This window comes from Agelaius phoeniceus, chromosome 1 (assembly GCF_051311805.1).
Source record: "Agelaius phoeniceus isolate bAgePho1 chromosome 1, bAgePho1.hap1, whole genome shotgun sequence".
Classification (NCBI taxonomy): domain Eukaryota; kingdom Metazoa; phylum Chordata; class Aves; order Passeriformes; family Icteridae; genus Agelaius; species Agelaius phoeniceus.
Window position 1 is genome coordinate 75643592 of NC_135265.1, and position 144179 is coordinate 75787770.

Below are 144179 nucleotides of genomic sequence, written 5' to 3' on the forward strand. Positions count from 1 at the left end.
TCAGGAAGCACCATTTTGGGACTAGTGAATCTGAATTAAATTGTACCATAAGCATTTAAAACCTGGTACAGCACTCACCAAATCTGGGATCATAATGAGGTAATTCTTCCATTTAAAATATGTAGACTCATCATTCAGATATGGAATAAAGAATAAGGTTCTTTGGAAGAAATTATGTTTCCAAACTCCAGTATCCAAAAGAAAAGAAACACCTTTCTCATGCACAGACTGATTCAGTAGGATACTCACCTGAGGCTCAGTAAACTCCATTCCACAGCTATGCAGATCAGACAATGGGAAACCACTGTCAAAAAATATAGCATGCAATATTTGAATTATCACATTTCAAAGCATATGTCATCCTAGTCTTTAGATTATGTGCTGTTTTGCAAGCGAGGAATTCAGCAGAGTGCTATTCTACCCTTACACCTAACTTTCCAGTTTCTTTTTTACCTGTAGGCTTCTGTCTATGGGCTAAAATCTTATCTAGCATCCATCTATTGATGGCCTTTGGATGTCAAGAAAAAGAGAATATAGCAAACTGGTGTGAGGAATTATACCAAGGAAGGTATTACTATAGACTTGACTGCTCTTGTACTTTCTGCTGAAATCACTTTTGTAGTTCAGTCTGAAGAGAAGGCTGAGGTATGACCTCACCACAGACTATAATTTCTTCAAGGGTGTCAGCAGATGGGAGGCTGCTGATCTCCCCTCTCTGGTGATCAGTGATAGGACACGAGTAAGTGGAATGAAGCTGCTTTAGGGAAAGCTCAGATTGAACATTTGGAAAAGGTTCTTCACAGAGAGTCACTGGTCATTCAAGCATTTCTTCATGCTTTGAGGTCTTTCTGGATGATTACACATCTGTTTGGTGTATCACCAGCTCCTGCTAGTTTTGTGTGATTTGCTGAGGATCATTTGCAGTGTACCCCACTGTCTAGTTCTATAATGACAGTGTTGAACAGTATTAGACCCAGTATAGACTCTTGGAGAACTCCTCTAGTGACTGGGCTCCACTGTGCTGAGTTCCAACAGGCCTGCAGGTGTGCACTGATCAACAATATTTGAATCTGGTAGTTTAGCTGGTTTTCAGTCCACCTCTATGTCCATATACCTAGTTCATATTGCCTAAGTTTGTCTGTGAAGACTTCACAAAAAACAAAATTAAAAGACTTTCAAAATTCAAAATAAACATCCATTGCCCTCCCTTTGTCCACCAATCTAGTAATTTCACTGTACGAGGCTACCAATCTGTTTAAGCACTATTTTCATTTCATAAATACATAGTCACTACTCAATTTCCTTGGTTTTCACATGTTTGGAAATGGCTTTGAAGAGTATTTGTTACATGACCTTCCCAGGGATCAAGAACAGGCTGACTGACCTGTAGTGTCTCAAATCTAAATATTTGCACAAAACACAATAACTTTAATTGAAACGAAAACATTTAGACACTGCCTGCTCTGCCAGAGTAGACAGTCATATGAAGATGATAGATGAAGAGAGCATTTGAGAAACAAGAGACAAAATTGAGAAACATGAATTAGATATGGTGAATTATCCTTGTGATTCTAAAAATGGTGAGAAAGATGTCTCATTGTTTGAGTTGTTAAATGTTAATGTTTTCTTGGGAGAGAATGACTTTTATTTAGTCTCATTAGCATTTAGACAGAAAGAAGGGTATTGGGTTCTGTGGCTATACAAGTGGAGTTTGGTTTTCAAAAGCAAACCAGAACACCTCTCCAGATGCAAACAGAAGCTGGAGTGAGGCTCTATTTTGAACTAAAATGTATCTAAATAAGTAGAAGCATGTACTTAAAGCTAACTGTTGCTTCACTGAATTGCTGCTTGAATAAATATTAGAGATTGACTTAGCATTATTGGTATTTTCCTACATTCTTCTATCTTATCTGTGAGGAATAAAATTAAAGAGATTAGAGGTTCATCTACAACACCAAAGTTTTTCACTGTCATACTTTACTGTATAGCATAAAATTAGCCTTCTGATACAATTAGGACATTTTTTTTTCCTTCTGTAACAAGGAAGTAATTGTTTAATGACTTTTGTTCTAGAAGGAATGGAGTTGATTAATATCTGGCTTTTTAAGTATCAAGTTTCTATATTTGAGGTGGGCATTTACATATAATCAATGTTTATTGTCTGGGTGGAGTTTCTGTTGTTTAATGGCAAAGTTCAACAACAGAATCTTCTTTAAATCCAGTTGATCACTGGTGTTAGCACTCTCTTATCATACCACCTTTCACATTCTCTCTCCAACTTCATTAATAGCATGCATTTGAATTCAAATTGATCATATTTGCCTCTGAGAGATGTTTTAAAAATAAATTATATACTTTATCTAAATAATTTTGTGAATTTTTTCACTCTGCAAACTGAAACAATACTAGGCCTGGTTAAAAGGACAGAATGGAAAAGTGTGGCTGAGGAAGAAATAGAATATTACTAGTGTTCAATCCCAAATAATATCAGTTGAGGCCAAATCCTGGGATGTGTTGATTTACGATGCAATTTTTTCTCATAGTCTGTATACTCATAAAAATTTCTCAAATTCCTGAGTGTTTTCATTAAACACATCACTACTTATCAATCTTTATTAATAAGGATTGTTTGAAAATTGATGTCTAAACTAACTTAAATCTGTATGAATTAAGCTAAACATATAGTGATGTTTCAAAATGTATAACGATACTTAAGTCTTTGCTCAAGTCTTTGCTATAGGAACACAAGCACTCAATTTCTTTAAAAAATTTTATCATCAAACTAGCCTAAGATCAAATATGAGACGAGGATTGTCATTTTCCTACTTCTTCTGCAAGCAAATGTATTATGAATAAAATTTACTTGGATATCCTTTCAAATAAAATATAGCAAAATGTATTTCAAAGCAGAAGACAAATGATGGAAGAATTATACTAACTAATCCATACTAATAAATCCTTGTCTATTGTTTCCTTTTAAGGCTCTTGAATGCATTGTGCAAACAAGGTATAGGTTTTAAAAATTATGCCATGATCTCTTAAATAAATAAAATATGAAGATACTAAATTAGCTTTTTCAATCACTGACTGTCCAAATAATGTTAATTAGAGAAATGGCATTGTCTCCTATCAGGTACACAAAATAGAAGAGTTATGCCAAGAAATTATTTAATTTAGCACTTAGAAAAAGCATGTCATTTCAACAAATTTTGAAGACTGGGTGGAGGAAGGGATGCTAAGTGTTTTGTTTAATGCATAGTTAAGTCAGAATTTGCCAGTTTCAGCAAATTCTGGATACTCTTGTGTTTGCATCTCTTCAGCATGGTAATTCTTATGAGTGTATAATCAGCAAGTTGTTATTTGGTATGAGCATCATGTGGTTATACTGAAAGAGCTTTTTTGTGGAAAAGAAAGCACATTTCACTAAACTGCAATTTCCCTCTATCAACAAAACCCACAATGCAGCTTTGTGCAGCAATAACAAGTACCAAACAGTGGGATCTTACAGTCTGTCAAATCGTTGTTAATTACAGAATGTTGTTAAAGGAAAACATACTATGCAGAGCAGAGTAAGCATAACAAAGGGACATTTATAGGCCAATACAGCTGTCATTGAAATAAGCAGGAATTTTGCTGTTAACTTCAATCCCAGTAGAATCAGCTTTTTTAATTTAACTGTGAACATAAAGTGGCAAGTCTTTTGCAAGCCATCTCTCTCTCTGTCAACTGCAATAATATGATTCTGTATTAAGGCATAGAAAATTTCTAGGCATGTGATGAATGCACGCCTTTTAGTGAAAGCACAAGCATGTTCTACACATTCTTTCTGACTGCCTAAAGATATTCTTCTCCAAAGCGGTGGCTGCTTGTCCCCAAACTGGTCCTGTCATGAGGATGAGATTTCAGTCCATGTTACCAGAACACCAAACAGTTTGTGCTGAGTGTACCATTTGATGTGAAAATACTGTTCTCAGAAAAGCAGTGTTCAGCACCCACTCACTTATACAGAGATATCACATATAGAGAAGATTTAGGAAGAATAGTAAAAAAAATACATAAATGTCTCATTGCAGCATTTGTATAATATCACAACAAAACAAAAGGTCTTAATTTATATGTGAAGACTTCACTCCATTCTCAGCAGTCACCCAGAAATTTCTCTCTCAAGTTGTTCATCCTCCAGCTGAAACTGTTCTGCATGTTGCAGAGAACTACTTGTTTTGGTTATGATGCTTATTTAGGCTCATGTTTTATTGAATGTATTATATAATGCAAATGAAATATCAATAGTTACCTTTCAAGACATCATAACTGTCCTTGAAGTTTCAAAATAGAAATTGAGACATATATTCTCTCTTGTTTACCTGCTAACTTATTAAACAACTTTATATGCTGGCCTTCACCATAGTGGAGGCTGCTGACAGAGTATTCTTTAACTTCTTTTGGAATAGATAGCTCGGAAGATTAAAGAGGAACCCTGAAATGCCAGTTATTTTCCCTTTGTATCTTCAATCACCAAAGTAAGTAGGTAAAAATTACCAAACTGTAGTCATAAATTTATGCCATGACATTTTACAAACCACACATACTTTGGAAGCGTTTAAGTATTCTGAAATTTTTTTTTTTTTGTTCCTTTCTGCTTCAGTTACATAAATTACAATATAAACCATTTCATTGTTCTGTGATTGAAATTTAAAACATTATATAAAACACCATTTCTGATAGTCTGCATTTCAGGGTATTTTGATTTCTGTAAGGACCCCACACTGCATAGTAAGGGAGCAAGTAACTTGTTAAGTATATATGGTAAAATTTTTCTCTTCTTTGAGATATTTCATGAATAGAAGTGCTTGTTAATGAGGAAGATTGATTACAGGCAATAAATAATTTTTTAAATTAACAGAAGATAAATTTAAAAGGAAAGATTTTGTTAATAGACTTTTGTTGAAATTGTACTTTGAATAGATAGCCTAATCCTGACACCAAGATAATGATTACATAAATAAGTATTAATGTTAGCAAAAAAATCTTTCTGGGTAAAATGCTGCTGTGCATCATAATGAAATGAAAAAAAAGAAATATTTTCCTTAATTTTACTACCTCTCTAATACCTGCATCAGATTAGAAATAATAATTTTCATGAGAAAGAATATGTTCAAAGGAATTCTTCTTGCTTTGATACACATTTTTACATCAAGGAGGGAGGGATACACTAGATTAAGCGTATTGAACAAGACTGAAATAATTTCTCATAATTAGATACCAAATTTCTGAGTTAATCTATTAAAAAGCCTTCTTTAAAATATCAAGTAGAGCTATCTATATGGGTATTGAACAAACTGATTTCTTTTTGCAACCTAGGGTGACATATGCTTAAATTATGAAATTATATATTTCTTGGTGTTTTGTATTCTCTATGTCTTATCTAGAAGATGTTACTAGGATTAAAAGTATATACTTTTTCATTTTTGAAATTTTATTCAACTTTTCAGAGTGCTGACATCCTTCATCACCTTGGAAGATACCCTAATTTCTAACTTCTTAAGTTTAATTTTGCAATTGTTTCCACTGGAAAAGGCACCTTTCTCCAGAGACCTGTGGGTCTCCATGAATCCAACATGTGCGTTTCCAGAAAACTCTGACATAAGTCTGGCTGAAGTTACTACATGAACTATTGCTGCCTATTTGGCAGCAATACCCCTGAAAATATCAAATGAGTTTCTGTAAGCACAAAGACGGAAATAATAGAAAAATGGCTAAATGTCAAGAGAACAACCAGCAGATTGTGAGCACTGGGAACATTAAATGCACCCTGGACAGTTAACAAATAAGCAAATGATAGATACAGAATTGTGCCTGGAAGTACTCTATTGAAGCACCTTGAGAAATGTTTTTGGGAAAGGTTTGGGAAAAAACAAGGAGCATTATTTTTTGTCACAGTGAAAGTATGTGTGTGTGTGCATGTGAAATAATACTTCAGATTTTACACATAGAGCTAGAGTTTTGATGTAAATATTTCTTTCATTATGCAATGTTATCACCAATCAGACATGTAGGTATAATCCTTTCCGTTTTGAGAAAGATCAAAATACCGTTATTCCAAGGTTTATAGGGGTTTAACAGAACATGATTGACATCTGTGTAGCTAATACTGTAATCAACCAGATGAGTTCTCTATTGACCAGCAGTTTCTTAGATGAAATGCTCAGTCTACCTTTAAAGGATCTGGGTTCATGGGACTCCTTTATTACTCATCCTTCTTTGCTAAATTTCAGGTGAATTCAAAGATCATAACTGTTTGCACAGATGGATAATTATGCTGCTTTGACTGTCTAAGTGCTTATATCAGAAGTCCAATAGAGGCTTTTAAGTATGAGTATGGGGATGATCACATGGTTCAACCTTTCTAAAAGGCCTCTTAAGAGGAATAGGACTGTAATCTGGTTTGAACAGTAACGAGGCAACCAGGAAAAAAACTTCTGAACCAAAGGAGTCAGCCCCCAAAACGGAAGCATAAAAGAAACAAAGAAATGAAAGCAGTGAGACCACAGAGTGAGAAGAGCAGCCCTGAAAACAGTCAGCCCTGGCTTTGTCACTGCTGGCAGTCACCCTACAAGCATTGCAGCCTGTCTGAGTGCTGATGGTGCAACCCCTCTGAGAAGCACTGGGAGCAGCCTGCATGCAGCTAGAGCAGAGAGTGTGGGGGTCAGCAAACTCATCTCAGTGTCCCCATGGGGATTTGTGTCCTTTTCTGAGGGGTGAATGGTAGTAAGAAGCAGGGAAACACACACAGCAGGATCTCCCCCATCTGTCAAGGAGGAGTGTGTACTCAAGGAATCTGCCCTATACCCCAGTAAACAGGGTATGCTGGTAGCCCAAATTTAGCTTCATCAATATCACAGAATCATAGAATACCTGGGATTGCAATGTACTTTAAAGTTCATCTAGCTTCAACCCCACTGCCATATGCAGGGATACCTTCCACTACACCAGGTACCTCCAACATAGCCTTGAGTACTTGGGGCATCCAAAACTTCTTTGGTCAACCTGTTCCAGTGCCTCACCACCCTCACAGTAAATGACTTTGCAAGGGATTAGAACTGTGTGGGGTTAGATATCCAAATATGTTTAAAATTTGTGGCTGTATTAACATTTTGTAAGTTTCTAAATAAGACTGTCTATTGAATTATTTATACTCCTGCATGTATAGTTCAATGATTGCCAGTTAATTACTTGTTGTTAATAAATCAAAAAATCATTTCTGTTCTGAACTGAATAGGTTTTTCTCTGATATACTGACAAGCTGTTACATTCTAACCACCAAATGTGATCATTACAGACAATAGCTAATACCCTAGTGCACATTCTGACAGGTAAAGCAACACCTATTTTCATGAAGTTATTTTTTGTGGGCAATTTTTCATAAGTTTTCCTCAATAGAGATTCAATAAGCAAAAGAGAGACTTACAGTACTAGACCTGAAATTTAGGCCTAAATTCCCAAGGGCTATGTTCTGACACCTAGCAAACCTCAGTACAACTCCAATATTGAGAGAAGGAAACACTATCACTCCAGTGAAACATTATCAAGAGATACCGATGTGAAAGTTAAGTAACTATCATCATTAAGAATTTTCAAGCCCTATAAGAAAAAATAAACAAACCCAGAAGACCTAAGTATTTTTTTCAGCTCTGAAACCCCCAGCTACCAAAACAATAAATTTTCTTTTATTCACATTTCCTTTTGAAATTTTCAAATTTTTATAGTACAAGATTTTGAGGAACAAATGGAACTGGAGACTCACCTCCCTTCTTCATTATGCTATCCAGCAGCACCTTCTTGTTTTAATGCTTTAAACAGGGTGTAACAAAGAGAACAGGGTGTAACAAAGAGAAAAAATTGCCACACCAGAATCTTCAGTTCATTTTTCATGGCTTCATTTCAGTTAATAAAAAGGTTAATTAATAACAATTTAATAATAATAATTTAATCTTCTTTCACTAAATCTCATAACTCTTTTTGGAAATACATTATTAGTGATTTAATTAGAGTTTACAGGTTTCTTCAGAAAAAAGCATAATTACAGAACATCTGACAATCCAGTACAAATTCATTCTATTAATAGTTTTGCTGTGTATGTATCTTGCTATGAGAAACAAGAAATTGCTATGGAAAATATACAAAAGCCTGTAGAGAGCCTGAGAGAGATACATTCAAATGATGACAGCAGGTGACTTTTAGATGGATCCTTCTGCTTCTGCCCTCGGCTCTTTGACTCTTCTCAGGTAATGACTCATTTCAGGGTTTTTTTCAAATGTGCACAATATGGCTATTCATTTAAGAGTTGGACTTGACCCTTGTGTGTCCCTTCCAACTCAGAATATTCTGTGAAATAAAAAAAAAAAAAGAAACTCCTTAAATTTCAGATATGACACAATGAATTTTCCTTACCTTATGAGCAAGTTGACAAACAGCAAAGTTTTAAAAGTGCTTATAAGAAAAAAAGTTGCTGTATACATTAAGTACAGGCTTCATACTCACTTTCTATAAAACTTTTGGAAAAATCTGATTCCGTGTTTGAAGGCCTTTTTTCTACTTGTTAACAAAGATATAGTTTACTATCCTTAGTTCTTTCTGGACCTAAATGAAATTAGATACCTAAATTTAAAACACATGTCCACCAGTACAGTACATTTTCTTAGCACCTTCCAATTCCAGTTCTGATCATCATGCTTGGTTACATTTTTCTTTAACAAAATATTTTTACAAATATAGATAGTGATATAATTCAAAGTCCATGTATATATATATATATATATATATATATATATATATTATGTCTTGCTGGAAGGACATCTAAACTTTAAAGCATTGATTGAAATCATCAGTTTCATTCTCTGATCAAAACAGCTGTCATGAAAGCAAAGAAACTGATTCAGTCAGCAGCAGACAAGTAAATAAGTCATATATTGTTTCAGAGTAAAAGACTTTTCAGGAATTAGTTGGGACTTACATTGCACTTGAAATTAATAGAATTTTAGAATATTAAATATTATAGAAATAACAGATTTGTTTACAGGATTTCTTCTCAGAAGTGTGTTTTAAATGCAAAATCATGAAACTACATTCCAGAGAAGATCCTGTTATTGTGTACCAGCTCATCCTGGTTCATTATGACAATTTTAGTATCAAGCTGTGGGTCTGAGAGAGCTCTATCTATTCTAGTAGGAATAGATAGAAAAGTCTCAAGAAGCTGTACCAATGGAAATTCAAATGGGATATGCTGACAGAACTGGTTTGATTTTAAAAATGAAATTTACCACAAATTCTGATCTCCTTTAGAGATCATGTGCAAGGTTCTGCACCTGGAGACAAAAAAAGCCCATATATCCAGACAGGCTGGGGACGCCCTGTTGGAAAGTAGCTCTGCAGAAAAGGACCTGGGGGTCCTGGAGGACAACAAGCTGTCCATGAGCCAGAAGTGTGTCCTTGTGGCCAAGATGGCCAATGGGATCCTGAGGTGCCTTAGGAAGAGCACTGCCAGCAGGTCAAGAGAGGTGATCCTGCCCCTCTGTTGAGCCCTGTTGAGGCCACATCTGGAGTCATCTGTCCAGTTCTGGACTCCCCAGTACAAAAAGAGACGAGGAGCTCCTGGAGCAGGTCCAGCAGAGGATAACAAAGATGATTAAGAGACTGGAGTGTGTCTCTTAAGAGGAAACTCTGAGGGAGCTGGGGCTGCTTAGCCTAGAGAAAAAATTATTGAGATGACACCCAGTCATCCTTTTCACCCTTAAACTCTCAATCCTCTGATTCTGTGAAAAGAGCAAACTCACTTATTCATTTAAAAGCAGATTGCATCTTATTTGTTTAGTAAAAACAGGTTGAAAAACCCATTTCTCTCAGCCTTTCCTCACATGCTAGGCTGCCCAGTCCTTTGATAAATTTTTTGGTTCTTCTCTGGACTTTCAGCAGCCTGTCAACATTTTCTTTGGATAGTGGGGACCAAAACTGAACAGTATTCCAAGTGTGGCCAGACAAGCACAAGTCAGGTAGAATAATGGTTTTTTTATCTCTGCTGGTGATGTCCTTGATGAGGCAACCCAGAATCCCACTGGATATCTTTTCTTCAGCAGCACACTGTTCACTTATAATAAGTTTTTGTCCACCAGGACTCCCAGGTCCCTTTCCACAGAGATGGTCCCCAGCTGGGTAGATCCCAGCCTTTGCTTCTCTCCTCTCCTAGATGATATTTTCATATGTGCAAGACCTTACACTTGTCCTTGTTGAACTTCATAAGGTTCTTGTTATCCCACTCTTCCAGCCTATCCAGGTATTGCTGTAGCTGGGTCTCTCTTCTTCTACCACTCCATTTGGTATCATCGAAAAACTCCATCAGCATCCGCTTGATCCCATCTTCCAAGCCAGTTATGAAGATATTAAACAATGTTGGGCCCAATATTGACCTTTGGAATTCCATTTGTGACAGGTTGCCCATTTGAAAAGAAGCTGCTTACCATTCCCCTCCAGGTTTGTCTGGTCAGTCTGTTCCCCACCCACTGGTCTAAACTGCAATGCATCATTCTCCCCACAAGCAGAGAAGGTTACTTTGCCATAGAGGATGATCAGGTGTTTCAATCACAATTTGCCCTTGGTGAATCCATGCTGGCTTTTCCTGATCACCTGCTTCATCTGACTTGTGATAGCGCTCCAGGGGATTAATTCTGTAATTTTCTCAGAGACAGAAGTAAGACTGATGGGCCCAAAATTTCCTGCATCCTCATTTAAGCCCTTTTTGTAGTCTTCTTTCAGTTTCTTGGGACATCCTCTGATCCCCACAGATTCTAAATTATTATGGAGAATAGCCTCAAATAATGTCAGCTAGTTCTCTTAGCACTCTTGGATGGACATTTTTAGGTCCCATTAATTTATAGTGTTCAAGCTCCTGTGACAGCTCACACATCAACACTTCCTTCACTGGCAGTGTTCTGTGTTTGCATCAACCTGGATTTTTGTTCCCAAGGCTGGGAACCCAGCAGTGCTGGTAAAGGTAGGGGTGAAGAAAGTACTGGGAACCTCTGCCTTTACAGTTGTGATGTGACTGATTCACACACTCTGTTTAACATATAGATTCCTTCCAATATTTGATACAATATTTTTCTTATTGTTCATTGTGTTCTCTGTTTATTTTGTCACTGTAGTGGAAGAATCATCACGTAAGTCAGTGATGATTACTACTGAAAGAAATAACTCATTTGTTAGAGTATCAACAGTTTGACAGTTGGAGTGAGGACAGAAATATCTATGAGAATTGCAGGCATTAAAACAATAGAAATCACAGCTCTGTAGTGAACCAATTACACTAAAGACTCTTGAGGTATTACCTGAGCTCAGAAAGTACACAGTGAAGAAGTATTTAAAATACTCAGTATGAATATCAATTTCCTTAGGTACACAAAACCAGTTTTCTAAATTTATTCTGATAGTTTACATTATGTATAGCAATAGTCATTTCTTGGAACATAGATGGACATAAAGTCAGCCTCTGCTCTCCAGTGTAAAAGGAGGACACTTTTCAAAAAGCCAAAATCCTGCTGTCAGAGATTGTGGTAGCAAGATACAAGACAGGTGAGAGAAAAATATTAGAAATGCTTATTTAAATTTTTCCAGCTTCTGACAAATTATGCCAAACCAGCATAACTGGTTTTTGAATTATGCAGCTGCATTTTACCACTATCACAGAGGTTTGTGGGGCTTTTGCCCCACTTTATATACAACAAACAAATCACACTTCATCAGACTTCGGCATATACTCCTTCAGAAAGAGCCATTTACAGAAATATTGAGAGTGACCTCTTCTTTGTGTGGAGGTCCTGAATCACATAAACCAGATATTGCTGAAGTCTGAGAGCAGTGTAATTTCATTCTGCTCCCTACACCATGAAATATAGAACCACTGATGTCATGAAATCGAAGAAGTATAAAAATGAAAGTTCTTACTGATAGAAGCATGTGCAGCCTATATTAAATTAAGAAGGATGGAAACAGATCTGTGACTTTTGAAGTACATGAAAAACTACAGCATCACCAAAGCCACCAGCAGGTCAAGGGTGTAAATGGAAATAACTACTTTAGGGACAGACTGTTCAGGACCCATATTGAAAACCTGTGTGTCGCATATTTTCACAAAATCAATTTATTTCCAGCAACTTGGGAGCTTTAGGGTTTATGAAATATAGTTATAGCCCAACTGTCAGCAAAGAACAAGTTTTCTGAAAGTAGAAAAGCTTTTGAAGGCTGTGCCCCTTTCAAGATAAACAAAGAAGAAACAAATAAAAAAAATTCAAAATTATTTCCTTCCATATGAGTCTAATGTCTCTTTTATGATATTTACTTCTTGCAAATAAATGGTTATATTTTTATATATGTGCATGTGTATTTAAAACGTGTGTGCGTGAATGTGTGCACATGTACTGTACACAGCACATTCCTGTGGTCAAACAGAGTAAAATATTGGTATGGTTTAATGAAAAATATTTTACTTATTGTTCACAATTGTTTCTTAGAGAAGAGTCTAACATGATTGATAATATTTTTCAGAAGCCTAGTTGTACCTAATGCGTTTTGATATTTTACATTTATTTCAAATTAATGATTAATAAATTTAAATTTATTTGAAAATAATTTAAAATTAAAAATTGTTTAAATGAAATTATTTTTAAGAAGGATACTTTTTAGTAAGTGCTGTACAGATAAAATTATATACTAGTTAGGCAAACTGTATTGTGCAATAGATATTGTTATGGAGGCACAGTCAGCAATTAAACACTACTGAGTCACTGACTCACTTCATTGAAAGGATGCAAAGATATATTAATGATTAAAATAAAGAGGTCTCCTACTATTTCTTAACACCTTCTTTGATTCAAAAGTCTGAATCAGGTAGGAAATATTGGGCTATGATTTGCACAGATTTTGCTTTACTGGACTGGCTAATCTCCCTATTTGGCATTTTTAAAGTCCCATGCTGTAACATAATCTAAACTGTGTACCTTGACACAAAACTCACTGCCCAAATCAGTGCAATTTGTGCACTCAGTGAAAAAAAAAAAAAAAAAACATGAAAAAATTTGGGAGTATGCTCACTCTTATTCTTCAAAACCTAGTTAGAATGCTGTCTATTACTTCACCATATACATCTACTCTCTTGCAGTGTGTTTTTTTCTTTTTTTCCTAATAGGAAGAGATCAAGGGATAGCCTTGCTGCAGCCTGGTAACGCAAAGGTCTGGATAATTAGAACCTTCAGAAGGAAGAAGTTGCCAAACAACTCTTTGCCTTTGATGGTCTCTTAGGGCCGTCTGCATAAAATGGAAATAGCTTTTAGCTGCAAGATTTGGGGCACAGTGCAGCAGCTGAATTGAAGGTCTCAAAAATAGCTTATAAAGCCCTCTTTATGCCTGCCCCTTGTCTGCCTTGCTTGCTTCCTCTTAACCATTCAAAACATTTAGCAGTTAAAGAAGGCAGTCAATAAGTGCAGACATAAAGACTCAGAGGCAGTAGAAGTGTTCTCATGTACTGGCAGAGACTGGGATGGATTTATTTACTATTGAATGGCGCCTCACATCAGGCAAATCAGAGAATCTAATAATAGTTTCATTCCAGACTATCATATATTCTGTTTGGGCATTATATTTTCAAGGAAAAGTGTCAGAAAAACCCTATTTATTGCCATTTATAGCATAATGTAGGCTCAGTTTCCACTGTTCTCCAGAATGGGACAGGAAATTGAAAACAGGGTCAAGAAATGTTTTGCAGCAAGGCTGTACATCTGCAAGTGCCAGTAAAGCAGAGAACTTACTTATTTCTGCAGTGTATATTCTTACTACTTTTAGAAATAGCCTCTCTAAACTTCAATCTTACCTGAATCACATAAAATATGTATTTCTAGAGGGTGTTGTTAAGAAATCCTATTAACTTGTAATGAATACTTATATTTATTTAACTACATGCGTGCACACATGTTTGCACGTGTGCTAGCACATTTTAAAACCTTTCCTCCATGTAATTTTGACCTGAATATTAATTCGTAAATGGGATTTATTTAATCTTATCTACTATCAAAATAATGCAAATAATAGCCTCACCTGCACTTAATTCCAAGCAAACTGACAGTTAAAATTTACAAGGTAAATCAGACCACTATGCTTATGTCAGAAGTATTTTGTCCCTGAAAGCTTGTGTTCAGAGAGTTAAGAGTGTTTTCTACTTCCTGCATCTATTTGGTAAAGTTCTACTCGTTATGTAATCAATATCCTTGTCAAGATTTATTGTTTCTAATATTCCACTGAAGAAACAGTTATACAATGAAAATATTTATGTATCATATTGATCTGCAGAAATCTTCAATAAAAATAATTGAACATATTTTCTTATAAACTAGAAGAAAAATAAGTAACATCTGACATTCAGACAGGACAGCCAAAGGTGTATTCTCATGAGCATTAAAAATGTTATGTAATTTTGTCTTTCCATCATAATCACAAAATTGATGTTTCTTCCCATTTAAATGTTTTGAAAGCATAATCTCGATGAAAATGTTTCTTTCTTTTTAATTTTTATATTCTCATTAAAATAGTTGCAAGAGAATTTTCTAAACTACATGCATTTCTTTAAATAAGAAATAATATCCTCCTGCAAGCCAAAAATTTCATTAGATATAAGAAAATTAAACATTGTCAGTTTTTAAAGAAATGAAGAGCAGTAAAGGCCAAGACTCACTGGTAAGCATCTATAGGAAATAAAGTTTGTTAAACCAGGTGTCATCTGATTTTAGAAGTGTTAGAGAGCAGAAAAAAGTAAAAGCTATTTATTTTAAAAGATAAGAGAAAAGAAGAGGAAAATATGGAAATGAGACATACAATAAGAGGAGGTATCAATTGTACAAAAAGCCTATAAAAATACGGATTTATTCAAATGCCAGTTAAAAGAATTAGATCTATAAGAACACAAAAGTTTCAAATAATTCCCCATTTGATAGAAGATGCATGCACCTTTCCATTTTAAGGCTAAGAAAATAGAAAACCCAAGCCCCAAATCTCTATGCAATATTTGCTTTCTCTGTGAAATTCATATTGATTTTCTCTTGCTTTTGTTTGTCTTTGTATTTTGCAATTGCATCTTGGATTTCTACTTATTATTATGGAAAGAAATAAATCACACAGTTACGGTCCTATTGTTTACAGCAACAACTAATTATCCTTTTCTGGAAAATAGCACTACTGAGGTTTCTTGCTGTGAAATTTCTATTCAGTTCCTGGCCAACAGATTTGAATGTTTCTTTATGACAAAGGAACTACACCTACCACAAGGCAGTGGGAAATAAAATAGAAAATAGAGTTTAGTATTGTGATTAAATAATAGAAATAGAAATGTCTTGGTTCCATTCAAAGACAGAGTATGCTTGGATAGGTCAGATCAATGCACAATAAAATAGTTCTTTTTTATTATATCCAAATAATCTTACCATAATTAAAAACGTTTTTAACATAAAAATTTTGAATTACATTTGGGTTTGAAATATGTTTAAGAGAGCATTCAGAACTTAGCATGACCAGGCAGGTTTTGAGGCATAATGAGAATCTGAAATACCCTATTAGATGTCCCTTAACCCTAGCAACATTAAAGAATAAACTAAGAATGAAAATGATGACAGTACCCACCTAAAGTTTTTTACATTTGTGACTAGCTGATGAAATAGGTATCTGAGGAATATATTGGATTTCCATTGTCACATAAACACAAAATCATTTACTTTTGATAAATTGCCTAGAGCTTTTTAAAGAGTTCATTACCACCTAGGCACATATTTAGGGGTTACTGGTTTATTTGAAATCAAGGTTAACCACATCAATTACATGATCCTTTTCTCTTTCTGATTCTGGTATATTTTCTTCATTGATTGCTGTTTACTTATTTCCACAGTTCCACAAGTTCTGCATAGATAGAGATGGTGGAAGTGGTGCTTTTCTTTAGTGATAAAGTAGTTAGTGTCATGATCTGACAGCACAATACCTGCCTAATGTGAGCAAGCTGTCATTTCCTTTGATCCTAAGTTTGTCTTACTAGCTTCAAACATCTTTCTTGGTGTTCAAAATTACTTCTGATAAATTTTGGTAGCCAACATCATTTTTATTCATCACATATTTCTTGTCTTCCAGTCAAAGAAGGCAGACAGAACCTACTTTAGACACACACTTGAGAATTCCATTGACATTCAAGTAATATGTAAAAATGATGGCCTTAATTCAGGCTTAAAAAAAAATCAATTTTCCACTGACACAGGACAGAGCCTGAGTATATATTTGGCTCATGCAATGACAGAGTTGACCTGAAGTCTAAGTGTATTTACTGGCTTTTGCTGCAATAAATTTTTTCACAGTAGTTGGTATGAGGCTGCGTTTTGGATTTGAATAGAAAGAGTCTTGATAACACAGGGATGTTTTAATTTCTTCTGAGCAAGACCCTTTCTGCCCCTCACAACACCCCACCAATGAGGAGCCTTGGAGTGCACAGGGAGCTCCGGGAGGGGACATAGAAGGGACCACTGGCACCAACTAACCAAGGTGATATTCCAGCCCTCATGTCATTGTGCTCAGCATATAAAAATGGGGTTTTATATTTTTAAAGCCACAAGGTTTTTTTTCTGAAATTTGCCCTTCCAATTCTCCCCATGATCCCACCAAAGGGGAAGTGAGCAAGTGGTTGCATGGTGTGTATTTGCCAGCCTGGGTTAAAACACAACAGAAGGCAGAAGTGTATTGAATCTAGCCAGGATGAGGTTAACTTTCTTCAAAGCATCCTGTATGATGCTGTGTTTTGAATTTGTGACTAAACCAGTGTTGACAGCATACAAGTGTTTTATTGATGAACAGGACTCACACAGAATCCAGGCCTTCTCTGTCTCCCACTCTGCTCTCACAGTGAGCAGGGTAAAGGTGAAGAAGAGATAGAGACACAGATGGGAAAGCTGACCAGAATTGAAAAAAGGAATATTTCATGCCATATGACACCATACACTGCGATAAAATCTGGGTGGTATTCTTTTCAAAGTAACTTTCTTGCTGGGTGGCGGTGCATCAGTCTGCTTTTTGGACAGAGCAAATAATTGTCTTTGTGTCTTTTGCTACAGGAAATTCCCCCCTTCCCCTGTCCCCCCATTTTCCTTCACTTTGTGAACTGCTTTTGTCGTGACCCACAAATTTTTCTCACTTTTGCTCTTCTGGTTCTTCTCAGGGTGAGGAGGAGTAAGCAGCTGGGTGAGTGCCCACCACAGGAACAGAACCTTTCTAGTCAATCCCCATTTTACATAAATTTATAGTAAAGGTTGTTTGTGTTTTAATAACAAGGCAATAGAATGTTCAAATTACAGGTTAACATTATCACATTCCAGACATTAACCAAAGCTTCAAATGGACAATATCTGACACTAAAATTCTGGTCTAAGCTGTAAATAAGAGCCATAATAGCATACTATAGTAACAAGAAAGAACTCTATCACAGTTTGAAACAGAGTAGACCTACAACTATCTGTTTCTTCCTCTTTCAAAACTGAGGTTTTTTTCTTTCTTTAAAAAATTACATTTCCTTCATTTTCCCCATCCTTTCTGACTCAGTACTATTTTCACTGATGTACTTCTGTACACAAACATGGAAATTGTATAATTGAAAGAGAAGGCGGGAATGAAATGCCAGTACTCTCTTTGTAACCGATGGTTTATTCCTACCATGTGTTTCAATAGGAAGACTAAATGTCAAATATTGGCAATTACACGATGAATTCATGACATTTTATATATTTGGTGGCTAAAGAAGGGGGAAAATTCTCATTAAAATTATATTTTCATTGAAACTCTTGTACGAGTAAGACCATTATTAGTCTCAGTTCAAGTAAAATTTCACATATTCAATACTCTGAGTATCTTAGTGCAAACTTAAATACATTGTGTGACATCTCAGAAAGAATGAGTACCATGACTGAAGGGAACAGAAATGTGGAATTTTAATTTTTCTGCATGGATTTTTAGTGCTCAAGGAACTCGACTGACAACACTGGCAACTGAAGTCCCTAGTAACATTATGCAATACATATCTTTAATTCAGCTGACCTATAGAGTTTACAGCTCTGGACCTCACATTCGTATTTAATTTAGATAATTTTGTTTACATTCATATACTTAGTACCAGGAATTCTCTGTTTCTATTTAATGTTCTAGTGCAGGTAATCAAGTAATTTTCATTTGGAGATAAGCAATGTGATAAATTGCCTTTTTGCACTTGTCAACCACATACAATCACCTTTGATACTTAGTCACCAAGTAAACTGCCACTTCCCAGAAACATTAAGCAGCTGCTCCGATTAAGAGTCTTAAAAATAAAAACTGGTTAGATTTGTCTTTTAACTTTTCCCAAATTGCTATACACTCCTTCATATGTGCAGTAAAAAAGTTCTATGACTAGGGTAAGAAGTTTTCACATTTGTACCAACAACAGGTTTAAGTTACAGTATTTTTTCTTGAAAAAAGCTGTAAACAAGTGTTTGTACATTAGACAAGGGTGCATTCCATCAACCGAGCACAATGCACTCAGCATTGTTACAGTGCCCTGGAGAGCCTGTAGTTACTGTGCTTCAAATCCATTGTGCTTGTTATGTAAGACCATATCTTGTTTTTTTTTCTTTTTATTACCTTGCTGATAATAAAGGTTGAATTAATGGTGCTAATGTCTTGGTTCTTCAAAGAGCCAATAAAACCTCTTGTGGTATAATCACGTATTATGCTTTTATAAGTGGAAACTTGGAGAAATTTTTATCAGCATTGTTTCTAGGTGAAAATTTCTCATATTAAACTATCTGATGTAACATGGGTGTACATAAATAATATTGGGAGTCTTGGGAAGACTTGCATAATTTACATGAGATTGCTGTCTTTGAGTAGGAAGATCAAGTTAAACTTATGACAATAAATTTTCATTATATATATGTCACTGTAATGTACTTTCCAATTATCCAGCAGAAAAGCCTAATTCAAATTCACCTTTTCACATATCCACAGCTTTGGAACTTGGACTCTAACTCTTCATATAATTCATTGTTAAAAAATAAGTATCCTTTTCACATTATTTATTTTTCCATGATAAATAAAAAGCATTTACAGAATCCTTCAAAAATATTACTGGATTTAATTTTGTTTCTTCTGAGGCTTTCTTTGATGACAGCATTTTGACCATTTTATTTAAATTTAATTTCTTGGAGAATTAAACATCATGCAGACTGCAATCTTTAAAACTCATTTGATGTATTTTATTTATAGAGGATATATGAAATAAATATTTGAAATATGATTGAAAATGTAATTCCACATTTTAATTTTGATCTACTAAAAATTAATATTTACTACCAATTAATTGGATGGCTGAGGTAAAAAGATGATTGATGACTTCATATGTCTTTAGTTTCATTCTAGAACACTTCTCCAACATATAATAAATTTTGGACAGGAATACAGTGTGAAACATCATTCCCTGCATTTTAACATAGTGACTCATCAAAGCACTACTGAAAACCTGTATTAGCATTCTAATTATGATTTTGTAAAAGTGATGGACACAAAACTGCTGGGTAATGCTGAGCACTGAATTTCATCATAACAATTCATATTATAATGATGGAGGGTACTACTATATAAGTAGTTAAATTAAATACTGCCAGTGATGGGGCACGCACAGCTTCTCTGGGCAACCTGTTCCAGTCCATCACCACCCACTCAGTAAAGAATTTCTTCCTAACATCTATTCTAAGCTTACTTTCTTTTACTTAGAAGCTATTCCCTTGTCATGCCACTGTAAAATGACCCCCTCCATCTTGTTTGCAGGATTCCTTCAGGTACTGACAGCCACAATAAGTCCAGAGGTCACCAGGCAGACTTTTCCACACTGAGCAATCCCAATTCTCTCAGCTTTTCCTGGTAGGAGAGTTGCTCTATCCCACTACTCAGCTTGGTGACCTCTGGACTCATTCCAACAGATCCACATTCTTCTGTGATGGGGACCCCAGAGTTGGATGCAAGACAACAGGTGGGGTCTCACTAAGACAGAGCAGAGGAGCGGAATCCTCTCCCTCACCCTGCTGGCCACACTTCTCTGGCTGCAGCCTAGGGCACATTTGGCTTTCTGGGCTGCAAATGCACATTGCCAGATCACATTCAGCCTCTTATCCACCGGCACACCCTGGTCCTCCTTGGGTGGGCTGCTCTCCAGTCCATTAACATATATAATAAGTGTGCCATTGACACAAGATAGGCTAGTCAGTGGCCGTGACTGTCAAGAGTTTCAGATTAAGAGTATCCAATATAAGACATTTGAATTAAAACATGAAACTGCGTTATCTACTTCATTTCATCTCAAATAATACTACAGTTTAGGCTCCATGTTAGTCTAAAGTTAGTTGAAATAGTCCATAGAAGATTAGATAAATATTAGATGTGCCTTGAATTCCTGCTATAAAATAGTTGTGGGTTGCACATACTCACACATTCACCTTTGTTTCACTGTGAGCTCAGTCTTCCCGTTCAAAGATATCATCAGTAAAAACTAACACATTCTGTTTAGTTTGCAGTCCAGTCTATGCAATCTCAGTGGACTTCTGACTGTTACTGTCACAATATGGATGAAAATACAATTCACTTCACTGAGAATGGTTCCTGTTTTTTGTTCCTAACCTTTCCCATAGCCCAGTTGCATTCCTGCTCATACATGCATAAATATATCTCATATAGCAAGTCCTGCTTCTCAATATGATGAGAAGCATGTTTTACAAATAATTTAAATCTTCTCAGACTAGCACATCATGCCACAGGAGTGTAAATGCTACATTTTTTATGGAATGCAGAAATTATTTGTGGAACATTTATATGTGTATGTTCAAGTTAATCCAGCGTGATTCTCTACTTCACTGTATACTTGGGAAGAGAAGGAAGAGGCCATAAACAATAGATGGGTAGTTAGGGATTGCAGAGACTGGAATAGTGGGGAAATGTGGTTTGATAAAAAAAGCATTATACTACAGAGATTGGAAAGTCAGGTCTATTAAAATGCTGATTCCTAGCAACAAAATTATTAATTGCATATTTACGATTTTCAAAAACAAGGTAAATCTTCTTTTTTTCCCCCCTAGGAAAACTATACACATTCTATCAAGAATTTTTTAAAACCTATTCATGTTTTACTTTTGCCAAAAATATTTTCTTTTATGAAGAAAATCTTGCTTAATGGAGTCATAACATTGTGAATATTTGCACTAATTGTGGGATATTTTCTGTTTATTGCCAATCAACAAATTTGTGACAGATAGATATGTAGGCTGTTGGGGTCTTTTTTATAATGCATATAGACACATCTTTTTTCATTATTTAATCTTTGAACAGATCATATAACTGAGATCATATAATATACTGGCTAGAAATTCATGGTCTGCTCATGCCAGAAAAAAATATACATACTGTTGGAAATATTATATGCCTCAAAATAGCTAAAGTCATTGATGGATAAGTAACTTTTCATAAATATTGTACAAAGCAACTGACATTATATGCTTGTCTATTCTCACAGCCCTTTGTTCATTACTGAAATAAAATGACCTGCTTTTTTTTTTATTTGTATTTGATCCTGATCACTTTAAAAATTATTTCATCACCTTACAGATGTTTGATACACTCATCATTCAATTCTTCTCTGTTCAAAAGAATAATAGCCTATTATGAAAACCAATATTTTTTTCTACTTTTCAGTTTCTTCCTAGAAAATATTATAACATGCTCTATATCAGATTAATTCCTAACTGCTTTTGGTTGTAGCAAAGATGAAATTATAGCATTCATACCTTTTGGGTTACTCTGTTTTTCTCTCCCTTCTTTCTCTTATGTGCTTGTCAGAGACTGAAATGTTAATGATTCAAAGCTTAACCATTGTTATGAAGAAATTTTGGCCACTATGGCAAAACTGTATAAAGAAGCTACAGCCACCAAAGCCCTCATCTCCCTGAAGATGCCTCCTAAGGAGAACTTAGGACTGTGAGTTACGCTACCTAAGGGAATACAAGATAAGACACTATTGTTCAATCATCTCAGGTCGAGGAAAAAACAAACCAGGCTGAGGAGAAGAATGCCAAACAAGAAAGCCAAACCCAGCAGCTGTGCTGAGAATCATCTCTGACTGGGTTTGGGGTAGGGGAGGCCACAGCCCACAGACCCATTTGCTGGGGTCTGTTTACACAGACTGCCCCAAGTAGAGTGGGGAGGAGGAGGTTTTGGGTGTGTGGTATCATCTCTGATCAGGGGCTGTGAACATCCATCCTCCATTACACAAACTGGCTCAGCTGTAAATGCCCTTGCTGCAGGAAGGCCACATCCATGGGACATTCATGGGAGAGGCAGCTGAGTGGGTGTCACAACCCATCAAAGACCCCCCAAAGCTCTCCCCAGAGGCCTTGCACTTCAAGATGCACAGTGATGCAACTCTGATACAAGACAGTGTCAAACTTGTCTCCCCCAGGGGAGGAACCTGGGTATTCCCACGTGGACTGAACATATAATAATCTGTTGGATTCTATGTTTTTTGAGGGATCTTCACCATCAAGAAGACCAGCTAGAGAGGATCATCATTGGGATTCATGGAATGGTGATATTTTCTTTAATCTGTCTCTGTCACTATCTTTCTTTTACCCACTTCCTTTATATTTCTTTCTCTTCCTTTTCCCTTCTCTCTCATTTTTACTGTTTTATAAAATCCATAGTATTGACTCTGGCATATGGTTTCATTTGCACCTTAATTTGGGCAGAGACATTTCTATTACTTTTAATAACCAAACTGTAACAATGCTTCACTAGTATTTGTTGCTCACTGTTAAAAATCATGAATAGTCATTCAAAAATTTGACATATTAGCCTAATGAAGTAATAGAATAATTTTTATTAAGAGTGTCATTCTTTCCTGCCACATCCTGCAACTTCCAAAATCTCCCCCGAGTAAGCTTCATGCTTCTTCAGAGTAAAAGTAACCTTCAGTTTCCAGAAAGATAATCAAAGAAATACATAACAAAGGTAAATAATGTAAATAAATGCAATGCCTCTCTGCAGTCTGACTGCAAATAACTGCAAGTTGTTATTATTCTTATTTCAAAAATGCTATTGCTTTCATATACCTTTTTTCCTATATGATTAGATGGTTTGCTCTTGGCATTCATTCCACATCTCCTGTACTCTAAAAATATGTATCACAGTTTTCAGGAGTTGAATGACTTGGAGCTTTTATTTGTCATTTACGGTACAGTATCTTCACACAGTTTATTAGCTTGTGGGGGTTTCTGAGCTCTGTAGTATATTCTGGGCCCAAGATTACTTCCAGTAGAAGACTATCCCTTTCATTTGTGACAGTATCAGCCTGTTAGCAAGACATACAGTAGTATAAAATACCCTAGGATGCCTATTAGCCCTCAGAGTGAAGACATAAAGTTGACATGTGTTAATTTTGCCTGCCAGTTTGCATCAGTTGGTAATAAACGGATGTGATATATTGTGGTGACATGAAGACAAGCATTGGAGTTTTCTATCAATAGACAATCTCCTTTTTAACGGTTTAACTGAACAGATCCTCCTTCGCTTTTCTCATCTAGAACCTGATAACATGAGTGTTAACATCACTCAATAAAGAAAATGCCATCTAAAACTCAGAAAATATGGCATACAGGAGAACATTTCTTTTTTCAGTTCATGTAGGCCATTCTGCCCAGGGACTTCCTAGAAAAAACAACAGTGCAAAACATGACCTCTTTATCATCTCTCCCATATTTTAGATCACTTGCTTCTAAAGATATACACTGTCTTGAAATGTGCTTTTTAAAATGTAGCCACAGAAGGTTACAAGTACAGTTCTTGTTTTCTACATGGCATCTAATTTCTTTGACACCTTTCCAACAATATTATAGATGTATATAAATATCATTATATTTGTAAGTACCTTTTTAGATTTTGTTTACTGTAATATTTTGACAAAGAGTAGATTGAGCATCTTGTGAGATCTGTTTATTTTCCACTGGATGGCTTTTCTAGCCCAGAGTCTACTAAAACCTAACATAATTTTGCCTTGAGCACAAAACTTTCATGAATTCCAGCTAAACCCAGGCCCCTTTAATTCAGGACATTGTCTCTAGCCTTTTTGTCTTGTTGATGCAATTGTAAAAAACCCATCATATTACCACTAAGGCCTTTGACTGTGAATAATTTTATGTGTTTTATGACCTTTATTTGCTTTCCACTTGCAAGATTTAATGGACTGTACACTCCTATTTTCTTGTCTTTTCTTATTTTTCATATCCACCCTCATTCATCTTCTGACATCTACTTGCTTCAGTGTCTCCTTTTTCCAAGCTATCCCTTTCATTCTTCTGCAGACTATTCCTTCCCTTTTGTTACTTCCCTACAGTTTTGTACTATAACTATGTGAAATCAGTAAATTTTGGGCATGTAATCCAGAAAACAGAAGTTAATTATTTTCAGCTACATAATTTTCATGCCTCAGTTTCCTTATAGTAAAGAAATGGGGAATTTGTGACCAAATGTTCACATCCACTTCCTGCTCACGTACAGCTCTTCTTGTAGGCATGACAGACTTAAACAGTATGTGAACCTCCCAAAAATTAATTCTGTGAGCAATAATAATCTAAGAAATATTTCTTCCCTGCCCAAAAAATTATTCCATTAATTCTGATGATCTACAGATCTATATCTTTAACAATGGACACTGAAGCTATGTGGCATATGCTGAAATATTCAATGAAATAAAAATTGAGTTGTGTATTTGCTCAAACAGACTGAATGTGTTTATATTCCTGTATTACCATCTGAATAGTATTAATATTATCAACCATATTAAACATTACATGATTTTGAAACTTAGACTACATTTAATACCTAAAATTATGCAGACGATTTTAAAGGAAGTCTTATACTGCAGACTCAGCTTTAAGTGCCTTAAAAAGCTAATACAAGTTTCCCAAATGGGTTAGGTTTCCTGAGTTAGGTAGAAAACAATGGACAAGAAATCATTAGGTTCTGAATCCATCTTCAATATTAGATACATATGCAAGATTCACCATTGTAATTGAAATATTTCTCACCAAGTTATAAAGGTGAGCTCTGAGGTGTTATCAGCTGAGAATATGTACTCATGAAGGAATATTTCTGTTTACCTCTTTTAGTTGCCAGACACTTTTGTGGCTAAGCAGATTCTTATGGGAAAGATCAGTCCTAAGACTTGGTCTTTAGTATTCTGTTTCTCATTACTGTCTGATTTAGCCTCTTTGACAGAGAGACTTTTTTATGGGGGTGATCAAATTGTAAAACAGTGTAACTGATGTGAACATAAATGAATAAAGCAACATGACTGCAAAAATCATAAATGGAAAAATTGAGGGAGTGATATTCACTTTTTTTTTTTTTTTTTTTGTAATTTCAGTCAGGGAATTCAAACTGATTTCTCCTCATTGATTTCTCCTCATATTTACAACATATTCAAATTTTGCATGAATTGCAATTTGATTCAAGCAACAAATATCTAGAGATCCCTGATCTACCTCAGTATTCAACATTAGTATTTCAGTTATGTTCTGGGAGCATTCTACTAAATTACTGCCACTCCTTTCTTTTCCTCTGTTGTCATGATTTTCCCACAGAACCTTGATGGTCCTTTCCATGTAAAGAAGGGCAGGAAGGACTACAGACTATTTCCTAGTGAAAATGTGATATTGTCAGCAAAGAAATGGATCCTAGAGTACTGGAAGGAATGTCAGGAGATTGTCTTGCTTATCCAACTGTCTCAAGGCATGAACAACAGCAAACTAGTGAATTCTGAAAGATGTTTGTGTAGCTTGTTCTTACTGCTGAAAACATTTTCCTAATGTCTTACCTAAATACCCTCTCTGCACATCAGCCATGCATACAGAGAAAATATTTTTGGAGATCTAAAAACTGTTCACATTCCCTTGATCCCTTAAATATTCAGTCTTGGATATCTTCTTCAGACTTCTGGATAAATTAAACACATTTTCTATACTTCTCATTATTTAAACTTGCTGTCCACTGGACTTTGCCAAAGCAGCCATTGTCTTTTCTAAAATCTAAAAACATCTAGAAGATTAATAGTTCTAGTTTATGCTTTCCAGTGTGCTCAACTTCTGAACAATGTCATGACCCTTGTTTAGCTTGAGGTTCAGTATAGCTCATGGCTGCTATCTATCTAGACAATATTTCTTCTATATTTAGGCAGCTGATTAATCCTACTAACACATATAATTTTTACTTTTCCCTCTTGAATTCCATCTTGGGTTTTTCAGTTTATCAGTTTAATTTGTCAAAATAATTTTCAGTTTTTATCTTGTCCTTCAATATACTTGCTGTCTCTTCTAGCTTGGTATTGTTTGCAAATTTAATTGGCACATTCTCATTTGTCAATTTCTCCTCCTAGCCACAGTCTTGTGGATCCTATTCCTTATGTCTGAAATCACAAACTAAACACTAAAAATATTTCTAAAATATCTCCTGTGGCAAATTAGACTCTTACCACAATATTAATGCATATTAAGTCAAATATGAGTAATATAAAGGAATCACTTATGCACTTAAATCATGTTACAACTTTACACAGAGGGCATTTATAAATACTGGATAGTGCTAGAAGTTTATTTTATAAACTTATACCAGTATTGCAAGGAAAAATATTAAATTATCTTGTCTATTTATAATATTTATGAATTACATTAGAGCATTCTAAACAAACAGTCATAAAATATTATGTCTTTATCATTTCTGCAAAGTGAGTGGTGTGAGTTTCAGATATAATTGTCTATTAACTGGTTCTAGGAGAACATTTAGTATTTACTTTTGTGTCATATTCCCCTTAACAGTGGGAGTGCAAAGCGAATACAAAAATGTAAACTTCTTAATTGATGGGAACGGCAAAGACATTCTAGAAATGAACAAATTATATTCATCAAGCATCTTGAAAGTATCTAATTTTTCAACTATTTGTTTATATCACACAGCATTATACAGATGCCCCAATGTTATGGTTTAATTTAGTCTTGTTTTTCCCTCTTTTTTCTCTAATAGGCTGTTTATTTCAGTTCTAACATGACATTTGTACACTTCTAAAATTGCCAGTATGTTCACATGTATCAAAAATATCTCTAATGTGATATCTCCTGTCTGAGATTTGCCAAGGTCGCACCCTCACAGAATTTACAATAATGTTAAATAATGGAGTCATCTGATTTTAAGAAGGGCTTTTTTTCTTCCCCATCAATTACAGTGTGGCGTTTCTTTAAAGCATAAGGTATCAAAGTACTTTCTAATATGATCTAAAGGATCTGTGGACATTCTCATCCATTTTTTCAAATCCATATAAAATTTTGGCTTCAATGATATCAGCGTTGCTCTGTTCCATGGTTATGTTATGCATTTCCTATTTGTCATATCTCATGGCAGAACACCTCTGACTGAAGCAGATGATACTTTGGAGACAAGGAAAATAGTCTTCTCTATTTTATCCTTTCTCTCTTAAAACCTGTTTATTGAGCTATATCAGTTTTTATCCAAAGGTACTCTGCTGCGTAAGTGAAGTCTCATGCAAACCAGATACTGAACTCACTGCTCCAAAAAACAGGCTCCCTTTTTTTCTGACACCTTCCTAGTACAATTCAGGTCCTGGTCTGTGCCTAGTTTGCTGTTCCATTAGTAGAACCTTTAATATAAAATACAATAATGCAGTAATAATGATATTCCTATTCATAGTATACAACAGTAAGGGATGTTATCCAATTTTACAAAAAACTCTCACACTGGAAGAAATAACTGTATGTTTATTTTTATAGACATCAGGAAAATTATGAACATTAGAGATACACGTAATAGACAAACACATAAATGTTTTTAAACATGTAGTTAACTGTTCCTAATAAAAATAAACTGTTTTTATTTGAAGTCATGGAAACAAGGTTGTATAGAGTCATAATGAATGTGCGTGAACTTTAATACAAATCTGTGAACTACCTCCTTAAAGAAATGAAAGAAAATGAGTATATTAAATTCAGCATGATGTCTGAACTAGTGATAAGTAAAATGAACAGCCAGAGTCCACAGAAGGATTATTATCAATGACCTAAGCAAATTAACAGCAGACATCCCCCAGGGGAGAAGACAAAGTAATCACTTGATTGCCACAGAATTTGGGTGAGTACTCTTTCCATCTTCAGTGAAGGAGGACAAAATGAAGCACCCAGTCAATAAGTCTGACATTTCTGACAGGAAAATGACATTCTGAGTAGCCAAAGACCCCAATCAGGTCTGTCAAGGTAACTACCCAACACCTCTTTCAGAAATCACCCACAATAAAAAAATCCACAAAATGGCAGCATTTGTTATGAGCATTCAGAAAGATACTTGGAAAAATAATTTTCCCTGCTGTGTGCTGTTTCCTCTAGCCTTCAAATTACTTTAAGCAGTCCAATCTACCTTTTAGCCCAACATCAACAACAGATCTTGCCATCATTCTGTTTATTTCTTACGTGTAGAATCCTATATGAAGTTATTTCAGTGCTCCTGAAGTAGGAATCATTTTCCTTGTATTTTTCCCATTCAATGGAAACTTGTTATGGCTACTTTTATTTCCAAATAGTCATACTTAGTAACAGAATTTACTGTAACTGAAGTTTTGTACACTTACTTTCTGAAGTTGCATTCCAAAGACACATTCATCTTATTTCTTTCCACCACTATCTCTAAAATTCAGTAGTATACCATAACATACTAATTGAATTGACACTCATTTCAAGATTAACTGCTGTGTTTAAAACACTAGCAAAAGTAATGAAAAATTTAATGTAGCTTAAAATTTTGAATATATTTCTGTACATGTACATGGTTATAAGCTGCACTGCACTAAAGAGATGTACAGGAATGGCTTCCATCTATATTAGTATATCCTTAATACAATTTTTTGTGTTTCTAAGCCTTGCATGATTGAATTTTTTTCAATTTTCTTTCAAGGAAATGAGATGGACTTCATGGACTCTGCTGAGTTCTTTTCTTTGCAGGTTTTACTAAACATATTTAGGGTCAAAGTTTTACTGTTGCTCTATAGCATATAGTTTCATTAAGTATGTGCATGTAAGCATACAATCATAGATGTCTCTGAACACAAGGGAATTAATTTCTGAGTTGTTTACTTTTATGTAATCTTCAGAGGTGGAATAAAACACCTGAATTATTAGCAGTATGTACATCCTTTTTAAAAAGTTAGATTTTTAAAGAAAAAAAGTGAAACTTCTAAATGGCATGGTTAGTATAGATGCATTTGCAAGTCATTCTATTCCCTGATAATCCCACATGCAAATATCTTATCTAAACATGTTGAAAGGCAATGGATGGCATCAGCAAATGCAATAACATTGCTACCCCAAATGTTCCTTAAATCTAGAATGGAGAAATATAAATTTTCTCACAGACTAGGAGACCGAGGAGATATCTATTTTTTTCACCATTTTGTGTACTAAGGTGTTCTCCTGCTAGACTCTACATGATGCTCTAACTGCAACCCTCATAGTCACATATTAAAAAAAAAACAATTAAAAAGTGGACTACATATCATAGGTGTATGATTTTGGTTTTGCAAATTTCTTATCAGTTTTAAAAGTAGCAGTTCAATAATAAACTCAGCTGGAAACCAGGCTCTGAAACTCAAACACAGAAAAACAGGATAAAGGAGAATATTACAGCTCTCTTTCAAACTTATAAACTATTGCAACATAGCTCTTATCTTAAATTGTTGTGGTTTATCTGCCTGCCATTGTGATATGAATCCTCCAGAAATAGCAGGACAGCTTTCCAGCACACTGAGGGCTTCTAAAGACTTCTCAGACAGGGAAAACAGTGTGAAGGAGCACTTGCCCATGCTCTCCCATGGCATCTTCAGAAAAAGGTAAAATGTTGCCACAGTTTTCCAAAATGAGGATCTATGATGAAAATCTTCTACCTTCTATTACAGTCCTATAAAAAATTTTAGATAAGAGCTCCTAGAACTGCTTTTTAAAAAGTATTTTACTCTTTCTCCAAGTTATGTCATATCAGACAACAACAAAAGAAATGGGTAAGTCTTGAAATTACTTGCAATTTTAATAACTTCCTGTGTTCTGTAGTTGGCATTATACTGCACTCTGTATTCTCAGGTATGCTCTGCAAAGAGCTGCAAAGGAATACCAGAATCTTTATTGGCCTCACATCATAGAAAATCTGTTTTCCTTACTGTAAACTAACTAATGAACAAAACCCAAAGTCTCAAAAGTTCCCTCTACATCCCAAAGATGAACAATTATAGAGAGTAACCTGTAGTAAGTACTCATTGTAACTTATGAAGTGGCATAAAAACTAAGTTGTAAGGGAAAGGAAGAGGGCTAAATTATTCTGGTAATTAAAGGTGGGAGGAGGGAAACTATCAACAAATAGACAGTAAAGTATGATGTTATTTCAGGTTTTAAGTTCCGACATTGATCTATGGCCTTGAATAACTTGCCTGAATAACTTACAGTAACAGAAATCATAAACCAATTTAATTGCAAGAACATAATAGTGGCTTGGAATAACAATTTCAGAAAAAAAAATAAAGAATTTCACAACAGCTATAGGAAAAAATAGGAAGAAATCATATGCATGCCTAATAAAGCTTCTTATCTGGCCTTATTCTCAAGCGGTGCAAGATAGCTCAGGAGCCCAGCCCTCATGGGGACAGGGTGCCTGGAACCAGACTAGCTCAAGGCCGATTGCCACGGGCCAACCTCCTTAGCAAGCTCGGTAGTGATCAGCTCTATAGTGGTATCAGCTCTCTTAGGATCTCAGCTCTTGCTTGCTAGGTGGATTTCCCTTGGCTGAAGCTGCAGCAGACAGCGAGAGAGAGAGAAGGAGAGGCACTGGGGATTCCACAGAGATGGATTTATTGGGGGAGTCTGCCAAGGGTGCCAGCGACAGCTCTTCTTCTGTCGAATGGGCTAAAGTAGGCCCCTGTTATAGGGCTCGGGGGGATCCAGATTTGACCAATAGTAAGGGTTTAGGTATAGTGGCCTATAGGGTTACAGAGAGAGACAGGAACTCCTGTTGCTGTCTCAGCATTCCTATTGTTCAATTCTCCATGGAGCTTTACCTAAGTCCATGGGGTTTACTACACATGCCCATAGATCTTGAGCTTATTTACAGGATGATGACCTGTATCAAGCAAAACACAGATCCATCTCTTCCAATCAGCTTCTTCAAGGAGGTTTCTTCTTAATGAGACGGAAACTTCAAAAGAAGCTGGTGTATTGGTGATGTAAATTCTTTCTGCTCCCTTGCTGAAGCATTTTCTCAAAACTACAAGTGAGATACCATCCCCCTTGCTACTGACCTTACTTATTCAGAACATTTCTGCATAGGATGATCCATTTTAACAGACAACTTCTGACTACAAGTTTTATGAGTAATGTTTCTAATGATGAAATGTGTGACAGGGAAGTTACAGGACTTTCTCTTTTTCCTCCACAGTTAGATGGTAACTACAGAGCATAAATGATTATGACCTCACAGCTGTGGTTTCTCTCTCTTCTACAGTTAAGCATGTACAGTTGTCTCTCACTGCATTATAATGATACAAAAATTAACCAAAAAATGGAGCAGAATATTTTTTTTCAGTTTGAGTCATCATCTTGGTGATATTTTTCTTAAACACAGACTGAAATTAGATTCTCAAAGATCTTAGTGTAACCATGCATCTGTTCTTTAAATTTTCACATCTCTTGCTACTTTCATGAACAAGATTTCAATCTTATTTTCCCCATTAATCAACTGAAGTTATTAGGTTAATTTTCTTCCATATATTTCAGAATACGTCATAACATAAAATACGAGTTATATATAGCAAATGGATTTTAAAATGTTTTTGAAGTACACAAGCTGTTTTTAAATGGAAATATTGATTTGCGTCTATTTTATGTAGCATACATAAACCAAGGCGCACATTTCTTATTGTTTCTTTGGCCTTTTTTTGCTACTGAGAATAAAAGGTAGAGGCTTTACATTAACCCTGATTCACTAAATGCAGAAGCCAGCCTTAATATGACTGCTTCTACAACTCAAGTAAAATGCTATTGACAGTGGCAGCCTTATTATTTACCTAGGATGGCTTGGGGAAGAAGTAACCTTTTATCTGCCAAAGTAAAGGATGTATATTGTGTTGAGTTCCTCAGCCTTAGTATTTCCACAGCTACATTCTCCAGTGGTTAGGCATCATTTATTTTTGTGTGTATGAAATGAGAAATCAAAAGTTCACTAGAGCACAGTGGAGAGTGGGAGTAATCAGGTCTGCAGCCTGGTGATTAAGGTGCTCACATGGGAGGTAAGGAGGGGAGGCTGGTTCTAGACCCAGCTCTACTGTCTCTGACTATGCCCAGTACACACCTGGAACTCCTTGGCACTGAGAGAAATTGGCAAGATATGTGCTATATTAATACTACTAAAGGCTCTCAATCTTATTCAAATCACCTTGGCCTCTTCTATCTCTCCAGATGGTGCCTTGGGTTGTCTTGGGTCATGCCTATGTCAAGATTTTATCAGAACAGATGATAGACAACAGCAACCAGAAATATTTTCTGACACTCTTCGATTTATTGATATTAATTAAGATGTAATATTTGAATATTTAATCTAATGATTGTTTCAGATAAAAGTAATAAAATATTCATTTAATTAAATCACATTCATATAACTGTTACAAATTCTATTATAAAGGGTAAACAGACAAGTACATGCTTAAATAAAAATACCACTAAGACAAGAAAGAAAATTATGATTACATTAAGGTTTCAATTAAGATTATATTAGATTAAAAGTATTTCACCATCTAAAGTACTGGTAATCAAAACAAGTTATGACACTAAAAGAGATTATTACAACATACCCTCAACTTGGGAAATTTAAAGAGGAGCTTTCAGTTTATGAATCTCATGAGGTTTAACAAGATTAAGTGCAAGGTACAGCAGCTGGGTTGTAGAAACCCCTGGTATCAATACAGGCTAAGGGATGAAAAGATTGAGAGCAGCTGTACTTAGAAGCACTTTGGGGTGCTGGTGGATGAGAGGCTGGACACAAGCCAACAATGTGCACTTCCAGCCTGGAAAGCCAAAAGTGTTCTGGGCTGCAGGGCCAGCAGGGCAAGGGAGGGGATTCTGCCCCTCTGCTCTCTTCTGGTGAGACACCACCTGGAACACTGTATCCAACTCTGGGGTCCTCAGCATAGGAAGGACAGGGACCTGTTGGAGTGAGCCCAGAGGAGGGACTTCAAGCTGAATGGAGGGATAGAGCATTTCTCCTACAAGGAAAGGCTGAGACAATGGAGATTGTTCAGTCTGGGAAAGGAAAGTCTGTGGGGTAACCTTATTGTAGCCTTCCAGTACCTGAAGGGAACCTACAAGACCAGCTGCAGAAGGACTTTTAAAAAGGCATGTAGTCACAGGACAAGGGGGAATGGCTTCAGTTTAAAAGGTAAATTTATATTAGATGTTAGGCAGAAATTCTTAACACAGTGAAGTTGTGGGTGCCTCATCCCTGAAGTGTTCAGTGCCAGGTGGGATGGAGGTTAGTGCAGCTTGGTCTAGTGGAAGGTGCCCCTGACCATGGCAGATGAGTTGAATCAAAACAATAGTTACAGTCCCTTCCAACCCAAATCATTATGTGCTTCTATGATTTTATGTCCCAGACACTGTTATAGCTAATGCAGCTGACTGACTTAGGCAAACACAAGCAAAATTATCTACAGATTGCCAGCATCACTTTTTTTTCTGAGTCTCACTATTCCAGTTTGTTCAAGGCAGTAATTGAATCTCCTTTCTTTTGGAAGAAGCCAACCTGCCCTATGCCACATTAGAGAACTTTTGTTTGCCTATTTTCTTTCCATTCACACAGGTATACAGATTAGTCTCACCCTGAACTCAAGGGTGACTGTTAATTTTATGTGATAGAAATCTTTTAAAAAGCACTATGCTTAATGCATAAAAACCTACTGACATTTTAGTGATTGACACTTAGTGTTCATCTTGCATTACTGGATGGCCCACATCTATACCCTAACATATCCTCCACAGAAAGAGAAAAATCAGTGTAACTGTAAATTCAATCGGAAAATAAGTTAGCTTTCAGGACCTCTAACTCCCAAAGTTATTAGTTACTAGATTTTGAAGGTTTAAAATACAGATGATTTCTTCCATCAGTGTTTGGATGGCCAAAACACCTGATATATGTATTTCCTGATTCCCCAACTTGATTTGTGTTGGGACTTGCTGTCTCAACACAACTTTAGAGAATAAAGAGTAGATAGGTGCAGTTGGCTTTATGACAGGGAAAAAATGGAGAAAAGAAAGTCCAAAAAATTTCACTGCTTGTGTTTTACAGGGATTATTCTTGGTTATTTCTGCTTCAGTAATAATAATCTTCCATGAATTTGTGACAAATTAGACTAGTTGAAATATTGAATTAGAAGCAAGTCATCCTCTTAACATATCACCTAAATTTGTAATAATAACAATCATCACCTTGTGATAGCACTGCAAAATATCTCTGCTCAGAGTTCCCTGTTGAGTCTTTCTTTCTTGTATATGTCAGTTGGCTACTTCCTATATCATATAGTGAATATATATCCTATACCTATAGTAAATTCTATAGATGTGTCCTTTTTTTTGGGGGGGTTGGGCTTTTTGTGTGTTTGGTTGTGGGTTTTTTGGTCTCTTTGTTTGTTTTTTTTCCCAGTTTTTGGCACTTTTTTATTAGCATGCTATATAGTACAAAGTCATAAATCTCAAAAAAACCTAATTTATTAAGTGTGATCTGTTTCTTTTATAATCTAGTTCACAGTCAAATAAGAAAATTCATCTGGAAACAATTTTTTAACATAACATTAAAAGTCCAAAAGTAATTACATTTTTGTAATTTTTTTTTTTGAGACGTTCTAGAATCAGATTTTTCTTTTACTGTTCTGTATGGAATATATATCAGACACCCAGGATAACTGACCTTTCCTTTTCTTTCCCTTTTAAAGTGCTCTCAAATTTCTCACAAATTTTGTTTTATGATCACTCCATCTAACACTTCAGTAGTCCCTGTGGGGATGTTTACCTTATAATTTTGTAATCCTTACCAATCTCAGATGCATCTATATTTTATATTCTGTTCCCAGAAGACAGGATACCATTCTTTTTTATCTTTCAAATACTCCAATCTGCTTTGAAAATATGGAATTACTGATGATGATTGCTAAATAAGTTTCTTAATCATTAAGGAACATTTCATGGCAGCAGCTTTCTTTCATGCTTCAAGATTATCAGATGCGTCCTTTCTAGTTTTTCCTCCTGTAAAAGGCAGGTTTTGTGTGACTGATTTGCTGTTTCTCTTTTTTCTGAATTCCATATTTAGAGAATAAAAAGCAAAACCATTAAGGGATTATGTAGATAGTGCTGCAAAGACCATTTTACTTGTTTAACTACATTTACTATTCTACAAATCATCCATGTATCCATGTAGCTTTCTTTTTTTTTTTCCTCCTAGAATCAAAGGTTTGTAAGGCAGCTTTGTTTTTTCAGTTTTATTTTAACTTAGAATACTGTTACAGGTTTCAAGAGCATTACCTTCTGAGTTCAGGGCCTTTAGTTGCAGCAGTTTTTACTATAAAAAACTGAATTGGTAATTTCAAAACTCACACTTATTTTTAATGTGAAAAACATGAAGCGTAAATTACCTTACTTGCACTGAAAATTGATAGTTATATGATATACAGATAACCTTCTCTTTGCTCAGATCAGCCTGAGAAATATGTCAACCTTTTTTTGTTAAACATTGTAATTTCCAATGGATTTATGCCCAAAACCTATCCACATACTCCCTGATAAAAGATCAATAAAAAAAAAAAAGGTATCCCTTTTTGCTAGAGATATATCAATGTAGTTATCTTTGTCCACTTGAAATTTCTCCTTCATTTTCAGTAGGACAAAAAAATGCTTACACACAAGTATACACATGCTTCTTAAAGGCTTTATATAGTTCTACATTTCAGTGCTGTCAAAAGGGATACTCTGATGTGTAAAGATAAGGTTTTAATCTCTGTTATTAATAAATATATTTAATGTTTAAAATGGTGATGTAACCTACATATATGTGCAAAAAACCAAAATTTCACCCACTACCTAAAATATACATAAAGAAGCAATCAAATCAAGGGTTTTTGTAACTACGCTTTCATATCCTTCAGAATAGAATATATGAAAACTTTTAAGCTACATGAAACAAATGTTTAAACCTCTTTCTTTTCTAAAGATAATATATTGTTTTTTGTGTTCAGCTTGCCCCACAGGTATAAAATGTTTCTGCATTTAAAATTAAAGCAAAAGTAATAGCCAAAAAATAATCACTCAAATCTTAGAGACTTCTATAATTTCCATTTAATGAGCTTAATCTTGTAAAACATCTTTATCTGGACCTGGTTGTCACTCTCTGATTTGACAACAGATGTATCACCTTCATCATATTAGTATGTGTGTGATCAAACTAGTAGTTCTATGAAGAGGTAGTTCTCATTAAATAAGTCAAAGGACTTGAAAAAAATTTTTATACAAACATGACATTATGAAATATAAATAAGTAAAAAAATAAGGCAGTGAGGACAACAGTGAAAGTAAGCTTTAATGCTATTTGGAAATCTTTATTAAAAATTAAAAAGAAGTGGCACAAAGTATATTAAAGCTAAACTTTGTTAGGGTCTTTTTTCATTATTCAATTCTGTGTTCTCCTTTTGTTTGATCATTTAATTGAGTACAAAGAACTACAGCTCTCAGCTTGGTTTGGTCCATTTAACTATGGCAACATGTGCTAGACCAAGATTTAAAGAACCTCTTACAGATTAGTACAAATGAGACTGTTTCTTATCAAGTGGGTCAGAATTCCAAAATAGGAGAGGTTCAGTATATACTCTTCAAATTAAAGGAACACACTCTTCATTAGTTTTGCTATTTTCTTGACCTGAATATATTTATAACCATACATTTTTAATAGAACCCATTAGTTAGGCCTGGGCTGTATCATTGTTCAGAAATCATATACAATTTTTAATCAAGCAATGACTTATATTCTTCATTTTTTTCTAAAGATTTATTTAAAAATATATTTCAAGATATAACGTTCACCTTCCCCCCACCCTTTTAAACTATAAAAAGTTTTAGAGGGAGATAAAAAGACAAAAAAACGACAAGAGAATATCTATTCCTATGACAGAGTAATGAAAGCACTTCATTTTCTATAGTAGAAAGAGGAAATATATGTGCAATTTACAAGAACTTAAGCCTCACTTGTACGTGAGGCTTAACATGTTATTTACCTCACTTTAAATGCAAAGCAATATAGACTACATTTGGTAAGCCAGAGGTTTGACAGAAAACTGACAAATAATAAAAAGCAATGCATGTGCTTGGGCTCCATGGCTCCATAAAGCCAAACCTTGGAAGGCAGCAGGCATCCTTTTAGAGCAATGAACACTGATATGTCACATAAACATGCACAAATTCACAGACTTCTGTATTCCTGTGCCCACTGGGTTTGAGCATTTGCAGAAGCTCCTCAGCACTCCACTGAAGTGCAGCCTTGGTGCAGCTGCAGCTGTCAAATGCAGCAGTTAGATGATGCCTGTGCTAAATTACTGAGAGCATGTTCTAATATTTACAGTTGTGGACTCGTTTCATAAAATTATTGGGGGGAAAAACAGTTGAAAAAAAAAGGCAGAAAATTAATTCAGAATTACTGTAAAAGTTGTAGCTTTCCCCTTAAAAATCAGTTGCAGCAGTTCTTATAGTAAAAACTGAATTGGTAATTTCACAACTCACACTTATTTTTAATGTGAAAAACATGAAGAGTAAATTACCTTACCTCATATTACATCAGTTACTTTTCCCTTCCCTAAAAAATAATGTAACAGGCCAGTATTCATTAAATGCACAAATGAATTCTAAAACTAGAATTTGTTCTCAAAGACAAGCACAAGATGTTTTTTATCAAACAGCATGAGGCAAATGGAGCTCTGGTAGATTGATGGAGTCTCGGCAAAGGAGTAGATGTGTGCAGTTCTCTCATTTGTCTCACTTGATTCTGTGCTCTGGAGCTATAATCAAGCTTTTTATCGAGTTTGAGCCAACCAGGATCATAGAATCACAGAATGCTCTGGGTTGGAAAGGGCCTCACAGATAGTTTAGTTCCAAACCCCCTGCCATGGGCAGGAACACCTTCCACTAGACCAAGTTGCTCACATTTCCATCCAACTGTATATGGGGGGAAAAGAGATCACCAAGGGCGTAATCTCTGAGCTGAATGGGAAACATTGAAAAGGTGATAACTTAGGATAGAAAAATGGATACATCATGATCCCTAGTCCTGATGGGGTCCAAAAGCTCATGACAATGTACAAGAAAAATTAAGTTTAGGGCATCTGAGGAATGAGACCAGAAGAGGAAGAACAATGGTATCCTGAATATTTAGGAAAATGGGGATAAAACCAATTCCCAGTGATTATTCAAAAAGTTAGGAGGAGAATTGAGATGTCAGATGTGAAAATACTCTTATGAAATGATGAAAGTCTAGAAGAAGGAGGTTTTCAGTGGTGATGAATTAAATCAATAGAAAGGTTTCAGGTCATCTGCAGAAATACGGACTAGAACATCAAGTCAAAAAAAAAAGTGCTAGTATGTGTCATAAAGGCAGATTGAGATGGAGTGGATAAAATGGGAAATTAAGCAGTATGATCTGAGTACAAACAGAAATACAAAAGAAAGCTTTTTATTTAATCCATCATTTGGAAATGGAAGGAGTGTGCTTTGTTGGTTGTGGAGCAAAGAGGGTCAGTAGTCACATGTGAGACAGGAGAAATATCTTGAAATTATTGACTGCAGATGCCTCTTTGTTTATAAAATTAGTTGCCTGTTCTTATATACACAGTCATACAGTCTGAAGTTCTAACCACTTTCCTACATTTTTAACACTTTATTGCCAATATTAAAGATTAACATAATGCAACCACAGTGCACTCCAGAATTTTAAAAATGAAGGAGTAGCGGTCATATTCTATTGTATTTTATTTTAATCAATTTCACAGTTTTTTCTTTTTATCTTGAGTATTCCTTGAAGCTTATTTTAAACTGGAATGACAATGTGGTATACAATTTCTTGATCATCCTACAATGGTGATGATGCTTGCTTTAGTTGAATTTACCAGCTGCATATATTTTCTCAGCTTTCCCTCAAAGAAACAAAAATGTCTCTGATCTACAGATAATTGACTCAATGAGCTGAGTCAATCTTACTCTAGGTTTACTTACACATTAGCTTTCAAGTGTGATATTTTTAATAAAGCTTCAAAATACATATGATGCTAGCCAATATTTTAATATTTAATATTTTAAAGGCAAAAATTATAGGAATAGCCATCATCATGAATGACATAATGCTCCCAATGAAGGACTCCAGATCCTGACCACTCAGTGCAGCAAACTCCACCACTAACATTAGCATGAAACCACTAACTCCACAACCTAGAGGAGAAAGGGTGATTATAACACCAGGAAACGTGCTAGAAACTAGGAAGTGAGTTACAATTTTAATTGCATTATTGCTATTATGATGACTTTTTCTGAACATAAGTACTCTACCTACATTATTATTATTCTTTTTTTTTCCCTGCAATAATTGTATCTCTAGACTATTAAGATTTTGCTAACAGTAAACTGTTGGCTTAAGTTGTATATCTATAAACTGTTAATATGGTTTTGCCTCTAATAAGTACTTTGAATGCAGCCACAATAGCTTTGCAATGAAGTTTATACATTTCATATGGGAAAAGAATTCTCTTAAATTCTTTATGTTTACTGGAGGTTGACATGTGAATTTGTGGCTACTTGCATTTTCCCTGTACTATTTTTTCCTCACAAAATGCTGCAGTTCTAGATTGGTATGTGATATTGATGTAGTCATGTGTGTGACTATTCCAATGGAGTTTCTGGATATATTTTATTTTGTGTTTGGTTGTCAAATCACATTTTTTATACACTTCTAATACAAAAGCAAAAACTAGCAAAATTATAAACAAAGGAGGATTAATTAATATTTCAGTCAGCTCTAGTTACACATTTTTTAGTCCTAAATTTGAGGTTATTCATCAAGCTCACATGCTCAATAAATATCTCTTATCATGTATTGTCAGTGCCATGCTTCTTCTTATGGTCAAGAGCCTCTGTAGACAACTTCAAATATTTTTATAAAACACTTGGTATTCTTAGTATTTTTCAGTTTTGATCTTTTAGATTATAAGGATGTTTGTCAATCGGATTAACACCTTTTCCTGAAATATTTTCTAGTTTATAAAGCTAAATAAAACAATATAAAGGAATTTTCTAAAGAAACAGAGGGAAATGATGTGAGGTAGTATTAGCATTCCAAAGTTTCTTGATCTTGCCAGATGAATAGCATCCCACACAGACAAAAAAGAAAATGGGCACAATAATTCTACAACTTGCCATGAAAGTTATTACTTCCTGTGAAAAACAAGGCCAAAAAGGAATGCAGCATATGTTAATATGTGTACACAGAGACATAGAAGAGGGAGAGGATAAATTGAAGCCAATCACATGGTAAATGTAGCATTTCTGAATGTATGACCATTGCTTTCAGAAGAGGAATACTGGATGCTTTTCAAATCCACCAGAATTTAAAACCAGGAAAATACAATAAGCAATCCATCTTTACCTTGCTTTTATTATATCAATAGGATATGAATTAGCATAAATCTTTAATAAGGAAGCTACCAGAGTAAAACTTATAGCTTGTAGTACAGGGACCTCCTAGCCCAGGGAGAGAATGAGCAATGTGTTATGTCTGGGAAGCAGTATGGGATTAGTCTAAAGTGGCACACTTTCATTTTTCTTCAACATTTAGGAGACAGAGTAGCACATCTTATATTCTGAACCTGTAGGTAATAGAATGCACTTCTACATATGCATATATATGGCTTATTCCAGGATGAAAGTACCACTTTCTTTAAGACTTTTCCAAGTGGAGTTTTCTTACTGGGCTTGAATCTTCATGGGTGTTTAATATAGCAGGTTAACAGATCCTCTTCAGCTGGGCAAATAAAAGATAAAAAGCCCTCAGAGAACTGCAAACAATATTTGACAATACTTCCTGTGGAAAATATGCATTCTCTGGTGTTCTTTTCCTGCCTGCTATATTTCAGGTGTCCACAGCAGTCTATAAATATTACGTGTCTTAGTGAAAAAGAAAAAAAGAAAGGTCATTTACAGTGATTAATGTTAGCCCCACAAGACAAGAGCAATCAGCTTGCCATTTTACATAACACCCATATCACACAGCTCTATCTCACAAACAATCTGCAGCTGTTCTGTAGGTTAGTTAAGGCTGATTTAGATATGCAGTTAAGCAGTAATCTCTAATTCCTCTAAAATATTTTGATTTAATCCCTGATCACATATGGATATTATATTTTTTTCAAAATAAATTTTGCAGTCTTAAACAGAGACCATACTTTGTGTTTATTTTATTTTGCATTGAAATGATATATTTGGGTGCCACAATCACAGCTGCTAGAAGTCACATAAATATCTGTGTCTCTAATCACCACTTTTTTTTTTTTTTTTTTGCCTTGGCTTAATTGTTTTCTTGATATTAAATTTTCTTTTGGTTTTTTTTCTGATGTGTTGTAAATTTCCTACCCAGGCTCAGACAGCTCAGGAAAGAAATCTGAGTTAGAGAGAAGTATGAAGGATTGTCAAGAAACGTGAATGTCACCACAAGTAAATGGTGAAACTGTTGGAATGACATTCTTTTGATAAATAATCATTAAAAAAACTCTGTTTTCATCTTGCCTCCCTAACAAGATCATGCAGAACATCACATAATTTAAGGTTCTCATGTTTGCAGGTGATATTCTGTAAGTGGGCTATGATAGAAGCTACAACTTTGTGTCTGAGTTATTTTTATCATGTTTTGGATGCATGCAGCATTTTTCTTCTGTATTGTATATAAAGTTATTATGAAAATGGAAAAAATTAACTATTTCAGCACATCATAACCAAACACAAGTTAATTTATTTTAGACTAATGATTTGTTTACTTTTACAGTTTACATTCATGAAACCTGATTCTTTTGGAGTGTTTTTATACAGCTGTTTATTTTATATATCTACATATGTCACGTAAATAAGCAGCTACATCTCTTGATCTATACTGCTACTAAAATATCATCATGAATGCAGTAGTACTGTAAGATATTGAAGTAGAGATTACTAATTTGAATATTTAATGAAATCTGAACTATCAATATTGTCCCCTAAGTAGCAAATATAAAGTAGTGATGTTGATACACTCTTTATATATTGTGTTAAATGTTCTTGACTGAGTATTTATATTTAAGGAATATTCAAGGTAATGTAAAGGCAGATTTTTTTTTTGTTTAATTTTGTCAGGCAGTGGTATCTCCTGGAGTTTGTATCACATTAATCCCATGGGTGTTTCTTTTACCCAAGCGTGCTGTAAAAAGGAAAAATACTACCAGGAAACATGAGTAATGTTAGGTTAGAAAGGACATGGGCCTGCTGCAGTGAGTCCAGAGGAAAACCACAAAGAAAATCAGAGGGCTGGAGCACCTTTCCTAGCAAGAGAGAACTAGGGTCATTCAGCCAGGAGATGAGTCACAGTCGTTATTGATTTATTCATTCTGCATATTATACACAAACTAGTCCAAACATGCATCATGAAAAATATTTTAAAATATATTTTTACTTTTAAAAATTTATCCAGAAATGCATAAATTGCTTCATTTTCTTCTTTATTCAATTTATCAAAACAGTAATTCACATTGTTTCATTCCTCTGTCAAGAAATGGTCACTTCTACATATCTATGATGAGCTTGTCTGGAATAAGTGCTAAAGTCTCCTGAAACATTTGCTAGAGTAAACAGGCACTGAATCTACATATTTTGTGGAAACAGGCACTGAATCTACATATTTTGCTGTATTTAAAATTTAAATATTACTTGAAAACTTAATCCAAAAATTACACTGAAGAAACTTGTTCTCTTGACCACATTTCATCTTGCTTCACATATTTTATAATAATTATTTCTTCCAGATTATTATCATTGTCGTTATTGTTATTATTTCCTCTGACTGAATGTAAAAAGTCCGAAGTCTTATGTTCCCAGATTTAATCTATGCCTATAGTAATTGAATCTGTGTGATCAAAGGTTATTTGTACATTTCTAACTAGATTGTGGTGTGCCTTATCAAGCTAAGGTTTTCCTGTGAGATCTAAGATAAGAAACTGTGCCACTGACTTCAGTATGTTTTAAAAAAGACAATAAAATCCTTGGAAGAGAAAGAACCCTGACTGGAATGTTTTCATTATAATTTCTATCTAGATTTCTATCTAGATTAGTGTTTCAGATATATGTGACACTTTTCTTTACAGTTCAGGTACAGTTCTGCAAGCCGAACATAACAGCTTCATATTTCAGTTCATTACTTAAGTCAAACCCCACGGTAACTCTACAAAGTAGGTTTCAATTTATTTTATTCAGTTGGTTTCACCTGTCTGGGGAATTCTCTTTGGAATTTAAAACAAGCCCAGAGGGCTGTCTTACTGAAAGATAATAACAAAAAGAGAAAAAGCAGAAAGTTCATGTGCTGAGCAACAGTCATCATTTACCCTTTCAGCATATAACAATATAGTAAAGGAATACGATAAACTGTTTCCAACTAGCAGCAGAGATTTGATCAAATTTTAGAGAAATATGATATTGCTATTTCAGTTAAGTTGCTAACATTTTTATGGCCTAATTCATTTTGACAAATGCAAAGCAGAAACTCTCAATTAAATGGGAGAGTAGGCAGAGGCGCTATCTTAACAGTTAAAAGAGTTTTCTGATCTCACAGGATGTTAGAACCATGTCCTAAGAGAAATTTCCTTGACTTATCTATCTTTTCTGGTCATTTTACCATCTCATAGAGACCTCTGGCAATTGCAGCAACTGATGCATGAAAAGCTCATACTCAAAATGTCTTTAGTACATTTTGTTTTCTTGGCTTATAATTTACCTCAAAGCAAAGAGAAGCAGCAAGACTAGGACACTCTAGCTCTGTAAATCTGTGTGTTGTAGAAGAGCCAGGTTTCCTAGACCCCCATTTAAAAGCATCTAACACAATGGTCCTAGAGCTTTGTTTACTAATTCTGCTTTAAAAAGTAACAGAAAGTTCTGAAAGCATTACCATCCTCTCAAAGCAACATGAAAAACATAACACATCATCTTCACATCAATATCTGTAGCGCTGAAGTTTCTTCATACACATATTCCAAGAAAGAATATTCATTTTCTGATATTCTTTTAGAAAATCTGGATGTAGTACAATTTTTCATTTTAATTCAGTATAAATATAATAAAAAGATTTCTGCTCTTATATTTTTTAAACATTTTTATTAACATTAGTGTCAGAGGCCGTCCATACAGGTATTATTTGTATTAAACAAATACAAATAATATAATATAATACCTGTATTATATACAGGTATTTATTTGTATTAAACAAGCAAGCAAAGCTGTTTTTAAAAATTTCTTCATAGGTTTGCTTAATATTCTGGACAGCATATCAATGACACCTCATTCTTTCTGGAACTTATAATTAAAGGTATGATGGGAGTTTAGATAGCAACAGCTTAAATAGAAAAGTTACTTTAGTTGCAACTGTTTTCTCTCAAAACCAAGAAAACAACCAGAGCGTTTGAATTACTAAGTCTCTAAAAGAAAAGATTAACAGAAGTTCATAATGTTTTCACTTTGAAGATAACTAAATTTGCTACTTGATTTAAAAAAAAAAAATGCTCAGATTGAGATTCTCAGCATTTCTAATTCTTAGTAGAACTGCTGCCCAAAACATGTTTTTGAACCAAATTTATGGTAATTTATTTCTGTAGTGTTTTGTGAGCAGGAAAGTATATTTTAGAGGTTGCTAGGAGCTAATTAATTTACATATTAGTGGCAATAGCAAGGAACTAAATTATAAATAATTATATACTTTTCTATCTATTCATTCTAATATACCTGATTTTTTATTTAAAATAAAGGAACAAAAACCCAGTACATTTAATGTACACTGAATCATGAGTGTTTTCACGTGCAGTCTTTGAAGCTCTTTAACAGAACTGTGACAGCAGAATTATAGCAATGATTTATTGAAACTAAAAGCTGGGGTTTTACCAGTAACCAGTGGTCTCTTCAATAAAATTATCAAGGTTTTACAGAGCCAAAAGATGGGAAAAATTTCAGGGAGATACCAAAATGTGTCAAAAAGTGATACAATAAAAATACTTTTACCTGTCAAGTCTCATTAAGAAGGACTACATTTGCTCTAGTGTTTTGCATACGGTATGTCATTGGTATCGGGTATTCTCAGCACTCTTAAAATGATAGTATGAGGTAAAATCTTTCTATACAAAAAACCCTAACCTGGTTCTTGTAGACAGAAGCTTTTTCATTTTGAGTGAGAGATTTTCAAGGCTTTTTAACCTTTGAGTGAAATGCCTTGGATATTGTGTTTAGCTTGTAATGAGTCAAAGATACCAGAAATGTGACCAGGGAAAAAAGACAGGAAAGCAAGCAAAAAAGGAAAAGAAAACATAGAGAAAAGAAAGATAGAAATAAGCCCAAAGTCCAGTATGAAACAGACAGGGATTAACAGTGTATTACTCTGAAATTATTTTGAATGTATATGACAATAGGAAATAAGATTGCTTCCTGTTACCATAGCCCCTCAGAGACTGCGGTCTGAGAGTCACCCTGTCCAAGAAATGATGACCTCAGTTGTAGGAGTTATAAAGACATCATTGGATAAATCAGAACTTACAGTGGTAAATTTCTTATTGCCTTAAGACTCTTGTACAAAGAAGGAAATTCAGAATTGTATCATTTATAAAGGGATATTTTTTTAAGGACCACACTCTAAATATGTCATTATGTTATTATTGCCAGCATTTGACTCAACAACATGTACACATTTCACAGACTAAACTTTTTTCTGGTTTCTTTGGCATCTGAGTATGTTTATAAAGAAATTATAAGAGATTATGAACTTTTTAATGGAACAGAAAAATACTTTAATTAAGATTTTGTTCATAACATTCATTTTCACTCCAAACGTGCTCATATTTCTGGTAAACACAGGAAAAAATCTGTTTATAACCAAACATTTCATATTTCTTGAGGTTTTTAAGAAATAAATAATGAAAAACACTCTTGGGACCTTGAACATAATGGAAAAGATGTTATTTTGTTTGGAACATATTAAATAAGTGGGGTATCTTTTAAAAAACATTTAAAATTATTCATATATTTTTTTGGTTTAGTAATGTGGAGAATGAACAATGTCAGGCAACAGAGCCACTTCTTTACACGGGAGGCTAATCTAAAGGTCACCACTTATGGAAAAGAACTTGTGAAGGTCAAATTCAGTATGAGAGAAGAGTCCAAATAAAATGAACCTTAGGCAAATATAAATACTTCCTTGGACATTTATTACAGAATGTTAATAAAATGAGAAGCCAAATACTGAGCAACCTTTGAGGTTAGACTTTAACGGGCATAGGGCATAAGGACTTCACTACTTTTAAAAAATTTCTTAGGACCTCGTCTTGAATGTAACCAAAGTTTTGCTATTTGATTTAAATTTAGAAAGGAATTCAGAACTGACTGAAGTGTCCTAAATGGTGATCTATTCTGCATTAGATAGCAGAGTTCATACCAATTCTGTCTTGGGGGAGTTTCTAGTTCCATAATTATTTGTGGTTAGAAATATGACACCAGTTTTACACATGCATCGCTTAAGCTTAGTTGGAAGAAGAGGAGAGATGTTAGACATTGCCCAAAAGAAAGATGGGATCCTGAAACATGCTTAATTTCTGCTACTAATAATATATCATTCTCCATAAAGTAGCTATTTTTATGGTATTTTTTCCATAGTGTTATCTCATTTATAGAGAAAATAGTCCACCATAATACTTGTATAAATCCTAAGTGCTGCTGGATTGCTCAATGACTCTAAAGCCAGATGTAATTGCTAATTAAGTATCTTGTAAACACTGAAGTCTCTGGAAAAATTCACTCAAGGGGTTGGTTTCACAAACTCCAAAGCATCTAGTATTTCTTGTGACACAGGCAGCTTAGTGCCTAGGAGTAGTACTTGTGCTTTACAACAATCACCAAAAAGATATCTCAGGCGACACACATTTGTTTAATAGACCTTTTTGTCTGACTTTCAGGTAATTCGTGCCAGTTTTCAAAATGGCTGGCAGTACTTCAGGCATTCGCATTAAATTTCAGAACAAGAAAGTACCTAAGAGTTTATTTTATTTTGTGAATATTTGTGTGCGTACACCACATTTTCACTTTTTAATGTTATTATTCTTCTAAAAAGTAGGCCTTTCATCGACAGAAAAAGCTGATTTGTCAAGATGCTGACAATGACCTGTTGTTTGCAACCATACCTTCTTCTAATAATGCTCATTTCTCTGTACTTGTTTTTAACAACTAGCATTGGCCAAGATTAGATCTCTAAAGGTTTAATTCAGTTATTATCTTCCTGAGACTAACTTTATAAAGTCTACCTATAGGTGATTTCTTCTTCATTAGAATGAACTCTTTCAAAAAATTAATTTACTAAATTGAGATAACACCTTATGGTCACTATTTGGATTCAATATTTGTCATAAAGACATCAAAATAATTTAACAGAAATTATTTCTGGGAATCAAATCTCTGTTCTGTATCATCAAAACCAGTGAAATCTTGCAATATGTTACTCTCTTGTCTGTATTGTATTGTAGCAGTAATACTGTAGTAGCATAGTGCTTAAACTCCCTGCTCCACTCTGTTGTGATTTCAGGGCACCTTGGAAATCAGCGGCAGTACATGCAAGGCATGGTAGATTTTCATAAGCATGCAAGGAGGAATTTGCATTAGCTAGCACAAACACCATTACACATTGCTTTTGGGCATACATACCTGTCTTTTCAATGAGTTCCATGTCCAGCCTGACTTGTCACATGCAGAGTTCTGCAAAGATTCAGCTAAGTATAAGGTTTCATTTTTGCTGGCAAGAGACATCTACCAGAGATAGAAATGTCCCCTGTAGCAGGGGAGACAGTACTATATTACCTCTCAGCAAAAATAAAAGCTTAAGTTAATTAAAAATAGGTATGGTGGGCACTCTAAGAGACATGTTATGAGGTGTCAAAGACAGAAATGGTAGCGACAAGAAAATAATTTACTCAAGATCATTGGCTTCTGCTAGAATGATAAATACTGCCCTGGTCAATGCAAGTCCAGGGACTGTTTAGTTATAGCTCACTGCACCAACTCCTGTGGATGTGGTTAGTGATGGCTCAAGCTGATCATGCTAGCAGCATTTCCCTGCTCTAGAAGCTCAGCTGCTCTAACCACAGGCAGCAACTGAATTTTAGGAGTTCTCTGTCTTTGCCATATCATGTCACTTTTTTGTCACCTTCTTTGGTACAAGATACCAATCTTCAGTAGCAGTTATAGCACAAAGGCTCTGAGTTTGGAGCTAATACATGCCCAGTGCTATCTGATGCCTGTGGAAGTTCCCCTGTAATACACTGCATGAATGTTTTCCCTTTTTCCATTTTCTCTGTGTTTTTCTTGCCCGTTGGCAACTGTGCTGGATGTCAAAATGTTATGCACTACATCAGAAGAATAAGTCTAACCTTACCATGAAATGACTTTTGCATAAATAGTCTTCTAGGACAATTCTGTCAGCAACAATATTTGTATGTTTAGCAGATAGCATTAAACCCAACATTGGGACTGACAATTAAATACTTTTAATTTTGAAATCTGCAAAAAATTAATGCTATTTGCAAGTGAACTAAAACAAGAGCTTGCCTAAAGGAATACTCAAAATCTGTATCACCCTGCTTTGAACTGTGGGAGAACTAGATTTATTATTGCAAAGGAACTTTTCAACCTTAGATTAAAACCAGGTTTTTTCCTCTTCTATTACTTACATGAACTGCAAGGGAAGGTTCCTAAGATTTTGAGCTTAGCCTTCTTATAGGGCATAAAATACTTTATTCCAATTCTTCTTCCTGCATAAAGTTAGAACACTAACAAACATACTTCCAGTTAGAGCAGAGGCTTGGACTGTCATAGTGCTAGATTGGTTCACCTTGAGTCTACCTAACACAACTACCCTTTGTTTGTCTTTGCTTCTTTTCTCTATTTCATTGTCATTATATTTTTTTTCCTCTATGTTTGTGTTCCTTTAATCTGTGTTTCTATTATTCACTCATCTTCTGTCAGTTTTATCTATCACTGATGACTCCACTGCTTTGTTTTGCTCTCTGTAGCATCTGTTCATGTCAGACCTACCACTCTCTATTTTATAGTCCTTTTGCCCATTTGCTTTCTTTCATTTTAGAATATTATAATACTGTACTGACCCCCTATATCTACTGCAACTCACAAATGAAAAACCTTTTTTCTTCATTTTCAATACCTAACCCTTCTGCTTTATAATATAGAAAATAATAGTGATAACATTTTGTTTTCTTAGTCCAGGACAGAAACAAGGTCTGAAGAGGGGAAGAGAGGGACCGAGGGAGGGAGGGAGGGAGGGAGGGAGGGAGGGAGGGAGGGAGGGAGGGAGGGAGGAGGAGAAGGAGCATCTCTTGTTAGTTCTTCTAATATCTCAGGGGTGTCAGGTGAAGAAAAGAATAGAAAATGGGTTGTACTAGCAAAAAAAAAAAAATTAATAAGTCAGAAGCAGTTCCTGGGGAGCTGACAAGCAACCTCTCTGTACATGTTGGCTAGAAGTAATTGCAAGTAGTTTGGGCCATAAATTGCTCTTTGACTTTCTTTTGAAGCTTCTTTCAGTTACTGTTGACATTCATCTTGCCATTACAAACCTGAAGTTCTTCTTTGAGGTTAGTAGAAGCAATTCTGAAAACTGATGCTTTTTTCACACAGCTATTGCTCTACTTTTTGCCGCATCTCTGGCAACTAATGTTCACAGTGGGAAACAGTAGAAGCTATTTATTTTTTTCTAAACTTATCAGGTATTAGAAATAATCCTGAAGGTGAATCTTCCCACTGGATTAATTTTATTTAAAACTTACTTTATATAGGGAAAAAAATAGCATTTACTATACTTTGATCATATAAACCATTTAACTAAATGTTCTTTAGGAAGGAAAAAGTAGAATCTTTTCATGATGTGAAAATTTACAATAGGTTTGAATTAAAGGACAGGTGGTTTGGTTTATAGACATTTGAGAACAAAAAAAACCAAAAAATTTTGTCAAATTGCCTGAAATGGGTAATGATTTGTGTATGTTGACTGATTTTATCCAAAACATTAATGTATTTTGCAGTATACAAAAACAATTCTATATGTGCCTGACCTCTCTGAATAGTTAAATGATTGACTGATAGATTGATTGATTGATTATTGCTCAGTCATTGGGACTTTATAGGTTCCGATATTTTCCCTTGAATTTTTGCTGACATGTAGCATATATTAAAGTCTATTAAAAGCAAGATTACGTATGTACTTGGACTGCTTTTTTTTTTTATTTTTTTCAATATTTTGTGCTTTGAAATTCCCCTTGAAGCCCTTAGATTTTTTTAGATCATATACTGTATATGACTTCCTTTATTTACTTGTCATCTTCTATATTATGCTGTGCATAAAAAGATTCTGTGTGTGTGCACTGCATTTCCAAAGTCTGTCAGTGCACTTAAGAATAGCTGTTATCTATGTAGCTCTAAAAATGTACTGTAGGGATGATACAGTACATTTTCCTTGTATGTCAGGCTACTTCAAAATGGAATCTGAAAAAATTTGTAAATAAATTTTCTTCACACCTGTAAAATCTGTGCTTTGCCTGAATGTGCAGAGTCTTATCACTTTCATGAACATATATATAAAAATAGACAAGAAGCATACACTCATCCAACAATCACAGAAGTTGTGATACAATTGTATTGGTTTAATCTTCCATACTGACCATAATTTTGATGATTTTCATTTGAAAAATATAATGTTAAATTTTGGCAAAAATGTCATATTCAGATGAAAACTTGCTTTGTTATTTTTTTTAAAAATATATCAGTCAGCTATTACACTGATTTATTTTTGAGTCCTGATGTGCTTTAGACATAATCAATCCTCAATCATTCAGATGCTGATTTACAAAATGCAAGGTTTTCCTGTATAATTACTTTAGGAGGGTGTAGCTTAGCTAATTATTTTAATAGAACTAAACAGAATTGTTGATATCATAAGTTCCTTCACTGAAATGCTGAATTTGTAAGTAAAAACAATGGACTATTTGTATATTCCATTGGAAGCAAGATGGTATATAAGCAAACAATTAAGTACTTGCATTATAAATAAAAAAATAAATTATGTTTCAATGAGTTCATCTCACTTAGCATGTGGTTTCAAACTTTGATCAGCTAGTTTAGCTAAAACAAATTCTTGAACACTGTTGGTTATTTATGTGTAGTGGCTAAAATTAGTGGTTTTTTAAATTCTTCAGAATACTATCACATATTGTTGATAATTTGAGGAAAGATTTATTATCTCTGCCTATTACATTAAATGAACAGTGTGTGACATATTTGATCTGCTCTTTCTGATATGTGTTAAACAACTGTTTAAAAATCTGGTTGTAACTGAAATATTAATTCCAAACAGTAACCAAGAGAAGTCATTTATGGAGAAAGCATAGGGAGGAGTTCAGATTACTGTGGTGAACTAATTATGCTTCTGTGTTCAAGAGACTGACTGTTTAAATTTATTGAGCCTTAACAATGCTTGCAGGGTATGAAGGATCATGTGATTGTGGAAATGTTACAATGCTGCTGTATATGGGGGTTTAAAAAGATTGATTTACCAAATTGGGGGATTTAAGAACGTGATATAATTTGAAGGCTGATTTTTGGAAAAACCTTGTCTATTCCACTTGGAAGAAGAGTTCTGAAGAAGAACCTATTTTTTTCTTGTTTTTTTTTTCTATTCATGTGTCTCTTCCTGTCAAGAAATCCTGCTGGATACTGCAATTTAGCTCACTCTAATATAATTAAAAGAAATTAGCTTAAAACCAATATGTCCCTGCCCAAGTTAAAAAGAAAAAATAAAAATAAATAAACAAGCTTTATGATGACTGAGCTGTTAACTCACATGTTTTTTTAATGACCAGAGTTAGGATAAGATTTTAAATTTTTTAAGTATTACAAAAACATGAAATCCATAAGTCAAATTGATCTAAAAATAAAACCTGAGTTGAAAAGCAATTTTGCAAATTATAATTATTGAGGATGCATTTTTTATTGGATGGAATAATTTATTTTCAATTTTTTTTCCTCAGCTGTCTACCTTGTACTGCAATATTATTTGAGATGTAGTAATTTAGAACTGAACATGCTATGTTTATTTTCCAGACAAAAATATATCAGTTTCTGTACCTTGTAAGATTCTTTTTTAACCCTTATACATACTTATATATACCAGTAGGTATAAATATGTACGTGTATTTAAAGACATATATGTGTATATATATATATATATATATATATGTATGTTTATAAGTACTTTGTTTCAGGCACTAAAAAGAAAAAAAATTAAGTCTTTGTATAAATATTGCCTAATTTGTGCTCTCTCCATCATAAGTAGGTCTGTATTATAAACTACATTCAATGTCATATAGTGCTTCTTACATCACAGCATGACAAGATTGTCTTTAGCCCTCACTTTTGAAAACAAGCAATGATTGGGAAACTTGAGAAATAATGAAAAGCTGATTACAGATATTATAAAAAACTGGAGTATTTTCCAAAAAAATGCAGTTAAAAATGTGTCAGTTAAGGTGGGAGGTGTTTTCCTAAATGTACACATTCACCTTTGACTTTGGAAAATGTACTAGCAAATACCAAAAGAAATTGTTTCACTTGTAAGCAGTATTTTAGTATTGCTGTATAAATTAGAGGGTAGGTCTACAGTTTCAGAATAGGGAATCTCAAGATAGGTAAAACAGGGAAAATTGTATAAGGAGAAGTGGACCACTAGCTTAGCCACACTCTGAGAAAAAGGGATAAAAAGGCTGGGGTTACCTTAGTACTCTGGAAATGTAACATTTAATTAAGACACAGGTCTATTTTCAGTACAGGTACTTTCTGTCATTTATATCTTTCTCCACTATAAGCATAAAGATGCCAGAGCTGACATGAGTGTAGGAAGTGAAAACTACTTTAACGTTAACTGCCTTCAAAAAGGCATTCTGCCTAGGACTGGGGGTCATAGCAGCTCTGAAGCTACTGCTTTATAAACAGTTCATCACCTTTTCCAAGCTGGCAGATGTGTCCACAATAGCATCTTTTTGGAACCCAAAACTGTGATTTCTTAATTCTGGTAAAGAGGAGGAAATGCCATATTGTCTAAGTGAGAGGCAAATCTTCCATTCACTACCTATCAAATTGCTGAACTTATTCCAGTTTACTGCTGTTTCAGTCACAAGGCTCTAGCCTTTTTGTTCATTGTGCAATAAATAGCAGAACACAATTTTCATATTAAATATCTTCATTTCAAATCACTTGAAACAACAAAATACTATGTAAGACCCTTGGGTCTCCTGTGCCTTTTCTTTAGCATGAGGCTAGATATTCTTCTTTTTAAAGATGTGATTCAGAACACATCTTAAATCCTTGTGTATTATGTTCAACTTGCAAGTCCTGTTTTATGAGTTTAGACAGTGTGATGTGCTTTTCGCTACAGGGCTCTTAGGCACAGTTTACTGCTGTTCTGTGCACAATAAATATATAAATAATTTACTTGCTCTAGTCTGTATAAATGATTTGTTTGCTTAATGTGTTGGAAATAATTTGACATATTATAGTTTCTGTTGCCACAACATTACTACAAATAAGCAAGATCTATATCTTGTTCAGTCTTATGGAAACAATTTTTGAGCTCTTTATTTTAATGTTATTTTTACAAGTTTTCTGCTAATAAATACACAGTGGTGTTATGCCTTGAGAAACAAAGACTTAACAAAGTATTTTTTTAATAATTAGTCTCATTCTCATTTAAACGAGTATTTTTATTCATACTCTCAGTAACACAAAGCATATAGAAATTAATCCATGCAAATTGTGTAAAAAATTCTTGTAATTCCCCCCCATATGACCTCAGAACAGTATAACTCAATTTTTACACAATCTTTCCCTTGTCATCTTCATGTATCCCAGTCAGAAAATCTAAAATAAATCAGGAAACTTTGCCAGTCTTGCTTCCTATGAGAAACATGACAGAGTTTTTTTCTTGCCAAAAGCCCAAGTCAAATTTTTACATTAAACCTATGGACACATGGAGATTTCTGCCATGATTATGAGCACTCTATTAACCTCAGGAAGACCAGAGAGCAACTTTGGTGTGTACAACAGTTATTTCAGATTAAAATACCTTTCAAGTCTACTAGCAACTGGACTATGTATAGTCTATGATTCACTTAAAATTCACTTTCTTTACTTTCTTGCAAGATGGCTTTTACCTGTTTTCTTTCTCCCTTTCAGTGTGTGCCTCTTGGCCTTACTATGCACTATTTCAACTTTGCTTCAAGTTAGAATTATTCACTTCTGCATGGATTTTCTGTGTAAACATAAACAGAACAAAGGAAAAAGATATATTTTCATGTCTTCATATCCAATGTCACTTTCTTCTCTGTGGGATTCTCGAAATCAGAGAGGCAAATGCCTTTCACAATGAGTGTGAACAGATTTTCTCATACCAATAAGAAAGGCTTTGGAGGGCTGTCTTTAAACTTTCTATCTCTTTACCATTTTTCAAAAAGTGGCTTCTCAGTTGACAATCAAACAAATGTTGTTTTTACCCATATATTTTTTTCAACAAGGTGTCAATAAGTGACATTCTGGAATGTTTTTGGACTTTATTTTGGTCTTGTAGTCAGGATCCCCTCTTTCACTGCAAAATCTCTGGCACAATTTTTTTCCTATTTTTAAAATCACAAGTGTACCAAATAGATACTTTGTCCAAACTTCTGATTTTCCATGGTGTTTGGAAACAAGCAGAAAAATTTTTTAAAAAGTTACTGCATTTCAGAATTAAAGAATCAGAAAGCAATTTCTTCATCTCTGATATGACTGTTCTTTATTTTTAAAGATGTCAAAAAGAAACTCTTATTCTGAGGCTATTGCTGAAGTATACTTTTCTTGAATTTATTTTATTACTTTGTTTGCATATCTTTTCCTATGAAGATAAGAAATATTTAAAATATTTAAGCTCATCAGCTGTTTACTTGGTGGAAAAATTTAGCTTATGTCTCATTACACTACACAAATTTGCTCAACTTACCAGATGAATGCAATTCATATATTTGAAGGGAGCCCATAAGTCTGTAGAACTGTACAGCCTTTCCAAGTTTTAAGTTCACGTGCAGCAAGTCCCACAATGAGCTATTACTATTTCTAGTCTAGCTAAAGTATTAATGACAGACATGCAAATGCTTGTCTGTGGATGTATGTGTGAATTATTCTGTCAGGAAGAAGAAAAGAAAGGGACTATTGAAGCTCTGGAATTTTGAAACCTTTTTTTGGCAAATAGTAAAACCTATTTTTATAAGGCATTATATATAAGCTTTGCATTGGAAAAAAATACAAAGTGGATTGAGCACCCAGACAAAAAGTTAATTCATGGATACTCTACTCTCTAATTAAAATCTATTATCAAAACCAGAGAGGGGTAGAATGTTCCAAGTCCATTCGCTATTTGTTACAGCCTCCATGACACAAAATTTTTCCTCAGAATTTCTCTTATGGTTCTTGATTCACAAAGTTCAACAATGCAGAAATATGAAAGGCCACATACACATTATTTCCAGGTACAACCAGGGTTTTTTTCAAAGAAAAATACTCATGTTTTTTTTCTTTTTTTCTTTCCTAATAGAAGCTTAAGTTCAGACTTTAAGTAATTTCTTACTACCTCTTCTAGAAGAATTTGTTTGACACTTGCTCATAATAAATTATAACCAAACCTGTGGCCTTATTATTTCATTGCCATATTGTATGGGCCTTAGACATCAGTTTATCTTCTGCTATATACTCTTTCAGTTTTTCTGGATTTTTTGATAGTAAATAGGTTGGATTTGCAATATGATGCCAGCTTGTTAGCTGTATTTTAGAAAGCTTTTCTCTAATCTTCAAATGTCAATAAACACTGAGGACAAACCATAGAGTAGAGAGTAGAGTAGAGAGTAGAGAGACAGGAAGCCTGAGTAAATTTTCTGCCATTCCACAGCAGTGGACAGCTCTCTGTCTCAGGGAATTAAGTGCAGGTAAGAGCACTGGAGGAATAAATGCTAGATAAGTTTAAAACAAGGGCAAAAAGGGCTGGGAGGCAGTATGGCCAGAGGAATGTATCACCCCAAAAGGGACACAATCTGTGTCTTGAGCTGCTGAATATGGTGAGCAACACTACTTTTTTTTCTCTACCCACCCTCCTTCTCTCATGATATATGTGCTTTAATTTTTATTTTTTTCCTCATGAAGAGTCCCCTGATCAGCAGCAGAAAGGGAGAGAGACAGAAGAGAAGAATAAGGAGTGACAGCTGAGTACAACAAGCAGAAGAGGGCACTGGTTATTGCTGTCTCAGGGATGAGCTACCACTCTAAGCACTCAACCTCCTGAATGGTGCTGAGCTGCCCTCTGCCTTGCCTACCACCCTTCTCAAATTACTTCAAGACAGAATGAATTTCATGAAAAACTTATTGTGTGGATTTTTAAGTGTTTGGAACATTTCCCATCTTTAAACAAAATTACCTCAATCATAAAAGAACTAGTGCTCCACTATGATAAACTAAACTAGCCATGACTAATTCACCTAATTTTTACATAATATCATCCTACTTTGTATTATAATATAAGAACAGCCACACAGGGATAGGATGGAGATATGGAGATAAAAAAGTGCCTGAGAAGGTAAAGAAAGAGTAATGATAAAAGGATAGTGTCCATGCCCCCTCTCTTTAGTACTCCAAACTCCAGCTATTTTCAGCCCAGGGAACTTTCCGAGCAGAACATGCTTCTGTATATGTCACCACTTCTAGAGATTTCTCTTCCATTTACTTGACCTGTCTCTGCTTGAATTCTAATGGGTTAAGAACTGGTGTCGGCTTGTGTATTAAAAATAGAATTTGGCCTATTATTTTCTTCTGGGTGCACACACACTTGAGCAGCATTATACATGCGTTTTGCCTCCCAGCAGAACTCAAAGTGAAAAGGCTCTTCCTTTCAAGTATGTTGCATTGGGAGTTTGAAATTCATAAAATGATAAAATTTAAGACCATGGCCTCTTGAAATGCTGATAAATCTGCACCCACTTTGTAGACTTTGGTTAATATCTGTGAGGAACTCTTTCTGTGGACATTTAAACAAGCATGAACAGTACAGACAGTTGCAAAGGTGTACCCTCATTGGCTATGGTTTGAAAATATCTGCTATTTCTTTCTTATTCAGTCAAAAATTCCCAAGTATGAATCTGTGTATTAAGATTCAATCTAAAAAAAAGCAATCTTCATTAGAACCAAATGTAAAAATATTGTCTTATTTCTTATGGTCCCTACTTAAAAATTCACTACTGGACAGAATATTGAAGAAAATGTATCTGAAAATATTATCATTGCTGATATTATTTCAATTATATTCATTACTCTGAGAGGCTGTGAGAAGTAAGCAAGTTCAGATGAGCTCCAGATATCTCTTTAAACTTGAATTGATCTATAATTCTGTATGTCTAAGTAGAAAAATACTCCAGCCAACAAAGAAACAACAAAAAACAGAGAGAGACAGAAAAACCACAAAAACCTACCAACTAAGCCCTAACTAAACCTAAAACCAAATCAATTTATCAAGAGCTGATCAATTTATAAAATTGCTGATAACTACTAAGACACCATCTTATATTCTAAATTACCAGATTTCACTCAGGCAAGCTTGTCTTGATATTAAGTTGTGAAATTGAATATGAAGATATTCTAGAAGAAAAGGTTTATTTTGTAGCCCTTATTAATCTGCTCAAAAAAAGACTAAATAATTGTAGTTTTAGCAGGACACAAAGTGATGAACTGAATTAATCAAGCATTCAAAAGTAGAGTGAGAAAACAGAAAGACACTGTTTTAAACATATTTCATGTTGAATTTCTCAGAAGACAAGCATGTGTAGATGTGAATGGAACTTCTAATATACAATGTAAGTTTCCAGTTTAGGGACTACTGATTTTTAGACTGCAGAGTTATTCAGTTTCTTGTCCAGAGAAGAGAAATTATTTGAAATTTAGAATTATTTGTTTCACAGAAAAGCCTATACAAAATAAAAAAAAGACAGAATATTGAAAAGATGTAAAATGCAAAACGCTGATAGATAGGCTTATCAACCATATTTACAGACTTATTTGCAAATTTCTCCTGGTTTGTGAAAACAAACTCTGTGTAACATTCAGCAACTAGCTGTGATGAATATTGCAGTTATTCAGCATCACCTTTAATTATAATGTTTGATTTGTTAGAAGACATTCTGTTGGTCCTTCAAAATGGCTGAGCACTTTATAAAGAATACTGTATGAATAACTAATAGAAGTGCATGCTAACAGGTAGAAAAGTACCTGCCGTATACATTTTTAGTATTACAAACTTGTATTTTGTAAACGCTATTAGTTATCCAAATATCATTTGTTGGAATGAAACTGACCCAGATTTGTTATGTACCACTGCCCTCCAAGTTAAACCTTTTCTTCGAAGGATTGTATGCAATTTAATTGGTGCATAAACTTCATGTTTACTGTTAATAAAGGTGCAAATTGCATGTGGAGCAAATACTGTTCCTAACACTGTTACCTCATTCAATTACCAGTTGAATTAATTATCTTGTTCTTCCTTTTCAGTTATTAACTTACTATTTGTCTACCACTACTTCTGATAAAATGTTTTCCTATCTAATAGCCACAAATTTCATGTCCTTGATGGAAAATTGCTTGTTTAAAAGCCCTTCTTTGACACAAAAATTTTTATCAGCTTTAGTTTACCTCAAAACCTCAACTTCATTTTGTGGGGTTAATTCTTTTCAATTGACCAGGTTACTATTCTATATTTCTAGGGTCATTTATCAGTTTTGCTCCTTTCTTCGGGTATTTACCTCAGGAAGAATAGGATTTTGGTTGTTACTTTTTAAATAGAGGGGAAAAAAGCTATTTATGGAATGGTTCAAAAACAATTTGTTGATATTACTTGCTTGTCATGAATGAATACATCTTCAGGGCTCTCTTCCCTTAGACCACTTCTCTGTATATGTGTAAGTTAAAAAAAATCATTCAAGAAATTTTATGTGGTGTTTACTTATGTTAAAATGTGTGCAATAAATAAACTATATGTATTTTTACAATGTTATTCACAAAAAAAAAATTTCAAAAACACTGGAGGAAATTTCATACCTAATTATAGTATGTAAGTTTATTCTCTCCATAATTTTTTTCCTTAATATTTGCAAAGAAAGATGTGCTGAATACTGTGAAATATTGTAAAAGGGAAGAATAACCAACCAAATTAAAAACAATAAAAAGAGAAAAGAACATTTCTGAGTGTTTTTCAAAACATGTTTTAAAATGTGAAAAACTTTAACAGTAATGAATGATTCTGAGTTCTGTAAATTAAGCTGGTATTTTCTTTGCTTTTTCTATTTAAGTGTGATAAGTAAATAACCTCTGCTTGTTCTATTTACCTTGTCTGTCATTATGATCCCAGTTTGCAATTCTCTTTTTTACATTATACTATACACATTCCAAGCAATGTCTTTTTGCAATTACATTTCTTGTATTTTTGTAAAGAGATTTTACATTACTTAGTTATTAGAATTCACAAAACAGTTTCTCCTACAGAAGTCAATCTTTAGCTTAGAGCAGCCAGGTTCTTGCAACTTATTATGTAACTTTTTTATGAAAGTGAGTCAGCTATAGCTATCAGAGATGGCACCTACTGTCATATTTGCCTTTGCAGATATCCTAGCATGAAAAAATATACATATAAGTTATGAAAAACTAAGTCAAAGCTACTACTGAATAAAGCTTAAAACAGATTCTTTTTATATAAACCTTAACGAAACACCTAAAAATTTAATGAAAGAACTAAAGGAAGTTGTACTATTGCTTCTTCAATATGTAATTTTTAAGAGAATCCTCACTGCAAAATTCAGTCATAAAAGCTCATTACCTCTTACACACACTTTGAATGGTAAAGCAGCATGATGCAAACTTGCAGCTTATTAAATGTACAAAGTCATGGTGCTGAGTGCACTATTAGCCTTTACTCCCCTTGTCCATGTTTCTCTGGCTCCCCCCATCTCTGCCCACAGCCCAGTTTGGGATCATCAGCAAACTCATTAATGTTGCATTCAATTCATTTATCCAGATCACTGATAAACAGATTGAACAGGAGTGGCCCTGGAACTGCACCCTGAAAAACATTGCTGGTGACCAGTCACCAATCAGAGGTAATTTCCTTCACCACAACCTTCTGAGCTCTGCCCTTCAGGCCCTTCTTCATCCAGTGCACCATGAAGCCTCATATATATCTGTTAGCTCCTTCAGAATGCTGGGATGAGTCCCATCAGTCCACATGGATGAACAATTTCAATGTTCTCAAGTGGAGAGTCACTGTTCCCACAAATCATGGTCCTCCAGCTCAAGACCGGACAGCCCAAGCTCTGCTACCACTGCTAAAGACTGCAACAGAAAAAGCATTGAATGCCTTCATTTCTTCTTCATCCCTATTAGTCAGTTGGCCATCCCCAACAAATATTTGTCCAATGTTTATATTCCACCTCCTCTTGGTATGTTAATTTAAAACATCTGCTGCTGAATCAGCAGCCGTGGTGAAATCACTCTCCATGGACAGATGCATTCCTCTTCCCAAGGTTATCTCAGACACTACAGGGAGATACTCAACCCATCCCTTACTAAGAGGTATGGCTAAAGTCAGTGAAGCTCCACCTAACATAAAGAAATAGTACAAAAGTGAATTAGGAATGGGGAAGAGTTGGGGAAGGCTCCATCCTAACTTCTGGGATCAGTCAACAGGCTAAACGTGACTTCTCCCTCGTAAGAAGATCTATTGTGTAAGAACCACACTCTGTGAGTGATGATCTCACACAAGTTTTTATTGGGTATTAGAGCTTTTCTGCACAGGGCTTTGAATTAGAATATTACTTTAAACATGTTTTTGCTGTCAGATGCTATCAGCAGCAGTCTTTGAACCTTAATCTGTCACAATCCTATTAAATAAGAGCATTATTCAGTACACTGTTAATGCAAGTCCTTCAAAAACACTGGCAATCTCTGACAGTGGGTAAAGGTGGAGACCCAAGAGGGAGTCTCTCTGTTTGGAGTGAGACTGCACAAGTTGGTCGAGCCACCCTCTGATGTGAGGAACTGCTCAGTGAATGGTCCTCACAGTGGGACATCGACAGATTAGCTGGGCAGAAGGGTTTCAGATTTTCTGAGGCTCTGACAAACTAATCAAACACTAAGGGTTTGAGTAAATCTACCCTTTTCATGTGACAGAGGAATCAAAGTAAACTCAACCAAAACCATTGTCTTTAGGCTCATAGGCAAGGCTTCCTTGACTTGAAATGAAGGATTATATTCCTCCGTTCCTCAGTACTTCTAGCATTCTGCCAAAATCTCTAGTCTATCAACATACCAGTCCACACTGTTAAGTCATCAGGACTGTCTTGAGTCATCAGCACTCAAGAGTCCTGACTGAAACCTAGTAGCCTCTCCTCATATTTTTTTTACACATAATGTTCCAAAATTAAAGAGATTATTAATAACAACTCATACTGTCATAGAATGTCTGCAATCAATGAATATATTATAATCCAAAATATGTGAAGCTCTCATGTAATAAACCTATAAAGATCTCTGAGAAAATATACTCTTTCACATTTCATAAAAAAAATCACTTTTCAAAGCTCTTTTCACATTCAAGACGCAGATAACCTGTAAACCAACATAATCCAGATGTAGTACCCTCAATAAAGGTGATGAGACAGCCGTAACTGTTTCAAGAAGCTACCATTCTTTCTTGCTTTTCCCCTATTTTCTGCTACAAATAAGAATTCTATTAATAAACACTTCCATTAAAATGAAACATTACTATAACAAAGACAGCAAAGTTCAGATATATTTCTAAATAATTTTTATGAAGATTAACAATGTCAGTATCAAGCCAGAGCACTGAATTTTTTCTGGTAAATATTTGCACAAGAACCAGCATCTACCACCACAAGTATTAAATTCTTCACAATTACATTATATACATTTTAATAGAAAATTCACAACATAAAAGGAAGAGCTAGAATTCTAACCTTGAACACATACATAAAATACATTTATTGAACTCATTTGAACTCTAAATTGATTTTTACTAAACATCACTCAAGGCTAAGTGAATTTTAGTTAAAGAGTTAGTGTGGCATCATCTGTCCCTCTAACAAGGATGTCAAAAATAGCCTCTGGTCTGCTTCCAACTGAGCTCTTATCTTTTGCAGAAACCCATCTGCTGTCACATCAATGAAGATGATATTTTTTCCCAAGTATTTTTCAAATGCATTAATATTTATCTTAGGTACTGTAATAGGTATGTGTAAGTTAACTGTAGACAACAAAAATAATCTTTTTTTTTTTTTTTTAAGGTCCATGTTATTAATTTAAGGACAATTTGTAAACCAAAGCTATTTTAAGTATTTCTATCCTTTGATATCTGAATTCCTTAACAGAGTGACTAGCTTCTCAAGTGAGGAAAAGGATGCTCCTGGAGATACTGGATCATATTTAGACCAGCCATAAGAAAATACAACTTCATTGGGTATTATGTGCAGTTTCATCGCAGCTGAAATGATCTATATCTATGAAATTTACAGTTTCTAAACACAACAAGAAAATAATGCCACTGTCACAATCAGAGGCAATGGGCACAAACTGAAACACAAGAGAATCCATCTGAACACAGAGGAAGAGTTTTAATGGTGAAGGTTACAAACATACACAGGTTACAAGGAGATATTTAGAGGAACTCAAAAGCCATCTGGATGTAATCCTGGACAGCAGTCTCTAGATGGCCTTACCTGAACAGAAGTGGGGTTTGAACAAGATGACCTTGATGACTTTCCAGCCTCAACCTATTCTATGAATGAAGCAATGACCTAAAATGTCCACATAATATAGAGTAAAAACTGGATGAAGTTTATGGCACACTTGTCAGCTACTTGGTTGTGCTCAAAGATCAGCAATGTGGGGACTAAGTTGACTTTTTTCCCTAAGCTTCATGAGTATCTTTTTAAATGAAATTGGTTCCTTGGCTATTCAGAATTATCATCTATAAAATATGAAGACTTTTTGTCTCTCTTACTGACATGTTGATTAATTCATGCACCTGAAGGTATTTTACAGAAGTAGCTAGAAAACCATTAAATTTATTAATAATAAAATGAATATAAAGTAGTTGTAGTAAAACTGGGAAAGAAGTTAAAAAAGGGAGATCAAGTAGGAACAGGGATTGTTTTGAAGATTTGGTTGCACAGCTGAAGACTTTTTCTGCACTGCTAATTTGAAGTATAAATATTCCTTATTTGCCATTGTACATACATAATATATCAAAATAGGTCTGGTAAGAGAAGTTAAGCTTTACTTCAGGATGAAGTACATCTAGTCTCAGTGTTGAAAAAATAATGAGTCATGTAGTACTCCTAGGGAGGTAGCAATAACCATTTCACATTCAAGAAAGACATGATTACCTGTTGCATCTCTCTTTGGATAAAACAATGTCTAATTGAATAAACAATTATTCTATCAACAAACAGATCTCTAAATGGGATGTCTGATCCATCCTTAGTATCCTTCTTTATACAATTAAGAAAAATTCAAAGATAGCACCTTGCGTATATTTATAACCCATACTGTGCAATGGCACCACATGCTTACTTTTAACTGTTTGTTGATTTTCTGACTTAAATTTTAGGTTTTTTAACAATTCAAGTTTAGGCCCAAGCAGTAGATATTTATGAGGAAAATTAAAGGGATAAAAACTCCCTCCTCTCATTATTAAATATATTTTTTCATATTCAAGGGGAAAAAACATCTACATAACTTCAACGTAATTATTCTTCAAGTCTTCTCAACATTAGAAGTTCAGATAAAAGACACATTTCAGATCAACATTTGTATCTAATCCATGGCAACTGTCTGTTTGTCACAGAAAATGTAGTGCATTTCAATTTAGTTTAGCCTGCCTCTCACTGAGGGAAACTTAAACTAGCATTTGAGGGTATGGGACCACACAGACCAGAGATTAAAAACAAAACAAACAAAAAAAAAGCCATTCTGAAGGAAAAACAGCGTTATAGGAAAAAAATGTTTCTCAGATTAAGACAAGAAGTACTTGGGGTGGGATACTTCATTGGGATGAGGAACAGGTGCACAGGTGTGTCTGAATGCTTGGAAGCAAAGGGAATCTGTGATCCTACTGGCAAGGATCATCATTTTTTGCTATCAAAATAGTAAAAGTTAATCTAATAATCCATCTGCATTTACTTGTGGAACATATATCTTATTCCATTCCACCCACAATAATCTTCAATTGATTGTTGGTGAGATCCAGCTAAAAGGGTTAAAGGGAGGTGAATTTTCCTTCATAAATAGTAATAAAATTTTTATAATTTCTCTGCATATTTTTAAAAAGTGCACCTTGATGTTATGAATTATTTTAAAAAATACATAAAATCCTGTTCTATGCTTCAAATGAAACAACTCAGGAAATATTCCTATCAAAAAAGGGTAAGAAATAAGCTGAGTAGAAGCTTGGCTCTCAATAGATTGAATACAATAGGGATTAAAACAAAGTAAACTTAATTTTATACTTAACTAAATGCAGCAGGACCAGACTGCCAGGGACAGAGATGCAGTATCTGCATAATTTGACTTTTTTTTCTCTATCGATCTGCAAGTTTTCTAGATACTGCAGCCTGTTCTATCCAGTTAAACCTCACACTCTGAGGAAACACTTGTCTTCACTTCCAGTGCCCAGTCAACTGTTTTACAATGGAAAAAGACAATTTGGAATAATGGATAACTCCAGCTGCATAAGTATTAATGAGCCATTTGCTTTATGTTCATACACCTAGATTTCCTTTTATGACATCAGAAAGGAATGGGTTTTATATCATTGAAATTGCAACCATATACAGGAACGTAGTAAAGCTCCTGAACTAGGGATAAGGGAATCATAATGATGAATTTGAATACTTCCATGCATGTAAACTCAAAGCTTCCAGACTACGGATGCACAAAATCCCTACAGAATACTCCTATAATATTTTTAATAACTCAAGAGATTGAATGGTAAAAGGTTTTACCTCCCCAAATAGTGGGTACTATGTAACACAGTGGAAAAAAAGCAGAAAATGCATAAACCATATAAACAAACTTACAAGTGATGAAGTTTATATTGTTAGATAGAATACATAATCTATTGAGGGCAGCTCCAGTAGCTGCTGCTTTCAGTAACTGACCATCTTTATTGCTACAGGAAGGCAGCACAAAATTTCTGTAGTAACAATGAAAAAAGTGTCATAAAACATGGACTTAAAGACTTACATCTAGAAAGATTATGGAGAGATATTTTGTGAAGAAGACGAATGGTGCTTTTTCAGTAATATATTGTGGAGAATATCTGTACTGTGATAGGTAAGAATAGTAAATAAAAATCATAAAAGCAATGAAAGTAGAGAATTTTTTGTCATACTTGAAGTTGAGCTTTATTTTCCCAGTGCAACAAAGCTTTCCAAACACTGTTGTAGAAACCAGACTTGTGCTTTTATATCCCTTTTGCTCAAGGGGAGCATTTGCTTTTAATAGTATAGTTTGCACTTCTTTAATATAAATTCTATTAAGGATAACTCATTAACTGTATTGGCCATACCACCTTTTTTCTCAGGTAATTGTCAAATTTTCAGAATGTAAAACTGTAAAGACCTGCTATCATGCAATTATATTACAAAAGGTGGGGTAATGTTAATGTAATATTTTTAACAATTCTTTTAGGATTAAAAAGAATATTTTAAAACTTTTCAAATTTACTGATATGCTTGTGCACATTTTTCAAAAAAGTAGCAATTTTTTGTCATCTTTCAGTTTTTTAGAAAGTACTTAAACAAGTAATTATGAAAACAGCATTTTCTGACATCGACATTAGAAGCTATTTAGTACTCACAAATGGAGCATCTGTAACAGTTGGAATAATTAAGTGACTACAAGAGAAAATGAATCATTAACACCACATGCTGCTTCTTCTGACTTATTTTCAGTTAAAGGCATTTTGCACTTAAAAGAAAAATTTAAAAAGTCAATGATCTTTTCACAAGATGCTTCAAATAGTAATAGTCACAATCACTATATTTCCCTAAATCTTGTGATAACATATCTCATTAATTAGAACTACCTCAGCTTTCTTAAAACAGGCTAGCCAGTGTTTCTGCCCATGTGTTTACCTTCTGTCTGTCTTAATAATGTGTCCTTTTTTCAACTCTTTAAATAACTGTTCAGATATTCAATTCTTGATGTTGAAGTTACCTAAATCTTTTTCTCAACTAGATAATAGATTCCAATGGTTTGTTGCTGTTGTTCTTCCAGGTTAGGACTTTGTTTTCTTTTCTCTGTCATTTTTCATTTGCTATCAGGTTATCTTATCTTTAGGAATTCTTAAGTTCCTCAATTTTTTTTCTATTCCCCCCACTACACTCCGCGTTATTTATAAAGCTGCCTGCAATATCTACCTCTTTAAAAACTTGCCATTCAATGGATAATGACAAGCCATGACACTTAATGAAGGAATAATAGGATTCTTAATAGTTCTATTTATTGCCCCTATGGTTGGGTTTTCACAGGAAATACACTCAACTCTCTATAAATACATTTATGAAAACCAGAACTGGACTCCTCATTGTGTCCTAGTGACTTCTGAATCCATTTCAACTGGTTATTGAAGCTAACAGCAGAATATTGCAAAGTTTTAATTACAAATGGGGAGCTTCAGTATTTTTTCTTATATTGCCAGAGGTATGAATTTCTGTCTGTTCCTGTAGAATTGTAGCTTCAGGAGTCATCTACAATTAAGGTACAACTCTATCACTGTGGTGTAATTCCTCCCTTCATACTTTTTCTCTCCTGAGTTGCATTTTGTGTGGAATGCTTAGTACAGATAGCCTACTGATTAGGCTATCAGAATTATTAATAGGAAATAACATACCACTACATTAAGCAGCACTCCATAGCAGTAATTAATAAGTCAGTGTAAATAAATGCAGTAAAGACCGTATCCTACCATGATAAATCTCTTGGACATTGACTACTAATGTCAGAACAGTTACATGATTCACATGTAGGGTATTCAATTTTTTAAGACATCTGGGTATTTTTTGTTTTTAAACAATTGTCTTGCCAATCTTTACAGTCTCTATTCTCAAAGTAACTCTTTCAATCTAGCCTGCATAGGTGCTCAAAAGACAATCTTTTTATGTAGATATCAGCTATTTAATATACTCAGATATCACATTTCTGATATTTCCATTGCATGAATATATTTTTTGTAGTATTGTATATTCTTTGCTATTTACAAAGAAGATACCAAATTAAGGAATGCTTTCTTCTTTTTTGTTGTCTCTTTAAAAATCAGATTCAAATTGGAACCACCTTCTTACCTTTAAATAAGAGTATAGTCTTATCCTCAAAAATGTTTTGAAAGGGAGATTAACTTGCAAATTGTAACATGTTACTTGTACTATATTATCTGTTTCCCAAAGTCTTCTTTCAATCACTAGATTGCAGTGTTATTGAGTAACAAAATAAAAGCTCTCCTAGGAAAAAAATTTATAAAAATAAAAAATTATTGAGCCTTTTAGGTTACAATGACTATTGAAATCTCAGAAAGGAGGACAGTAAATTATCTACAATTATGAGCTACCTCATCCTGAAAATGATCTATCCTCATCTTACTTTTCTTGGAGATTCCTCTATTCTCGAAGTCTTAAACACAGTAACACCAGTGGAGTCATCTGTCAAGTTGAAGTCCCTCATAAGTACGAAGACAATTGTGAGACTTCTGCCAGACTACTGTAGACTTCATGATCTGCCTGTTTGTCCTAGTTAGGTGGTCTGTAACAGGCAGGACACCCATCCTGCTGACATTTCCCTTGATCTTTATCACAACCACTTAACCTTGTCATCATTGCTTTTGATTCCAATATAATCAAAACACTCCCTAACATACAGGAACACCCCATCACCTCCCCTGATGCACTTGGCTCTTCCAAAGAGCTTACAACCATCCATTGAAGCACTCCAGTTGTGAGAGCCGTCCAGAACATTTCTGCGTTAGCAATTTCTGTGCCAGTTTCCTGATGAACCATGGCTTCTAGCTCCTCCTGTTTATTACCCATGCTGTATGCATTGGTGTAGATACACTTCAGCTGGGCTGACAATTTCAGCTCCAACACTGTCATGACCCCCACCTCAGCTCTTCTTGAGCGGGCCACACTGTATTACCTCTCCCCTTCAATGATAATTTAAAGCCCTCTCAATCAGTCCTGCCCTCTGGGGGAGGCAAGTGGACCACATCCATTATCAGCTCTTATTGGTACTGATGCACCATCAAAAAAGCAAATTTCCACCTATAGCACCATCATCTAAACCATATATTAATCAGTCCAGTTATCTTTGCTTTCAATACTCACTCCTAGTACTGAAGGAATTGAGGAGAACACAAACTATGCACAGACTCCTTAGACCACATATCCCAGTGCCCTAAAGTTTGATGATCTTCAGTTCATTTTATGGATTATTTGTTTTTGAATGAACTTTATTTACCTTCTAAGCAGTGGTAGTTAGCTAAATGCACACTCTTAAATACTATTTTATATTGAAATTTGCTTATATGAAAGTGCCACACTGACAAATTGAGTGCAAACTTCCTAGGAATAGGGAACAGTTTTTGGAGAACAGGAGACTGCACAGTAAGGTGAATATGAATGTCTGCAGGACTGTAGCCAGCTGCTGGCTGAGAAAAGAGGAAGCCTGGGATGAGGTAACAGACCTTTTGATAGCTGCTGATGCTTTAAACTCCTACTACTTAAAAGTATTCTTTTTTTAGTAGGGAGAGAACCAAAAATTAAGGTCTCTACTGAGGTATAGTATTGTTAGATTAGAGTCAAATTACAGTTAAACATCTTTAGTCACACAAAATGGTACCTGAAAGCTCAGTAATCAAGACATTCTGGCTGAGCTTTGTCTTTACAAACAAATCCTTTTGCATAACATAGTGTTTGTGATTGTTGATAGTTGCATCTCTAGCTTTGAACACAGGCTGCACAGTCATCAATAAATTAGACTTTAAAGCCCCTTTTCATGTAGTCTTTAGATGTAACTTTCTAAGTGTCCTTGTCAAAGGAGAGGGAATTTTTTTGCAAGGACAAAAAATATGTAAATTAAAGCATCTTGGATGATCCTGTGGATGTCACTGGGGCTGCATAATTTTTATGCATTTTTCATTCCATTTCAAGCTACGTGTTATAAGATTTCTTTGTAAAACTGCTTAGTTTAATTTTGAATACATTATTTTCTATTTGGTCAGCACTGTCTACCTTTCTGGGATTTAGCACAAAGGCACTTGAAAAAATAATGGAGCCTTTTCTTGAATTCCTGAAACTGTAACACTGCTGAGCAAAGTGGGACAGTGATTCAATTAGTGTTCTTTTGTCTAACACAAGTCAAGTAAAGGACAAGGAGGTTTGAAAAACCAAAACAGTAAACATGACTATTACTAATTGGAAAAACTTATTTGTTGATAACATAAAGATATTCATTAAAGCTTGTGCATAATGTAAGCCATAATTGAAAAATATCTGTTTTAACATTCTTCCAACTACTCACCATGAGATTTAGTATAAAACTGTAGGGAATGAAGTACCAATTTTAAATAAAAAACTCAAAATATCATAAACTCAGAAGCTCCAAGGCTCCAAAGGCAAATTTTGAAAAGGCAGTGCTACCCTATTATCCTATAAAAAAAAAAATACTAGCAAACTGCCAAGCAGCATCATTTTCATCTCTGTAGAGGTTCAATGAAAACACTTTGTTCTGTTGCAAACACAATTTCCCATCAAAATCAGTTTTAGAGGAAAATGGTCACCCCTTTTTACTTACAGCTTGTGCATGCTTTCTCTGCCGAAGGCACAGAAGTTTAGACATTGCAATATTAAACACTGAAAGGCAGATGTAAAGGAGTTTTCACATTCCAGAGGAAAAAGAGGGTGGTATCTGGAAGACTAGCAATCCAAAGTCATAGAATCATATAATCATAGAGTATCCTGGGTTGAAAAAGACCCAAGGACACAAGGATCATCAAAGTTCAGCCGGGCCTGGAATGGGAAAATTCAAAGAACCACACCATGTGCCTGAGAAACACTGCTTCTTGAACTCTGCAAGGCTGCTACTTTGACCACTTCCCAGGAGAGCCCATTCCAGTGCCCAAACACCCTTTGGGTGAAGAACATTTTCATAATATCCAATTTACACATTTCCTGACTCAGCTTCATGTCATTACCTTGGGTCTTGTCAGTGGCCACCAGAGAGAAGAGATCAGTGCCTGTGCCTCCACTTCCCCTCAAGAGGAAACTGCAGACTGCAATGAGGCCTTCCCTCAGTCTCCTCTTCCCCAGGCTGAACAGACCAAGTGACCTCAGCCACTCCTCATATGGATTCTCCTCAAGACCCTTTGCATTCTTTTGTACACTCCATTGGAATCCCTCTAATAGTTTAATGTTTTTCTTATATTGTGGCACCCAAAACGGCCCCCAGCACTGGAGCTGAGGCTGCCCCAGTGCAGAGCAGAGCAGGACAATCCCCTCCCTTGCCCGGCTGGTGATGCTGTGCCTGATGCCCCAGGACAGGGTTGGCCCTCCTGGCTGCCAGGGCACTGCAGGCTCATGTTCAACTCGCCATTTGCCAGGACCCCCAGGTCCTTTTCTGCAGGGTTGCTTGCCAACATCTTGTTTCCCAGTCTGTAAGTAAATCCAAGGCTGGATGTAAATACAAAATGTACAGGAAGTATAAACATAAAGAATTTAATCGTTCAACTCTCTAGACCATTTTCCTGTCTTTAAATTGTATTACTTCAGAAATACCTCAGGTTTGTGAGATACCATTGTCCTAAGCTTCACCAGGGAACAACCTATGTTGCCCTGTCTGAAAGTTAACTTCCTGCATTATAATTAAATGTGACTTTAGCATTCATATTTAAAAGTAAAAAGACATTAGGTTAGAGGAACAACCTCTATTGCCTATCTTGGAATGCATTTAAAACTCCTTCTTTTTATTAATGGATTTTAAGTTTCAATATTTCATTTAGAATTTTCAGGGTTTGTATTAAAAAAAAAGTAATTATGTGTATTATGGATAAATAATAACATGGAAGATGAAAGATGGCTATATTTTTACCTGAAATGTATTTTATTTTAAAAATTCACAGTACATTGTACATTATATTACTGACATAATATTTTATCTTCAGTTCTCAAGTCTATTTGTGCCTTAACAATAAGTGTAAATTATTGTCTAACAGGTTTCCTACGCCAAAAATATTGAGACATTCAATATTAGCATTAATGTGGGGAAAATATGTTACATTTCTTATTATTTAATGTTATAAAGTTTAGTTGCATAGAATTGCCGACAATATTTCTTTACATGTATGGCAAACAGCAGCAAGATGGTATAGATGATAACAATGACTTCAAGTTTTTATCATGAAAAACTGCTCATATTTTAATTATTAATATTTTCAATATTAATTAAGTTGGAGTAGACCAATCAAACTTTTATTTCCATTTTTCTCATCTTACTTTTTAAATAAACAATTGAATATCAAATGAATAATAATTTCCTGCCTGAATTTTGGATTAATACTGTTTCCTACCGAGTTTTAGGTCTCATGTTTCCACGTGTGGCAATAATTTACCAAATCCAGAGCACTGAACAGTACAGATCTCACTGAAAGCATACAGTCAATTGGTAATAAAAATGCACAAACCTTGAGACTGAAGAGCACTCACAGTACCCAAGTACCATCTGATAGATCACCCAGACATCCTAAGAAGCAGCAATGAATTTAAAGATTTTCTGGTCCAATATTCTACATGGACTATAGAAGATCACAGATCATGATGTCCATCATAATTCTAAAGTAATAGATCTAATTTTATTTTTTTCTATATTTTTCTTATTGGTGAATACTATAGAATGGATTATTTTAGTGATATCTTAAATCTATTGATAGATTTCATTTCCTTTTTCCTCTATTTCCGTTTGGACTTTCTACTTTTGGATTCTGTATTCTGTCACACATTTTTATATTCTGAATAGCTTTGAGCCTCAATTTCAAAACGTCTTTCTAGAACTGAGTACCTAGAATTATATTAAATGCTCTACATGGGATTCCATTAGGCTTTTTTTCACTGATATTGACTGTTTCAAAATACTGATCCTGATGCTTTGCCTTTTTCACAGATTAATCAATTTTTATTGCAGTTTTGCAGTGATCAATTCATCCATCTAGGCTCTTTTCCAAGCATATAGTCAATTTTCTTCCTTTTTTTTTTGTTTAGTCCCCAAACACATGATTATTATTTTTTTCTCATTTTTACACTGCTTCCCTTTTCTATTCCTCTTTGTAACCTCCCTCCAGAATTTTTTCTACTTTTAGTAGCACTCTTTACCATCTCCTTACTTACTATATGATTCACTGTTGGTCATCAGTTTTCCTCTGTTAAAATAAGTTATTCACAGAATCACAGAATGCTCTGAGTTGGAAGGGACCTGCAAGAATTGCCAAAGTCCAAGTCCTGGCCCTGCACAGCACCATTCCCAAGAGTCACACCATGTGCCTGAGAGTTCACTTCTTGAACTCTGCTAGGCTTGGTGCTATGACCACTTCTCTAGGGAGCCTGATGTCCGAGTGCCTAACCATCCTCTGGGTGAAGAACCTTTTTCTAATATCCAACCTAAACCTGCCCTGACACAACTTCAAGAGATTCCCTCAGGCCCTGTCACCGGTCCCCAAGAGAAGAGATCAGTGTCTGCCTCTCCTCTTCCCCTCATGCAGACTGCAGTGAGGGCTCCTCTCAGTCTCTTCTTCTCTGGGTTGAACAGGCCAAGTAACCTCAGCTGCTCTTCATAGGGATCATTTCTGTGGACTGGTGTTTGACTTGCTCAGTTTACGAATATTCTCAAGAGACCTGCAGTTTCATGTGCCACTTTCTTTGTGCACAGAAGTAATATTGATAGTGGAGCCCTGGAAAATGTTAAAGATAGACTTTGAAAATGTTAGGCTTTGTGTTTTCTCAGATCACTGCACCTGCACAAGCAGTATGATAAATGATATAATTGTTAGATGTGATGATCATTTAGTAACTAAATATAATTATTGTATAATCATAAGAAGAATCATAAGAAACTATGTTAGAAATTTAAGGGGGAACCATGAGAAGCTATGTTTAGCTGAAATCTGTGTATACAATAGAACAATATAAGTTTAATAATTAACATGAACGTTATATAACGATAGAGTATAAAACATGTTCACCTCGAATGTATGGTCAGAATCAGATTTTGGTGGAAAATACCCCGATTCCCAGAGCTCTTAAATAAAAAGCACCACATATAATCGCTTATGTGATCATGTGTTTTTGAATGCTAACAATATAACCATCACAATTTGAGTGCATTAGGACAGAGACAGGCACATCCTCAGAGTGAATGAAAGTCCTTGAGCACTTCCCCACCACATTCTTATCTTTCAGATGCTTGTCTTGTTAGGTCACAATATAAAGAGCAGTTTATTGCACTTAGCACAATTTAGGGAGCAGTGGAATTACTGTGGGGCAGAATTGCACAGGGGATGAAGCTGCATCTGAAGATGGAGCTCCCTAAGTATTTCATTCACTTCAAAAATGGTAATTTCCATGTTCAGACTTCCATTTCCATTCTAAACTTGGCCTCTGCTCATGCAGAAGGTTCAGAGTCCTTCACAAAGACTTATGTATGACATTTACTTTGCTTTTAACACAAAAGTCTGTTCTTCTTATTTCAATTTTTACCATCAAAACTCCTCTTTCCCTTACCTTGTCTGTTTGCTTTTTGTCACTATTATTTTTGTCATCAGTGAATTCTTAAAAATTGTCAATATGTTTTGCAAATTTTAATTTATTGTAACTTTGGCAATTCCTATTTCACTTTGACTTTAAAGATTAAAGTGTTTGTTTTCTTCATTCTTTAGGGCCTATATTCAGCTTATGTGGCATCAGACTAACACAGAAATATCACTTAACTACTCAGTTTTTCCTCTTTAAAAGATTCCAACCTGAATTAATATTTCTGTATTTATGAACTCCACAAAATGACAGATGACTGTAAAAAATTCACACATTATCAGCACTGTAAACATTTAGTTGAGAAGTTTCCTATATATTAGGAATGTCCCTCCCTGGGAAATGTAGCTTTGGGAAGACAAGCAACATTATCTATGGATATCCTTCCTTTCTCCCCATTTCCCTGAGGCTTTATTGCAGAGAAGGACATCATATGTTATGAAATATCCTTTTGGTCAATGTGAGCATCTGTGTCAGCTATGTCTTCTCACAACTTTTTGGCTTTCCTCAGTCTTTTTGCCTTGAAAGCAGAGTGGGGAGAAGGCTTTGATGCTGTGCTATTCAATAACAGCCAAAATACAGTGTGTTATCAGTGCTGTTTTAAACACACATTCAAAACACAGCACCATATGGGCTGCTATGAAGGAAGTGAACTCCATCCAAGACAAACCTGGTACAAAAGTGGAGAATATCAGTTTTTATTAAGATATATTCTCCTTTCAGGCAAGAAAAGTTCAGATGAAATATTACCAGTGCATCCTATCAAACAATAACAAAATAGCTATATATAACCAGATGCATATTTTTAATTCACTACAATATCCCTTAGACTTGTTTATAAATTATACCAAAATTGTCAATAGTAGTCTAGAATTTCAAAACCATCTAAAGACAGTGGCTAATTCCAATGGTGTAATCACTTCAGGAATCTTCAGTTTCCTTTAGAAAACACAGCATATGCAATTCTGTAATGAAGAATACAGTGCAATAGAATGTACCACACAGAGTCTGCCCTACTTAGTGATTCTTTCTTAAATCTCTTTTAAGTGGCACCTGTACAACAGTACTATTCCTAATGGTTTGCCACCGTGAAGCTGTGAAGTGGCAAATCAGTGAGCTTCCATGTACCACCACACTGACTGGACAAATAATTTGACACTACAAATTCAGCTGGATTATCTGAAACATCACATGTTTACCTCATGATGTTGAAACTCAGTAAACTTAGAGATTTATAGAATGTTGAGTTACACCACTGAAGAACAACTTCATCTTCAAAATTTTTTCCAGCCCCATGGCCTTTTCTGATGTGGTCATTTTTATTCATCTGGCTATTTCTATTGGATTGTGGTATTTAATTTTTAAAAATCTTTTCAATTTTTTCTATGCCAAAGAAAGATTCTGTAGGAGAAACATGACTGAAGAGTAGAAGTAAAACTCAACAAAACCTCAAGATTTATTGTTAAGTAAGGAAAATCAAAAATAAAATTCAAAAAGTTCTATGACATCAATACAATTGCACGTGCACTCAAAAAATGTGCTGTTATGAGAAAAATTTAAGAAAAACGATATTAATGAAAAGCTAGACCATTATAAAAATGAAGCTCTCTCTCCCCCTTTCCTCTCCTTAAGCACACAAGCATACTTATGAAAGCAACCACAAAAGATCAACCAGAAGTTTTACCACTCTCTATAGCTTTTTGATGAACATCAAAGTATAAAAGCCTTTACCAGAGGGCTGCAAGATTTAGCTGAAAACATATGAGACTAATAGTAATTATATGCAATGTGCAAAGAAGTTCCAAGACACACAAACAAAACAGATATTTTTTTCTTCAAAGTTATTCTTTTTCCCCCTCAAGGATTCTATTTTTTGCTGTTCACTAAAGAGACAAGACAATATGACAATATGATGAAAGATGGGTAAATATTTATTTGTGTGTTGTGAAAATGCACATTACAAGCCTGACTCATATAGTTATCTGAAAGAAATAGTGTTGCAAAGAAATACCTAAATTTTGGGCTATCTAAAATCAGAAGAGGAAGAAGATAGTCTGAAATAAAATTACCTACTTATGGTATTGCAGAGCCTCGATCTTCACAGGGCTGTTAGCCGTCTTAACTTTTGTACCCTCCAGATTTTGGAAGTATTTATTAGAATACTCAGCATTTCAGCTAATGCAACATTCCATGACATCAACTGCCTTTTTCACAGCAAAGCTGTTCTTAACTTTTTCTGCAAACTGGTTGCATAACACCTTCTGTTTGATCTCATAGTCATACATTTAATGTAATTCCTCTAATATATTTAAATATATTTCTTATCATTTTGAGGAACATTATGTTATATTTCTCACTAATTTGTGACCAGTTAATATTTAGTGGTTCTTGTGACAATATTGTCTTTCTTCTTTTCTGCTTCTGCAACCTTTATGCACTCCATGTAGTGACAATCTTAAAAGAGTTCAGTAATCTTTCTACCCTTCTTACACACTTAAAACACATTTACAATTGAACCTAAAATCTTAGTCATGGTAACAATAGTAAATGTAGGTATTGTAGATATGTGTTTGAAAGTGGACAGAACAGCCAGCTAAGAGGAAATATCCTGGGCTTTGAGAGCAAGGGAAGAAATGTTAATGGATTGCTCTCATAATTCATGGCCTTTGACCTCACCTTGCACTGAATTTTATGAAACCCTTTTGCCTGCTCTTTTTACCATTACAGTCCTTTCATTTTGTGTAATCTAAAAGGAAATATATTAAGGATATGAAGACTTTATTCGAACAAAAGACTTTAATAGTACAACTCTAAATCAAACTTTCCCTAGCAATTAACTACATAGACTAGAAATTTAGATGATACTGGTTCAACATCATACTTTATCGTTGCTTTCATTGGGAGACGTGATAACACTGGTATTTATCTACCAGTATCTTTGGAAAACACCTGCAGGCAATAGAGCAGAAGGTAGGAAGGACTTTAATTCTAGCTCATCTGTAGAGAAAAGCTGTTTACTTCACTTGCATTTATGTGAAGTTAAGTTAAACTTAGCATTAGCTCAGGTTAGTCATGGGTAATTTTTGTTGTACATCTGTCCCCATGAATGTTTCTGAACTGTCATTCTCAAAGTTTGCTTGTTCTGATGTTAGAGTAGGTGTTTTAAATCACAAGTTTACAGAAAACCAGGCAGCCTAATTAAAGTCAGATAGGGGCAAGTCTGGCATCTACATTTTATAATTAACAAATGAATTCTTGATTTTCCTCTATACTGAAAGGCTAAAGTTTCCTCAAATTAATATTTTACTTAAAGCCAATATGCCATGTCATTAAAACAAAAGTGTCTTCCATTTAAGAGCTATGAAAATATTGTTAAGATGTTATAGAATCAAGAGGAAATATTACATTTAAAAGCTTCATTTATTATAATACATCTCTGTGATGTTTTTAAAAATACTGAATCAATTTCAAATTTCAATTATTGGATGATTTGTTCTTTATGAGTTCTCACCAGTTTATTTTACATAGCTTTTTCTGATTGCAGCAGGTATACTCCCCTGAAGATGAATCTGTTCAATATTAAGTTGCCTACAACTTTCTAAATGAAAATAAACATATAATATATGACTGTATATAAATTTCTGATGTGCCAACCAAGACTTTTCAAATTTTTGAAGATTTGATAACAGAAAGAATAAGGAAGAATAAGGTAAATTTTCTAACCAGGTGAAAAATTAAATTCACTCTTCTGAGTGAATAACAGAATTTGTGCCACATGCACTGTCAGTGAGTAAAGCCCTGAAAGTCTAAAACGAAACTTAAGTGTTTGGTTAAAATTGATAGTGAGGAAATTGTGTACATAATTGTGGAAAAAAATACAAAATTTTAACATTTCCAAGGTTTATCTCATACAAATTTGAGTATCAAAATATTGGAAGTCCATACACACAATTATCTCTGTATGCCATTGTCCTTCCCTATCTTTCTTATAAAGTATATCTTATATTGTTTTCCTCTAAGAATTATTTTGTAAGGTGAGGTTCCTGTGACATGACTTGAATCTTTGTAGAACAGTTGAATAAACCCAATGTTTTATACCAGTTCCAATAAACAGCTTTTCTGTTGTTACACAGAACATATTCCTCTTCCCCTTCATTTCCCTAAACTAGCAGCATAAACCAAAGCCATGCAGAGCCATCAGAGTTACCACATTCATCCTTTTGACAGAGCATTTGCAAGATGAAATCCTTTAATATTTCTGTTTTGAGGCTGTATTTTTAAATGGCCTGAAGAAGTGATTCATTGCATGAAAAGATAAGTCAAGTTCAATGAGGAAATAACATATTTCAAAAGGAAGAGACAGATAACTGAGTTACTAAAAAAAAAAAAGAGGGCAAGAGTGAGGGCAATTTGCATACATTTGTAACTGATAAACGAAAAAGATTCTTTTCTTTATTCTTGTCAAGTTGTGAATGAAGACATTCAGCTCCATAAGAATAAAGGAATTCCAACAAACTGGTCTCAACTGGAAAAATACTGTCTCGATTCATTTAAAAAGTAGCAGCTCTTTCCAGTACATGTGTACCTAATACATTTAGTGAAAAAGTTTTAAAGGATGTTTGGATTAAATAGCTATAGTAAGTAACTAAAATCTGAACATTACACTTCTAGAAAAAATTGTGTGTTCTGATCCTCATAAAGTCCCATATATGGAGAGTTCCTTTAATTGTAATCCTCTGTAAACACACCACATTAAACCTAAAAATATAATGGTTAATATTTTATCGGTCTTAATAATTTCCCTTTATCACTAAAAATTTTTTTTGAAACAATTAAAATAATACTGATTGTTACCAGTTTCTCAATATACATGGAAAGCTTTTCTTAGTTTTCAGTATTATGTTATTCCAAAATATTTGTGCAATAATACTTTATTATTTAAATATCACTATCTGTTTACCTGAACATTTGCTTCAATGAGAAACAACTCAAGTAAAAATATTAAAATCAGTTACAACCAGAAAAAAATAATTTTTTTTAAGCTATCTTTCCCTGCATAAATAAATTTAAGTGAGAATACCTTCAATCTTTTGTCATATACAGTTATGTTCTTGTCAGTTGTTCAAATACCAGTAAAGGTTCACAAACAGCAAATGAATATTAGTATTCAAAAAAAAACTGTGACTTTGTAGTTTTTAGGCTAAAGATAGCGAAAGAATGTTTGATGACTACCTTAGGATGGAATAGAGAACAGTGTTCATTCAAATTTTGTTTTGTTATTTCCTAGAGATCTCTAATGTGATTCCCAATATATTATTATCTTAATCACCAAACTGTTTATTTGACATTGCTTATTAGTTTCAGATTTATTTATTTATCAGGTATATTAGCTCATAGCACAGTCAGTTTCACAGGTTAGGAGCAACAACATCTATGTACCACAATTTCATCAATTTTTTTTACATATTCTAATGACATTCACAATATTTCTTGTCTATCTATCCCTGTTGTTTACAAACAAATAAGAGAAAATGATGAAATTACTAAGTTCATAAAGAAAATGGTGTTTTTACTGTAGATACAATTTTATTAACAATGAAAGAGGAATAAAGCAAGAGTAATTATATTTAAGACTCTTTTATTAACAGTAATGTTAAATACAATTTTGAAGAATAGAAAGTATTTGAAAGAATAGAAAAGAAATGTTACTTTTTCAGTCTAAAAATTATTTTAAATATCTTATTTATCTTAGCAATATTGTACCAAAATTTTTGACAGAAGACACAATTTACACATATCTGCATAGCAGTTCACAATATCTTGCCATAAATCTAGGCAAATAAACCCTATGTTTTACTCTCTAGGCATAGAAACAAGTGACTAAAATTTGAGTTCCAAAAATTTGAAATAAATAATAAATAAACTCCTTTCAAAATGTGAAACAGAAAGCATGATCTCTGTGGCTAAAAAAAGAAAGAAACAGCTGCACAACATTAATAGTTTTCTTATGCAAGAGTCCCAAACTAAATAATTTCATTTTTTTTTCATTGTACAAGACAATGGAAGCAAACTGAAAATTCCCTTTCTCCATTACAAAAAACAGCAGTAGCATGTGGAGAAAAAAAACCAAAAGAAAACACAAAAACCCCAAAATAAACAAACAAAACAAACAACAATCAAACTGACAGTAAAGGACATTATCACCAGAGTTAACAATGTGCCATTCTGTGTGAGCAAGAACCTTCAGGATAAAAAACAGTTTTAAAAACAAAAACATTACATCAGTTTATTGTGGCTGTACTATCAACAAAATTGAAGACAGAGTAAAACAGATATATATATATCCAATAAAATATAAGTAAGAATTAAACCTGATATTTCTAGAAGGTCAAGAAAAAAATTTCCAGGTTTTTTTCTTACTGAATTGAAAAGGGAAATCGTAAAATCACTTATAGTACATCTTCTGCTCTGTTACCCATACTTCACCACTCAGCACTTCAAGTTAGAAAGTTACAGCTTCTCTAAAGTTGTAACATATCCCCACACACCCTAGCAACACATGTCAATAACCAGAAGTAAAAATGTGACATATTTAAAGGAGCTATGGAAGTGTTACAGGCAAAAAGTTCTCTCCTCATAGACACCAGGCACAAGTATTACAGTATTTGTGCACTATGTTAACAGCTATTTCCCTGAATACATACCTATTGTCAGAAGGCATTGTTTGAACTGGCCCTGTGTGTTTGGTTATATGAAATGACATATGTCTGAAGCCAGAAGGCTGTTCAGCCAGCAGTGCCCTGTCATATGATATGACATATGTGTGCACCCAGGCTATGGAGCCGCCACATTAATAAGGGCTTTTCTGATTTAACAGATGAGCTCTCTATTTATATGATACCTATAAAAGAACATTTTCTGCTTCTTTAAGCCTGCTTGTAATAGGGAAACAACAAAAAACTGAAAGAGTAGAAAGTAAGCTCCCTCTTACTGCTGCCTGGTTCCAAGAAAAATCATGTGATACTTAACATGTCTGAATTTAATTCAACAACTCTCTAATTATGGTTTCCTAAGAGATGCCATTTATATGGTACTCTGCCATTTTCTGAAGTGATGCAGTTAAAAAGTTAAGTGTCTTGCAGAAACTTCTGGTAATGCAGGAGCTGTGTGAGCTAATCTTATGCAATTCTATCACTGCCATGGAAATACATATCAGTGCTGTTAAAGTACTGCAGAGAATATTTATTAAGTAAGCAATGACTGAAACAAAAGAGAACGTTCTGGGTTTAAATATGGGTCCTTTCTCCCATCTTTTTGAAACAAACTTAACCAAACAAGAGTAATTTTAACAGTTAACAAGGTAATTTAAAAGTAACAAAATCATGGAGAAGCACTTATAGCACCTACTAGGAGCTGCATACTCCAATAAGCATGAGCAGCTTCCAGCTGTAAAGTACTCAATACACCCATAAACCATTCTTCCTACAAAACAATTTAGTCTTCAGTGTACTAATTAATTATTTGGAAGAGAGTAGAAAAAGCATCTGTTGGTATGTTTACTGCTGGAAGGAAAGGGTTAAAAGTGGAAGAATAGTGAAGCAGATAGTAAATTTGCTCAAGTGGCTTAGCAGATGGGAATGGCTAAGAATACCAGGGTGGGAAAACTCCATTTCTTATGCCTAGTGTTGCTCATCCTCTGCCTGTTTTGAGAAGTAGAATTCCTGTGTACAGATATTACACTCTCACAGACATGCTTGATCCTCCTGCTAGGAGAGAAAGAGATCATGAAAGCACAGCCTTGTGCTAAACTGCATGTGCAGAAAGCTCTTGATTTACTGCAGACCTTCACAGGTATAGGATCTGTATCGGCACAATTTTGGACACACAATCTGGAAGTGCTGCCTTTAACGCCAAGAGGCAGCATACAGAAATCAAGGTCACATCAAAGTTCATTATTGTTAGTTTTCTTATTAAATATTTTTAAAAAGAATAATGAGAGAGATTTCCCAAAAAAGTCTGATATATATCAAATCAAACGTATGGATTGAGTAGTATCAGAAGAACATATCGGAGAAGAAGTAAAGAACAATTCAGCAGAGAATGGGAAAAGAATAAATAAAATGAGTGTAAAACTAATGTTGATTGGTTTGAGATTTCTTGGTTCTTATTTTTTGCTATAACTTTTGCTATATATTTTTTCATGCTCACACTTAGAAAGTGCAAGTGGCCAAATTTTAGAGAGTCAAGTTTCAACAGCTGAGGAAAATTTTACTTCAACAAGACGTTAAATGTTGAACATGCTGAAATTAGGATATTCATTATCCCATGTACCTTATGAGTAGCCAAGACCTTTTCCAGGAGAAATCCATTGATTTAAAATAAATTATTCAACACTTTAAATTGTTTCAGTTGATTAATTACTTTCACAGTTATAAGTGTTTGCTTCAACTACATTTGAATCTGTTCAGTTCAGAGTCCAGCTATTGCATTTTCTTATATATTTCCATGGAATAGGGCACAGACAACTGGGACTGTTCAGGATTGAAAAGCAAGGACTTATGAAGACCTTACTGATATCTATATGTCTCTACATGTAGGGAGGGGATAAGGACAAGAGAGATGGACTTTTTTCATTGTATCTGGTGACAGGAGCATGGATGGAAGGAGCATGAGTGGAAAAACATGAAATTCCATCTGAACAGTGAATACAACTTTGTTACTGTGAGAGTGGTCAAACACTGAGAGAGGTTATGGAGTCTCCATCCTTGGAGACACCCAAAATCCAACTAAACACTGTCTCTGGCAATCTCTGTAGCTGACTCTGGTCAGATAGGAAAATGTTGGACTATATGACTTCCAGAGGTCTCTTTCAAGCTAAATGATTCTGTGATTTGATGAAATAGTTTAGGGGAAGTATTATGAAAATAATCATGTCTACATGGTTCATATGCCCCACAGCAGGAATTTCCTAGTCTCTGATTGTCTAGTGAGATGGTAGAAGAAGAGGGAAAGGAGAAAACAGAGAGAGAAAAGATTAAAAATGAGGAAAAGTATGAGTTAGGAAGGAACTAGGAAAAATATAAGAGAGGAGAGAAAATGTCAAGAAGAAATAATGTAGAAACTCCTAGCAAAAACCCGTTTAATTGTACTGTGTAATGCTTAAACAAGAGAAGTGAGAGTAATCAAGAAAAGCAGGTTGGGAACTGAGTATTTTGGAAAAGACAACAGGAACTTTTCAACACATACTCCTCAAGTCCCAGAATAGGCTGTTATAGACCCTTATGCTTCTAGCTCCTGGAGAGATAAACCTCATTCTTCTTACTATCGGTGGTTTGGTCTCTACATGAAGAAACACAGATGGCACCACATCCTGTCTTTAAAATCAAGGGCAGAATATAAAGCTGACAGCCATCTTCAGATGCTTTTTTCTTCTCTAGAAAATACCACCTTCCCTCTCTCCACAGATATGCAGGCAAGACAAATAAATAGAAAGGGATAATAAGAGAGATAATGGAAACTGATATAATCACTGCCATTATAAACATCCTGTTTCAGTACATTCTCATTTTTCAGCACCTCTAATTCACATTGTTTATGAGTGAAAATTTTAAAATAACATAAAAGAATAATAATTTCTGTGGTATACCACTGATTGTATTTAGATTAAATCTGAGAGTTAAGGTATATAACTGCCAACACAGGATAAAGGAGATCACAAGCTGTGGGTCCTCATTAAAAGTGAGAGTCTGTCTGGTTTCTTTATGGTATGTTATGGAAGGAATCGGGCATTTTTACCAGCACATTTATGAAGTCTGCTTAGGTGGTAGGAAACACCTTTCATAGATTTTGAAAATCGTTTGTTTGGTTAATGAGGCATGAAGATAATTATTCATCCCTTATTTTCTCCTTCCCCTCCTTATTTTATCAGTGAATTTATCATTGAATTTGAAGTGAAAAAGATTTATTATGTATGTTACATTATGCTAAGTTCTTATTAAAACCTTACTGCTGTTTTCATGCAGATGAATAGCTATATTGTTGCTAACAGATATATTAATCTAGCCATGAGTTTCAAGGAGCCACAGTACAAGCCTCTTTCTGACAAAGGTCTACCTTACACAATGGCAGGGAAGTTAATACAAATGCCTGAGTCAGTAAATAACTTGCGTCTTCTTATTTTTGAGTCAAATGTGTTTTCCAAGGACAGTTTATTTATGCATAGGCTAAATTTTTAATAGTAGCAAATATCCAAGGTTAGATACAGATACTTGAATGTCATGACCAAATAAGCCATGAGTCATACCTTGAGTAAAAATCTGATGAACACTTATTTGTAGTGTCCTGAAAGTTAAATGAAAACTGTAAGATGTTAAATGATGAAAGTTAAATGAAAGCTGTAAGATGTTACATAATGATCAATTCACATTCATATAGTCACAGTAGCATTCTTTCCTTTGTTTTTGTCTGGATGGACTACATCATTAAACACAGAAAAACAAGATATCAGGTTGAAGGCTGAGGTACATACCACAAAGGGCAGAGCTCCAGTGTATTGTAAACATCTCAGTAAACAAAACTCTTGATGAAAAATTCTGGATATCACAGGTTGCAATATGAAAAAAACAGATCCATAATAGAGTGAGTAGTGTGACACAGCTTTAAGAGGTTCTAAATATTTTCTTTACATTATGCATGTTTTACTGTTTATGACAATATACTAAACCATAAGCAATAGAAAGAGAACAAATAAACAAAAAACATCCAAACCCTTTCATGTTAATTTTTAGGAAATATTTTAAAATTTGACTGTTCTTTATTGGCTTTGCTGACATTTCTTTTACATTTTTCTGATTTCTTAATAGCAAAAGGAAGCCATATAATGTATTAATTAAAAAAAAAAATTCCAAACCTACAATTTGTTGTTCATCAAGCAACCCTACTCTTCTATAGCCACATATGTCATAGCTGAATGTTAGAAGATGGCTTTATAGGCATATTAATTAGAGGAAACTAATTTCAACATCTAACAGAAAAAACACTGAAAGTTATTACCTAATGAGAACATGAGTAGAAATTTCTTAAATCATGCCATATTCTGTAACATTAGAGTCTTACTTTAAAGGTTACTTCCTAGCTAGAAAATATATAATTGCTCCATCTGCCAACCCTACCCCATTGCAGTACTGTCAAAAGTGCCATATGTGGAAAAGTCAGACTGTTGGTCTGTTTATCTAATACATATATATATATATATATCCTGTAGAACCTGTGGAATCAAATGGTAACATCTCTCAACAGATTTCAAAATACATAGTGAATGTTTGTTTTTCTTTTTTTCTTTTAAATAAATGTAGGTGATATGGAATTCTTAGGATGAGTGAATCAACTTTATTGTTGCATCCAGGAAGACAAGCTGATTCTGCTCACCACTATAGATCTGACTTTTCTGAAGAGATATGCACACTGAAAAAAAGTAATTGCAAATTTATATTTTGAAATCACCATGATGTTTGGATAAAATAATCTATGCAAATACCATACCTTTTATTTCTGTCTTGTAAACATCTGGATGCAAAATTTGAAATTTATGAAGTTAATACTGGAAACTGGTAACGAAGACTGTAGGACAAGGATGGACTGAACGGAAATGATAACTTTACTTGTTCTTTGGTCACAAACAACGGATAAGGAGCCTTTATGTTCATCTTTTTGTTGTCCTGAATGTATGCTACTTACCAAGTGAGCAACACCAATTCCCACACTAAAGGAAGGTATTTCAATGTTTGATTCTAGTTTCCATAAATTAGGGAGCTGGGTGGTACCCCACAAAAGGCTGGTTCCTCTATCATCAAAACTTTTCACTATTTACACACTTTAACAAACTAAGGCCTCAGCATTCACTGCTCATTTGAGCCTGGATTCCATTTTGAGGAGATGGTCTGTGAGACAGTACTTGTGAACTCCCACAACCAGGATTACTTTTCCCCCAGTTACTGCTCAGTTCTTCTGACTTCATTCCTGGTGGCTATCATCCAGACTGCCCATTAATCTTGGGATTGTCTTCCCTTTTCCATAAAAAAAAAAGATTAGCCAAACATGTAATGATCACAGTGCAATTAGTTATCATATCTGTCCAGCTAAATCTACAGATCAACAACTGAAAACAGAAGTTTGCAAAGTTTGATTCAAATCTTGAGGGTATCACATCTTTTTTAGTGTACAAGAGAATACAAAGTAATAAGTAATTGCTATCTGAAAGCATGATATATTTCTTAGATTTTTCATCCAGCTTTACTGTAAGCCAAATTATTAGAACAAAGTGGTATTTGCAGAAAGGAGTTCTGTTTCCAGTCTTTACTCTGGGGGTGGAAGGAAAAGGAAGGAAAAAAAAAAGATTTGATAAAGTTTCCAGAACTTCTACTCTAAGTAGGTGCTTTTCTGTGATTACAGTGTCTTTTCCTCAAATACAACCATTACAGAAACACCATGTCATTTATTGACAGCATGTAATGCTGCATTATAAGTTATAATTCAATCAAGCTATTCACTCAACACAAATATTACCTTCCTGTAAAGGAAGGCTTATAACCTAAGGCAGCAAGTTAATACATATTTGCCCTGCTAATATATTTACAAGCCATTTCAACTACTTTGTTCATGCATGAGAGAGTCATCTGAATAATAACTTTGTTTAGAATGACATTATGAAAAACGCTCAGTTAGAATCAAAGCACTTTTAGAAGACATTGAAAATAGAATCAACTCTAAAATTTTACAAGACTGACTCCAAAGCAGGAAAAAAAAAAAGGCAGGTGATTGTTTAAAGTTTCCTTTCTTTCTTCTGTTAATTCATTCCTTTCAGTTGTCTCTCCATCTTTATGAGCTGGTGTGGGTGGTGTGGGTAGCTATGAATCAAAAGTTTTTAGAGCAGTATGAATAAAAGTCTACCACTGCTCTGTAGTTCCTAGGATCCACCCAAAATGGACACCTGCAGTCCATGATAGTGCATATTCCCCTGGGTCCTCTAAGAAATCAGTGTAAGGACAAGAAAATTTGTGTCTAGTTTTTCTGGTGATCACCTACTGCATAGGTATTGCACTTGCTAGAGGACTTGAACTAAGAATGCACATATGACTGTGCCTGTGGTGCTAAATCAAAAGATGCATGAAATAAAGGAGCAATATTCCCTTGATTTGCTTACCATTCTTTTACATCTATTCTACTAACATTGTTATTAGAGAAGAAATTCTGCATTACAAACTGACTGAGGAAGTATTTGTGAGACAATTTCATGGATTTATATTTCATAATTTTCCATAAAGTTGTCAATGGAAATGCACACATGCCTAAACATATAGAGAGGAACAATCCTAATTCTTTGACAGTAGAGGGAAAATTTTACCACTCTCCAGTTATCAGAGAGTACCTTCCTACTTCTGCTTTTTGATATATCTGTCCATTTTCCACATAGCACAGATCAACTTTTTCATAGGTATTAGAGATGATAGTGATTTCTGCTGTATGCTTATGAAAAATAAGCAAGCATTTTCAGAACATTCATAGTGCTCATGGTGTATCATGGTCTATTTTCTCTTCCAGGCACTATTTACCAAAGGGTGGAAAGACCGATTTTCTTTTTTTTCTTCCCCCAGGCCTATTATTTTTTCCTCCCCAAAGACAATCATGATTTGTTGTCAGTCTTGATCTAGAAACATTAAACATGAAGGGAAGCTGTCCATTCTCTCATCCATTTTGTGATCAGATCCATAATTCCTTACCAGCATAACAAACAGGAATGTATTTCCCAGTGTACAATACATCTCCCATAGAAAGTATGTTGTTTAGAGCAAAGATTCTATTCTGAAGTCAGAAAAGACAAACAGGAACCTCTGAGTAATACTTTGGAAGTGACACAGTGTGGCTGTAGAAATAGAAAAGAAAGCATCAGAAATTCAAACATTCTGCTTCGTACAATTCACATGCAAATATACAGTGAGATAAAACAGAGAGAGCTATATCACAATGAAGGCCATGATTTCCCTCAAATAAATCAAAGATCCGTCAGTTTAATAAAACAAAAAATAAAAGAGAGGTTTGGATGACATTAAAAAAGTCCTTTTTTATCAACTTCTTGTAATTTCTACTAGGTCATATATCACAAGCTCCTTCGAATTTTTTATTTCTCTAAAATTAAAACATCTAGTGCCTTTTCCCTCTCTGGTGACAACATTTGATTTCCTTTGGGATGTGACTTTTTCTATTCTCATCTCTCCTGACACATCTTCCTTCCAATCTAGATTTTGATAAATTATCAAAAGGAGAAATAGAAAAACAATTGCATAGAGCATGGGGAATAGAATGAAGAGACATATACTGCTGCTGACTCTAACAAGATGAACAAACATTAAATACTCATAAGATACAGCTAAAATCAAACATTTCTCTCATAAACAAAGAGGAGGCTTACCAAATCAAGATCTGAAACATCACAGTGGCAGGAGCTGGTAAAAACTTGTTGGTCAGCTTGCACAGCTGGGATGATCCAGACTGCTAGCCAGAATTCACACATGGTTCATCCACCTGGCTAAGCTCATATCCTTCCTGAGTGGTTCTGTTTTGTTTCTCCAGAACAAAGCTTTTTTACTGTCAGGTCTCATAAGTGTCTCAGCAGCTAAATTTTCGATGAGTATCAATTCCTTCCTCCTTCTGTTGTGTGGACTTTCAGGCAAATTCTTCTAGGGAAGAGGGAAGTAATTAGAGAACTTTACTAGTTGTGTCCCTGTTTTCTGTTAAGTGAGTCCTTGAAGAAAGAGCGGGGAGATTTTTCATTAGATTCTTTGTTTTACAAAGACAATGTGCAAAAAGAAACAGGCAGAACATATTTCTGTTTTCCCAATCCTCTCACGTTTTCCATGAGGAAAGAAGAAAGAAAACAATCAGATCCAAAGACACTGGGCTGTTTCCAAACTGCGACAAAAGCTGTTTCCCTGTCTCTCTGAAAATGTGTGCAAATCCTACCTGTTGCTTTGGTTTGTCCCCTACATAAATTTCCCATACTATTCGGAAATAAGATCAATAATTAGGTCTCTCATTTTTCTTTACTTTTCAGAGAAAGAAAGGGAATAAGCAGCCCTCAGCAGTAGAGCAGAGAAAAGCTTTAGCTTTCTGCAAAAATTTTGGTGATCAAAATAGATTCCTAACATGGAACAAATTTTTCACTTCATGCCTCTAAGCATGCCACAGATGTGGTCCTGCAATAGGCACCAGGACCCCTCCCCTCCTTCAACCAATTCTCAGATACAGCCCTTCCTCCTCAGGCAATCCAAAAGAAGTCATGGCAGAGTCAGAAACCATTTATTCTTTGGAATAGATTGAGAAAGGATAATTCTCATACTTCCCCTGTCGGCCAAATTTATTTTATTACTCTAATGGCAGGACCATTCAAATACATTTTATCCCATTAAGATAAGATATCAGCATCCAGAAATACACCTTTATTACCTTTATTGTCTAGTGATTGCAGACTGCATTACAAACTTGCAGGGAAAAGTTGCCATAACAAATGGGACTTTTCAGGCTTTAACTTACACTTTCCCCTTATTCTCCTACTAAACACAGGGCAATATTTCTTTCATAAATAAAGTAAACCTAAATAATTGAAAGACCTGTTTTTCAGAACAAAGTTTCCTCAAGGCTATCTTCTAAATTTTGTGTGGCATGAAGAACATTTCTCCTGTATTTTCAAGTCAAAATATTTTCCCTAAAAAGTCTTTCAATAAAAATTTACTTTTTGAAAAACAGTATTATTTAAAGACAAAGTAAGGCTAAAGAAACTTATTGCTAACCAAGAAAAATGTAGAATAGTGGGATGAACATCAGGTAAGTGCAAAATGGCTACTTCAATCTTGTACTCGTGTTCACAAATTTAATTTTAATTACTTTCCCTCCTCTTCTCTGAAAAAACAATTTTGGCATTTTGGAACTTCTAATGAAGTCTTAATAATGGAAAATTTTGCTAATCTTTCTTCAGAGGAAATAAATACATAAATGAGTTAATTTAATTAATGTGCTTTACCATATCATCTAGTATTCCCTCCCACCAAGATTTTATTATACAATGTTAAGTCATCATGAAGTCAAAAACATTCATGGATAAGGGAAGGCTAGAATATGGATTGTCTGCAAGGCAATAATTTAATACCCCTGTGTGTGTCATTATGATAATTCTTCAGATATATAATTACACTGTACCTTATTCCATATTATTTTATGTAATTCTTGCAGAGGGAGGACTGCACTTGGTTAATGATCAGATAGTCCCATTCAGCTCTATTCTTGTGTGAAGGATCAGTTAATGCACAGTATTCAACCCCTGTTCTGGGGTTCTAGCAAACACAGAATTGCTAGTTTTTTCATTAATTTTTCTACAAGGATTATCCATGTAACAGAAGTGCATTTAATAAATTGAAATTTTTTAATGTTATTTCTTTGTGAGTTAGGAAGATTATATAGACAAGGTACTAAGACTATAAAATCAAATAATTAACTATATTCAGATAGCAAATGTAAGAGATGCAAAACCTAACTTTCCAGATTGACTTGCATTTTCTAGATTCATGTATTTAAAATGCTTTGAATTCTGTTGTATTTCTTAGTTCCTCCAAACTAAGCAGTCAGAAAATTAGTAATACACAGCTAAAAGAGTCACAGACTCTTTGACAGTGGTGTAGACAGACATGAAGATCTTTGGATCAGTAATGAACTATTTAACTGGACAGTCTTCTTTTTCTATGCTTGCCACTCTAAGAGGCTCAGTTATGCACCTGAGTTCCTTCCAAATTCTGAAATAAGAAGGAGCTATGAGACTGTCCCACTCAGGATTTCTTGCTCTCATCTGAGCCTTGGGAAAAAATGCTTTCCTAGTATCACTGGCTGGGAATTGAAACTTGGGCTGATGGGCAACTAAAATCTTCTTTACACTCCAGGATACTTGTTCTTAGGGATGGCAAAGTTGTTCCTGAAACATGAGAGAATCTGAATTTATTTAAAACAAAATTTTCAACTGCTTTTTCTGTTGTGTATGTACCATGATCCCAATACTTCCTGTGAGTAGTCCATACCCAATAAACTTGCCACGGTGAGTTTTCAAATAAAGGAAATCACAGAGCAATCAATGTTAAAGTCCAAAAGGATGTCTGACTTTAGGTAAAAGGCAGTATAAAACCAAGCAAAGGTGAAATGACCTCTGGCTTGGAATTGACCTTTTGTCAGTTTTATGATTTTTCTTTGAAGGTGTAAAAAAGACAAAGCTTGACACCAAATTCATATTAAAGGGATTTGCATAGAGAAAATGGGACATCAGACTCTCTGAGTTCCAGTGATTAGATTACAATACAATTTATTTAAAAGGTAAACTAAAATTTCTGAGTATTTCCTGTAAATTTTATTCTAATAGAAAATGTTATTAGAGTAAATTTTTGAAACAAAATATTAAATTATTTTATTTTCTTTTTTTTTACATATTCAGAATATATATTTTTAAAAAGTGTTATTTGTTCAATTAGGGATTTATTCAACACATGGATAATTTGCAGTTGTTAAGGACTTCAGGACAGCAACAAATAGCAGACTCTTCCCATGTCTTGTTTTACTATCTTTACTTTGCAACATGAATCAGCACTTGCAGTCCATACATGCTTCAGCATCATGACTGTTGTTCACTATTCTGTTGATTGTAGTATGAACTCTTTAGAAAAATAAATTTTGTATCCATCTGATACCAGCACTTGCTAAATAGTTACACAGCTCTATAGATCCAAAAAGGAGGGTGCTGTCCATAATTTTTGGGTTTATACCTCCACAGTAATCTCTCTGTTACTCCATTGGTGATACTCCCACGTGCATAGGTGCTGATATATCCCTCTCTATGTTATATACAGAATTAGTAGAAGAATAGAAAATATTTCTCATTAGTCCCATAACATCAGCTGCACTGAGGAAATTCTTACTGCCAGGGAAGCACAGCACTGCAGTCTCTTCCCACCTTCTTATCTGCATATGACAGTGCTAGGGTATTTGGAAAGAAATTGAAATGACATGCTAGAAATGCAAATGATGTGTAAGTGCTTACATGGCCCCAAAAATGTGAGATTAAATCCTTTCACCAGCTGTTCCACACTGTCAGATGACCCTTCCCATTATAAAATGTGGTCTTTTTGAAATTTGTTGAAGTGGTGTTGGATGAACCAAATCAATTTAATCTGTAACAGCTAAAAATAAGTTGGTATGCTACTCTGATTTATACAGACCATTGTTCTGATCATTCCTTCTCCTATGGGAACTATCAAGGTAAAATTGCAAAAAAAAATAATCATCCTGTATTCATAACAAAACAAGGTACATTTTCTCCACTGAAAGTTAAAGGAAAGCTGAGCATTAAAAATAAGCAAAAAGCAGTCTATTATTTACATTTAAGAGAATGCTCTAAATCATTGTATTTCAATATATTTTATTAAAATGTCCACCAGTAAGTTTACGAAAAGAGAAAAAGGATCCTGGACAGTGAACATTTTTGCTATTCCTGTGGTGTTTCCCTTTTACTACTTTAGTGATTGATATGAAAGAACGCACTCAGTCTGCAAATTTTCATTCATATGTTGTCATGAGAGGAAAAAAATAGACTATGACAGACAAATGACTTATTACAGGTCCTGAAGTGCACAAAATCCAGTCTTAGTTCCTAATGTGATGACATGAAATGACCTCCATCTAGTTGCTCCTACTCACCTTTTCCAATATATCTTTGAAGACAGTGCGAAGATATTTAACATTACTCAGACTTTTACCACGAAGGATACTCTTCTCATCTAGATTGGTTGTATCACTTAACGTACTGGAGGCCCTCTGTAGCAATCACATCCATAAACACACAGGAGTCGGAAGAAAATATTTATTCTGAGAGATCTAGGGCAAAACTGAAAGTCAAGAGAATTATTTATTTTTTGTGTTGTGAAAAGAAAAATACTGGTCTTTTGGAATCTTAGTCTGAAAGTAAAAAAAAATTCCAATATCCCATCAGATAAAAATAAAATATATTCAATACAATGCACAAGTGTATAACTTAAGGCAGAAGAAACAGAATATAACATATCTCTCGATTTGTGCTGAACTATTTATAAAGAAATACACAGCACTACATTTCAGAAGAACATTTGATTTCATAAATAATAAACCATGGCAATTTCTATTTTTTTTTCCTCAGTGTTTCAGTTTGTTGGGGTTTTTTTAAATAATTTATAGTAAGTTCTTGCTTAGGTCATTAGTTGACATTAATTTTTGCTTGACATTATTCTGCATATTTGTAAAAACTATTTCATAGTTCACTTAACAGGAAAAATTTTAAAATCCATTAAAATCCATTAAACTGTACTGAGTGTCAGATGAAGACTTTGAAGTGCTTGAAAAGTCCCTTGATTTAGAGATGAGATTTTCAACACTGTAAGTGAATTAGAAGCACAAGATTTCATCAATGTATTTTAAAAATTCTGCATAAGTTTCTGTTCCTTATGAAACATGACATCAAAATTTTTCAAACTTACAGAACTTACAAAAGTAAGTTCTGGTCCAGAGTGGTTTGCACAAAGTCAGTCATATCTGATTGTGAAATATCTTATATCTTGTTACAGGCAAAAGACAGATAAACACCTGGATGAGTCTAAGAATGCATTGTTAATTAAAAAAAGAAAAAAAGTAAGTCTAATATACCCAAACTGTTAATTACAACAAACAAGCTTTGCTAATATAATAGTTAAAAATGGTATGGCAAGAACCTCCTCACTGTCCTGCTGTTTCCCTCCTCCTTGGTGTTAGTGCTCACCCCTTGGGCATTCCTCTGGGTGTTCAGGTGGACAGTTTCATTCTCCCTCGGCAGAAGAGGAGGATTCCAAGCTTTCATGCTCAGGGCCTCAATAAGAGGACTCTGATGCTCATGAAGGGGGTCCTTTCCATGTCAGTTTTAGGCCCATTTAAGTTTATTTTCATACATTTCCTCTGCACAGCCTATATCCCTCTCACTATCTCACATCCCTACTGTGCCCTGGGGAGGTAAGAGTCACTTACCTGCAGGCAGCCAAGTCAGCCAGCAACACCTGGAGCTGAACTGGGACAAGGACAACCCCACAGAGTACAGTTCTGCTTCCCAAAAGCACCCTGGGACTGGAGGGCTTCTGTAAATAGTGTCAAAAATCACATTTACTTGGTTACACATCTAGGACAAGAATGAAGGAATGTCAGATTAACTTGGTCAAAGCTTCAAAATAAAAAGTGACAAAAGGTTGTGCTTCACAATGGGTGACATTGTGGCTACAAAAAATTAATAAGGGTTCCATAATTGTTTAGCTCCATGATTCAAGTTCACAAAAAAAAAAAGCAAAGTATTTAGCCTAGAAATAAAAGGCACCATTTGGAAATCAGAAATTCAATGAGCTATAAACTAATGAAAACCAGGACAACGTCTGTATATTTGCACTCTGTGCTGCTGTTCTCTTACTCTTAACTAAACATCTGCTGCAGACAACATCTGTCAAAAACAAGGGTATTGGTTTGGCAAAATATGGATCTGACCTATACCATTCTGTTCAAACTTACAATCAAAAATAATGATGTTTTGCAATAAAACTTCTATTATCATCCTAAGCCTCATAAAATAATTGGAAATTCAAAGAAAATTTGGTCCTTACAGGCACTCTTCATGGTCTTTGCCTTTGCATGTCTGGATTTACAGAATTCTGTAAAAGTAAAATATTTTTTCCCAATATGCGAGTGTCTAGACTAATGCAGTGGTGAAATTACTAATGAGACAAAACTATTGGAAGTAATGTGATGTTTAACTATGTGGTCTATAATAAGTTTAATAGAACAGAAGAATTCTGAGAAAAATGAATCACAGATCCTACTCACCCTAGCTTTCTACATTAAATTTCTATTGACTAGTGGAGAAGAACAATCAGCTCCACATATTTTAAATGATCAAGACAAAACACAAAAACTTGTCTCAATTTACACCACTGGAATCGATAATATCACAATGCTGAGGAATCAGCGCAAGTAAGACAAGAGTTGGGACAAATACTTTTATGTTATTCTCAGTCTCCAAAAGGAAATTTATGTTTTATTAACTCTATTCCCATTACAGAATATGCTGCTTGTGTGCATATTAATTGGTCTATAATATTTCAGATTTATGAAGACTTCCACTTGTCCTAGACTTGGGAGAAAAAGACAAGATAAAAGGATTGTGGTTTAATTAGGTTTCAGTGTATTAATTCATCTGAGAGCTGTCTGGCAATAACTCACACAGTGCAGGTCATGGTTCATTTTTGTTTCTATCTGGTCAAGAGGTTCTCATGAATTGCCTTTGTTCACCTGCTCACCATTTAAATAATCTCTTCATATGAGGGCCTGTCATCACAAGGCACTTCCAGAGAGAGAGCTAGTCTTTTACCTAACAATCCAATAACTTTTCATGTTATTGATTTCCCTAATAATAAGGGCAAAATATATATATTCAGTTCCTAATATGAAAGCATGCTCATTAGTTCCGGAAAAATTAAGGCAACAGTTGGCCTTTTTCAGCACAAAGAGATTTTGCCTTTACCCTACAATTCATTGGATTGTCAGTGTCCTCCCCCCACCCCCCCAGTTAATTGTTTCCCATCTTAACATCTGCTGCAGCATTTCAGAGAACCTAAATCTGGGAGAATTATTTCCAGTGCCCTTAAATCCTTTTGTCCTACAGTGATTACAGGCATGTAAAGTGATATGTCCAAAGCAAGGCATGCACAAAATGGATACATACAAAATGAGTTACAATTAAAATTTACTGTCTTGTATCCAGTGAAAAGTGCACATTTGGTGATGGTGTGCAAGCATTTTACAGCACTTTAACATCAAAAATAGCATTTTCTAGCACAGCTGAGACGTAACTGAAAAGAGGCCAACGGAGACTCACGGCACGGTTAAACAAGTAGGGTGAAGAAAAGACATGCAAGACATGAAATATGCAGGCAGGAAAGATAGCTTGGAAAGCTAACACAGTTCTGCAGATCAAGCAGGAAGGGTCTATGGTAGAATTAGAACAACCCTGCAAAAGAAGCAGGAAAGACACTAGAATCCTATAATCAGAAAATTCTAGTTTGGAAGGGCCCTCTAGATACCATCTGATCCAACTTCCTGTTGAAAGTAGAGCCTTAGATTAGTTTATCTTAGCACCCATCAAGCTAAACGTTTCCTATGAGAAAAATAACATTATATTTCTGGGCAACCACTGTTTTACTGTTCCGACAGTGAAGAGTATCCAAGAGAATCCAAGATATTTTCCCTGAAACAGCTTGTGAACATATCTTCTTGTCCTGTCACCTAATTTTGTGAATGGAGCACATCCATCTTCTCTCTGTCGCTTAGGTATTGGAAGGATATGACAACTCACACCACATATACATTTCTCCTTTCTAGGCTGAACAAATCTAATTCCTTTGACCTTCCCTCATATTTAAGATTCTCCAACCCTCCTGCCTTTTTGATGTTTCCCCTAGTGGCTCCTGAACCCCCTCCAATTTTTTAATGCCTTCTGAACTGTGGGGGCCACAACCACGATATTGCAGCTGTGGACAAAAAATTTTCTTTCACTACTCTAAGGGTGCTTTTATAGTTCGTATTCAACTTGTCAACTAGGATTTCCAGGTCTTTTTCTGCAGATGCACCACAGCCAGTCAGACTCTTGCCTTTACTGCTGCTTGGGGTTCTTCCATCTCTTAAGTCCTTGCAGCTCCTGCTGATCTAATCTCTCAGGCTGCTTAGGTCTCTTTGAATGGTGGGCCCTCCTTCTAGTGGATCTAAATTATCTCCCCATTTGCTGTCATCCACATAGCTGACATAACTGGGGTTCTTTCAACCCTGTCATCCAGATCCTTTATAGAGATATTAGATAGCACCAAGCTTCTAAGGGACTTCATCCATTACTTCCTGCTAGTCCCTCAAAGATTCGATTGAACCAGAAGAATGCTGAAGAATAAGGGAACCTGAACAAGCATTGACTACAAAATTGGATTGTCAGAGGCAGATTAAAATATCTCGCTGTGCTCCATAGGGCTTCATATTGGAGGCAGTTCTGCTTAATACTTTTAGCGATGATCTGATTGAGAGTATGAAGGTTTGTCAGTTTGCAGATGACATCTACTTGGATGGGAGTGTTGATTTGCTAAAGGATAGGAAGGTTCTGTAGATGCAATGTGGACAGGCTGGATCAATGTGATGAGACCATTAATTGGAGGTTTAACAAGGCCAAGTGCTGAGTTTGTAGCTGGGTCACAACAACCCCGTGAAATGTTACAAACTTGGGGGAGAGTGGCTGGAAAGCTGCCCAGCAGAAAAGGATCTGATGTGTTGGTCAAAAGCCAGCTAAATACGACCCAGTGTGTGCCCAGGTAGACAAGGAGTAATCACAATTACTGTGGCCAGAAGGCCTAGGGCAGAGATTATCCACTTGTCCTCAGCACTGGTGAGGCCTCACCTCAAACACTGGTGAAGGGTCTTTAGTACAAGTCTTATGAGGAGCGGCTGAGGGAGCTGGAGTTGTTTAGCCCAAAGAAAAGGAGGCTTAGGAGAGACCTTATCACTCTCTACAGCTACCTGAAAAGAGGCTGTAGTGAGGCAAGTGTCAGTAACGAGTATTGGAGGGAATTGCCTCAAGCTGCAGAGAAGAGTAGGCTTATATTAGATACTAGGAAAAAAAGTCTTCACAGGCAGGGTTGTCAAGCATTGGAACAGGCTGCCCAGGAAAGTTGTTATGTCACCATCCCTGCAGGCGTTTTAAAGATGTTTAGATGTGGGATTTAGGGACATGGTTCAGAGATGGACTTGACCACGCTGCTTAATGGTAGACTCAGTGATCTTAGACATCTCTTCTGAACTAAATGATTCTCTGATTTTCTTTTGAGAATGGGGCTGGCACAGCAATGATGGAAAAGAAATAAGGGCAACAACAGAAGGAGGCCTATTTAGATTCTGACTTCTCTTATCAACAAAATGTCAAGCTTCATCACCTTAACCTTGGGCAATGAAGGGCCATCAATTCTAACTATACTTCCAATGTTTCTTGGTATAGTATGTCAGCAAGTCTGGGTAAGTTTATAGACATGAATTGTTTTGTAGATGCAGTGATAGTGATTGATAGCCATTTGGTAATGTACCCAATCCAGTAAAGGGTAGCTTTGAAATCTGAAGCTATCCTGATTTATTGGTCTTTAACACTTCTGTCACAGTGGTATCTAATTTTCTACCAGATATGTAGATCTATGTATTCAGTTGAACAATCATCAAACACAACTGTGCAGTGTAGTTATATTAGAGAGGAACTGAAAAATGCAGGCCTTTTTAGCAGAATAATTTCCAAGCAGATCAAGAAGCAGTGTCATTTTTCTGTTTAATTGCAATAGGGACAGAAATGCTATATTCTTTGCAGGCATATAGTGTCCCAGAGACAATTTGTATATTATTCCCAGACAATTCCCAACGATTTGACATCCTTTTTGTCACAGATTTTCCTCGCCAGTAAGACCCAAACTTAAATTCATTAAAGCTTGGTCTACCATGTCTGTGGACCCATTCCCTACAGGAAAGTTCTTTTTAGATCTTCATCTGTTTGGCCTTGTAAAACATTCTTTTAACTGTGTTTAGTCAGAAGTGTGTCACCATTTAAGTATGGATAAAATGCAGACAAGTCTGTATATATGTTCATCTATTCCTGCAGTCCTACTCATGTTCATAACACTGAAGGAAAAGGCAACCAAAGATACATATGAATTCTAATATATATATATATATATATTTTTTCTAATTGAACAGAAATTTTCCTGCATTTTACGAATGTGGATGTTAATGTCCCTAGATACTGCTCTTTGTAATGCTATTTCAGGGTGCACTGGGCTGCAATTAAGCTGAGTGTGAACAAATAAGATTCTGCTTCACCAAGACACCTTCAACAGTAAATGCTTGCTTTGACTCTTATTTCAGTTTTAATTTCATTTCCCTTCCATTCCCTGTTTAAAAGTGTGAACTAGCAGTACCAACAATCTCTGTAGATCCCAAAGCTAATTGGTACTTCCTTGATCAGGCAAATACTAACATCTTCCTCAGTTTCTCAGACTCTCCTCCTTTTGCCATTTCTTGGTGGTTTTAATTCTCAAATATCAGCTCTCATTCAATTATCACAAATTCCTGAATTTCAAGACAAAGATTCCTCAGCAAAGATGAATTTACAGTGCATCAGATGTTCTGTGTTAATCGCAGAAGTATATTGCAGCACTTGTCTCAAAGTAGTGAAGCAAACAGCTGCCTATCCATCAACTACTTGGAGAAAGCATAAATAAGAGGTGAAACAGACCATATTTATTCTGAGGTGCTATGAGGTGGGAACATGCATAGATGGATGCATGCAGGATTTGAGGAGAAGCTAATGCACGAAGATCATACTAGAATTTAATATTCCACAACATGTACTTTTACTGATTAACTTAGCATTGTGAAACATAAGTTATAGGAGCTTCTCTCCCAGTAGATTGATTGACGAGAAATAAACATGTGAATGATCTTTTGCCATCCATTCATTCCTCACAATAGTTAATTCTCTTGTGTTTCAATACTCTTATATGCATGCATGAGAGTGGGCACATGTCTGTGCCTTGGTTAACTCTCCAAGTATCACTGTCCAAATATGTTGTCATAAAAACAGATACACAGTGCAACCACAGGTTTGTGGCTGAGTAGATGGTAGACTAGATGGTTATGCAGTATGTATTCCCAAGCTTTTGGTTAAGGAAAATGGAAAGGCACTCAACTCCTACCCCAAATAATAGTAATATGACCTGGAAAGCTTAAGGCAAATCTCATTCTCCAAACTACTTTTTCATGAGCTGTTCATACTGGCCATCTGTCCCTATACTAGCAGACCTGTTCAGTTTCAGCATCAGGGTAGAGAGTTAATGTAATTGCAAAAGGCTCCTGCTGTTTCCAAAAATCTGACTATGCCTTAGGGCTATGCATATATGAGAAAACATCTCACTTCTTTAGGATAACCTTCCCCAAAGGCAGAGTCAACTCTTTCTTACATATTTTAGTCTAAATCAACCTGCAATATCTGGAACTGCCTTGTTGAAAAGCACCTTTATTCCTGTTTGTTCACTTGCCTTCAGGTTCTTCCCGGCATAAATAGGAAAATCACTGTGTTCTCAAAAAAACTCTTATCCTCTGGTCTCTCTTTCATTTTTTGGGCCAAAAATACACTTCTTTTAAAAATAAGGACTATTTGCTTTATTTCTGAGGAAATTTTGTCAATTTCTTCCTGTTTTGTTTTTCCTCTCCCAACTTGTGGAATTGTCTTTTTGATAATATTTTGCCACCTTTCCTTAATTTTCCCCTGTTAAGACAAAGGTGCATTTTGACTACACCTTGAGATAATCACAGACAGGTTTCTGTACTATGCTTTTGCTGAACATTTTTCAAGTTTGTGGATACTTAGTGAATACTTTTTTCCTTCTTTAAAGAGATTTTCCATTCAAGTATACACACAATTGGATAAAACTGTAATAAAGTTTGCCCATTGAAGAAATTAAATTTTTTAAGAAGAAAAAATGAAATTGAAAAGTGGAATGGCCTTTTTTTTTGTCCTGATAAGTCACAGTTCCTCTGAGTTGTAAATCATCCTGCAGAAAGTATTAATGTTTACTGAAGACTAAGTTAAACAATATGATACAATTGACTTGATCTTGAGAAACTTACCTAATAAGACAATCCTAAAGTACATTTCCAAAAGTATTGAAGACATTCTCCCTTTCTTTCTCTTGTGAGTATTCTTTTTTCTTAGGCATTGGGTTTTTTTTTTTTCTTTTTGGATAAAACTTATTAAAGAACAAAATCCTGAAAATTTATTAATAATTTCTATATAACTAAAATGAGAGAGTGAATATACTTTTTTAGAGTAACGTACACTCTTCTTTTTATTTCAATCTACCTTAAAAATAACCCAAAAAGGAAAAATAAAAATACAAAAGAAAGACCTCCACAGTTTTCTGGCAATTACCATTGCATAAATGTTCTTTTAAGCAATCAGGGATGGGTCTGCTAAAATTGTGTGGCAAAGACTATCACATGTCAAGAAAGAAAAGAAGTAAAGTTAGGCCTTAAATCTGATCCTGTAATGCAAAATAGTATTTACAAAGAAATATTTTGTTTACATTCACTCATACTCTCCCAGTTTAATTTTATGGTGAATAGAAATAAAAAAAAACAAAAACAAAAGGGACTTATTAATTAAGTAGCCCACTGCCCTTTCCTGCTGCTTATAAGCTTTATTTATAAGCACTTACATGATTTTTTTTAATTTGAAAATGTGTTCAAGACATATTACTTGAACCTATTAAAGGGAACCAGTGTTTATTAACACTTTCAGATAGATCTTTCTCAGATTTACTGCATGTTGAAATAAGTGATGGGAGGGAAAAGCATCATAGAGAAGATGAATGCAAAAACTGAAAAAAATAATATTATATATGCCAAAAGAAGCAGCCTTTTAATGTAAGAGAAAGCAAAATTGAGTATTAATCTTGTTGCATACCAATAAGGAGAGGAGATGGGAAAATAACAAACCATTACCGGCCTCTTCCTAATGCACATTTAAGTAGCTTTTCAATTATTTTTAATCTTGCTTTTAATTAGAAATCCCTACATTCATTGAGATACTGTAATTTGCAATTTTTTTTGTTCTTTTTGGACACAAGCACATAATCTATATCCAATATGGAACATAAGGATGCCTAGTATGAATTCACATATCTCCAGGCAAATGTAGCATGAAACACCAGACATGGGAGAAGGAGCATAAAAGCTATGACTCTCTTCCAAAACTGAAATTACAAGTTATGTGACGACATACACCAGACTGATTTAGATATATCAAAGTCTGTAATGCAGCAGCCCACCTAGACTTTCTATGAGGGAATACTCTTTGACTTAAATCTGAAAGAAAACATACTTGCAAGATAACCCTATTCAGGTCCTCCAAAGCCTTAAATATGCTGTGCAGTTTACATTCTTGCATCCCTGCTAACCACCGGATGAGATGTATGCCACCATCTGCTTCTAATTCACTTGACATTCCAAATCAGCAAGATGCTTGAACTGACAATATATATGCTTAAGTCATTCCATTGATTTTAGCACTCATGCTCAAATATAGGATTGTTTCTAAGTACCTCGTTGAATCAGGACCTGAAAGTGGATTTAAGGAACTCATAAACACAGTTAACAGTCAAAGATATTATTAAATGCATCAGTAAATTGGAAAAGATCAGAATCTTCCTTAATATCACACTACAGAGCAAAATATTTCTGTAAACTTACTTAGCCTTCAGAAGGTATGGGCTGAAAGAAAAAAAAGTTAAATAGTAAAAAAATTATAAGCAATTGAATTCACTCAGGGAAGCTGCACTATCAGACATGTATTCCTTGAGCAGAATGGGTGTAGTTTTATTGACATTAACAGCTAAAATATTGCCCACTGATGTGGTTTCATTGCTCATGAAGAATCCAATTTCTATTTATTCCTCATGGAGGTTACAAGAGGTGTGTATTTACTGAAGCCAGTTCAATAACTGAATGCAGAAATGTATATTTACATTTACTCACAGTAATCTATCATTTAGCTGCTTGTACTGCAGCAGAGCCCTCCATTGAAATATATTGCTTTTTCTGTATATAATTTTCTTCTGTCTCACTTCATGTAGACTGTCTATTAAATTTCTTTACCAGCCCCTACTACCCCTCTAACTGCTTTTCTTTCCAACAGACTCAGTGCTTAAAACTAAGTAAACTCATTTTGGTCAAGATCTGTTAAGAGAGTCTGCTTTTGCTCCTCACCTTGTTAAATATCTACAGACAAAAATGGAGAGGGGGAGGGGCTGAGAAGAAAGACATAGCTAGCATAATAAATAATGCTGCAGAAAAACTTCATGTAATCTTTAAAACAATGTTTTATATCAGTGGAACATTATTACATAAACTCTTCATTCTCATGGGTCAGGATCCAGCAAGTATCAAATCAGAATCTCACCAAGCAGGTTTCAATCCTCTCTGGACTTTTTGACTGCCCACAGAAGGCAGGAGAAAATCAGGGTTATCAGGCTACACTCACAGTAGAAATCACTTCAATCACGTCTTGCACACACCTTGGGATTTGAGGGGACAGGAGCAAAAAAGGCTTGCCAGAGGAGTAGCCAAACACTTGCTGCCTTAAGTGCTGACTTAAGTGAAGGATGTTACCAGGTGTAAGCATACTGCATGCACCCTTACAGTTTCCTACTCTTTCTTTTTTAAATGATAGCACAGCACTCTCTTCAAGCCAGTTTAAACTATCATAACAATGTATAAGCTGAAGTTATACATTTAAGAAAACTATAGCAATAACCATTTCAATTGATCTGATAATTCAAAAACTTTTTCATATAGAACTGCATACATATATATATACATATATATATATATTTTGTTTTTCCCTATATGTTGTTCTTTTATTTAAAAAAAAAGGATTTTTAATATTTTAAGCACACAAATGTAGGGTATTCTCACAAGTGCTTTTATTTTTTGTGATTCAGTCACTTGATTCATGAAATGAAAAGTCAAATTGATCTGAACAGGCAACAAACATGATAAAGAAGTGAAATTTACTTCTGAGGTCATAATATAAATGTCTAAAATTCTGCAGCTGAGTACAAGCAGAAATCGCTTTTAACTTTTATTTTATATGTTTGGCCATTTCCTTTGATGATTTTTATTATTCTGTTAAACTTTTGCCCTTTTTGTTGCCTCTAGCTTCAAGATCAATTAAATTAAAAAAGAATGCATGTAGATTTTGAGCACAACAAGTGGTATTTAACTTGTACCTTTTCTGCTTAACGGAATCAGTTTTGCTACTTTTGGAGCTAGGCATGTTTACAAGGGAAAATCCACCTTTGCCTGGGAAGAGAAAGTGTCCAATTACATAATCATATTTCATATAGACTAATTATTAAGTCAATTTAATTATGATGTTGTCCAAGCAAGCCTGGATTTTTCATCGTGTTGTCAGTCATAAAGGAAAGAACTCTGGGAAATGGTAAATTCTGTCACATTTTTCTATGACTACTCATTGTTTATTTTCATTCAAAACAGAACTAACTTCCTCCTTTCTCAAACAGGTGTAAATTAGGAAAAATTCTACTTAGTGGAGATAATTGAAATAGAATCACTGAATGCCATGGCTTTCTGGCTAAAGTGTTGTCTTTTCATATTTCTAAATTAATAGTCCTAAAAAGCACAAGGAAATATGGCTAATAAATATAAAATGAAAATTAAGATTGTTTTTTATTTAAAATGTTTCTACTTGGTGATTGACATTTTGACCTTTTCAACAATTTTTTTTGGTAAAATTATCCTATAGGTTCCAAATAAATATGTGTTTTACTGACCCAAAATCCCAGCTCAGTAATGAGTTGTCAGGCTGCTCTTAACACATTCCCATTTGATTTTCCTTTGGCTGTTAAATTAACTAATAGTTTTCTTGTACTATGGGTTTCTAGCTTCGAGTGTATGTTGATTAAAGATCAGCATACATAGTAGTTGATCACCTGCTTTGTAATTACATCTCTCGGGTTTCCAAGTTGAATGAACAGAGCCTGCTTCTAAATATTGCAAGGGCTTTTTATTCTTCCTCATTGGTATACAACTCTCAAGGACTAATTGACATCCAGAGACAGATGTGGTTTGTTTCTAGCAACAAAGAGTGGAGGAGTGGTTTTGGCAAGAATCAAACTCTATGGACAGGCAAATAGGCAAATTAGGCTCAACAACATAGTAAATAAAGGGATTTACATCTACAAGAGCAGTGTTGTAGCATGTCTTACACTGCTTGCAGAACTGTCTGATGAAAGCTACCAGTTTTGATGATAAACTCTTTTTTTTTTCTACTAGCTGCATAATTTTGTGAATTTGCAAGTTCCCTTCTACACTGAATCTCCTTTTTTCCCCACTCATCAATGCATCAGCATGTTTTACTATATTTACTGTCATGACTACTTAAAAAGCATAAATTTTAAGATTTTTATCTTTCTAAAATTTTAATTCTTATTTATGTGATTCCCAAGTGAATTCTGCATATATTAGACCCAGAAGAGACTGGAATATTTGTGAACAATGTTGTTCATCCCAGTCTAATCTGTGCCCTGTACACCAGCTGGCACTCACTAGCCAAAGTTTTAAAGTGAAGAACAGTCATAACTTGCAATGTTAATGTACTACTCTTCATTCTGCTTAACATCAACAACACACGATTTTTCTCCTCTCAGTGCAGGCTTTAACTTTGGGCGTTTTTGTTGCTTAAAGAGAATTCCTGAGTTCACATGCTTCATGATCTACTATTTGTAAGAATGTAAATTATGCAACTAATATCTAAAGCTGTGAGGCTGCAGGCACTTCATCCAATACTGAATATATCTATCCAAATAACTTCTAATTTCACTGTTATTTCTGAAGAAAAATAAAGCAATAACCACTCTTATTGCCACTGGAGGCACAAAATCCATATAGAAGGCCTAAATGAGACAGGACACTTCCCTTAACAAACTGAAACTCAGCAGTCAACTCCAGGATCACTTTAAAACAGGAATCAGGAAAAGTGTCAGACTTTTAGGGTATTGAGGGCTTCAAAAATGCCCATGACAATTTGCCAGATTTTGCTGATATTCCATGAACTGCTAACTGAAATCAGCACACCTAGCAGGCAGAGAGCATTCTAGTTTTAAATTAGCAGAGACTGAAACTAAAAAATACATGTTCAAATTTTTACGGGGAAAAAAAAGATATTTAGGGGTAAAATTCATAATAAAATGGAAGAGTTTCAATTCACTCAGAAGTATAACACTTCACTCCATGCTTTTGTCATGGTGGGGTGAGGGCCAGCTGCTCTGGAAAGGAGGGCAAGCTTGTCTGAATGCTGCTGTGGCCAGCTCTGTTCTACAATTACAGGGACCTCAAGTTAGAATTTTAAAAATGCTGGGATTTAATTTGATGCAGTTTGCCCTAAATAGGAAATCAACACGTGAGTGAGCAGCTAATAGTAATCTTTTTCAGAAGGTAGATATAAATATTTCTATTCTTTCTACTATAACCCTAAAAAGTAAATATACCTGAAAGTTATTCAGTATATCCACATTATGACTGGAAAAATCTAAACAAGACAAGGCATGAAAGACATGAAGACCACGTAGACATCTCTACAAGATATTCAAAATTATTTTCTTTTTCAAACGTTTCCTCTCAACTTTTGTATGCATTGCTTATGTTCAAAAACAAACATCATTTCTTCATCTGGCACTTACATATAACCTAAAACCTAAATGAAGGTGAACTTCACACAAACTTTGAGCCACCTCCTGAAAATTTCATATAGCGCTAAAAATTCCATAAAATGATGATTTCTGTATTTTCAGTCTTTTTCTTATCACTTGCTATGTACCAAGTATATAACAATGAAGCTAATATATCAAATACCATCAATTTCTGTTTAGCAACAACTAGTGAGGCACTGCATAGGCTTCAGGTGTATTTCCACTAACTCTGCAATTCAATTTTGTGATTTTGCTACTCTAGGTTACTTATGGAGAATCAACAAGACAAATATAGTCTCAAAGTAACTGAAAACGCGATTTCCCCCCCCACCCAATTCATCGTGTCTCCTATGCAGTTGAGGCATCTCCTTTATCAACTAATGGGAAAGAATGAAATGATGCCCTAAAGACAGTGGCTGCTTCTTGGAACTTTTAAAAATTTACTGTTCAAGTATTTTCAGAGTTATTCAGCTTGTAGTGCTCTCATGTGGCTGTCAGACGAGAGATTCAAATATATGACAATATGACAAAAAACATCTCAATTAGGTGTAAAAATAAGACCAAAATTAATTGACTAGTAAAGTGTTGAATGAGTCTCTAGCTATCAGCTCATAATAATCAGATAGCCTCCAAGGTGTAAAATTTGAAGGAAAAAAACCCATAATATCATCCTTCATATTGTAAATCCACTGATTTAAAAATGTCTTAGATTATATTTTATGACACTGTGATCTTGTTTGGGGCACTTAAAATCTGATAAACTCACTGATTTATATGGAATTCTACCAAACATGCATGGACCAGACACTGCCTCACTGATATGAATGAACATTACTTTTTATATTACAAATAAAATCCTATGGGTACTAATAGTTTCTCTATTTACTGGCACATTTGAGTGCATTACTAGATTTTATCAAAATATTAAAAGAAGAGTTATACTTGAAAAGTTCTGAAATTACATTCTTTAATATCTGACATATGTAAGGCATACTTTCAAATGCCAGAGGTGAGAAAACATATTAAATCTTTTCCTTTCAAGGACTGAGTCTTAGTCTAGTAATGTCAGAAATATACATAAAGCCTAACTTCAAGAAAATAACTGGATTTACATGAAGAAACTAAAAAAAAAATAAACTGTGGAGAAAGATTATCTAGAATTAAAATTACCTGGGGAAAAAAAATGTGAAGCAATACTGCTCTGTAGCTACTACATGAAAAAAAAAATCAAAGAATAATATATTTTTTATAGTATCAAGATAATATCACACCACTTTTTTAGTTTTATTCTGTTCATTTACTAAACACTGAAAAAATATTTCAATAAACTTCTTGAGTTATTTAGAGGACCATAAAAACTTGCTATATCTAGACTGAGTTACAATATAAGCAATATAAGTTATCTGAAATAACTCTTATTTTGGGTGCAGAACAAAAATTTCCAATATTATAAATTACTAGAGAAAATCAGTGTATCAGAATTCTTGAAAAATGCTTCACTGGTCAACGTGAGTTATTACCAAGAATCTGCATTTCATTAATAGTTAAAATTTTCCAAGCTATGTGCCATCATATCCCTGAGTGTAGAGGGATTATTGTCAATATAGACTTACTGGCTTCAACTGTGTTGTATGAGTGAAACTAGTTTTATTACAACAAAGTAGGCTGGTTTTCTATATTGTAGATGGTATTTCCTTACTCTTTAGAGTTAATTAATTGTGTTCTTTCTTTTCAGCTTACATTTCATCTGGATATCATATGATTTTTTTTAATAATTTCTAGTATGTTTTATATACAGTATATATTACATATTTAATTCTATATGCTCATTTTTTGGATTGTACAGCTTCGTTCATAGCTTTGTAGAGAATCTTAATCTAAAGCATACATTTAAATTATCATGATTGGTGAGGAAATCTCAAAACACATTAAAAGTAACTTTGTCCATAAAGAGACTGGTTTTGGGAACTTCCATGGCCACGGCACATTAGCCATTTCCTTGCCAGTTTGCTATGTCAGCCTCAGCCCCAATACAGGTGATACCAGAGGCAGCTCTTATGTACTCAATTTTTAGGACAGTTAAGTAATGCACTGTCAGTCGTTATTCCTGATTCAAAAATGGTATATGATGAGAATTCAGTTAAGATGATTTAGTGATTCAGGATATTCTCTCCAGAATATTCTCTCTCATATATTGCCATATTCTGCTATTCAAGAGAGGGAGTTCACTTTTGTGATATCATGGGAAAGGAACCAGAAAGCTTTACTTAAAATTTAAAACCCCGTGGGTGTTGTGGGAAAATCTCATCCAATAATATGCCAACAGGCAGGACAGAGTGCAGTCTTCATGTGGTCATTGGTGCTGGAGACAACAAAGGCTTAGTTTCTTCTCTCTAATTAACTAAATTTTCATTTTTAATTGATTACCTGGTAACTATTCAAACAAACAAGGAAACAAACAACAAGCAAATGAAAAAATAAAGTGTCTCACATACCCTGCTATAATTGACTGATAGTATCATTTATCAGTTTAAACTGGAAGGACACACCTTCATGTCTGGCTTTCCAGCAGTATTGAAAAGGTGGATGTTTTGGACAAGGTTTGATGCTTATTATATGCTTTTCTGTGTGACTGCAAAGGGAGGAACTTGGCTGCTTCTAAAATCTGTTCCACTTAAGCTTATTTTACCTCTTCAAATATTTAAAGAATAACTCAATCCTCAGATATAATTATGCTTTGGTAATATAAGTATCCATGCTGGATAAACACTAAGAAAGTTCACTCTACTAATGAAATCATCAAGCTTCAGTAGTTTTCTGCTACATATAAGATGAAAACCTTCTCCTCGAGAAGTAACCTATGCAGAGTGTCCAATTATCTTTTGGCAAAGGTGCATTACCTTTCAAAATTTCATTTCACTGGCAATGCTCCATAACCTGCTGCCTGACAGTTTTTGTGAGCTCTATTGTGGGAGCAATTCCGATCTAGATCAGGTCCTAAATTTTAACAAATAGAAATCTATCATTTTTCCACTGTATTAAATTGTCAATGTAAACAGTATTTTGGTAGCAAGTTATCACAGAGTTTCAAAATACTTTCTCTGCAATTCCTGATTAAATTTGAAGCGACTCACAAGTAATGTTTCTCAGCTACGTAGAAAAAAATAGCTACAGATTTTTTTAGTGTATGAAATATAGTATACTTGTGGGTTTGCAGATGGCAAATGAACATTTCTAAATAAATTTAATACGTCATACCAAGCAAGTTTGAAAACTGACCAAATAAAGTTAGGGTTCTGTATTGATATTTTCATCTACAAGACATTAAATACATCCTCTTGTACCAAACTGCTGAGCATGAGAAATTTGAATTTAAATCAGTTGTAAGAGCTGAGCACTTTGAAAAAAACAGACTTAAAATACCTTTTCCATTAAGTAGGCACAAATATATTGCAGTGCAATCAAATATGTATGAATCTAACTTTAAACAAATTTATTTTTAAATTTTTTGGCTGACATTTTCTAACATAAATACATGATTTGCATATTTAACATTCTTTTGATTAAAGTAAAAATCAGGAGATAATATTTAAATTAAATTGTTTCTCAAATATTACTATTACTAATGGACTCACACATTATACTAGCTGGCAGTTATATTTTAAAGCTTAGTGAAAGCATCAACAAACTAATGTCTTGCAATTGATATACAGGAAAGCAAATCCTTTGGGTCTTATATTCTTATTTAAATCATAGGGTGAAACTGATGATTCACTAAAAAGAAAGGACAAATAATCTCAAAAAATGGGGTATGTATATTTGGCTTTGTGAAAACCATTCCTCTGATTTAGTATTGAATCCCTGACTGAAGATGGTAACATATAATATTTGGCTCAAGGGTAGATGCTGATTAATTAAATTGTATTTACTGAGGACAACAAGTAATTTCTGAAAAACTTCTCTTAAAAGCATATACATTATCTCCAGTTTCCTGTTATGTACCTCCTCTACATAAACTCATACATATAATTTTTCCTAGATATCTATTCTTTTATGCTTATTTACATGAGGGTTAGTTTTTCATAAAAAACAGCCATATCCAGCTTTTTGAAATCTGGTCAGATGTTGAAGGTGGCCCTCTTTTCCAGGCCTTGCCAGTCAAGAGGTAAAGTTCAGCTAAGGACATGAGCTCAGTTGGATATGACAGATCATGAGAGGGTAGCAGAGGATACTGACAACATGAGGGCTAAGGGCATAGCATGAAGAGCAAGGCAGGAGTGACAGTGACAGGACAAAGCCACAGCACTTCTTGGGGGCTGTGCAATTAAGCTGGAGAGGAAGTGCTGCCTGGGATTGCACTATTCGTGACAAAGCAGAGACTGAGAAAAGTAATTTCCATTTTCTTTCTCACACTATAATTTTAACCCCACCTTGCAGATACTTGCTTGCAGTGATTCAAGACAAGTTTCAACCATCTCTGGTGCTCTGTGACACAGACAGAAAGGCAAGATTTCTAGTTGTCTGGCAGTTCTCTGTTGGATTCCTCTTATCTTTCTTATCAATGTCGTCCATCACAATGTCTTTCAGACTATGAGACATTACATGGAAGCTCAGAATCAATGGGATTCCTGGACACCAGATCTACTCAGCATTTGTGAGGAATTACACCTTCCTAGCATAACCTCTGCTCTGCTGTTGATTGAAACATTTTCTCTGGAGGAGAAAGGTTAGATCCCTTGAAATATGGAGGTAATGAAAGTAGATTTTCAGGACATTTTTACCGGGGTCCACAGAGAAGAAGCATATACAGGGAGCTCAGGAATAGAACAGTAAAAGAATTGTGATGTGAGGGCCTGATTCTCTGCAGTGAGGTAAGTAAGACCCACAGTGGACTGGACTGAGAGAAGCTCTGCAGTAGGGTGACTGGGGAGTAGTGATTTGAGAATACTACAATCTCTGTATTGGAAATTTAGCTCACCTCTCTACTTAGAGAGGTTCAAATAAGATAACTTTCAGTGGAAGATTAGGATCGAGGTTAGGGAGAAGTTATTTTCCAGAACCCAGTCTGTACAATTTCATGGGGCCAAAGGGGCTACATCCATCAGTACTGAGAGAGCAGGAATATGTCCTATCAAGTGTGCTTCTGTCTTCATTGTAAGGTCATGGAGATGTGGACAGGGTCCCTAATGTTCGGAAAATACAAATGTTCTAATGTCAAAAATCCAGGGGGCTACACACAATTCACCCTCAGTTTTGACTAAGAGAAAATCATGGAACGTTCTGGCAGCATGTTTCTGAGCACAAGGAAGACAATAAGGTACCTGGGAACAGTCAACATGGATTTGCCTAGGGTAAATGATGACTGACAATGTAGTTGCTTTCTGTGATGTCATCTGGGACTGATGGCCCTAGTGGTGCTGAAATGGGTTCCATGGCCAAGCATGGGCAGCAAGAGCTAACAGTGCCCTCAAGGCCCTAACATATTCTTTCCTTCACACAGTTCTATCCACCAAGGTGAAGTGCATTTGTGTTCCTGTAATTTATCTTCCCTTTGGCTTCATTGTAGCATTCCAATTTCTTCTGCACATTCATTTCATCTTTTATCTTGTTTCTAATACATGTGCCTAAACTTATAAAACCCTGTATGTGTCAGCCTCTGTAAATAATGAATCAAAATCAAAAGTCACTCACCAATTAAATTTTAGTCCAAGAGGTAGTAGAAGCTATGAAGTTCCATTTTGCTTCACTGCTACTAATGAGGAAGGAACATCTGTATCATCTAGATCTTTTCACTGAGAAGACTTGAACCTTTGAAGGACAGGTTCATTAATAATATTTATAGTTTTATTTATTAATATATATAAATATTAATTCTCATTTATGTTCACACCACTGCTAACTAAATCTGATTGACCTTAAATGGACAGGTCTTTACTTTTGGTTTGTATCATGCTTTAACTGCTCCTCTGTACATATTTATTCTAGTTAATAATCTGTTCTTCAGCTGAAGATAATGTGATGCTGACAAAAATGCAGTATTGTATTTTATGTGAAGGCAAAGAATGCAACACAGAACCTAAACATTGTTTAAAAAGTAATTGTATCCGTTTCGTCAAAACAAAAAAATCACTCTGGAATAGGGTGTGTGTTGCGTGCATGAAAATACATTTTGCCAGCTGGAACACTGAAAATGTTTACAGTATGTTCACAATGTGATTTATTGGAGTTTACAGCTCTGGGATGGGTACATTCTCTAAGGTACTAGATTGCCTGGAGCCTACACATTTCTCCATGTTCTTAAATCACTTTCAAACTACTTTTAAAGTGTATTAGCTATACTTGCTAAGCCTTCTTGTTCTATGACAGCCAGAACCATAAGCACAATCTGTGGAATCTATGTGAACAGATGGATGTTTAAAAAAAAAAAAGAAAAAGGAAAAAAACTGAAAAGAAAGCAATCTTGCCTATGTGAATTCACCCCAAATAAATGACCAATGACTTGTAGATATGACTTCCATAAACAACGTGGGTGGGGAACAATTTAAAACACCATTTTACAGCATTTATGTAATTTGCTGCATTTAAATTCTATAACATTTTAAAACAGTATTAAGGCCATGGCTACCCAAGAGGGCTTAAAAGACATGACCTTGAAATTAAAGTTATTATTTGGGTGAAATAGTGCACTAGTGCAAACAGACAATTGTGAAAATAAGCTTTTGAAAAGTTTTTCTGATAAATGAAATATTGTGGTACTCTAGTACACTTTCTTCATAGATATATTTTTATATTGCAACTAATCTTTTCTTTAAAAGTTAGAAACTGTTTTCTGCCTATCCTTCAATGAAGTTTCTTCACTTAGAGACTAATTTTCATGGCACTTTTATGTATCACCTTTTTTCAACACTCTCTTAAACTAAGGATGCTAGAAACACACTATGCCCCAAAATACATTCCAAAGATGCATGTGGGGGGGGTCATCAGTAGGTCTATAGATCCCTACTCAGAAAGCTAACTTCTCCATTTTTTTTTTTTTTAATATCACATTATCACACAAAGTATTTACTATGTCATATTCAGGTTTGTTTGTTATGAGCTGTACATTCTCTGTAGAATCACTGTCACTCCACACTCAGGCATTGTAATATTACTCTGTGTTTTATTCCCAGGACACAATATAATAAGGTTTCTTACAGAATGAAACCCATCAGAAACAGGTCATTTGCACAGACACAAAGACTGTTCACAAGGTGACTGTTCAAATTAGATAGAAACTATCCTTGTCACAAGGGCCAAATGTCACACTAGATAAGGTAAGGAAAGAAATGCATGGCCCCTCAGATGATTCCAAATAGAATAAAAAAGTATCATATAATTGTGGTTTATTTGTTCTAGCATATACCAAGCTTGTTGTAGTCCATCCTGCTGTACCAGTCTCTAACAATTCATGGTTTACTATTACATTAATGTAACATTTTACCCTGCAGATGGTCTACAGAGCCATAAACTCATTAAGCTGCATCAATGAGTTTTCCAAATCCTTCTAAGAAAACAAATCCTCCATATAAGAAGCAGTCATTCATTGAGTAGGTATGACTTGCATTCTATCTTTCTAGATTTATAATTGTAATATTGCTGTACAGAGTAAATGCTATCTAAGTGCATCACTTATCAAATAATCCAGACAGGTTTTTTCTGAGTGTGTTTTCTGCATTACGTCTCATTCCACTGACTTTTATGGCACATATAAATCTTCCCAGTGATGGTTTTCATGTTTATTTCCAGATCATGGATTAAAAATATTGAATCTCACTGGTTCGGATACTATGGAAAATGTTTGAAATATACTCATTTGATTATTGTGTACTTCAGCTAACATTTGTAGAGATTTGAGAATTGCCCATGTCTTAATTAATTTAGTAATGACCAATGAGTTCTCTAGTCATTAGCATTCACAAAAGAAATCCTAGTTCCACTGTAAGAAAATGTCAAATTCCGCTTTTTGTAATGAGGGAAGTGTGACCCATTCTTACACAAATTACTATAAACCTTACTATAATATTTATCATAGAAACATAGAAAGGTGTGTTTTGGAAGGGACCTTAAAGATCATCTGGTTCCAATCCCCCTGCTGTGAACAAGAACACCTTTTGCTAGACCAGGTTGTTTAAAACCTCATCCAAACTGCCTTGAGCAGAGGGATAGGACATCTTCACCTTCTCTAGACAACCTGTTCCACAGTCTCACCACCCTCCCAGTAAAGAATTTTTCATAACATCTAATCTAAATCTACCCTTTTCTAGTTTGAAGCAATTGCCCCTGTCCTCTCACTGAACACTCCTGTAAAATATCCATCTACAACTTTCTTGTAGGCTTCCTTCAGGTACTGGATGGTTGCTAGAAGGTCCTCCTAGAGCCTTCCTTTCTTCAGGCAAAACAGCCCCCAATATCTCAACCCATCTTCACAGGAGAAGTACTCATGTTCCCTGATCACTCTTGTCACTCCCCTTTGGACTTGCTCCAGCAGGTCCGTGCCCCTGTGCAGTGGGCCACAGAGTTGAATGCAGCACAGCAGGTGGGGTTTTTGGGGTTTTGTGAATGCAGAGGAGAGAGGCAGAATAATCTCCCTCGACCTGCAGGCCACATATCCTTTGTTGCAACCCAGGACAGAGTTGGCTTTCTGGGCTGCAAGCCCACACTGATGGCTCATGTCCAACTTTTCATTCACCACAAACTCCACATCCACCTTGTCTGGGATGCTCTCTATCTCTGGCCAACCTGTATTTGTGCTTGGGATTGCCCTGACCCAAATGCTGAACGTTAGTTACAGCAATCCCAACTACTTTACCTGTGTTCATAATTACACTTAGTAATGCACAACAATACTGAAACAATGAGTAGAAAAAACAATTTTAGTTTTCCGCACTATTCATTATTATGTTCTTTTTGCTCACTACTTTTTAATTTTTTATACTCTACTTATTATTATTTATTCATCACTTATTATTATACCACTTTGCCATAAAATCATATTGTTTAGCTATGCAAGTAATCTATATCTAGGCCATCATGGTATCTGAGTTCTTAAAGATCACCAGTGCCTTTGTTTCCTTCTTTCCTTCCCAGTTGTCTGAGAAGCTGAAGTTATATCACAGTAGCTTGGAAAACAATTATAAATAGGGATTTAGAGAATAAAGTCTTTTGTTAATTCTCATTATTTCTATTTTCTCTAGAACAATTGGCAACTGTGATCAAAGTAACTGTGTTCTAGGGTATTACATTTAAGAGCAGTGAGCCAATGAACCTAGGAAACTGAAAGATAAAGCATATTTTTAACAATTTTTTTTTAAAGTTTCACTTTTACTTCCTGTGTCCAGTTTTATTTCTTAGAACTGTGAAAATGTTGTGATAACAAATTCAGTATTTAGCATCCATGCAGTGCTAAGAAATTTGAATATTTAATTCTTGGTTTTAGAAAAAAATTCCTGAACTTACAAAAGAAACATGGATTTTATATGACTATAATATATTAATTCTTATTTTTTAGTTCTTAAGGCAAGTGATTGTAGCATGAATAACATTTCACATTCTAGTTATTCCTATACATATTTACACATTCATCTGTCAGCTACAGTAAGTCAAATAGGCTGATATTTTTCTCAAGGAGAGATTTGATGTGAAATTCAACTTGTGACCCTACAGGATACCACAACTGACTCAATCTTCATATATTTCCCACATTCTGTTTTGCCTTCTCTTAAGGCAATCACCTTTTCTCAGAAGGGAGTATAGCCATGGGCTGGCATTATAGAGTAGAATAATAAAGTTTCCTTAGGAAACATGGATAATAGAGTGAGAGTACCAGCTGTTTACACATTTGGTTTGAATTTTTATATTTCAGTGCCAGGTGGTACATTTAGGCATAAAAATCAGATGGAGCATAAGGATTTTTGACCACTTGATATGCATTATCACTGAAACTCAAGGTACTTTCATTGAAGAGCATGAATCTGGATTTAATTTTAGGAAAGAAGTAGCTAAAAATTGATACAGTTGAAGCACACATAGCCGTTTTAGTAACTTGATTTTTCAAATGTATGTAGAATCATTGAATAATAAGATCATTAAGGCTGGAAAAGATCTTTAACTCCATCAAGTCCAACCATCAACCTAGTACCATCACCATGTTTGCCACTAAACTTTGTCCCTAAGTCCCATATCCACCTCCAGGGATGGTGACTCAACCACTTCCCTGGGCAGCCTGTTCCAATGCTTGACAGTCCTTGCCACAAAGAAATTTTTTTAACATTCAATCTAAATCTCCCCATACACAGCTCGAGGCCATTTTCTCTTCTGACTTGTTAACCAGGAGAAGAAAGTTATATTACCCTTATTAAAATCATCTTTCAGGTAGTTCTAGAGAGCGATAAGGTGTGCCCTGAGCTTCCTTTTCTGCAGCTAAACAGCCCCTGATCCCTGAGCTGCCTCTTATCAGCCTTGCCCTCCTGACTCATCACCAGCTTTGTTGCCCCTCTCTAGACACTCTCCAGCACTCTCATGTCTTTCTCAGAGTGAGATTCCCACAACTGGACACAGGATTTTGGGTGTGGCCTAATAATAGGTCCTTTTAAAGTTAGGGTTGTGTAACATTTGAACAGGTTGTCCAGAGATGCTGTAGATGCTACATCCCTGAAAATGTTCAAGGTAAGGTCAGATGGGGCTTTAACTAACTTGATCAATTGGAAGACATTTTGTCAAATCATAGAGGTTGGAACTGGATCTTTGAAAGTTCCTTCAACCCAAATTATACTATGACTCTATGATTCTATGATATATGTTGTTTTGTTAGATAACACTTTGTTATTTAAAAATTTTAGCTCTCTTTATAGCTATTTTATTTTTGAACTAAGAGAAGAAGAAAATCACGTTATTTGAACAAAGAAATATGCCTATTAAATACTATTCCAGGATGGCTTTATAAAATTCTTGCATTTTAATCTTTTTGACAGCCTCTTAAAAATAATCTGGTTATTGGTAGGGTATAATCATATCAGTCTTCCATCAATTTTCACTTACACTGCTGCAGAGCACCAGAATTAAATGGATTATATGTGATCATTAAGAACTGCTAAATTTAATGTCATATTGGGAGGTAAATTACCTTAGTCATATTCTAAACCCTGAGATCCTTAGAAATTGTGCAACTATTAAACTATTCAAAGCATTCAAAGCATTCGTGTAGCTCAGTGTTTTCACCTGTAAATATTACTGGCTCATTTTAATTTGGTTTGTTTCTCAAAATTGCCTGTGAAAATATCCAGACTCTTGCTCTTTTAAGTTATTTTAATGCCGTTTTACTAATCCCTTTTATCTTTTTTCCTTCCTTTCTTTCTTTCTTTCTTTCTTTTTTCCCCCCACTTTTCCTAGATGCTTCTAGAGTATTTTGAACTTGATTCAATGAAAAAATTGAAAAGACATGTTGTGGGATCTCAGCACATCATTCCCGATGTCCAGAGATGCCAGGAGAACCCTTGGGGGGTCTCGAAAATCCTGGAATGTTGCCAAGAGTGTTTGGTGGCTTGATTTTGACCCATCCACAGAAGTAATAAGAGTTTGAGGACAAGATAATCACTTTAGAGTAAAAGGTGTAAAAGAGACACATTTAGAGGGTGAGATATAGACTTTAAGGTTTTTGGTACAGGGGGGTTATGGAGACAAGATGGAGGGATCAGGGCGTGTCTCGTCCTTCTTTCTTCTTCTTGTCCTCCATCTCCTGTGATGATGTTGGCACTTGGGGATTGGTTTCTGGTGAAGGTGCACTTGCTAACATGGGTGAAGAGCATTGGGAAATAAAGGTAAATATTGTGTACGTAGATTTTAGTATAAAAAGACATGACCGCCCCGTGGGTGGTCAGAGAGTGCCTGTGACTGCTTGCAGATCAGACCTCTGTTGGGCAGACAGAAAATTTTGTAGATAAGAAATAATAAACAATCCGAAGACCGAAAAGCTGAAGAGTCCAGACTCGTCCTTTGCATCGCGTGCCACCCAAGAACCACCCTACCCGTGTCGGGGCAGAGACAGACAGCCGGACCCGACAACATGTCATAGGGGAAGATGTTGCAGTCCTTTTCTTCAGTATTTTCAGATAAAACATACTAATCTCTGTTCGTAAAAATGGTATTCTCATTGAAAAAGATTTGTCATCTGATTTCAGCAAGGAATCCTATTTCTATATGAAAGAAATGACATTTTCTATTCCTGCTTTACAACAAAAGTGGATCTTCAGCTAGGAAAAACATCTCAGCTTCTCTTGATTTTACACTTTTGTTAGAATAAAATTATCACCATTATTATGGTCATGCTTCATGATTTCACAAGCATAAATTATTATGAACATAAACTTTGTCTTTTTACAGACATTCAGTTACAGAAGTATAATTAATTAAAACCTTTTTGTGAGTTTTGTTGTAAGTTCCACTAGGTTTGTAAAATCCTTTAACCTACATATGGAAATTCAACGAGTAGAAAGAGTGGAAAAATGTAAAATCAGAAATCTAAAAACAAGCTTACATTTAAATTCAAAGAAGATATTGAGAGTAAATAACAGTATTTTTTGGAGAAAAACCTGCCTTAGCATTCTAAAAGCCTCTCTATGTTACCTGCATTTTCTTCATAGACTTGCATTCTTGCAAGACTGGGATTCAGAATCACCATTTAGCCCAATGAATTGGATGGTAACATCATATCTCAGTTCTTTGCTGATAGAAACCATTTTCCTTTTACATTTGGCTTTATCATTTTTTTCTAATTTACTAATATAGAAGTATTTCATTAATGTAAGTTGGAGAGAGCCTTATATTAATAGAATATATAATATTTGAAACACACTTGTTGATGCATTATTCTAATATCCTGATGCTAGAAAAATTGAACTGTGGATTAGTTCTTTACTAGTTGGGTCTTAATGTTAGCAGGGCTTTCAGGCTGTTTCCAATAGTCTTATATGCACACACTGAAAAAATGCCTTTGATGAAGTGTAATGAATTCTCTACTGGATATTAAATAAGTTCAGTGACATTAATTATTGATTTTGGAGCATATAATTCAATGTAATATACTTAGAGTTAGTCAGCTAATTGATATTAGCTGGAAATGCTGAAATAAATGATGAAATACTGTATAGACTTATAAAAACAGGATGTGGATTTAATGCTTTTGAAAAAAAGAAAGGAAGAATTATTTGCTAATTACAAGCTAAACAAGATGTAAAATAATGTTTCTGAAGTATTCCTTCACTGTACTATATATTTCATTACTTTTAATATAAATGTAACATGTATTTTGGTTAAAAACGAAATTGAGACTGTCTTGTCCCTTAGCGGTTTTTAATAGTGGTGGAAAAATGAAAAGGACATAGAGGCACTGAAAGAGTGCACAGTAATCGGACAAACTTAGGATGACTGTCTGGTAGAGGAAGCTTGTATATGCCTCTCACACAATTTTTGTCAGAAGCTTAAAGTTGCTTAGTCTAACATCCTGAATGAGATCACAGTCAGTGCTATTTGTAGGATCTTATTCCAAAGCTTCAGAGAAAGACACCATATTTTGGGACAAGGGGGAAGAAAAATATTCAGAAATTGAAGTACTGCTGATTAAATGGATTCTACATGTCACCACTCATAAACCACACCTAGTTTTTAGAACAAGTCAAGGGCAGGCTTGATGAGAAAACATCTACAGACTCACAGTGATGTCATGTGACTTCAATTTGAGTTATATCACTTTATGAACCCTTGTAGTGATTTCTTTTAATGATTCCACTGTTGATTATAATCCATAAAATGCACTGTGGTTACTTAGTGTGACTATTTGTTTAATATATATTTATTTTACAATTTATAGCCTTTATACATTAGTCCTAGAGAGAATTTTTAGTTTGAACCAATCTGTTTCCCACCAGCACTCTTAATCCTTAAAACTGGGCATGGGTGTCATTTACAGCCCTCCAAAATCCTTAACATGTCCCCAGAGGGACAGAGATCTGGAACAGGTCTTCAGCAGGCTCAGCACCAGTATGAAAGTTGTAGCTGTAGCCTAAAACTGGGCTCTTTTAGAACACCTTTCTCTCTGGACAAGCCCTACTGCTGAAAATTTACCATGTATTCTTACATATTCAACTGGGATAAAAGGGATTTCTCGACCTTGCCGATGCTTGTCTTTGATTTTGCAAATTGTTAAATGTCTTCTCAGGTTGAAAACTTCCTATAATAGTTAAAATAATATATGCAAGGCAATCGAAATTTAGAAAGATAAAAATTTTTAGCAATGCATAAGACAGCAGTACTGCAGAGGAGTTTAATAAACACACCTCCCCTGATTGCTAGGACACTTTTACAATACTGAATTAGAAGGAGCAGCAGCACTTTGAAAAAAGTACCCAGCTACTGTTTGTGAAATTTCCAGTGTACACAATGCCATTTGAAATCAACTTTTTGCCTACAGATTGGCTAGTAATCACCATTTCTTTCTGCGTAGTCTCTGAACTTCAGAAATCATCAACAATCTGTTAGCAAGGCAATTAGTGTAAGACCAAAATCAGTGGGTGACAAACAGCTCTTGCTTGTAGGTGGAATTATCCTATAGATTTCATTCGAGCAAAATCTTCTGCAAAGTTTTGGTGTGTCTCCACATGGGATTACACTGTCATTTCAGGAAAGCTGATTTGGAACATTAGAGGCTAAGGCTGTGACCCATGGTAACATCCCCTCATGAGCAGATCATCAGTGAACTATTAATGGTATAACTGTCTACACTAATGTTAAAAATGCACATTAGAGATAGAATTTTAGCTTTGTGTTTGATTTTTTATCTTTTGCTGAAGGCTTGCTGAGGTTCAGAAACATTCATACTTTCAAATTTTCTGCATGATTTGAGCTTCTTTGTGTTAACAGACAAAAACTCTAAGGGTCTGACACTCATGAAGTTACTTCAAAATTGTTTAATGATGCTGAGTGGAACTACTACTACAGATAGTTTATTTACTCATAACAGAATTATTCTCATGCTTTGAAATTGGTATATTGCACTTTTTTGTGATAGCTTACTGTTTACATTAGCAAATGTCTGGTTGGTTTCTGCTATTTTGAAAATGCACTAAAATGTTTACTGAAATTAGAAAACTCATTAGAACCTTGGCAGGTAAAAAAGCGAAGTGTTACTACAGTTCTATGCTAATAGCATAATGCAAAGTATTGCAATAGGTAAAAATTTGGTCAGTTTAAGACACTTGTATTTGGCAGGTTTTGAAATGTTCTAATTATCTTGCCCATATGTTTAAATGTTTCTTGGCTTTAGGCCAGAACAAAATACATTGCAGCTGAAATACTGCTAAGTAGAATGAACTGAATATTCTTCATAGAAAACTTCAGCCAATGACAGTGAAAATTTAAATTCCATCTCTGCCAACTGATAGCCCATCAAAACTACTTAGGGATAGAATGTGTCTATGTCTGTGCAGAATTACAGAATATACAGAAACAAACAAACAAATAAAAAGGACTGAGTTTTCCTTACTTCTTAAGAAATCAATATTAAGACTAGAAAGGTAGCTTTTCCTAAGATGAGGAATACTTTTATGTAACTAATTGTACATAAATTTCTCCATTTCTCCAGCTGTAGGTAAACCAAAAAAGGAAAACACTGGCAAACACCAATTTGATTTTTGTTATATAAAGGAAGGAAATACGCTGTATTTTAAGTATGCAGAAGCATAAAGACATATAAATTAACATATGAATATTCAGGAATATTTTAAAAGCAGAATGTTGTTTACCAAACACATAAAAAAAGAATTACTACTCAGTTATGAAATCTAATGTTCTATATTTGTAAGAAACTTTTTTTGCAGTTATTTCTTTCATATTTGTGCTTTGTTATTACAATGTAAATCAATTTTATTGAAATGCAAAAAGGTTTTGTTAGGAAACAACATTAAGTTTAACTCAAAAGCAATGTTGTTTCTTTTGTTTGAAATGGTACTAACTAGACCTCGTGAGGATTGGGATTTTTTAGATTGTGTTACTTTTGCACTTTTTCCTCCAGCAATGCCCATTACTGTAAGAATGAGATTTTTAATTCAACAAACACTGTGTAAAAAGTGAACAATATAGTGCTACTTTGACCTTTTCAGTGTTCTTTTTTTAATGGCTGCTCATGTAGCCTGCTACTGTGGGTATTACAACCTCTGAGGATAAAAGAAAAGATGGCCAACAAATCAAAACACATTACATCTAAAAAGATAGAGTGTACATGAAGGTTTTATGGCACATTCATCTTCTAAATGTTCATTTTAAAGAAAATGGAAAACTGAACAAACTCTCACTAAAAAGGCTGTTCAGGTTTTCATGTCGTATTGCAAATAATTCCAAAATTAAGACATAAGTTCTTGCTAGGAATTTATTCATTATAATGAAAATATTAACACCATGCATTTGAAGAAGAAATGGGTACAGAGAATATGCAAAAAAATTACACATTGGAGATTGCAAAACATAAAATGGAAAAGTGAATATCAAAAACTTGTGGTCGTGATTGAAATTCAACCTTTTAAGAATGGCCTTTCTGTTGGCTTGAAACACAATTAAATTATATGGTATTTCTGGCATTATTATGTTACTATAATGTAAGAAGGAATATTTAATTACTATGCATTGCCTTTTTAAGGTCCTTGGTTTTTTTTACTTTTTAAAAATTAACTGATTAGTAATAGAAAAAGTGTGGTTTTTGAGACTGAGTGGTATTTCCTCCTAAAGCAGACATTCAAAGTGAATAACATTAACTATATTTTGAAAGTGCATGCTATTAGTCATCAACTGAAAAAATATTTCATATTGTTAGCTTAGATATAGATTTCAATATCTCTGGCATTAAACACGGGCTGAAACACTAGGTGGGACGAATCCTAATTTTTTTAAGTTTAAAAAATTCAAGCACAGTTCATCAAGCCTAGCCGCATTTTCATTCATACACCTTGCTATAAGAAAAACTAGGTTTTTTTCCCCCATATCTTTCCCTTGAGGTGTATTTCAGAAACTCACTGCTCTAATGGATATGAGACATTCTTCTCATGTCCTGCTTATATGTTTTTCTCGACCAAACTTTTTCAATAAATTCTTTTATCAGTACCATCTTTTGTCAAATTAAATATCAACACATGAAAAGCCTTGTTCAGGTCAGCAGCCTTTGCTATTTCTGCTTCTAACAATTGAACATACCCTGAAGAGTCTTTACATTGTACTTCAGGTGCAATTCAAAAACACCTCTCAACAATGTTGTCTTACAGCATTAAATATAAAATGTTTTTGTCAATGTAGATTCTTCTTAGTTTTGTTTTATCTAAACTTTTCTAATGTAGATAAAAGAACAAGTACTAGCTCATTTCAAAAAAGTATGAAATTAAATTCACCATATTTCACACAAGTTTCTCTCAATACCTTTCCTGATTTTGCAACATCCTAGGCAGCTGGCACTTCTGATTGATCACACCACCCATGAATGAGTGAAGAGATCATCCTGAGTGGAGCACTCACAAATGTACCTGAGAAGAAAATCTGACCAAAATAATTTTATTGTCGCTAATATAAAAGTGTTTCCTATTTAATGAAAATTCCATGATTAGAGGCCTTTGATCATCAAAATATTGCCAGGAGTCTGAACTTTAATTCTGTCAGCTATGATGCATCTTTGTCATGGGGTAAAGACTCCAATAAGATACCAGGTGGTTGTAGGCTTTTAAATATATCTAGCAAAATTTTAAATCTCAAGTGTAGAAGTTCATATTCTACGAAGTTTACCACTGGAAGTTGTAAACATTCTCTTTTTGAGCACTTAAAAATTAACTGAAATTTTTAGACTTTCGGAAAAAAAATAATCTGAGCCTATCTATTTCTCTTGATGTAGAGGTGTAATTTAGTCCTAATTTCCATTTTGAAACAAGAGAGGAGTCATGTAAACTTTACACATCAAAGGCTCTTAAGGTCATTTGCAATATTTACTTTGTTCTAAGACCATGTTTCCTCATGGGAATTTAAACTTCTGTTTGTTAAATGCATTGAGCTTCCTTTAGAACTACCACCAAAATAATCCATGATTTATCCTTTTTCAAGTGTTTCTGGCAGCATTACCTGAGTCCTGATAATTCAGAAAGAAACATTTAAATTTAAGATATCAAGAAACCATAAAAAGATCATACCTGTTCTCCTAAAAATATCAGTTGATATTAGGGGTAGCATTGGAGAAATGTAATCTTCATGGAAAATATTTCAAGTGTTATACATATGAGATGCATATGCATGTATTATTGTATCTATCAAAGAGCTACAAATATGCTGCAGTTAACAAATAACATTCCCTTAGAAAGCCATCTCATTAGTAAGGGACAAAAAAAGAGTTTATTATGAAAGAATGCCATGAAGTATTTGAAATAAAAAAAAAATTAAAAACAAAAATCAAATAGCATCTCATGAAGTATGGTACAATACAACACAATGCAATGGGGCTCTCAGATACTGGGATTCCAGCTTTCAGTTAAATATGATTACTTTCAATTTTTACAATATGATGAAATTTCAAATAATTTTAGCATGCTTTAGTCTTCTGAAGAACAATAATTGCTTAGTAACTGCAGTAGCCTCAAACAGACATAAAGTTGTCTAATAATAAAAGATGGAAAAGATAAAATGAAAAAAGAGTAATAAAAAATCAGCCAGAAAATAGCAATTACGTTCAGCTTTCACCTTAAACTAAGCATACAGGAAAAAAATTAATATGGCAAAATACAACATTAAAAAGTTATTCTAAAACTATGTTATGCATGAGCTGTTTAGTCTACATGAAGACTGCACTGCTACACTTTTAATGGAATATAAGGTCAGTTAACTTTTTTATTCATTAGCAAGTAGAATTTCAGCTTTCTTGTTTCTCTCCTTTATCTTAATCTGAATGTAACAAGATCAAAGCTCTCTTAAAAACTCAGAGCAGGTTGTGAAAAGAAAGGCAAAACAGCCATCTGCCCAAGTCCCTGTTTTCCGTCCGAAATTCATTGGCAATTACTCATCTCAGGGGTTCTTTGAGTCAGGCTTCAGACTAGGGTTTGATTTTTGAAATTTACCCCACTACAATACTTTATGTCAAAGTCACTCACAGATGGTGCAGTAATGCTTTTATATTCCCATAGTGTAAACTTCGAGGCAAAATTGGCCTTAAAGAAAAGCCATGGACTTACATTTGAAACTTCCTAGGACTGAAATTCAATTCCAGCTCCATTTAGTTCTTTAAATCACGTCCATAATTAAGGTCAAAGTCATGTCAACATGTATTTTCAGGGACCACCAGTTATTTCCCCCACTGTGAGCCAATGGTTACAATATAGATTTCTGTATTCTATTGAGAATTACTCCATTAGAGGTGCTGATATATCTTCTGACTTTATGTTTAAATGGAAGAACTGAAGGCTACTACACTTATTAAAGTGCAGTGGAAGAAATAAAGTGCAGTTTGACTAGTCTCTCACAGAAGTTACACCTGTGTATTTCATCGCCATTTACAAAATATATCCTTAGAATGTAAAGTGACTCTGGGGTGGGTTATAGCTGGTATGGGCAGCCTTCACAAATTACAGTCAATAACTAAATAGGAGGGACATTGTCCTCTTACATTGTCCTCTTATTCTCTGTATTTTTCTTTGTTCTTTACATTTATTCTTTAGATACCTAGACATAAAGTAATGGTTTAGATTACTCAGTACCACAGAACAGGGACAGCCCAAGTTCAGTGTTCTACTAAGCTAGAGAAATAAACCCCACCTATTAGGTTTGATTAAACATTGAAGCTTTAATGCCTACTTTAAAATAATTTAGATAGGTATTTTAATAAGTAATTAAAAAAATATTTTTCAGACAAAATAATTTTTGGACTAATGAATGACACCCAAACTTTCAGCATTTGAAATTACGGTTAATGTTGTGCCTACTAACTAAAAGCTCAGTGAATGTATTACAGGTTGCAGTGTAGTTAGCTAACATATGTTAAAATGACAGCATGAGTTTTCCTGTGATCACTATAATTGAGATTACTCTGAATGTTTTATTTCCTAGGCTTGATATTAGCTTTGTCTTTTGCAATTACAATTCAAAAATGAGAAGCTTAGGTATGACAATAAAAAAAGGGATTTTATTTTATTTTATTTTATTTTTATGTAGTTCTGAAAGGAAATAGTGGAAACTTGATCTATTTCTTGATGTATGATATGTAAAGATGCTAATTATATAGAATAGAAAAATAATTGAATGCATTTGATTCTTCTTTTTCTGGAATTGTATGGCAAAAAAAAATTATATACAGCTTTTTATTCTGCAGCAGGTAATTGATTATGTTTGGGGTTTATTTTCTGCACACTCAAGGGGAAAATACATAAGTAGAATTCCAGAATATTTTCATGATTTTTTAAATATGATTTCTTTGGTAGTAACTTTCAATTTGCTTGTCATATGTTCATGTATGTTTACAACAGTAAACATAATCTTTATGTTTTTCCACTGTTAGATAAACTTGGTAACTACTTAATTTTTTTAACTTGATTGTGGTCTCATAATAAGTGGGGTTAAGTTATGATGCCACATCAGAATAAGCTATGAAAGGATGGCACTTTGATGACTTTGTCTCCTTCTCTGCATAAAAGGTACACTATCAAGTAGATTGCAATACTATTTTTAACACCTAATTTAGAAATTATGCTTTTTGTCATGGGTAGACCATAAACCTTGTGACAAACCCAGATTAAGTAACTTTCAGAACAGCATTCCTTTTGATATGCAGAAGGGAGAGCTTGAAAATGACACATTAAATCAAATTTAGACCTTAACATATTCAGAAACCTTTCCCTTCCTTCTCCATGCCACTTCCCAACGCTCTTCATTAGCTCACTTGATTGTAAGCGACAGAAAACATTATTTTTTGAATATTACTTTTTTTACTGACTGTTAAACAAAGATGGAAGTATAACAGAGAGGATATTAGTACCTACTGTCCTGGGTGAGTGACTCACTGTCATGGATGCTCTTTATCAACCTAGTGAAAGAAATCTTGAGATTCTTGAATTCCATGTTTTTAAGTGTCTCTGTTACCCCAAAATGGCAGAAAGGTTGACAAAGGAAGGGACCACTGGAGATAATCAGGTCCAACTTCTAATATGTCAAAACACTTCTGGCTATAATATTTTAGCGATAATGTACATATGAATCCAGGTTTAGGTTTAGCATCAAATGTTGTGTTTTTCTACATGAATTAAGATTATTTTATCTGTAAATCTATGACATCACAGATCTTAGATTTACTTCCACATATAACAATAGTTTTAATTCTTCAAACTTCCTACTCCTTTGGAAAAAAAAATCTTATGCTTTTAATTAATTTGAACTACTAATTTATTAATCCATAATTAAAATGAATAAATTACCAGTAGAAACTAATGAAAAATTATACATTATCTCCAGGATTTTAAAAATAGCTCTGAGACTTTAAATATTCTATATCTCTATGTAATACTATGGAATGGTTTTAAAACCCTGTCTGGTTCTGTTAAATTATGTGTATAATTTTTAAAAGAAATTACTCACATTGGTAAAGATATTTCCAATAAAGGCCTCTTCATGTCAAAACTCAAAGGAGAAACTATCTGATTCTCCAGAATAATTGTAATCTACGTATTTACTATATCAATGGTTGGTGGATAACTCTGAAAGGGTTTTTCCAAAATTCACATATCATACTCATTTTTCTTTTGTTGCAAAATGAAGATTAGCTGCTAACAAAGTTGTGCAGAGAATTTACTTATTATTATTGTTATACTTTATTATTATTTATTATTATTACATTACTTATTATTATTTCTATTATTATTTCCATCATTAGGGTGTTTTATCCCAAAACAGCATATAGTCAAGAGAAGGAATATCTTCTTTTATACAATAGTAGTCATTTACCTTATTTGGTATGATCTGTAGTTCAACAAAGTGGCTGAGTGGGTCATAAATTTTGATCACGTGCATTGTAAGAATTAAGACAGATTTGAGTAAAAAGAGCTGAAGTTCCCACCTTGTTTTAAAAGCTAAGGTTGAAAGGACTAAATACACTACCCTGATAAATTTGAAACTGGAAAAGAAGAATAAATAATATTTATAAAGGTTGTATCATGTACTGGATTAATACTTATTTGGATGACATTTCTAATTCAATACTCCTAGAAAAAATAAGATTTTTTTCTTGATATGTCCAATTTGTATTTCCCTGAAAAAATATTTTTGACCTCATAATAAAGGTTTTTATAAGATCTTAATATTCTGCCAAAACTGAAAGTGGATTTCAGATGATATGATGTTTTATTTGAAAACTTATTTTAAAAAAATTATCTCCAAAATTTGCTTCCTTTAAAGAACAGATAATAATATGAAAATATCAACATCATCATCATCATCATCATCATCACTTAATAATAATAATAATAATAAGTAGTAGTAGTAGTATTTTAATTCCCATCCAAAAATAGTATTACATTGTAGGCCTCTTGGTTTAAATGGGATAAATATCAGCTTTGCAGACAATTAAAAACCTCACTTATATACAAAATAGCAAACTAGTTGTGTCCATCTCTTATTGCTTTTGGCCACTAGAATGCGATATAAACAAACAGACCACTAATTTCCTGTTTTGTGCTAATTGGGTCTGCTGGTTGCATCCAGACTCTGCATGCCTTGGCATGAGCAACTGGAAGAGGAAAGAGGGCTAGCAGTTAAGCTGCTGAAGGCTCTCAAATCTATGCCAAAAGTACCACTCACACTTTTTAACTTCCCAGCACTGCTGTGGCAGAACTGCAAAAATGAAAACTACCTCTCCACGCAAATGTGATGACACCATCTGCCTAGCAGAAGAGGACTAATATGGTAATAATTCCTGTGGTTTTTTGCACTGGTTGCCTAAATCATCAAACCGATCTTGGTTTTAAATATTAGTGTATTTAATTTGCTCTTGAAACGGGAAATTGTTTATCAGTACTTCCCATTGGTAGGCAACAATACAATGCAAGTAAATTTGAAGCTACCATCAGGAAAGAATAAAGCTTTTCATATTGAGTACCAACATTTATTTAGCCCCAATACAAGATACACTAAATGGCTTTGATGGAAGTTACACATCTTAAAGGTAGGCATAACTAATTGTTAGCTAAAGCATAACTATGACAAATGTGAAGACAAATTATGTTATTACACAAGCAAATCTGGCATGGGATTTTGAACTGGCAATATCATTTAAAGTATTTTTGTTTGCATGCAAAGGTATCCATTTGGTTTCCTTCAAACATTTTTATAGGTGTAATAAATGAAAAAAAAAATCTAATTAAATTCCTTTAGAAAAAAGTTCTATTGATTTCTTTAAAATTGTTAATAAGAACATAGTAACTGCCACACCTATGTCAGATCGTGAAATGTTAATTTAATGTATCCTATATTTCTTGTAGGATTGCAAAGTGAGGAACATTATATGTTGATTTCTGATGCCAGTTTGAATTAGTTTATTGATCTGTACTTCAGTTCATTTTAGAACTCTATTTCTGTTTGTTCCCTGGAGGGTCAAATGTTTCTCCATCCAGAACTGAAAAAGTATTAATGTTAAACAGCATTGTGGTCTGTTTTACTGCTCCAGTATGTATTTGGTATGTCCTACCTATATCCTGTATAAGAGGCAGTCACCTCTCTGCAACAAAATATTAATGTGATTGTATAATAACAACATTTCTCAACTTTGAGTTGAGAAATATGCTTCAGTGGTCCAAATACTGTTTTGAAATTCTTGTAGAGTTACTTAATGTAATTTAGCTTTACTGCTATATAGAATATGATAAGAAGTATCTCCTTGATTAATGTTTCTTGGGAACATTATTTCTAAAGATGGTCAAAGTTTTAATGAATTAATTTGGCCATCATTATGGGTAATGTGCTGAAGACACATTAATCTAAGTGATATCTTATAGCCTATGCAGATCTAATTCATCTGAATGGGAATTTGGCAAATTAATCTCAGTTCCAATATGGAAAAGGAATTGATGTCCTGTTTTGAATCAAACAATGAATGCATTCTGGCATTTTTCTGTTAAGGGGTTATGAATTTGGGGGGATATATACCTCACAGACCAATGTAGTTATGTCCCACAAGTGTACAGTCGTAAGGAAATGTATGAGGCTATGAATTTTAATGTCTAATAAATTATTCTTTCACTAGGATTAAAAAAAAAAATCTGCAGATTACAAAAGATAATCATGTCTCTAATTATGTAACACTTTCCAAATCATAAATAATGCTGCATGTGTTGTATTCAAACAGAAAGCAATAACGGGATTTAGAAGTATCTCCTGAATTAATGGTCTAGCACAAAGTTCTGCATTTGTCCTTTCCAGCAGATTGGGATGTTTCACCCATTAGCTCACTAACGGTATGTTAGATTTCCCAAGCTCACAGTCATCAAGGGCTTTCAGCTTGGAGGTTTTTCTGTAATGTAGGCTTTGTGATGGCCAGAAAAAGGACATCTTATCAGATACTGAGACATTTTTCTGTATTTGCTTTTTCCATCTTCTGTGACGTGTGTTAGCAAGCAAACAATGTGCAACTCTCCAAACCATGGAGAATGAAAGTCAAGGATATGTCGGAAAATTAATCGGAGCTTCACAGGTTCCTTAGTGAAAACGCCTACAGAGCATTACTAATTATATACAATGGCAGCTTTTGTCTAAAAAACTGCACAAAATTATACATGATTTTCAGTATAATCTAATTTGCCTTACTTTTATATATGAAGCAAAGTATAACACATCTCTATTATAGGACATAAATGTATGGCAGGAATATGTTAATAATGTAGGGTTTGTATATATAAATAAATATTCTAATAATGGAGATCTCAGAGCATGTATGACAGAAATAAGACTCTATTAGGACTTTTGGACATATTTTTGCATGTTTGAGAGCCTGGGCAATCTATGACAGTCATTAGAGTGAGCTGATCATTCATTTTCCAGCTTCTTGTTTTCTCTTGTGCTCCATATGTGGAGAATGAAACGAGAAATTAAAGTTCATTATGCCAAAAGAGTAAAAATTTCCTACTTCAAATAATTTTAAACACTAATAACTTTGCTGACTCCATCAGAATAAATTGACAATTGTTTTTTTATAGGAATCATGCTCCTGTAGGGAGAATTGGCAGAAGGTTTAAAACCAATTTTCTGACAAGCTTGTTAGAGTGCCATGAATAAGAAGGATGATGAAAAAAGAAGAAACTAGAGGAACACCAAACTTGCCAAATATCAGGAGCCTTCAGGCTTCTGTTGCATTCTCCAATCCTCTGTTTACTCTCTACTGTAAAACCAGTGACAAGTACTGCTGCTCTGAACCGGGGATTTAGCAATTTGTATGCCCAAACCCTGAGGGCACCTCCAGCCTTACTGTGCCTGCCAAATCCCTGTGGCTCCTCTCATCCTGCCCAAAGCCTGGGGCCCCCTTTTGGCCCCCTGCAGCTCCCACCTCATCCCACCCAAGGACCAGGATCCCAAGTCACCTTCTGGGGCCTTCAGTCTCTGTCTTGGTGATTCTGCAGCAATGTGTGATTCCAGCTCCTCCGTGATCTCTAGATACTGCTTAGAAATTGTGATCCCTCTGAAAATCTGACATGTATCAGTTTCAGGAGAGGTGAACCTGTCTGGCTAGGCCAAAAGCTTTTCAGCAGAACAGGAGACCTGTATTACTGGATAACCAACTAAATGTTTACCAGCTCAATCAACTGTTTCTTTGGTGTGATGGAAGACCCTATGTTAAATAATAGTGGTTAGAGTTCTTTTCTTTCAAGCTCACAATAATTAAAATCTCTCTGTACAACTATATTGATTACTTTTACTAACTACTTGGCATATGTGTAAGTCTCTTTAAAAATCTGTTTACCACTCTATTGAGCTTGCTTATAAGTTAGCAAAAAGATATTACATATGTTCTGGTAGTTTAGCAATGCAAAAAAAATTTCCTTATGTCACTTACAGAAATATAATACTCTTCCATTAAAGTGCATATAATTTTCAAAACATATTCATTTCCAAAATGGTTCTTTACACCAGAAGTTTTACAGCTGATACAAAAGGGTTTTCCTGATCACTTTGCCACAATAATTCTGGCTGAAGATCACAGAAGTAAGAATGTTTGCAAATGGAATGGAATAATAATAATAATAGTATAAATAATAAAGAAATCTTAATAAATATTAACTCAAGGAGAAAATGTTGCTTAAGAATTAATTATGATCAAGAGTAACAGAGTACCTTTGTAGATAGTTGCAGAAAATACCTTTGTATTTTAATCTCAGCATAATAGGGTTCATTTTTTTGAAGCATGCACTCAAATATCATTGACATTATATATTGTATTTACTTCTACTTTTAAATTGCACATCATTGAGTTAATAATCTTGGCAACAGCATAGGAACAACCAAAGAGGCATATGTTACCTCATCAAAGAAATATCTTACTTGATTTCAAAAGCAAAGGAGGGAGGGGCAAATAGCTAATTCTGAAGAACTTATAGATGTAGAATGAAGTACAGTTATAGCCTATTTTAATTTTGATATTCTCAAGCATTCAGTCTCTGGTTCTTGTAATTATAATAATGTGCTTCTAACAGAATAAACTGAGGCTAGAGAAAGTTTCTAGAGGGAGACAGGTTGAAGGACTCTGTCTCAGGAGCATGGAGACTGCAGCACAAACCAGCAGGCCACTCTTCAAGTACAAGTAAGGGAAACAGTTTTCCCAAGAAACTTGGAGAGGCCACAGTGGTGTTTGTCTTCATAATAACACCACTGAAATTTGCTGGACATGGAAAATGAAACTTTAAGAACACAAGGAGGAGGGATATTTTTTCACCAGCCCTATTATTTTGGATGGTCTTATTCCAATCTTTAAACTTTAAAAAGAGCATCATTCTACATTCTGATCAAATTAGTACTTTTTAAAGGTGCAGACAAATTTGATGTGCTCTGGGTGTTTACTTCCAGGGAGGTCCATGATAATACACCTCAAAGCTCTGGCTGCCAGGACTCTATTACAGAATGAAGAGTTACTGTTACTGCATCCAAAATATGTATTTGCTATGAATAAATGAGACAGAGACAATTCTAAACTTTTAGCACTACAGCTTATGAAATACTTTTTAAAATTTTTGATTACAGTCTCTGCTATTGGAGAGAATCTCACATGATTCTTTCTTTTCTTACATGAAAGTGTCTTCACATGATGAAAAAAAACCAAAAAAAAATTATTTGAAAACCAAATTGTACATCATCCCATAGGTTTTTCATAAAGCAGTTACTCTGCAAACATTTAGAAAAAGTTAGCACTTTTAAAAATTTTATTTAAGAGTCACACAGTCTTGTTAGAAAAATTCTTAAGCTTCTTATAAAGTGAGATGCATTTTATTTTCACAAAAATATAAGGAATAAAACTAGCTCAAGAAAAATCTGCATAATGAGAAGACTATATAGGCAGTGCTACAATGTATGTATAATTCCATTATTGAGAACATATGAGAAAGTAAACACATAAGTTACAAGTAATGCTCTTTATATATTAAAATAACTAATTTTCTACTTGGATGGGACTAAATTAATTGTTTTGGAATGCATCCTTATCAGTTGTTCATACTCTGGAGCACATACCAACACAAACCATCAGAGAAGTATTTTGTGCAATAAAACCTTCTCCAGCTGGATACTACAGTGATTGGAAGAGCATATATAAATCTGTGCAATAGGCAGTAGAGATGGAGAAAAGGACATGAGCAGGAATCCAATTAAGACAGTTTACAGCAACCAAAAATTGCAAGGCTTTTTTTAATAAAGTAGTTGCAAGAAGAATTCTAAAAAAAAGCTGCAGGTTGTAAACTGATATAATGTTAATTTTGGAACTTAGAGTGAACCATTCTTTTAGCTCATGCAAATTAAATTTCCAAAGATAAAAACAAAATCGCATGCCATCATCATGAAACTCAACTCTTGAAAGATTGGGAAGTCTCCCAGACCGAGTAGTGGGCATATTGTCAAATCCTCTTATATAATACTTGTTTTAGTGTCATTAGAAAGCAGAATATAAGCTAATACCCAACTTGTTTCCCTTCAAATCCATCACCAATGAACCTTAATTAAAATATTTAGCAATTAAAAGGAAACAATAATTTAAAGAATCACATTATTTCCTTTTTTTTATGAAAGGAATGAAAGTAAAATTAAATTTAAGGTTAACTTTGAATTCCATTGATTAGTGCTTTTGTTCAGTTCAAAGTAGGTTTGAACTGTAATTGTTAAATTTGTCAAAAAATGCAAGATGATGCACCACAACTTCTCAAGCAGAAATATGTATAAAAAGGAATTTTCCTGTGTATTTGAAGTCTAATTAAATTTTATTCTGTCAGATTGTGATGTCAACTTTCCCTGAGCACTGATTACCTAAAAGTCTATATGAACATGTAGATTTAATGTAAGAATCAACATCCCCTGAAATTTTCACATAATAAATGGGATCTTTTGGTCTCTATACAAGCTAATTCATTATTTATCAGTTTATAAGTGATATTACCTTCCTAAAACCACATAAGAATGCCAAATTTTTCTCTTCTACTATAGTCATGTTTTTGAAAATGTACGTATGTCCAGAGATAAAATTTAGACACATTTGATCTATTTTACTATGTATATGTTTCAACATTTCTATGCATTTCTATGCATTATCCTTTTAGATAATAGTTTTGTCTTGCTCTTGTGTGTATCTGCTAATAATATCAAGGTTTCCTTTACACACTACTGCTAAATATATTTTCCTCCAAGAGCCTAAACAACTGATGCTGTATAATCTGGCTAAATGTCAACTTAGTCTTTCAGTTCAGCATTCCCTTTTTATAAATACTCCCAAGCCATGGAAGTATTTGCTGCCATGAAAACAACAGAAGTGAATGATTTGTGTATAGACTGCTTCTTCCAGTCGTCCTATCACCAAATGACCAAAGTGAAATTTATAGTCATAGGTTCAAGAGATTTACTGTTTAGGATAAAATGTCCATTTAGCAGCTTTCAAGCTCTTACTCCTCAGAGGTGAGAAATAAATACTCAGGTGGTGTTCACTGCCCAGTAATCGAATTCTTACCCTGTGCTTGTAAGCAGTCAGCAATTGCAGCCTGATTTGTTTGTCTATAATCAGATAAGAGGGTCCTGCTTCTCCTGTACATATACAGTTCTCAGCAAAGATACAAAAATCTGAGACTGCAGATGACAGGGAGAGAAAAGAAGTGAGACTGTCACATTTGGATATTCCTGCCTTCTTAAATGAGTCACCTCATTGAAGAAAGCAGGAATATCCAAATGTAAGTTAGTCGTTTGCGGTTTTTAGTTGGTTGGTTTTTGTTTTGACTGTGGCTTTTTGTTTGGCTGGTGGTTTTTCGTTTGTCAGTGCAAGTATTTTGGTTTTGGTTGCTTGGTTAGTTAGGTCTTTGATTGGTTGGTTTCGGTGGTTTTTTATGGGTTTTTTTGGTTGTTGTTGTTTTTTGGGGGGTTTTGGGGTTTTTTGTGGTTTTTTTGTTGTGGATTTTTGTTTTGGTGGGTTTTTTTTGGGGGGGGGTTGTGATTTTGTATTGTTGTTGTTGTTGTTGTTGTTGTTGTTGTTGTTGTTGCTACAGACCTAAGTCGGAGTGCAGCAACATAAGAGCTCCCTTAGATATTTTTGATGAGGTTAACTTAGGTAGGGGAAACCATCTGCTGCAGAAACTGCTTAAGACTTCATTGGCACTAGCATACATTGCTTTTCGACCTGTGTAGGGTTGCACAGTCTGCAAGGTAGCTTTTCTCCACAGATCTTAGGACAGAGGAGGGGGGTTTCAAAATAGATTTAATCTCCTACTGTGATAGATAGGACTGGAGAGGAAAAATTTCAGACATATATTTTTCTTCTACTGAAAACTCATGAAAATTTATCTTAATATCTTTACCTTCTTGACCCGGCTCTGTATGACTTGGTCATATGTAAAATGTGCTGGTCCCAGAAGTAAAAACTTGCCCTGGTTCAGAAAAACTTCTGTTTCTGATGAGAAGTTCCTTTAGTTTGCTTTTATTCTTGCTAATTTTCAGTTAGTCTCATGCATGTTTCTGTTTACTATGGTCTTATTCTAATGATTTTCCTTAGCTTATACGCTAATTTTTAAAAGGAAATAGATTTAGACTCATACAATAGTTTGCCACATTACATGTTGCTCTTAACACTGCTATTTTAGTTGCTTTTTTACTCCTTGTATTTAGAAATCTATTTAAATAGGATGGTCTCATGTGGAAAAAAACCCTAAATTTTTAGGTTTCTAATAGTAGCTGATAGCTAATAAAGTTCACTGCTGATATCTTGAGTCTTTAAAGAAAATAGAGGGGACTTGGAACAATACTGGAATTGCAATATTCAATATATATATGTGTGTGTGTATAATCTCTGAGGCAGCTTGTTCAGTATATTTAAAGCTGCTTGGAAATAACACTATGAAATATGTCTTACAATATACAGAAAAATATTCCAATTAAATTAGTTGCCATAAAGTTTAAAAATATATAAATAGGTCTGATGTTCTTTTCTGTGGCAAATCATTAAAGTTTAAAACAAATATTCTATTAAGCCTTTTGATTTATGTGTTTATAATTTTCACATTTATATTGTTTGACTATTTTAAGTGATAAAATGAGTATTAGCATATTTCTACAGAGGAAGAAATTTGTTTCTATAAGTCTTTACTGTGCATGAAATATTATAGTGCTGGAGAGCTTAGGGATAATGTTTGTGCTCAACAGAGAAAAGTTTCTCATGGTTTACAAAAATTTGGAAAGCATAGGCATACTACCTACTGCCAGACAACTTTTTTGTTTTAAATGTTTAACCTGGTTGTAAGTAACAAAATACTGAATGTGATTTCAGATGCCTTAGTATCATTTTCACCATGCAGAAATATAAACACTGCACACATTGCTATACACACAGAGAAATCTAAGACAATGAGAGCCATTTTTATCTACTCCTAATTCTGCCCACATGCAAGGGTCACTTATTACTACTCCAGGAGTTTTTAACCACTCTCAGCGTGCTGACAGCAGAGCTCTTGTCTTCTATCATTCTTGAAACAGTACTGAAAGTCCTTTTTAAAATTGCTTACATCAGCCATTGGATTGTATTAAATTAATTTAATGCTGCTCATTAATGGCACTTCCCACACCTGTCTCCAGAGACTATTTTTTTAATCTTATATGACAATGTTATAGTGTGAAGATTCAATCCCTGTTCCAAACAAAACGTGTGATCCCATAGGTTACACCTTTACTATCCATTTCTCAGAACACATTAGTCCAAGAATAATAAGAAGATTAAAAAAAAAAAAAAAAGCTGCAGAAATTTGTTTCACCAAAGACCAAGGAAAAAAGTTATTAGGATTAGATTTTTTTTTCCTTCATTCTGGCTATAACAAATTTTATCCTTATAACACGGGGAAAATTGTATTAAAATCTTTAAATAATTTGGTTTACAGTTGACTAACTTAATGAACTTAATCCAAAATTACACCAAGACCAAGAATTTGTTTTACCTGTTATTTGTATAATAATTCTAATTTGCATCTGTGTGTGTGAAGCCTCAAGCCAAGGACATTAAACTATTAGTTAGATTGTCACATTTTCATCTACAGTCACTCTGTAGTTCAAATGACATGGAAAAGGAAAAAAGAATTAATGTAATACCAAATAGATTGTTCACTAAGATACTTCCATTGCATAAAGTAATTCTTTGGATAACATTTGAGTTAAAGAAAAGATGATGAGCACTACACAGTACTTAGAAAAATCTAACAAAGACATGAAAGGTGCCTTATCCATAATGTATCTATGCACTATGAATCACAGTTTCATGAAACACATCTGTCACAAGAAAGAAAATACTACTATATTTATTTAACACATGAAAATATTTTTGCAGCTTTTGGTCAGAAGAGGATATATTCCCAAGAATTGAACAGATGAGAATTAGGTAGACCAAGGACAACACATCAACAGTTGCTGTTTCCTCTGTTTTTCATTATAAGCTTGCAGTATTCTGAACATTTGGATTTCTTTGTGGTATAGGTATTCACTTCCCCCTTTCCAAATTTTTTTAGTTGAAAAAAGACACAACCTCTTAGTTTAGAAAAACAGCATATGTTTGTGTGAAAAACAGAATTTAAAAAATTGCAGAAAAAAATTAAGAGCAACTTTAGGATGTTTTCTCAATTAAAAAACCAGCTGTCAGTGTCTCAGAAGGCACATTGCATACCACCAAATGTTTTGCATAAACCTCTGTCATTTGGAGTCACCACCATTGGAAGGTGTCACTGTATTGAAATGAATCTTCTATTTCCTTTCTCAACAAAAGATCTTGTGAATAAAATGAATCCAAGGATACATCTTGTAGTGTGTAAGGTTTGGACAAAGTTATCGGTGACATTCTCATGAAATATGAAAATGTGGTTGATGAAAATATAAGATAAAATTTGACACTGAATCTGAACTTGAAGATTACATTAAGGGTCTGATACAGAACACTTCTAAGATGATGTCAAGCATAGTGGCCAATGATATAATTTCAAACTATTTTAGAAATACTGTGGGGAATCAAATTGAAATTCAGTGAAAACAAATAGGAAATATTATACTTCAAAGGAGATGTCAATATAAAATGGAAACTCCTGAAACAGAAACACTGCAATGCAGACTTGAAGAAATATAGAGTAAAAATATGCACTTCAGAGTATAAAGGTAGGCTGGAGCATGGCATTCTAATATTGTTCACAAGAAAGCTTTGGATTACCTTCCTTTTCTTTTTTTTTTTTCTTTTTTTTTTTTTCTTTTATTTTTTTTTCTCCAGAGGTGGAATGAATGATTTGAGAATACTGTGATGCTTTAAGGGCCTTGTTTAGACACAATATTAAGAGTGGACATGGAAAAAAGAAAAAGAAAAAGAAATTGAAGGAGTGAAAGCTACCCACCCTTCTAGTGATGATGAAAACCTGCGTATAACAGCTAATTCAGAGAAAAGAGAAAGAATCTCTTCCTAATTCAGAAATTAAATAGCTTTTTTCATGCATTTCTTCAGAGTTCAAAAGAGACAAAAGTTCAAATACCCTCTGTTAACAGAGAAAAAATTTATTATTTCTGCCCACTGTTAACCTTATTTTCCAGCATAATTGAAACATATTTACTCAAACCTTAAACACAGTATAACACCACACTTGTTTATCTTAGCCCATAATGCTAGTAATCCTTTTTCTAACCCTAAAATTAAATATCCTTTAAGATATCCTCCTGGAAATCCATAAGTAATTTAATAAGTTGTGAATATCGTTAACAAATATCAAAAAATAATAGTATTTCATTATGTATTCTGTAATGGATTAAACTTACTGAGAAAAGCAAACAATAATGTAAAATACTTGCATATGCCAGCAATATTCAGTGTTTAGACATATACATATTATTCATTCTTCAGGTACTGGATAAGACTAGATTGTGTAGATGGTCAGGCTTCATGTTTCATGTCTCGTATAAGATTAACAAGACCTCATTCAGTTTACAGATGTTGCTCTACAGGCACCAAGTAGTTTCACAGCAAACTAGAAAGTCTCTTTAGGTAGAACATCGTTATTTAATTTGACAAAGCAGGCACACAGTTATATTTAGATTTTCTGATAGGTAAATTGAGTTTAACTTAGGAAAATGGATTTTGCCATATTAATCAAGATACTGCTATCATTATTCTCTGAGCAGTTCTTTGTCCCAGTCAATTTTTTTATGCCACTGTGGTAGGTGAAAAGGAGCAAAATTAATCTGCAAGACTCCCCTCAGTATGGAAAATTACTAACAGAATAGACCACTGCTTCTTCTATCTCCACAGTACTCTGCACAGGGAGATCATCAGGAACCAATTTCAAGTAAGTGTATTAAAACTTAGGCTCAGGCTAATGTCAGCTGCAGCTCAGCTGGGGAGATGCCAGTCAGGTGGGGAGACATGAGTCAGCTGACACAAATTAATGCATGTCCCAGAGTCTGAAGTGCTACAGCATACAGCTAATGAGCTGTAAAAGGAGGAATGGAGATAAGGGAAGGTAGCTAGGAGCGTTAATTGCAAGCAATTTAGGTCTACCTTTGGAAAGCAGAATGGTATCAGCTTTTTGTTTGATAGACTTCCACATGAACAGCTTATAATTGAAAAAAAGATCGTGTTTCAAAATGATTGTATTCTGACTTCATTCTCATTCTCTGATTTTTAATGTTGATCTTGAGGGCTGGAATTTAACCACTGGTCTAATGTTTTAAGTAAAGTAGCTTTGATTGACCATATTGTTTGATCTGAGGATCACAGTTGCTTCAATATGACTACAGGAAAAACTAGCTATTCAGTTTTGTATAGATGTGGTTTTCTTTGATAATGTCAATAGGAAATTTCCAAGCAACTTTTGCAATATATAAATTTTATACCAAAATAATTTGCAGAGTATTTTGAAGTTCTATGACACTGAAGTATAAAAGCCTTGCAATAGATATTCTTGTACTACTAAAATGAAATAATTTATTGTAATATATTAATGTAGGTATTATTCTTACAGCTTTCATAGCAATAACTAAACTTTTAATGTCACCAGAACTGGGCATTGCTTTTGAGTATGAGATGAGAATTATTCTTTCTATACACAATGCGTTATTAAGAAATTAATCCACATTTGTTTAGTAAACTTCTAAGAACAGTAGGTATTTGAAAAACAGAGTGATACTAAAATACCAAGTAAATCTAACATAATTATATGCTCCCTTGTGTCAAGTATACAGAAATAGGGAACATGTGATCTCACAGGAATTCAAACACATTAATTACTAAATAAACACAACAGAAAATAGGTCATGATAGCTTTGCTTTTTCCTGAAAATTACACATTCTTTTCTATATGTAGTTAGAAGTACCATTCTTGTTTATTACAATTCCTTGCCATGTGCTGTATATTATACATAATTCTGGCTTATTAAATTCCTGAAGCATGCAATACAATGAACTTAATAGATTTTATGCAAATCATTATATAAAAAAATAAGAGCAGATGGTCCTCAACACATCAGAACCTTTCTATAACAGTTTTATATTTGGTTTAAATTAAATAAAATATAAAGTTGCCTTTGTGACACCTAACTTATTTTAATTTATTCTGCTGCACTGTGTTCCTTACAGATTTTTTTTCTTTTTACAACATTAAAGTAAAATATTCGTGCTCATGTTCCTTAGATATTTAGATGTTTACCATTTGTGAGTTGTACTGTGAACCTACACACATATTTGCTTATTCCTACTTTCCCACAAGAAGGGAATCTATTGCTATCAATAGAGCACATAATTCACCTCACAGAATGGCCTAAAGGAGAGAAGGTGAGCATTACACTGGGAATCTTAAACTAGTATCTTTTAAACTCTTTTGCTCTACAACTCTGTGACATCTTTGTCTTACAACTCACTCATTTTGTGTTCTCTCTGACACCAGCCATGTCAGAAGATGAATGGTAGAGCAAATAAATCTAAAAGAAGTTATGAAAACTAAACAAAACAATCAGCTATCAGAAATAAAGAACTAAGATAAAATTAAGAGCCATATTATTTTGTCGTCTCCTAAGAGATTCAAACAGCATAGCTAATGATGGTCTCTCTCCTGCTGCCATGGAAAATATGTATCTTATGATCTTCCCCACATACCCCAGCCAATGTTCCAAAATCATGTCTGATTCATATCCTTGTCTTTGAACTTATGCAGTAAATAATTAGCCTTATAATAAACAATGAACAAAGTAGTGAAAAGAGCTGTCAAAACCTATTGGAAAAAAAAATCAGTCATATTTTGAACAAAGATGTTTATTATAAATAAATATATGGATAGTATAAATTTTGGGGTCTATTCACTTACTCTATCTTATACTACAACATTAAAATAAAAAAAAATCTTCTTTTCACTATATTTGCCAGTTCTAGAAGTGCCTATTTTCATGAGACTCTATAACCTTACTTGCTCCTATATAATTTAAGGAAATAAAGCACTGGACTGTATACTCTACTGCAAGTGGTCCAACAGGTGCAAGAGTTATACCAAGCATAGTTAAAATTCAATAACTTTCACCTCTTTCCCTCTTTCCTTCTTTCTCGCCTTTTAAAAAAAAAATAATTCTTTAAAAGCCTTATCTAAGGATAGGACCATTCCAAGATATATGATCATATAATAGGTGGGGAGAGGACAAAGCCTCCAGACAAAGGAAAACCCTGTTATTGGTCTTGCCACCTTGTTTCATTTTTCATTTGCTAGGACAACTGTGACACAACTACTTGAGTGAGTTTTCATGCTTTATTTCTATTTTTTACTGAAATGATACTATGTATTCTGAAACAAAAGTTATATATATATTTTTTAATCCATAGAAGCATAATTCAAGAATACTTTTCCAGAAGCTATTTCTCAGCATTTCAGGTTTTCTGAATCTTGCTAGAAAGTGAGAAAACTCATCACCAACACAGTTAACCAGCACAAGCTACAGAATTTAATTTCCCTTGTTTTCAGGAAAAAATAATAATTCTCTTATTTACTTAATATAAGGGAATCATTTGTAACAAGTTCTGGGAAATTAGTAATACCAAGAAGTAATCATGCTGTCAATTCTTATGAGACTGCATCCTGTTTGATCTGCCTGTGTTCCAACAGAAGCACTACAATCCTATTTCAACGGTCACAGTTAATAGGAAAAGAGATTATTATGGTCAAACAAAGCTAAAAGTTTTGGTTAAAATAGAATATCAATATCCAGAATAGAGAAAAACACATTTTCAAATGGTTTTGCTCTTCAGCAGCAGGTTAATTTTAGCCTTAAAAATA